Here is a 144,179-nt window from a genome sequence, read left to right on the forward strand (position 1 = left end):
CATCTTCCTGATCCAACTTTGGGACTGAAATGTGCAAAGCAGAGGACCTCCTATAAAAGCCTGCTTCTGTGTGCAATTTCCTTTTCTGGATTTGATATGTATGTAGATCTGGGCAAATATATGGTTTAGGTTTTAATATTCACATTTTGCAGATTCCACTTGTTATCAAACATGTATGTCTCACGTCTCACAGGTATGAATGGATGAATCTTTCCATTTTTGTTTCTCAACATTTCTCATTTTTCCTACCTTATGTTTTATTTATGCCATTTCCAGATCAATTGATTAATTTTTCTTTAAAAAATCCACACATAAATCTGTATACATTTCCATGCATGTTTTCCTAAAATAGTCATTTTGGTACATATTCTGACTAATATAAGCATTTTATGCAAGCAGTTCCCCCAATTTTCATGCAGATTTTCCATTATTTCCATTAATATATTGTTGAACGCAGCCCTAATCTCCAAGCGGTGCAAGATTCCAGGCATTCCAGATGCTTACCCAGAGTTTGTGCTTCTTCAGAATGAGGGACACCAGAGACTGTAGTGTCTTTATGATATATGGTTTATCTACACATGGAAACATCCTGAGTCTATGATGGAGGGGTTCACAGCATCAAAACCCCAAGAGGCTCTTGCTTCTCCCATAGCCACAGTCTTGGATTCCCATGGAAATTAGGCATAGCTCTGTCTCCCAGCTGCCCAGCCTGCAGCATTGCTTCTAGCTTCTAGCTTCTAGTTCAGATAACTCAACTCTCAGCTCTGGATTTTCTCTTTCTAACTACCAGAGAGCTGAGGGAGTAGGGCCAACCCATTTGATTTATGGAACAAAGTTACTTCCTTTGTTACCTTAATGGTCCATTGTTAGAGGGCCATTACTTGACCAGGAAGCTAGTCCGGCTATTCCAGGAATTGAATCCATGCTTGATCCAGGAATTAGAAGGGGGCTCAAGCATACAGCCTCCCCCCACCCCACCCTACCTCATAACACTATGTATTGCAGTGCATGCTTTTTGGTTGAAAAATTGCATCACAACATTTGGAGAAGTGCAAATTTCAAAGGGTTGCTGTGCTTTGGTTTGATTATTAGTTCCGGAATTGTGAAATGGATAGGTTGACATTAAAATACAAAATGAACACCAAAAGGTGAAAAATATGTGAGCTAAGCTAAACATTCATAAGCTCCAAATCTGATTGAGTGACCCAGTGCCTACCTAATTATAGGTAAAGGTAAAGGGACCCCTGCCAGTCACGGATGACTCTGGGGTTGTGGCGCTCATCTCGCTTTATTGGCCGAGGGAGCTGGCATACAGCTTCCGGGTCATGTGGCCAGCATGACAAAGCTGCTTCTGGCGAACCAGAGCAGCGCACAGAAACGCCGTTTACCTTCCCACCGGAGCGGTACCTATTTATCTACTTGCGCTTTGATGTGCTTTCAAATTGCTAGGTTGGCAGGAGCTGGGACTGAGCAACGGGAGCTCACCCCGTCATGGAGATTAGAACCACTGACCTTCTGATCGGCAAGCCCTAGGCTCTGTGGTTTAACCCACAGTGCCACCCGCGTCCCTTTTAATTATAGGTACTTAGGGCCAATTGTTGTCTTCCTTCAGGAAAAGGTTTAGGGTTAGGTATGGAAAATGTGCTGCTTGCACCAAGAAGGAAGAAATGGTGCACAGCAGGAAAGGGAAACTGTCTGACTGATTCACGGGCTCTCTGATCACTCCAGATAGCTTTCATCTTAAAACAGTATTAGATCTGAGACTATAAAGACTGTCAGATGTTCTGACATAATGTGAAAGAAGGTGAAGTCAGAATTTCTCTGATTTGCTAATAAAGGTTACTTCCCTGCACAGCCAGATGACATGCCGCCCACTACCCTACTCCTCACCTTTCTATAGCTGCCTCCTATTGGGTTCTTATCAATTCAGCATGAAGAAGTCACCTTTCATCATCTTAAAAAAACACACACATTGAGCTGATCTTTAATTAACTAGAGATAAATCTCCTCATGCAGACTCAGCCCTGCTGTGAAGGAGATGCTTTTCTGACTAATCGGATTGTGAAGAAATTTGGGGGAGGCTTTTGTTACATGAAGGAACCAGCTCTTCAGACCATAGAAAGCCAGATCCCAATCTGTTAGAAACCCGCTTTGTGATTCTTTAGTCGTATAAAGCAGGCAATGCTCGCAAAAGGCATCTCAGAATTCTTCTATTCAGGCTCAAACAATATGGTCATGGCTTCCCTCATTTCTGGAAATGTCAGTTAGTGAAGCATCACTGTTTGTCGTATGTGCACTGAAGTCACATCCTCACAATTTAAGAGCATCAGAAACACTCAGCTGAGTATCCTGCATATCACAAAAGCAAAAAAGTAGAATAATAATTTATATTTAAGCCATATTTATCTCTGACAATTTTACAGATGGGAGAAAATAAGGGTGCAACATTCCAAATGGTAGAAGGAAGGCTTTGGCCACCCTTGCATCAGGAATCTGCAAGGAGCCAAAGACTGAACTGTTTCAAGCTGATTTGGACAGTGTTGGGCTTCAACCAAGTCGACTGGAGACCCAGATCAGCCTGCTTTGGGTTGGACCACCCAGCGTGATCTGGGGTTGTCATGGGGTGGGGTGTTGGATGGGATGAAGGAGAAGCAGGCAGTAGGGAATGTGTTGGGGAAGCAGAGCCCATCAGGATTGCTCCTCCTTGCCAATCTTGCCTTTAATGTAAGCACCAAGACGCCCCTTTTCCTTGCAGCAGAGCCCACAGATGGCACCAAGTCTGGCTGGCTGGGTGGGTTTTGGGACCTCTTCCACCTTCAACTGATCCTAGTGCTCTTTGTGCCCACTGGTGCCTAGCTGCCCCTTGAGGTCTTTCAGGTGGGACACAGTGCAGCCACCAGCCTTGCCCACTGGTGCTTCTGCAGCAGCTCTCAGCAGTGAGGAAAGCGGACGATGCACCTCCCAAAACAGGAGGATTCAGTGCTGCTGTTGGCTGCAGGGCTGTGATTCACCAGCATGTTTCCCACAGGGAATGTGATGGGGAAGCAGACCCAGTGAATGGAATCATCCACTTATGAGCAGGCCATCATCACAAGAGTTACCTGTTTTAATCAACCAAAATCAGCACAATTAGACAACAAAGAATGGTTGAAATCGGTGAACCCCTAACTGTGACCCCCGAGTGCTTTCTGTACAGCCCCCTAGCTGCTTGGTTGCTGCTGTTACCTTCCTGGTTTTTCTCTTAAGCCCTACACTATTCCTCGTTGCCCCAAGTGGCACCATGTACTTCCTGCAAAAAAAGAAAACAGCTACATGATTTCTTCTGGTGCCCAAGCAACTCCATGGATGCTTCTCTCTTGGGCTGGATCTAGACACATCAAAGAAGTGTTTCAGTTAATCAGGTTTCAAACTTTGTATGAGAAATCGGGTTAACAAAAATGGAACTCCAAAGTGCCATCTGGTGCCACAGTGTTAGAATGCATAAACAACACATCTAAAATGCTTTTTCTGTGCCAATGTAGCTGAGTTCTTGGTGTTACCCTCCAAATTAGCATTTTGGCCAGTACGGTGTTTTGCCAAGCAGCAAATCTCATGGATCCATTCACTTATTTGCTTTAGCTCTCTCCTGTGCCCTCACAAACCCTGCAGAGGGCTTTGTGTGGAAGCAGGGGGAAGCAAAGCAGCTGAGTGAATGGGTATTGGTGCTCTGTAAAAGGCAAAAGGTAAATGACCCCTGGACAGTTATGTCCAGTCAAAAGTGACTATGGGGTGTGGCGCTCATCTCACTTTTCAGGCCAAGGGTACCGGCTTTTGTCCACAGACAGCTTTCCAGGTCATGTGGCCAGCATGACTAAACTGCTTCTAGTGCAACTAAACACAGTAACAGAAGCCAGAGCACATGGAAATGCCATTTACCTTCCTCCCGTAGCAGTACCTATTTATCTACTAGCACTGGTGTGCTTTCGAACTGCTAGGTTGGCAGAAGCTGAGACGGAGCAATGGGAGCTCACCACTGTCACTTGGATTCGAACTGCCGACCTTCCTATCAGCAAGCCCAAGAGGCTCAGTGGTTTAGACCACAGCACCACCCGTGTCCACTGTGCTCTGTAGGAGCAGCAAACCTACTAGTCTGGAGGAAGGATCCAAGAGTGGCTTGGCAGAAGCAATAGCAGATCCACTCGGCAAGCAGAAGAAACAGCCCTCTGGCGTGTTTTTGCAGATGGCTAATGTTTTTATGAGATAGAAAAAAGCAGGGAAAGGACAGGAAGAGCACTGGCACATTTTTGCAAAAAAGGGGGTGCATAATGTGTTTTAAATAGTGAACACATCTCGAGGCTCCTCCTACCAAGCCTTCTCCAAGTGGCTTCCAAGGTTGCTGCTGGGGTAGCTGTTGCCATTGGCAGGCAAAGGCATTTTTCCTTCACCACAAGAGCTGCTAGCTTTGACTTCCTGCCTTGCAGGTTCCTGTCTTTTCTCCTGCACCCACTCCAGCTAGGCGTCTTCTCAGTGATTGCAGGACTAAGCCCCATAACATCAGATGCACCTCGGGTTGCAACTCTGCTCTGCCATCTTCTAGCTTGAATTCTGAATCCAGTTTTTACCTCTAATTCCCCTATAGCCTTCTGTGCTAACTTATGATCACACATCGCCCTTAATGAGAAGGAATATATTCAAGACTTGTAGGATTTTTTTTTGTTTTCTCCTTAGTCTCTTCCTGATGAGTAGTGTGATTTGAGAACTTCTTTCCCCCTCAAGTCACTACTCCTCTACAAAATATTTGTTTTAAAGAAGTATTCAACAGCTTAGCAACTTTTTATTATCAATACTCAGGGAACAAGAGCACAGTTATGTAGTTGTATTCATTTTTCTTGATACCCCCAGAATAGCACTGTGAACAATGAAAGGGAGCCCCTTAAGTCCTTTTCAACAGCCTCACTATGGATGAAACACAAGCTGTGTAAAAAGGCGCAAGTGCTCATGGCTTGCTTCTGTTGAACTACCAACCCCACAGACACAATGGCTGACTGCCTACACATTTTTGGCAATGCACGGTCTTAAGTAATTTCAAGGACTTCAGACTGTTGTTATCTGCAGGAAGCACCTAGTGACCTGTTGAGCCATATTCCATAATCACAAACATTATCTACTTGAGTTGAGGAGGTTGTTGTAAAGAAAGTGTTGCATGAACCTGTCATCTAGCTTTGAAATTGGGAAGGGGTGGGGGGAGCTTAGAGTTTGACACTTGAGTTTCCAGCAGAGCTTCCTCTTGAATCTTTTTGTTTCTCTTTGAACAAGTTCAGCGAAGATCCATCCCATTGTCATACCAAATCTTCCTCCACATGGAATCAGAATCTGGCGACAGAAACTGACAGAATCGTCCACCTCTCCTTGCCACTTTAGGCCTGGGAAATGCAAACCGAACTGATAACGGTCTGTTTGCCTTGCGTAGCAGTTCTCTAAATCTGTGTGTGATAGTGGCATGTGGTTGAAGTTTCGACAGGAAATGGTATGCCTCATTTACCAGAAGTTCCGGAAACAGTAGGCATTTGCAGAGTGGGGAGATCCTGCAGTGTAAGATCAGGGATAATATTATTTTCCCCTTTGTCTGTTCAGACACCCTTGTTGGCATCCATCTATCTCAGTAGACAACGGAAGTGTGTACCATTGGGGGGTAAAGTCTAACAATTGGAGAGTTACAGCACTTGCTGTGGCTGTAGAGACCAATATGAGACATAGATTTTTTTATTGCAGCTAGGGCAGATGGAGAAGAAGAAGAAGAAGAAGAAGAAGAAGAAGAAGAAGAAGGGGAGGAGTTTGGATTTGATATCCCGCCTTTCACTCCCTCTAAGGAGTCTCAAAGCAGCTAACATTCTCCTTTCCCTTCTTCCCCCACAACAAACACTCTGTGAGGTGAGTGGGGCTGAGAGACTTCACAGAAGTGTGACTGGCCCAAGGTCACCCAGCAGCTGCATGTGGAGGAGCAGAGACGCGAACCCGGTTCACCAGATTACAAATCTACCGCTCTTAACCACTACACCACACTGGCTCTCGTTTTGCTACTACTATGACTGTCTCAGCAGTCATTTCTCCTCTGGTCACTACTATGGATACATGACCTGCCTGTCTGTCTCCAGCCAATGCCGTCATCTGCAAGGAATTCCCATACTTAATAAATCAATCAATTATGGTGGCTTAACATATGGCTTTCACTTTTTCTTGGAGGCCCTTGTAATTTATAGCAAGAACAGTGTGGCCTTACTGTTTGTAAGGTACCGTATATCTGTGATATCCTGTTGCTATATCACTCACCATCACAGGAAGGTTTAAAATAGCAAAAGCGGTTGATATTTAATTTCCTCTCAAATGGAATTAGGTGTTGAACTCTGATTCATCTGCAGTGCACTAATTTTCTAAATTAAAATTCAGGGCTGAACCATCTATGTACCCATTTTTCTTTCAGTTTTCAGAGTGAAAGTAGTTTGTGTGTGAATGTGCAGAAATGTTTTCCAAATCCCGTTAAATATGTGACTGTCCACCTTAATCAGTCCTGTCAATTGACATCCCCTGACCCTAAATCTGCTACTGGTTTGGTGTGTGTGTGGTTTTCCCCCCTCCCTTGTTGGGGATCTATCCATCCCTTTACAGAGCGATCCCAACCAGTCAGGAATCAGAAAGTGATTGTAAAGATGTTATGATATAAAATAGCCACTCAGATTTTGATATATATTAGCAGCACTTAGTGCAAATGAAACTTAGGGCAGCATTTCATAGACTGGTAACGTAGGTGAGGTAAATCAACTGGGAAATCACACAACGAACTTTTTCGTATGTGACTTTTAAATATGTGATGGCAAATTATGTCTACCTAAGACAATAAGGGAAATACTTCATCGTCTTACACAGCTATCCCCCAAAAGTATCCTAAAAGGCAAAAGAGGCTTTCAGCAATGACAGAAATGTTTTGGTAAATAACTTCATTCAACTCATTCATTTTTAAAAAAACAGAATCTCTAAACCTTGCATGTGCAAGCTTCTAATTGCACCTTAGTTTTATTCATCTTAAAACTAGCTTTTATTTGAAAAGTTATTGGAGTTTTGTGTTTTGATGTAGAAGTTAATTTTGCTTGCCTTACAAAGGTTGTCACACATCGTTTTCCCTTCCAGTTCAATAGAAAATAAGAGGTATTAGCCAGGCAGCAGAGGGGAAAAACATCTTACTGTTTCTAGTTCAAAATCCTCCAGAGTACTTTGCATGGAGCTGGATTATACAGCAGCCCAAATCAAAGCTCTGTGCCCTGCAGCTTGCTGGAATCTTAGGAATCTCTAAATTCTGATTATTAGAGTATCAAGCTCTAATTACCCTGCCCAACTGTGCTCATTAGAGCTGACGGCAAAAGATTAAGAGGCCTGCCCCAGCAGCCCCTGCTGCCTTTCAGAGATTTCGATCATATACATTTGGTGTGGATTCACACATGCAAATTGCTTCCACACTGTCCCTGTGCTTTGTGGATGCATTCACACTGTGACATCTACAATTGTGGAGACACTTTTTAGAGCCAATGCAATTGGGGGAAAGTGCAGTGGGAGCATTTCTATGCACAATATATTTATATTTTTATTACATTGGTATTCCACCTTTACTCCAAAGGGTTCAAGGCAGCCTACATGATTCTCTCCCACCTTTTATCCTTGCAGCAAGCCAGTGAGGTAGGTTAGGGAAAGAAATAATGTCTGGCCCAATGTCACCACAGCCATACCCACCCATGGGTCAATGAGAAAGATTCCGCCTCTGCCATTGATCTCAGGGTCCAAGCAGGCTAATATGTGGGTTTATGTTCATGTGATTCAGGGAAGAGTTGATCCTACTTGCCCTGGGATCCCATTGCAGATAAGGGTTCCCGTGGCACCACAGAGCAATATGCAGAATAAACTCTACTGTGGCTGCACCTTGCAAGCCAAGGTCAGCACTTCTGGGAAAGCTGTTCTTTTGTTTTTTGTTTTTAGCTAAATTTGCCTATTATTATTCATCTTCCCAATGAAGATGAAGGTTTCAAAAGGATTTCAGAGTTCCCTAGAACACAGTTTGAAAACTGCCAGATGTCCTCTTTTTCGAGGATCTGTCCTCTTTTTCATGGGTAGAGTTGTCATAGCAATCCATAGTTAAAAGTAGAAGTCGGCAAATGTGACCTCTTTTTTGCTCTTCAAAATATGGCAACCCTATAATTAGTTTATATTGAGGATCTTGATCAAAACTCAGCCAGTGGTTTTCTATCATCACCATAATGGTACCAGGCTGATAGTGACCTCAACTGAGCTGCTAGCATTTAATAACATGCTGGAAATTTGCCTTTCATGGTCCTTGTATACATTTTTGGGGGGATTTATTGTTCCATTAAAAATTAATATCTCTAACTCCTCCCAAGTTTTTGTTGTTGGTTTTTTTTGGGGGGGGGGGTATACTGGTAGCACTTGAACTAGAAAATCAATTATTGGTCTCCAGTTCATGATTATTATTTCTATTTAGTCAGACTGGGTCAAATTAAATTTTACTCCCCAATATAACATGTTAGGTACTTTAAAGCTTTGAAGCAGCAGGATAAAAATTAATGCCATATTACTGACAGAAGTTTAGAAAAATACTAACACTGAAGTATTTTATCAGCATACACAAATCCATGTATTTCCTTCAGCTGCCTGGCTATAGTTTTTGCTAGATCTACCTTTAATAATTTAGATTTGGTATAATCTCCTTGAAACCCTGATATTTCACTGAATGCACTGGATTATTCCTTTTAGTCATGGACTGTATCAGGTTTGTAACTCTCACCACCACTACAAAACTCACATAAAGGCATAGTTTTGTGTTCAGCTTTCTTGAACTATTTCTATATCATTTTTTGGAGCCAAGGATTCAATAAAATGGGCAAACTGTATAGAACACCCTTGCCTAGCGTTCTGTGAGATGCAGCACAATTCCCTTGGCTCCAGGCTATTTTTGCTGTTCTAGCTGAAGTCCATTTATCTTGACAGAGCTTTGTTTGAGCATTTCCTGTTTTTTGTTGTTCTCCAAAGTACCTAACATTCTACTACCATTTCTCTTGTGCTCCCGACTTTCCAGTTGACTCACATAGTCCTATGCTCTAGAGGGCCACTGCCCTCTTTTCTTGGATCAAAGAGTGGTATTTTGACTTTACATTACAAGGAGAACCCTGAGTATATTTTTTTAGTGTCATCGTAATCTTAGGACTGTAGTAGTCTGTTGCAGTTTGTCATGCTTGGTCTAGTTGGTAGGATACCTTCTACTGGGGAAAAGCAAAGTGCCATGAACCTCTTCCATTTTTAACTCAAGTTGGGGTGAGGACAAGTGCCAGCAAGTACAATTGTGTCAGTTCCAATGCTTTCTTTGCCTGTTCTTCAAAAGCAGCAGAACGAAGAAGGAATGAGAGTAGAGTAGGATGGCCAGAATCAGAGGCGCCAACTTGAAGAAAATATAGAGGGGAGACAGACAAGGACAGTGATGTGGGAGAAGGCCAGGGAGCAGGGAGGAAGAAGGGATGGCAGAAAAGAAACTTGAAAGGGAATGGTGAAAGTCTGGAAAATGTCCCTCTCCTCTTCCCTCCTCCCCTAGCTCTTATGTGGTTGAAATTGTGGGTCTGGCAGGGATTTAATTGAGAGGAGTCCTTGTTAATTTTTTTAAAATGAAAAGCAATGGGAGACATGTCCTCTCTCGTCCCTAACAGAGCTGTGTGAACCTGCCCCACAGAGCAAACAGTTTGCATTCTCTCTCTCTCTCTGCTCTAATCACAAGGGCCGTAAGAAACAATGTTGGTGGTTTTTGCCCAATCCCAGCTCTCTTGCTATCCAGCAACCCTTTTACAAGTTCTTTTACAAGACTTGTTGGGGAAACAAAGTCCAAAGATGGAAAAGAAAGGAAGAGAGAAATGCCCATCAACTTTGGGGCGGGGGGGAGAGGGCTCAAATATTTTATTGGGGGGGAGTGACCTGGGCCCCTAGGAGTTGGTGCATATGGCTGGAATATATCCCTGGGCAATCCTACAGGAGGGAAAATAGGTGATGGTAGAGCTGTCAAGTCCTGAGCCCTGTGTTGAAGTTTAATGAACATGTTTCGCAAGTGTACAGTAAAGTACAATGGCTTTGTAAACAAGCCTTTTGGCACCACCACTGAAGCATGAAGGTTTCCACAGCCACAATGAGGAAGCTTCATGGTTAGACCTCCTGCTCCACCCACAGATAGGGAGACCTTCAAAACCCAAGGGCCCTTTTTATACCCTCTATAGGACTGTGACTTAAGATTAAAAAGTGCAGGTGAAGAAACAACCTTAAAATATGCACCCCAGACCTTGCAAAGCAAAGCATGTACACACCCACATGCACGCACACCCACCCACACCCACACCTAGCAGAGTAGGAAGCAGTGTGAACTAAAATCTTTCTACCCAGTGTGATAGCTTTCTACTTTATGTGGAACATTCAAAACTTCCAAACTTGCATTTTCAAGTGGTGCAGTCCAGTGTGCCACCTCAGCACTCTTGCACCTCATTCCTATTCCTTTTGAAGCTCTATGTGAAGGCCAGGTCCTTATCTCAAGAAAGATAGGCATGTCTTGTTCTACAGAGAAAAGGCATCTCGAAAAGGATCTGCTTCATTTGCATTTCCCCCAGTAGTTTAAGGTGTTGGATAAGTGCTCCTTAGAATCAAAAGTTTTTAGATGTGTATTTTGGGTAGGGCAGCCGAGGGCAATGAGTTCTTCTGGATAGTTTAGGAAACCTAAAGTGAGGAAGACAGTTGTAGATTAGTTCAAGAATCACCCAGGCCCTTTGATAACGGCAATGTAGGAGCTGCTTTATTGGCCATGAAATATCAGCTTCATTTTCGCCTAGTTTTTCCAACTCGGCAGTTGCCGCTGGGGAAACTGCAGCCCACTATCAAACGAATTTGCTTTTAATGTGTCCCATTAATTGTTAATGTTGTTTCTCTGGCTTAATTTGCAAATTTTCTAAATAAAACATTGTATGAAGGAGAGTATGTTTTTCCCCAAGTAACAAATCTGCTGTTTCTCACACATTTCTGAAACGGCCCTGTTATTCTGATTAATTTCCCCCTTGCTGTGTGATCCTTCATCAAACCAATTGCACCAGATTCCTTTACCACATTTGTTGAGATGATAAATATAAAGCAAATGGGGTTGTGTAATGCATGGCAGGGCTGTTCTCCATCATCCAAACAGCCTGGGAGATTTTTTCAGAGTCACAAGAAAAGCTCAAGAACAGAAGCAGAGCCTTGCTAGATCAGACCAAAGATCCATCTGGTTCACAGATGGGAAATCTTTTTCAGTCTGAGGGCAGCATTCCTTGCTGGGCTGCTTTCTGGGGGCCACATGCTTATAGTGAGTAGGGCCAGAGGCAAAAGTGGGTGGAGGGACAAACATATAAATTTGACCTTTGTAGGCAGTCTACTGTGCTGTACACACACCTCCCTGTCCAGGGCAAGCAAGAAGTGGCAGTAGCAGAGTCCTCCAGCCAGGTAAAAAGACTCAAGAGTCATGGACCGGCTGAATGCAGAAGAGTGGGGAGAGGCACCAGCTGGGGAGCCCCCAAGGGAACCTCCAGGGGAAGAAGGCTCAGAGCCAGGGAATTTGTGGTGGGACAACAGTGAGTGTTCAGAGAGAAAAGAGGGAGAAGACTGGGGGGAGAAGGGGTCAGCAGCAGAAGAGGTGACAGGATTTAGTGAGCAGGAAAAGGCTGGGGCAGAGGGCAGTTCACCCTCAGAGGCAGGAGGAGGGGATCCTGGAGACAGAGATGAGGAAGGACGCTGAAAATTCTGGGAGTCTCCCCCTCCTGCTGTAACCAGCTCCCCTCCCTCCTGGTCTCCCAGAACACAGAGAGGAATGAAGAGGGCAGGGCAATGAGAGGGAAGGGAACCATGGGAGGAGCCTTAGAGAGTGGTGGGAAGGCAGGGACCTTCAGTCCTCGCAACTGCCTCATTGGGGCAAGACCTACTGTGAAAAGTTGTTGTGACCACTAGGTTTGCGCTGTTTTGGTTTCTTTGAATAAAGAGTTACCTTCACCGACACTGAGTGTTTTATTGCTGACCAGTAACTCTGGCTCCTGACATCAAGGAGGGTGCAACTGGGAGAGGGACATGGCCTGGAGAAAATCCTGAGGGCCAGATACAGAGTCCTGGAGGCTCACATTCTAAAATGAACTCATTTCCTTAATGACTGTTGCAAAAACCTGTATGGCAACATTCACCCCAAAAGATGACCGTTGCCATACACTCTTTCGCCTCCCAGGTCTCTCAACTTGATCATCTACACTGCTATGTTACACTGGGGCTGATGGAAATTATATTCCGACAACATCTTCTGGGCACCATGTTCATTACTCCTGCCCTAGGGAGTTTAGCAGTGGCCATATATAGCAGTATTCCCCAGCATCTTTCTCTCGCTAGCATTTGCTGTCTGAGGCAGCAGCTTCCCTCTGTCCAATGGCAGAGCTGTCCCTGGTGCTGACACGTCTCACTTTCCACTGATGACAATCTGTGCTTATGCACAGCACAGCACCACACCACACACACTGGGAGCTGGAATACTCCATTAGCTGTGATAACTAGAGACCAGCTCTAATTAGAATTTGATTAAAATATAGATTTTGAATGTGGTTAATGAATTAATCATGCTAGGTAATCAATCAGAGCTTGGTGCCAAGAAGTGTTTTAGACTTCTCTTTGTGTTGGGAGAAATGTTTATGGTGTAGGATTTCCAGCTGGTCAAAGATGGTTTCAGCTTCCCGAATGCTGAAAGGGAGGAATTAAATATAGATGATACAATTGGAAATGCCTTTTGCATGCTGTAAGCCCTTTGCTAATGTAAAGGCAATTTGTTTGCTTTTATTGGAAAATAAATAAATTATAAATTTTAAAACTGATCTCCAGTTGGTGCCTCATCTGAGCAAACACAAACTATATATTACCGAAGCAGCAATATATAGTTAGCGCCAAGCCTTCTCACTTATCTTCTTTGCAAAAATTGCAAAAAGGATATTTTTCTTTGCGTTTTAAAGCCAACTGAAACCAAGTAAAGGACGTTCCCATCAATTATGAGCTCAGCTTTCCCAAACAGCTGTTTTTCTAAGCTATAGGAGGGAAATGAATTTATAGACTGAACTGCTGTTTTGTATCTTCTCACCATAGATATGCCAATTTCAACTTAAATGTGACCAAAATTGGAATTTCCTTGAGAAATGCAAAGAAGTGTGCAAACATTTTATCAGCTTCACTCTCCATCACTTGAATCCACACATAACCCCTTGAGCCTTGAGTGTGGGGTCTCCAAGATGGCATCCACAGACACTCCCCCAGCAGCTGCAAAGGCACCTGTACAAATCCAGATTTCTATTTTTTTTTTCTTCACATGGGGTTGGGTTTATTTATCTTGGGTTGCAGTTGTGATGGCTGAAAAGAAACATGCAGGCCTCTAGCTACCCTGCCCTCTTCCATTCCTTTATCTAGATTGCCTTTCTGGTCCTCATGTGGACCCAAAGACACTCTTCATTGGAGTGGAAGAGGGTAGAGCTGCTGGATGCTTGGGGTGCCCTTTGCATACTCTGACATGCCTGGTATGTTTGGGGATGGAGGCATGACCTGGGTGTGTAAACTTTGATTGATTTTTCAAGGGGAAGGGGACACCTGCTTTTTCATTTGTCCCCCCCCCTTTTCCCCCTATGCTGGGAGGGATTATTTCTCCTTGTTTTTTTGTTTGATTTAGTGGATGTGTCTTGCCTATTTTGTTTCGTTGCAGGGCGTGGGTGTCACCTATTTTGTTTTGTATGATTGAGAATATGTCTTTGGAGGGGCAGTGTTTTGCCTCTGAGGTTGTTTTGTTTTTTGTTTCGGGGAGTGTACGTTTCTCTGAGCACCATCCAGTTTTCTCGCTGAGAAATGGATAGTTTGTGATGCCTATGACATTTTCTCAGATTTCCGAATGTATTTCCAAAAAAACCCAATAGTTTTTGTGAAGGGGGGGGGCTTTAGACTGATGCTTAATAAAGCAGCTGTATTTTTTCACAAAAAGAACACACCCGAATTTGAAACATATCTCACTCAGACATTCACCTCAGAAACTGAGTTCAATGTAAATAGGAGGCAGTGTGTATGGTGGGTATGATATCTGGCTTGGACTTGGGAGAGTGATGGTGAAATTTTTTCTTATCCATGAAGCTCATGGGCTAGTTACTATTTCCCACCCTGCTGTACCTCACATGGTTTTTTGTGAAGATAAAGTGGGAGAATCCAATTTCAGCCCCCTAAGCTCCTTATTTAAGCAAGACCTGCCCATTGTCCGTGTTTGCTCCTTTGGCAGGGAGTACTGAAACTCAACCCATTTCTTCTAATGAGTAATGTCACTTTTATGCTTAGCATGTCTGGATTGTTCCATTACAGAATATGATTGAAACAAATACCATTTCAGATACAGAAATATTGTTGATTTTGTAAGTTTAAAAATAGACTCAGCCATTGCACAGAGCACTCTGTCTAAAGTTTTCACTTAGGCTGGCTAGCTATGTGTTCATGGCTCCCTGGCTTTCAATATGGGGATATGCTAGCGCAGACCAAAAAATGAGTTGTTCATCTGAGTGTGAAGCCCACAGAGACACAAACTTCCAATTGCAATGTTTATTTGATTATCTTTCTCGAGGTCGTTTTCTCTCTGTGTTGAGTAAATCAGTATTTGCAGTGATCTTCAAGAAGATGAAAAGCCAAGAAAATGTAGACATCAGATGATAGCCCTGGAATGCAAAGTTACTCCTGAACAAATAGAGCATATGCTTGGAGGATCCCCCCCTTCTTTTTTTGCTAGTGTTAGCCTCATCTGAAAGTTTATTTGTGCTTTGGAAAAGATTATGTGACTTGGTTCTTGTAAAGTTGTGATGGTGTGAGATGAAGGCGAAAGTAGCTAGTAGTGTTAGCCAGCTCCAACAGCATCAATAGCAGAATAGGAGGAGTAGATAAGCTGGCTGGGTCCAGGAGTCAATTATCTAGTTCCAGCCCTCCCACTCCTAAAGAAATTCTCCTTTAACCCAAAGGACCTTAATACTTATCAAGTAACTGCAAATGAAACATTCCTTTCTTGGGTAAAGTGCCTGAGTGGGTGGTTGTTATGCACTTCTATTCAATCTTGCAGGAACTAGTTAGATCCATTCTAATCTGGTTTCAGACCTGGTGTTTGCACCAGCATTATCTTGGAAGCCCTGAATGGATGACCTATAAGGGAGGTACAGTTCTGCCAATTATCCTGGACCTCTCAGTGGCTATTGTTGCCACCAATTATTGTATCCTCCTGCATAGCTATACAGGTTGGGGACGGAAGGTGTTGTTTTCCTACTGCTTTCTAGAGGACCAGTACTAGAGGGTGCGCCTGGGGACCTACTGCTTGATTTGGTGGAACTTATGCTAGAGCTGTACATGAACCTCCTTTATCACCTTCTTTCTCTCCTGGGAAAAAAGGCGGGAAGTTGATTTCTGTGACTTTCCAAAGAGCAAAAAATTGCACTTTCAGGTGGGGGGTACTTATTATTTCAACAAGTTGACCAGGTGGTCTTGGCTGCACTGACTGCACTGACTTTGAAAATGGAGCCAAAAATGGAGCACTGCTTTCATCATCATGTAGTACTGTTCCCAGGTGCATACTTAGTAACATTTTAAAAGAAAAGAAAAGAGGAAATATCACCAGGCTACTGCATCTAAAAGACCCCTCACACCTGAAAGATGCTCTCACCTGAATATTCACCCCTTCTGCCATCCCAAATGTGCCCAGCAAGAGCTACTTTAGGACCCAGCCATAATTTAATCCACTGGACTGCCAGGTTTCCATCTTGTCTCCCATACTTGTTAAAGATGTATATTAATTATAATAATATAATATAATATAATATAATATAATATAATATAATATAATATAATAATATAATATAATATAATATAATATAATATAATATAATATAATATAATATAATATAATATAATATAATATAATATAAATTATATTATATTATTATATATACTAAATAAATACATTAATAACTCCCCTCCACTCTTTGAGGTAATTTTTAAAGGAAAACTGGGAACAGAAGCAGAAATATTTACACATTCAGAGAAAGGTCAGTTTCTTCCTGCCCTCACCCTGGATTGTCTTCATGACATGGCTATATAATCACGGTTGACATTTGAACCAAGGAGTCAACCCTGTCATTTCCAGTGGCAGATATGGCTGTTTTAGAACAGTAATCTTTACCATTTTTATCCAAGATACTTTAACTTTACGTTAAAATGTTCAGCGAAAGTCTATAATTTGTGAGCCAATTATGTGAGAACAACCCCTTTCTAACTCTCGCGCTTTAATGGTAGCTTCTTACATAAAGATGTGGCCTTTCAGTTAGTGTGAAGAGGGGGAGGCACAAAGTGGCTGATATATTTTATATAGGAGGTTGATATATTTTATCTTCCCTATTCAGCTTAATGACCCTTGCCACACGTGTCTAGGGCCTGAGTAATAGGATGGTTGAAAATTTATGCTATCCATAAGTTGACTCTGCATCATTCACTTGCAAACATCCATGCCGTTGACTTTAAAAAGTACAAACTGAGAAATCAAAAGCAAACATACACACAAATCCACATTAAAAACTAAATGTCAGGGAGAAGTGTTCTGGGCTGCCTTCTCCTTGAGACCTAGATTTAAAAAATAAAATAAGCAGGGAGTTCTTTCTGTGTGGAGGAGCAGGCGGACACATGAGACCCTCACCTGCAGTCTGATGAAGTGGCGTAGTCCAAAACAGGTTTACTTCCTCACTGAGGACTATTCCTAATGCCACTGTGGTTTTGACTTTGGTTTATACCTTTTAAAGTCAGTGGCAAGAATATTTGTGAGTAAATTATGGATCTGCACCTGGATATCTTAAGACTTTAATCATTCTCAGTGCTTTTCCTTGGTACAAATGAGGTGCTGGCACTCTTAAGAACATAAGATGAGCCTGCTGGATCATGGCCCATCTAGTCCACCATCCTGTTCTCACAGTGGTCCGTCAAATGCCTGTGGGAAGCCTTCAAGCTGGACATGAGCACAAGAGCACTCTGGCCAGCTGCGAGTCCCAGCCACTGGTATTCAGAGGCATAATGTTGTCATGGAATTCTACTCAATATTGATCCAGAGTAGATTACAATGTATAGTTGGCAGAGTAACAACTTAAACACGTTGCAGGATTCCCCCCCAAAAACAGACCAGAAGCAATTGTATTTCAACCAGCAGAGCTTTACTGCTACTGAAGGCAACTGAACATAATGGTCACAAATCCAGTACATTCAGGATTGGCACTGTCCATAAGAAATCCAGTAGCAGCAGAATTAACTTAAACTTACAATAACTTATAATAAGACTAAACCTGAACACTAAGCATACTATGTGCAGAACACCACACCAGAAAGAATGGAGATAGAAAAAGAAAAGAGTGGAAGCCAGGCTCCTTCTGGCCTCTTATTATAGCCAGCATGACCTTGAAGAAGAGATAACAGAACCAGTTTAAACCAGCTGTGCTCAGCTTCTCTGAAGGTATAACCCATGGGTAGGCAATCTAAAGCCCAGGGACCGGATCCAACCCAATCACCTTCTAAATCCGGCCCGTGGACGTGTTTTTGCATGAGTAGAATGTGTGCTTTTATTTAAAATGCATCTCTGGGTTATTTGTGGGGCATAGGAATTCGTTCATTTCCCTCCCCCCCTCCAATAGTCCGGCCCCCCACAAGGTCTGAGGGCCAGTGGACTGCCCCCTGCTGAAAAAGTTTGCTGACCCCTGGTATAACCCAAACATCATGAACCTTCTGCTTGCTTCTTTCACAGAGAGAAGCTTCCAGAACCTTCTTGAATTAAGTAGAATAGGAAAGGTCACTATACATCAGATCAATACTTTCTGTACCAAAAAATGCAAACTAACAAATGTCTCTGACAGTGGAGGTAGAACACAGCCACCATGGCCATCATCAATCATCATCATCACCATTAATTAATTTGTTAGTCACTTTATCTTCCCCAGGGCAACCCAAAGGGCCTTACAGCCAAATGGACAGAACAAAAAACTCCACAGATACATTAAAACTGAGAGGAAAAAGAAAACATCCCACCCACTTCAAAAAGGCCACAAATAATTTAAAGGCCCAAGGCCCGGTTACAGATGAAAGTTTTTGCCTGGCGCCTAAAGATTGATAATGATGGCATCAGGCAAGCCTCCCTGGGGATAGTGAGCATTCCACATAGAGCTAGGAGCCACTCATAGCCTTGTATTCCATGAATTTATCTATTCCTCTTTTAAAGCTATTCAGGTTGGTAGCCATCACAGCCTCCTGTGAGAGCAATGCCGCAGTTTAGCCATGCACTCACTGAAGTGGTCAAGTGAGTATATATGGAGGCAATCCTTCAAGCATAAATACACAGTGTAAATACATATATGATAACTTTTCACTAAGGTGAGACAGTCGTTTTAGAAATTAAAAGTCTTTTTTAAAAAAAAAATTAAGCACAGCGCTATCCAACAGTGAGGAGAAGGGGATGTTGTGATGAACTGTTGGGAGCCTGCATGACTCCACACAAAAATGTTCTGTTCATTTACCAAGTCATTAAACTGGAGCTGATTTTATGATCATAATTTTTTTCCCCGCTGGCATGTGAGGAAGCTTTATAGCCTTCAATAAAGCACTCTGACTTCTACGAAACCAGTTTGATTTTTTACTACAGCAGCTTCTGGCAAGATTTATGCTCTTGTTTTGCTTAAGATTCACATTTTAATGTAGCTATAAAAACAAGTTAGATTTGCTTATTTCAGGGAATCTTATTTAGTTAATTATCAGGCCCCACATGGCAAATCATTTCATTTGGATTCTATTATAAAACAATCAGTACTTGTATTCTTGGTTGCTTCCCAGTGAGGATTTTTTTAAAAAAGAAAAGCAACAACAACACCCATAAACATTGCAAAAATCCACTTAATAACTAAAGCCCCCCACTTGCATTCTTTGGAGGAGAGGCAATTTGGATTAATAATGTGCCGTCCTGTCCACTCCAAAGCAGCCCATAATGCTTGAATGGTAAAACTTTTTAAAATGCATGTCTCTTGTCTTGATGCTGATACCTCCTCTTCAGTCTGAATTTGAATTACTCAGATTATGGAATGCCAAGAGGTGGGATTTTCTCATAATATGATCTGGACTAAAGTTTGGCATGAAGCCTACAAGTGTTAGTATTTTAGACCCCCCACCCCCCAAAAAAACATACATATATGCTGTGTAGGCAGAAGGTAGATGTTTATTCAGAAAAGCAAGGTCCCTAATGCAGTTTTGACAAAAATATAATTATTTTGAATTCTGAAATCTGCTAGCCAAATGATATAAAGAAACTCAAGCCTCTCCTTCCTCGGCCCTTTTTACATTTCTTAACAGCTGGCTGCTAAAAGAGTTATAACCCTGGGGGGGCAGGATTATGTTCATGGGGACCAAGTCCCTTGCGAGCATAATATTACAGTGGTACCTCGGGTTACATACGCTTCAGGTTACATACGTTTCAGGTTACAGACTCTGCTAACCCAGAAATAGTACCTCGGGTTAAGAACTTTGCTTCAGGATGAGAACAGAAATCGTGTGGCGGCAGCGGGAGGCCTCATTAGCTAAAGTAGTGCTTCAGGTTAAGAACAGATTCAAGTTAAGAACAGACCTCCAAAATGAATTAAGTACTTTACCTGAGGTACCACTGTATATCAAATTGCTGGGGCATACAAAAAAAAAAAATCATTATCCGCCTTCTTATCATCCCACCGCGCCTGGTTCCAGGAAAAAGGTTAAGACCTTTCTGGGTGTTTTCTAGTCAGTTATGGTATCCTAAAGGAGAGCTAAAGGTATCATAATTTGCTTTTTTATAATTATCCCTAGCAGTGCTATTTTTCTAGAAAAAGAAGTGCTTGTTCTCTTATAATGGCAATGGCACCCACCTGAGAGGTGCCAGACCTTGCTGAGAACTGCAGCAAGACTCTTTAAAGTGAGGGCAGGATATTAGCACAGTGGTACTTGCCTCACTTGTGCTCCCCAGCAACTGATGGTCCGGATACTGCCTCTGACACTGGAGGTGGAATATTACCATTGTGGCTAGTAGCCGTTGATAGCCATGAATCTATATAATCCTATTTTAATCCCATCCTAGTTGGCAGCCATCATTCTGTTTTGTGGAAGCCAACTCCAGAGTTTAACTATGTGCTGTGTAAAGAAGTAGGTTCCTCGGTCAGTCCTGAATCTTCCTCCATTCAGCTTCATTTGATGCCCATGAGTTCTAATGTTGTTGTTGTTGTTTAGTCGTTTAGTCGTGTCCGACACTTCGTGACCCCATGGACCAGAGCATGCCAGGCACTTCTGTCTTCCACTGCCTCCCGCAGTTTGGTCAGACTCATGCTGGTAGCTTCGAGAACACTATCCAACCATCTCATCTTCTGTCGTCCCCTTCTCCTTGTGCCCTCCATCTTTCCCAACATCAGGGTCTTTTCCAGGGAGTCTTCTCTTCTCATGAGGTGGCCAAAGTATTGGAGCCTCAGCTTCACGATCTGTCCTTCCAGTGAGCACTCAGGGCTGATTTCCTTCAGAATGGATAGGTTTGAACTTCTTGCAGTCCATGGGACTCTCAAGAGTCTCCTCCAGCACCAGAATTCAAAAGCATCAATTCTTCGGCGATCAGTCTTCTTTATGGTCCAGCTCTCACTTCCATACATCACTACTGGGAAAACCATAGCTTTTACTATACGGACCTTTGTTGGCAAGGTGATGTCTCTACTTTTTAAGATGCTGTCTAGGTTTGTCATTGCTTTTCTCCCACGAAGCAGGCGTCTTTTAATTTCGTGGCTGCTGTCACCATCTGCAGTGATCATGGAGCCCAAGAAAGTAAAATCTCTCACTGCCTCCATTTCTTCCCCTTCTATTTGCCAGGAGGTGATGGGACCAGTGGCCATGATCTTCGTTTTTTTGATGTTGAGCTTCATACCATATTTTGCACTCTCCTCTTTCACCCTCAATAAAAGGTTCTTTAAGTCCTCCTCACTTTCTGCCATCAAGGTTGTGTCATCTGCATATCTGAGGTTGAGTTCTAATAGACAGGGAGAAAAGCTTCTCACTGTCCACTTTCTCCATGCTCTGCATAATTTTATCTCTCTTTCTCTTGCCCTCCCCACAACTGCTCAGCTTTGGGGGGGGGGAAGCCCCAAATGCTGCAACCTTTCCTCAAAGGGGGGGTTGCTCGAACCCCTTCATAACTTTGGTTGCCCTTTTCTGAACCTCTTCCAACTCTGCAATACGTTTTTTTAAGGTGAGGTGGCCAGAATTTCTGAAGCAGGGAGCTTCCTGCACTCTTGGAGCAAGTTTCATTCGCATGACCTGATGGATCTGAATGCTTCTCAGCTTGCTGCTTCATCTCATGGGAGTTCTTCTTTGGAGTGCTGCAGTATTCCAGCTTGTCCCCCCATGTTGTTTAATATCTGCCACTGAGAGAAGTACTAACAAAACAAATTCCTTCCAGTAGCACCTTAAAGACCAACTAAGTCAGTTCTTGGTATGAGCTTTCGTGTGCATGCACACGAAAGCTCATACCAAGAACTGATTTAGTTGGTCTTTAAGGTGCTACTGGAAGGAATTTGTTTTGTTTTGACTATGGCAGACCAACACGGCTACCTATCTGTGAGAGAAGTACTGTGAGGCTTTGGAATCCACTGCGCTATATTTCTCATTTTCCTCAAACCCTAGTGAGACTGTGGAATCTCTGACCAGATGTCTAGAGTCAGTAATGAGCTGGATGGGAACCAATAAACTAAAACCCAATCCACATATACTAATGGTAGGGGGAGTTTTAATTAGGAAGTAGTTGCTTAGCCTCCTCTGGATGCAGTTGTGCTCCTCGTGACAATCATAAATGCAGTTAGGGGCTGCTTCTGCACCCAGCTATGCTACTTGAGATCTAGGCCTGTTTGTTTGCTTTTACATTTATTTAGTATGTATAATTCCCACTTTGCAACTGCTGTTCAAAATCTCTGAGCCAGATTTCAGAAACAGTTCGTATAGCTTCAGCCTGAAGACATTCATCTTAACTTCGAAAAATGCCTATGAGCATTCAACATTTAAGCTGCTTTTCAAGGACAAAATCACTGGGTGATTTCAAAATATGGTCCAGGCTATGCCCTCTCCGGGAATTTACGGTAAATGTGCCTGCAAAAGTAAGAGGTAGGAGAGGGCTATTTTTCTTTAAAGAATCAATCTAAAGATCCAGTGTGTCCCAAAATGTTATTTTGGGGAGTTATTTAGGAGTCATATGTATATATAGGTCTTGCAATCCTATGGTCCCTGAGATGGTGCCCCAGGGGTCAAAGGAAGTATTGGATTTCCCTCTCTTAGGACGCAGAGAGGGAGGTCTCTATTTCTCTGCCATTGTTCCCAGGGGGAGAGAGACTGTTTAAACAACAACAAGAACAGAGCTGAGTCCTCGCTATTTGCAGTAAAAAGGATGTCAGGTAGCAGGACTGGCAAAAGCTCCTTCTGAGGTCTTGGAGAACCACTGCCAATCATAGTAAACAATCCTACGCTAGATGGACAGCAAAAAGAGTCTTTGTGTATCAATTAGCGCCACAGCAGCAGCTTTTCTGAGTCTTGTGGCCATATTGGACAGTTCTGAAAACTTCAGAGGCAGAAAATGTATAGTACACTCAACTACAGTTCCATCCCTTTGGGATATGGCTTCTGGACCTCAGCTGGAGATGGAGTTGCTTGATGTATAGAGATTGACAGCTCCATCCTATATATAGCAGAATGACCAAATATAAATTCGCGCCCTCCAAGTCCGCTCATTTATTGCTGCTCTTTATTCTGTTCCTTTCCTGAAGGAAAATATATAGCTCACATCCTTCACTTACCACAAGTTCTCAGGGAAGTGCGGAAGGAGGCAACATCTACTATAAAATATCAGCTCTTGACATATGCTGGCTCTGCAGCTGCTGTTTGGTATTACTCAGATTAGACTGAGATTTCTCTCGGTATTCCCATGCAGCATGTGCAGTTCTATACACAGTACTAATGAAGGGAATTGTGTGTGTTTATGAATGTGCTACACCAGCAGGGCTTTTTATGTCAGGCAGGCAGAAAGACCACCTGAAATTCCTTTTCCAAGCCAAAATTTGGCTATTTCTCAGATCTTTTCTAGCCTACTTATTCATTCGACATGTGGAGTGCCTTTTCTTATAAACAATGAAGGCCAAGCTAGATGGGATTCTGTAAAGCTGCAGGGTGGTGCAATTTAAAATGTAATGTGAGCAACTTTCCTCCTCCAGTCCATTCTTTTAAAGCCATTTTTCTTCTAGTGCAACTCAGCGTCTGGAAGAAAAGTGAAATGCAGCTTAAAAAGTGATTTGGGGCAGAAAAGTATGAGCAAGAGCAGGGGTGGGGGAAATTTAATTTGGTTTCTTTGTATTGTGGACCTACCTAATTCGTATATCCCCTCCAAAGAAACAACAACCACCCACTGCTTTTAGCCCCACAGTTGGAATCCAGTACTTGTATAGTTTGCTTGGCTTCCCACACAGGTATCTTGTCAGCCATTTTGAGAGCACGATGCTGCATTAGATGGGCCATTGGCCTGATCCAACAGGCTTGTCTTATGTTCTTTATGCTCTGGGATCAGCTTAGCCATTTGTACTTTCCAAAGCTGCAGGGTGGTGGACATGAAAATCCCAGCCATCTTTTTAACCTTCAAGTGAACTATGCTCCAGTTCCCATTTAAGACAAGTGGTTTTCTTCTGCACTTGTTCATCATCAATCCCTGAAAAGTCAGCAACATTATCTGAGCCAAAGGATGTTTTATTCATTGTGCTGACCCATATTCTTATAGCTATAGAATAGTTATTTAAGTATTCTGAGGGTAAGCACTTTTGGAATCATTAAGGCCTTGAAGATTCATCAGTTGTGCCAATACTAGGAAAACGACTCAATCTATGCAAGACCTTTTAAAGATAGGTGTGGTGTTGATAGGGAATCGTTGTCCTAACCATATAGGCTTTTCATTAATCCCCTTCAAGGCCAGAATCCATTGGATCCCTTTATTAAAAGATGGAATTCTGTTTTCATCATAGAAAAGGAAACAAAATTCAAAGAACTGCATTCTGAGTAAGGTGAATGTGCCGAGTTAGGATTAAACAATGTCATATGGTATCAAATATTTATATGTTTTTCCTGAAAGTAGTTGCTTGAATTGTTCTTTTCCATTTCTGTTCCAAAATTGGTCTGGTCCAGCCCAGCCCAGCCCATTCTGGTTTTGTGGGATTCTTTTCTTTTCTTTGCTATGATGGATTGATGGAAACAAAGATTTGGCTCCACCACTGAAGATCAGGTGTACAAGTATAGTGGTACCTCGGGTTACATACGCTTCAGGTTACAGACGTTTCAGGTTACAGACTCTGCTAACCCAGAAATAGTACCTCGGGTTAAGAACTTTGCTTCAGGATGAGAACAGAAATTGTGCTCTGGTGGTGCGGCAGCAGTGGGAGGCCCCATTAGCTAAAGTAGTGCTTCAGGTTAAGAACAGTTTCAGGTTAAGAACGGACCTCCAGAACGAATTAAGTTCTTAACCCGAGGTACCACTGTAATTTCTTTCCTTTCATCTAATCTAGTGATTTAGCTAATTTGGAGGCTTTAAAGAAGAAGTGTTTGACAATGCTGGTTTCCAGTTCTCCCGATGAATAACTAAATAAAGGCTCTGGGATGCTGTGGTGATTTTTCTGTGGCCTCAGCACTGTGCACTGCTGGCTTTCTGCTTATTTATGCACTGGAAGCATTTTATAGTAATGGAGAAGTGACAGTCAATGTTGTAATGGAAAGCATGTCAATATTGGCTGCCTTGTTGAAGGCATTTATTTAAATATTGATAGAGATTATATTAAATATTTAGAGATGACAGTCTTTATTAAGATGGCTTTTCCATTGCCTTTATTAAGTTGCTCTGGCCATTTATGCCACTTACTCTATATTGCTTTCATGAGGCAGGGAATGCTGATGATAAACAAAAGGGGGAGGTCATAGCAGTCATGCTCTGTCTTCTGAGAGTCTACACCAGTGGTTTCCAAACTTTTTCTCCCACAGACCACTTGGAAATTGGTAAAAGTCTTGGCAAACCATTTAACTATTTTTCTGCCTGTTGTAGTGATTGCAATGTGCTAGATGCTGTATGATTTTAAATGGCTTTTTGTTGCTTCTTTTATTTCTTATATATTGTATTTTATTGCATTACCATCTGAATTAAACAGATTTTGAATACAGTAAAATACAGTATAAGAAATAAAAGAAGCAATAAAAATACGATAAAAAATCACTGGGTGGAATTTCACGTCACATTCTTCCAATCATTCCATCTTCACATGCATTCCAGCTTGCAAGATGGAAGGATCCCCCCTTTCTTCTGTACTGTTCCAGGGATTCTCCTGATCCAACCCCACCAATCCAATTTCAGGGGATGCATGGTGGGAAGGGGGAAAGCCCCATTGCACAAGCAAAAGTCCTTTTTCACTCATTTTTAATATTTAATGTGATGGATGTGCCGTCTCTTGTCTTCAACCACAAATCCACAGATGTGTTGTGGACCACCTGAATGAAACTCGCAGACTGCAGACCACAGTTTGGGAACCTCTGGTCTAGAAGAAAGCAGCTAGCCACCATTGGAAAAAGAATGCTAATTCAGCAAAGCAATTTTGATACAGGGGGTGGAGTTAGTAGGTATGGAGAACCTGTGTCCTTCCAGATCCTGTTGGAACCATAGCCATCCATAGCCATTAGCCAGCCGGCTGCAACAGATAGACCCAGAATCCCTAGCCTTGGCTTATAGATAGGCTTGTGGTGAGCATCAAACAAACAAAAAGCAGATTTTGATCCTGGCACACTACAATTATGCTGGACTCTGGTTAGTTTTATTTTTTGATTTGGGGCTTTGTGTTTTTATATTGAGGGTGCTAAAATGTTTTCATAGCAACTTCCCATGAAGAAGAGCATTATTTACCAAGAATGGTTTTAGAATAAAATGACAGCTCTGCTTGCAGGTGTTCACTCTAACCCTTTACATATTGGACTTCGGGCGTGTCCAACGCTCCATCCTTCAAACTGGTCTCATTCATCCAACGTCATCTCAAAACCCTATTATTTGCCTACATTCTGATACACCAGGGACAGGGCAGCTCCCATTAATTTGTTCCACTACAATGCCACCACCATTAAATGTGCACAATGTCAGCCACTGAATTTTCACTGTTTTTGAGTGTGCATGGGCATGCTATTGTTTTTGTTAGTAGCATTTACTTACATCCCTTGCTTCCAAGTTCAGGGCCCCCCAAAATTTAGCGACATGCTATGGTGAATGTTGCCTCCAGTCCTCAAGAGCGTTAGCACTAGAAGTGTCAGGTCTAGGCTGCGGAGTGATAACATAGTATGCCTACATGGACTAAGAGTTGTTGGTCTAGTTGTAAGTTAGCAATTCCTGATATTCCTTCAATACCAGCAGTTGTGGTTAGGGTGTGGTTTAGGAGAACAAAGCATTTAAGTCTTCCCTTGCAGATCTCTGATTCCTTGTTCCCTGTAGCCTCATTCTGTGTCCCTGACTCTAGTCACTCCTCCTTGCTCTGTTCTATCTTGTAAGATACCATGCAATATTGACCTTGAGCTTGCTTCTGGATCAGGTTTGGACTTATACTGATTTCTTGTGTTTGACCTTGGTTTGTTTAGACTGTGTGGCACCAGAAATCCTGTCTGTGCTGGTAAGTGCTTTAGAGATAGGATTTTATTTCTCAGGTCTGGGACTCTAGCTCCTGAGAACACCCACTGGAGTGTGACACCCAGCCAGAAAACCCCTGGAGGTCACCAAAGCCAGAGAAGGCTCATCCAGACTCCAACAAGTGCATTCTGCTAGCTGTGACCACAACTGTGACTGCAGCAATTTGCCCCAACAACCTGAAGAGGTCCAATAAGTAATATTGGCTTTCTTGAGTTTCACATAGTGAATTGAACTAGCCAGCCAGTTCTCTGGCTTTGAGTCTCTCTTAGACTTTATATCCAGAACTTTAAAAAATAATTGCCAATAGATAGACCCCTGTCTATAGCCCACAGTGTCCTGCTGAAGTACAGCAATCTGCTTAAATAAGACATTCTGCTGGAATTTTATGCTGCAATTTGCCATTTTATGATCTCATATTTTTTAAATGTGTGTTATTTTATTTGCAAGCTGCTCAGAGAACATTGTTTGATGGCCTTATATAAATATAGTAAGTAAAGAACTCTCCCTCACAGGAACTTGTTAGTTCCATTGGAGACTTGATTAGAAACTCCATAGAGGAATAGCTTTTCAAGCCTCTCCTGTTGTGCATTTATGTCTCTGTGCTATTTCTCAGAAAGGCAATGCTTCCCTCTAACGTAACCGCAACTGTCTTTTTAATCCTGTCATTATAGTGCTGTTCTGGTTGGTGTCATGAATTGTTAACTGATTATTGCATTGATGATTGAAAGTGTCTGTCCTGCAATCATTTGTGTCAGTGTCTTTTTCATTTTTGTAATGACCTTAATCATTGTGACACACACACACACATACACAGAGACATACACATGCTGTTGTGAACTCATTTTGAATGCAGTAACTGCAGAAAAAGAGAGGTCTAAGCAAAAGAGTACTCCATGATCACTGCAGATGGTGACAGCAGTCATGAAATTAAAAGACACCTGCTTCTTGGGAGAAAAGCGATGACAAATCTAGACAGCATTTTAAAATGTAAAGACATCACCTTGCAGACGAAAATCTGTATAGTTAAAGCTATGGTTTTCCCAGTAGTAATAATAATAATAATAATAATTTATTATTTATACCCCGCCCATCTGGCTGAGTTTCCCCAGCCACTCTGGGCGGCTCCCAATCAGTATTAAAAACAATACAGCATTACATATTAAAAACATCCCTGAACAGGGCTGCCTTAAGATGTCTTCTGAACGTCAGGTAATTCTTTATCTCTTTGACATCTGATGGGAGGGCGTTCCACAGGGCGGGCGCCACTACCGAGAAGGCCCTCTGTCTGGTTCCCTGTAACCTCACTTCTCGCAATGAGGGAACCGCCAGAAGGCCCTCGGCGCTGGATCTCAGTGTCCGGGCTGAACGATGGGGGTGGAGACGCTCCTTCAGGTATACAGGACCGAGGCCGTTTAGGGCTTTAAAGGTCAGCACCAACACTTTGAATTGTGCTCGGAAACGTACTGGGAGCCAATGCAGATCTCTCAGAACCGGTGTTATGTGGTCCCGGCGGCCACTCCCAGTCACCAGTCTAGCTGCCGCATTCTGGATTAATTGCAGTTTCCGGGTCACCTTCAAAGGTAGCCCCACGTAGAGCGCATTGCAGTAGTCCAAGCGTGAGATAACTAGAGCATGCACCACTCTGGCGAGACAGTCCGCGGGGAGGTAGGGTCTTAGCCTGCGTACCAGGTGGAGCTGGTAGACAGCTGCCCTGGACACAGAGTTAATCTGCGCCTCCATGGACAGCTGTGAGTCCAAAATGACTCCCAGGCTGCGCACCTGGTCCTTCAGGGGCACAGTTACCCCATTCAGGACCAGGGAATCCTCCACACCTGCCCGCCTCCTGTCCCCCAAAAACAGTACTTCTGTCTTGTCAGGATTCAACCTCAATCTGTTAGCCGCCATCCAACCTCCAACCGCCTCCAGGCACTCACACAGGACCTTCACCGCCTTCACTGGTTCTGATTTAAAGGAGAGGTAGAGCTGGGTGTCATCTGCATACTGATGAACACCCAGTCCAAACCCCCTGATGATCTCTCCCAGCGGCTTCATATAGATATTAAAAAGCATGGGGGAGAGGACAGAACCCTGAGGCACCCCACAAGTGAGAGCCCAGGGGTCTGAACATTCATCCCCCACCACCACCTTCTGGACACGGCCCAGGAGGAAGGAGCGGAACCACTGTATAACAGTGCCCCCAGCTCCCAGCCCCTCTAGACGGTCCAGAAGGATGTTATGGTCGATGGTGTCAAAGGCCGCTGAGAGATCCAGCAGAACCAGGAAACAGCTCTCACCTTTGTCCCTAGCCCGCCGGAGATCATCAACCAGCGCGACCAAGGCAGTTTCAGTCCCATGGTGAGGCCTGAATCCCGATTGGAAGGGATCCAAATGGTCCGTTTCCTCCAGGCGTGCTTGGAGTTGTTCAGCAACCACCCGCTCAATCACCTTGCCCAAGAATGGCAGATTTGAGACTGGGCGATAGTTGGCCAAATTGGCCGGGTCTAAAGATGTTTTTTTAAGAAGCGGTTTAATGACCGCCTCTTTCAGCGGGTCTGGGAAGGCTCCCTCATGGAGGGAAGCGTTCACCACCCCGCAAAGCCCATCGCCCAGCCCTTCCCGGCTCGCTTTTATCAGCCAGGATGGGCAAGGATCAAGGAGACAGGTGGTCGGTTTCACTCGTCCAAGCAGCCTGTCCACATCCTCGGAGGTAACAGATTGGAATTGATCCCATGTAACAGGACCAGACAGAACTCTAGCACTCTCCCGCCCTGGCCCTGCTCCCACGGTGGAGTCTACCTCCTTCTGAATCTGAGCGATTTTATCTGCAAAAAACTTTGCAAAAGCATTGCAGGAGATCTTGGGGTCCCTACCAGGCCCCGTTGGTACAGGTGGTTCTGATAGATTGCGAACCACCTGAAAAAGTCTCCTGCTGCTGTTTTCTGCAGATGCAATGGAGGCGGTGAAGAAGGCCCTCTTCGCCGTCGCCATTGCCACTTGGTAGGCTCGACGTTGAGCTCTAACCCGTGTCCGGTCTGATTCAGAATGAGTTTTCCGCCACCGGCGCTCTAGCCGTCTCAACGATTGTTTCATCACCCTCAGCTCCGGGGAAAACCACGGGGCTGTCCGGGCTCCATGCAATCGGAGAGGGCGCTTCGGAGCCAGACAGTCAATAGCCCTGGTTAACTCCGCATTCCAGCGGGCCACCAGGGAATCAGCTGAAAGGCCATCAACTTGGGATAGAGCATCCCCTACCACTCTCTGGAAGCCAATTGGATCCATTAAGTGGCAGGGGCGGACCATCCGAATCGGTCCCACCTCCCTGCGGAGGGGAAGGGTTGCGGAGAAGTCCAGTTGCACCAGGAAGTGATCTGACCATGGCACTTCTTTTGTTTCACTTTTAGTTAATGTCAGATCACCAGCATCCGTAGAGGTAAACACCAAGTCTAAGGCATGTCCGTGGCTATGAGTTGGGCCAGACTTATTCAGGGACAGCCCCATGGAGGCCATGCTTTCCACGAAGTCCCGAGCGGCCCCTTGTAAGGTCGTGTCGGCATGGATGTTAAAATCCCCCAGGACAACCAGGCTAGGTGTCTCCAGGAGCATATCCGCCACGACCTGAAGCAGCTCGGGCAGGGAATCCTTGGTGCAGCGGGGAGGTCGGTACACCAGTAGGAATCCTGTACTGCCCCTATTGCCCAACTTCCAGAACATGCACTCAGAAAACTGGGTCTTCCCAATAGGACGCCTGGTGCAGACTAATGACTTCCTAAAAATCACTGCAACCCCCCCTCCCCGCCCACATGACCTGGGTTGCTGTGCGTAAGAGAAACCTGGTGGGCAAGCAGCGGCAAGGGCAGGCCCATCTGCTTCATCCAACCAAGTCTCTGTTACACATGCCAGATCAAATCCTCCATCCATGATCAAGTCATGGATGGCAGTGGTCTTATGAATCATTGACCTGGCATTGCACAGCAACACTTTCAGGTCATGTGGGTATCCCTTGCTGATTCTAGTATCCATCCGGTCAGGACCAGACCCGGAGGCAGGAATAGTCCTCAGACAACGACTAAACCTGCCTCCTCTGTAATGACATGGTCTGGTCTTAGCGTAACTCCTCCTCCTACCCGTGATCACTGAGATCGGTTGTCCCAGTGCATTCCCCCCTGTGGAACATGCCCCAGCCATTTTGTGGGCTGGGGCCCACTCCCCGGCAGCCCTGACCCCTCCCCCTAAGAACAAAATAACAACTTATACAAACAAACAAAACTAATAAAACAATACAAACAAAAAATGTAAAAATTACAAGATCATCAAAAAAAAAAAAAAAATTCCCCAAACCCAACCAAACATCCATCCCACCCCCACCCCCCACATACAAAAAATCCAAAAGAAATTTTTTAAAAAACATTTTAAAAACACTCTGTGCCCCTCCTGCAGTAACACTGTCCTAGTGAGGCCTGTCAGGCCCCGCCCTGGGCCAGATGGTAAGTGGCAGGAAGGAGCAGGGCCCTCAAGCACTCACTCAGGGGAGTCCTCCTGGGCAGCAGGCAGCAAGCACCAAGCAGTCCTTATGAGGCTTCAGGCCCCGCCCCAGGCCAGATGGTAAGTGGCAGGAAGGAGCAGGGCCCTCAAGCACTCACTCAGGGGAGTCCTCCTGGGCAGCAGGCAGCAAGCACCAAGCAGTCCTTATGAGGCCTGTCAGGCCCCGCCCCAGGCCAGATGGTAAGTGGCAAGAGCAGGACCCTCCAGCACTCACTCAGGGGAGTCCTCCTGGGCAGCAGGCAGCAAGCACCAAGCAGTCCTTATGAGGCTTCAGGCCCCGCCCCAGGCCAGATGGTAAGTGGCAAGAGCAGGACCCTCCAGCACTCACTCAGGGGAGTCCTCCTGGGCAGCAGGCAGCAAGCACCAAGCAGTCCTTATGAGGCCTGTCAGGCCCCGCCCCAGGCCAGATGGTAAGTGGCAAGAGCAGGACCCTCCAGCACTCACTCAGGGGAGTCCTCCTGGGCAGCAGGCAGCAAGCACCAAGCAGTCCTTATGAGGCCTGTCAGGCCCCGCCCCAGGCCAGATGGTAAGTGGCAAGAGCAGGACCCTCCAGCACTCACTCAGGGGAGTCCTCCTGGGCAGCAGGCAGCAAGCACCAAGCAGTCCTTATGAGGCCTGTCAGGCCCCGCCCCAGGCCAGATGGTAAGTGGCAAGAGCAGGACCCTCCAGCACTCACTCAGGGGAGTCCTGAGTGATGTATGGAAGTGAGAACTGGACCATAAAGAAGGCTGATTGCTGAAGAATTGATGCTTTTGAATTATGGTGCTGGAGGAAACTATTGAGAGTCCCATGGACTGCAAGAAGATCAAACCTATCCATTCTGAAGGAAATCAGCCCTGAGTGCTCACTGGAAGGACAGATCGTGAAGCTGAGGCTCCAATACTTTGGCCACCTCATGAGAAGAGAAGACTCCCTGGAAAAGACCCTGATGTTGGGAAAGATTGAGGGCACAAGGAGAAGGGGACGACAGAGGATGAGAAGGTTGGACAGTGTTCTCGAAGCTACCAACATGAATTTGATGAAACTCCGGGAAGCAGTGGAAGACAGGAGTGCCTGGCGTGCTCTGGTCCATGGGGTCACAAAGAGTCAGACATGACTAAATGATTAAACAACAACAACAAAGCAAAAGAGAGGTAATCTGCAAGAGAAGCTCAAGGAGGCATGATTTGTCAGCAGGTCTTCTCAGCAATGGTACCCCCTTTATGAACACACACCCCTTGAAGGTTTGGTCGGCTTCAACTTTGTTCAGTTCTAGATGCCAGATGAAAACCTTTCAACAGGTTTTTGAACATAAACGCCAGTCCTTGGACTACAGAAATGTGGTACCCTGAGTAGATGTATGTTTTTATTGAGATTGATTTTAATATCATATTGTTGATTGTATATTTTATTGTTGTAAATGATCCTGGGGCACTTGGATGAGGTGTGGGTAGAAGTCTTTAAAACAAATAAATAGGTGCCACCACCCTTCCTCTTCTTTTTCTTGCTTCCTAGATCATAGGAAGGCAGAGGGAATGGCGTTGACCAGCCACAACCCAGAGACACCCTAGGTAGCATCATCGGTAACAGCAAAAGGGTCACAGCATAAGACCTGTAATTAGAAGTCTGCCTTTTTCCTCTCTCCACCGTCATAAAGTCAGAAAATGATCAAAAATATATTTGGAGAAAAGCACACTGTATTCTCCACAGGCTTGACTATTCTTTCTTCATTTATCTTGAACTGCTGATATCTAATATGATCTCTCCAAATTAGATGGGGGTGAATCAATACATGATCTAAGTCTCATGGACACAGAGGAGAGTTACAGAAAAGGTGAATCTGACCTAGTGCTGCTCATTGTAACTGAGAAGGCAGGCTCCTGGTGTTAGTCTTCTTGCTTCACTCCTGGAGTCTATAATCCTAGCAGTCCTCAGAGACAATCCTCTGCTGGTGAGAAAAAAATATTTTGAGAATAGGGGAAATGGTGGGAGGGAGGCAATATGGAGGGAAAGCAGAGATGTCCAATTAAATGTAAACAGTATATTATTAATTCATACGTGGTGGCAGTTCTGTTTTACATTGAATGGCAACCTGCAGCATGTTCTTCTATGTTCTCCTTCAGATGAATTTTCCCCATAGTGAAGGATCTGTAGTTGCGGATAGCAGCCATGTCTGATCAGATATTCATAGCCAAGCACATCATAACCCAACAACAGTGAAGCTGCATAATTAACACAACAGTGGGTGGGTAGAACTTCTGTGTCGACTTTCCCTTGGCTTCACTGCAGAAGCTTTGATTCTGAATATGACATTGTCTTCTCTGCTACAAAATGGACCAGAACCAGTAGGATCTATACAAAGAAGCATAAGATTAAATCTATGACATGGTTTCTTCCTCCTCCTGATGCTCATAAACTGCAGGTACACGAGTGTTTATCATAATCCTAGGGATGGATTCCCCATGCTTGGGGGAATTAAGTTGTAGAATTAAGGAAGAAGCAGAGTGGGGATGAGATTCACCTTTCATATAGGCCCCAGAAGACCCTGCTTCCTTGATTAAACATCGAGAGTTAATCCTACTTCCTCTTTTCCAATCTTCTTACCATCATCCTCAGATTCCAAGCATTCCATCCTAGAAATGCCAGTCAAGCTGCAATCCCCTCCCCCGCCACTAAGTCCTGTTGGACCCAGCACTTGCAGAATAAGGCATATCCCCTTTAAATACTGGGGTGTGTGTGTGTTTCCTAGTGGGGTCATAGTTATCAAATAAATTCAGTTATTTATTAAATCTATATACTGACCTTCATCGTAAGTTCTTGGGGCTGTTCATAGAATAAAATACAAGATAAAAACACAAGTAAATAATGAAAACAAAACTGCAAAACAATGACCCCCCCTTTAGACTGAGCTGCACCTTATTTACAGGCATAGTGATCATAGATCACAACATCTGGGCCCTTAACATCCACCCTGACCAAAGTCCTGCATGTGCTGGAGACTCTCTTTGGGCCTGAATGCCCATCTTTATCTGTATTCCCAGTTGAATCCCTGCTCAGGCTTGCACACGAACCTGGCTGCAATCACTGCCTTGGACAGAATAATAGAGAGTGGAAGTATTGTACACATAATCACTCTAATCATTGCACTCACCATTAACTCTGAATTATACATGTGGATAAGGAATTGTGCAGGCTGAATCCAGCCTGCCAGACTTTTCCTCTGGAAAACCTTCCACACAGCCTGCTTTCTAGTGAGCAAAGAATAAGAAGAGCAGGCTCACACAACCATTGTTTAATTTAATTCAATCTTTATTCCAAATAGTTTCTTTTAATTGGCTCTCGTGGAGGATACCCATGGGAAGGCAATTTTTCTGCTCAGATGTCCTTCTGCCAGCTTTATTTCCTTGGCATGTGTTGTGGAGGCTGCTAAGACTGCTTAACTCATTTACACAAAAAACTTTTATATGACTCTTCTGTAGAAGGCCTTTTGTGGCAAAAATGTGTGTAAGTTGCCTCCCAGTTTGTTCCTCTTTCCAGCGAGTATCCACTATTCACAAATCCTGCGCTGCCAACCAGTTTCCATTATGTACATCAATACACGGTTGTGCTCCATGTTAAATGTCAAGCTATTGTCAGGGTCTGGGCAGAGGAAGAATGGTGGAGACCTGACCCTTCCAGAGAAGAAGAAGATAGTTCAGAACTACAACAGGGGTTTGAGGAAGATCACAGCTCAGAGGAAGATGAGGGGGAAAGTTGGGAAATAATGAGAGGAGGAGGAGGCAGCTGGCTGACACGTTATCACTAGAAAGCATTCCAGACCCACCATCTCCTAAAACCTGGCAAGCCTTAAAAGTAGGAGAGCAAAGGACTCAGAAGCGAAGGGCCCTCAGTGCCACCCATAGAAGAGGTGACAAATGAGGAAGTGGGAGAGAAGGGGAAGGGACCGCCTCTCCTGGTATGTCCCACAGAGGACCTTACGGTCTTCAAATAAAAGCATCTTGGAGGTCCCGGGCCACAGGAAGGTTAGGCTGGCCTCAACCAGAGCCAGGGCTTTTTCAGCTGTGGCCCCGATCTGGTGGAATGCTCTGTCACAAGAGACTAGGGCCCTGCAGGACTTGACATCTTTCTGCAGGTCCTACAAGACAGAGCTGTTCCACCAGGCCTTTGGCCGAGGCACAGTCTGACCCCCTCTTTTAGTAATCCTCATAGAACTGTAGCCCAATGGTTGCCATTAATTTGATTCTGAATTGATTTTAAAATGTATTTCAATTAATTGATTGTGATTTTATGTAAACTGTGTTACTTTTACTGTTGATAGCCACTCTGAGCTTCGGCTGGGGAAGGCGGGATATAAATAAATTATTATTATTATTATTATTATTATTATTATTATTATTATTATTCCAAGAGGCTGCATTCCCAAGCCTCTCTCTGTAAATATTGAATAAAAGCAGATGGTAAGGACTTTTCCTTGTCTTATCCATTCCTGGAAACCTGCCATGGGGGTTGGTTCCTCAGCTGCCTGACAGCCATGCACATATCAGGGTTGTGCTCAGAAGTCCGCTGCCTCATGCATGTACTTATTATTTCCACCATTGAGCATGTGTGGCATTGAGCATGTGAAGTGGCTCTTTCTTTCAAATGCAGTTTAGAACTGAAGTGCAATGACATAAATGCAGAGACATTTTCAACCCAGTTTGATGTGTGCACAAAGTTTTCGTTCTTGTTTTAAACTGGCTTCAGTGATGAAGTAAAAGGTTTGCGGTGAAAACTAAACCCTTTCTCCCTCTTTGTGTGTACTCGCATCTGATCTCTTAATGCTTTCTAGATCCTCTTGGCTTATAGGCACATGAAATCAAAAGCAACTTTGCTTTTATCTTGCTGGTCTTGCTTTGGGTAATACACAAGCAGTAGTAAAGGCCAGTGTCAAGAAGCACCTCTAAAATAAAATTAAAAAACCTAACCAAGTACAAGAACACTTTCTACTGCTTCTGAAGTCCGATCCCCTGGTAGCTGAATGCTGCAAGCCGATTGCCTCTCTCTGGCATTTCCTCCTTATCTAATGGAAAGAACAGGCATCAATAAATAGCTGTGTCAATCAAAATTTTGAAAAACCACACACACACACACACACACACACACACGCACACACACACACCACTGCGTAAAAGTGGAAGTAAATATTTTTGAACAATAGAGCTTTCCCCCCCTGGATGAAGCTAGTTATCTTCCTCAGCTTGGAATGGGAAGTGTTTCTTACCTATTGCCCTTCAGAAAGATTCTCTTGGACTTTAAGTGCAAGGAGGATTTGTTTTTGTTTGGTTTGGTTTTGATTGGCACCCAAGTGCCTCCGAGCTGCCCCAGTTCTCTGCAAGCTGTGAAAAGCCGAGGGAAGCCAACTGAATCAGCCTATAACCTTAAGCTGCTGTGGGACACACTCTCAATGAGCAAGGGTATTCATTGGAATAACTCTCCAAGCATTGCAATAATAATCTCACTGAGCCTGGTTGTCCGCTTCTGATGGCTACAAGGTTCACAAAGGCCCCAAGGTTTTGTGATGAGGATAGAGAGATGGAATCATCTCTGAGTGTATCTCATTGGGGTGAAAAGAAAATATTTTATTTTATTTTAACAGCTCAATTCTCCAGACAGTGCTTTAAAACAAAAACAAAAACCAAACAAAAAACACAATTTTTTGAAGAGCAATTGAAGAGCAATACATTAACCAACAGAGCCACAACATTTATTTATTTATTTATTTAATTTAATTTAATTATTTATTTAATTTATTTCATAAAATTTAAATACTGCTTGACTATGAAACACACACACACACACACACACACACACACAAACTTCAAAGTGGTTTTGCACATTTCACTTGAGTTAACTTTTCAGAGTTACAAGAGAGCATATTCATTAAAGGTATAGCCCATGCAGTAAACTTGCATCACCTTCACCAACACCTCATAAATGTGGTCAAACATATAATAACACTGTATAAATTGTATAAATAAAGTCTAGCAGACATTTACCCTCCTTTTATAGTTATCATATAACAGACATTGTTAGCAATAATCAGAAACAACTTGCCTGTTGAAGGCCACAACAGTGGCCTCCAAGGAGCAGAGGTGAGGTCTGGGCTGTGCGGGTGTACTGATGGAAGTGCCAGATTGGCTGTTCCAGTGTGCCTGTACTGCCTTGACTTCACTGCCACTTTGGCTTTCCCTCTCTGGCTATGCAGCAGCAATGCTGTTGCCCAGAAGCTATTGTTGGGACTTACCCACCCCAGTGAGCTATTCTTGGAGTCAATCTCACTGTATAAAACTGAGCCTATCAGGCTTTAAGGACCTCTTTTATAGCCAATATAGGGCATAAATAGGAATAATTTCCCCAATAAATCATCAAAATTAGGGTGGAAAGTGGTCCATATTTGCATAGCCCCATTTAAAGCAAAGGGACTCGGGTGGCGCTGTGAGTTAAACCACAGAGCCTATGACTTGCCTATCAGAAGGTCGGCGGTTCGATTCCCCACGACGGGGTGAGCTCCCATTGCTTGGTCCCTGCTCCTGCCAACCTAGCAGTTCGAAAGCACATCAAAGTGCAAGTAGAGAAATAGGTACCGCTCCGGCGGGAAGGTAAACGGTGTTTCCATGCTCTGCTCTGGTTCGCCAGAAGCGGCTTAGTCATGCTGGCCACATGACCCGGAAGCTATACGCCGGCTCCCTTGGCCAATAAAGCGAGATGAGCGCCACAACCCCAGAGTCAGCCACGGCTGGACCCCTTAGGGGTCCCCTTATCTTACTTAAAGCAATGTCCATGCTTTGTGTTAAACCACTCCTGAATAGGTGATACCTGATGGCATTTACATCATGAGGCCAGTTGAAATTTGGCTGTTGTTAACAAGGGCCTGTTAATCCACATCATGAAGTTGGAATATTCTCTATCTCCAAGTAGTGAAGCTAAACGGCAAGTGGGTTTAAAGGGACTGTATGCCCTATTTTGGACTATATATATCTGAAGATCTTTTGCCAGTATTCAATTGTCTTTGGGCATGACCATCATATATGTATATTTGTTCCTATATTGCCACACCACTTCCAACATTTATTGGGATGGTTACTGTTAATACCCCCCATATGGTATCATCTTGTCATTGCTTTAAAAGTGATTTCCCTGATATTGGTGAATTGTGAAGAAAGAGACGATGAATTCCATATATCTTTTAATTCCTTCCTCTTTCCATTTCATTTTATATGATGGATGAGTATCCCAATAGCACAAACTCAAAAGTTTTTACAGAAATGAAGCAGCAGCTTTGAAGTCAGTGTTTCTACAAGCTATTACACTATCAAAACTCATAAGGCTCCTGTAGACCTGGGCAATCATTCCCTTTCCTAGATAATGCATAATAAATAGTTTATAGAATGGTTGTGGTATGCAATGACTACAGTGTTTGTACAACAGGATACTGTGTGTTACGACAGCAGAATGCACAGGAAGTTATACCTGAAGGAGTGTCTCCACCCCCATTGTTCTGCCCGGACGCTGAAGTCCAGCGCAGAGGGCCTTCTGGCGGTTCCCTCATTGCGAGAAGCAAAGCTGCAGGGAACCAGGCAGAGGGTCTTCTCGGTAGTGGCACCCACCCTGTGAAACACCCTCCCATCAGATGACAAAGAGATAAACAACTACTTGACATTCAGAAGACATCTGAAGGCAGCCCTGTTCAGGGAAGTTTTTAAAGTGTGACATCTTACTTTATATTTGGTCTTTGTGGAAGCCACCCATAGTGGCTGGGAAATAATAAATTATTATTATTATTATTATTATTATTATTATTATTATTATTATTATTATTATTATATTAGTACAAATACTGCTCCTGTAGGCATGCATGAGGTTGTGCAGTTAAGGAATTTAACGTGTGTGCTTGTGCACATGTGTGTGTGCATACAACACATCAGAAAAGGCAAATGGGTCACACATACATCCATGAAAAATTTGGAAGGAAGGGAATAAATGTGAACACTGATAAAAGACTTGTGCTGCCTTTGAAGCTATATATTATAGTTAATTATCTCTGAGATTCACTTGAATATCTGGATTGCACCTGACAGGCTGCAAATTTACATCAAAGTTTTTTTGAAGATGAAATGAAGAATCCAGGTCTTTCTGTCCAAGGTGCCATGCCTGCCCCCAACTTGTCAGGATGAAGAGAAATGGTTCACAGTTGAACGGAGACAATTTATGTGACAGGGAATCCAAAGTCAAATGTCACTGTCACTCTATATAAATATTCAGCAAGTGTGCAGTCCCTCATAGGCAAGTTGTTGTTTTCCATTTTGGGGGCTGGGTTAGCTTCATATCTCTTAATAAAAACAACCTAGAAGGGAAGCTGGATTAATGTTTCCAAAGGGCTCATTATGACACTTCCACATTATTTCCCCAGGTAGGAATGCAGAAGTGTTGTTGTTTTTTAAATTAAAAAATGATAAAGTAAGCTATGGATTAAATGGTCATCAGGAGATGTTTTAAATTGCTGTTGTGAAAACTGTCTAGAAGCATGAAATTTCATAATCCTCCTAACTTCCAGTTTAAGGAGGCTGTTCCCAAAGCCACTGAACCAATGTTCAGTCTTACTTCTGGGTCAAAAGTGATGATGCAAAATGGCGATATTGCAGAAACAGTTACTGGAAATTGGTGTGACATGTCATCATACAGAACAATTTCTTTGTCCCAGTCTGCTATTTTAGTTGTGTTTCCTGGGGGTTGGAGTAGATAACCATTGTGGTTCCTTCCAACTATACAGTTCTATGATTTTCACATACATAGAAGGGATGACAAAGGAAATACAGTGGTACCTTGGTTTTTGAGCGTCTTGGAAGCTGAATGCTTTGGTTTTCAAACTCTGAAAATCCAGAAGTAAATGCTTCCATTTTTGAACGCGCCTTGGAAGTCGAGCGGCTTCTGCTGTGTGTACATGTTATTTTGTTCAGTTTTTTTCAGACTGCCCTTTGCGCCTCAGTTTTTGAACGGTTTTCCGGAACAGATTACGTTTGAAAACTAAGGTACCACTGTACTAAGAAGCAGTAGACATAAGTCTGCAACTGCCCCTCACCCAATTCATTAAAGCTTCTTAGCCCCTGCAGCTGTTCTTCTGAAATTTAACGTACTACTTTCCTAGGGGTCCTTCCATGATGTGTGCCATTTTCATACATAAAAGTAGTTCCAAAAAAACACCCCAAACTAAATCTTGTGGCTGGTATACAAGCTTGCTTAAGAAACATGCATTACCTCAGTGTGAGCTGTGCAATCTTGCACTAGTGCAGAATTTGGGATAGTTTCATCCTATCTCCTCAATCCATACATTGCTGTTGGAGGCGCTACCAGTTCAGAGAGGCATTGGGCTGAATTTCAACTAGAAGAGACTCTTCAGCACTTGGACAGCTCCCTGTATTTTGCACATCGCTTGCCTCCTTCAAAGCCTCGCTGCAATGTTGGTTATACTTTGATGTACTGCGTGTGTTAGCATATGTGAAGAACCTTTCCAACTAGAAACAGGTGGCTTTGGGGAGGTGAAAGTTTCACTTCTTGCTGCTACTGGTCACTATTATCTCTCTCAAGATGTCAGAGAGGGCCAGAAGCGTTGCCTGAACCTCTGATTGGCTTTGTAATTATGCCACACAGCTAATGATATTTGGGTAACTGATGATGTCAAACACCAAAACAGAGTTAGGACAACATTCCCTACCTGCACTCTGGCATTCTGTGGGCCATAATAGAGACAAAACGATACCAAGTAGCAGAAGGGAGTGTGATAACTACCAATTTTGAGTGGGGAAGAACCTTCTCCTCCTGTTCACAGCCTTATTAGTTTATTTCAATGATTTCTACCCCACATAAAGGTAAAGGTAAAGGGACCCCTGACAGTTAAGTCCAGTTGCAAATGACTCTGGGGTTGTGGCACTCATCTCGGTTTACAGGCCGAGGGAGCGGGCGTTTGTCCGCAGACAGTTTCTCCGGGTCATGTGGACAGCATGACTAAGCCGCTTCTGGCACAAGGGAACACCGACACCAGAACAGCACATGAAAACGCCATTTACCTTCCTGCCAGAGCGGTACCTACTAATCTACGTGCTTTCAAACTGCTAGGTTGGCAGGAGCTGAGACCGAGCAACAGGAGCTCACCCCGTTGTGGGGATTTGAACTGCTGACCTTTTGATCAACGAGTGCAAGCGTCAGTGGTTTAGACCACAGTGCCACCCACGTCCCTCTACCCCACATATGCACTCCAAAAGACCCTCAAGTATGGGTGCCTACAGAGCATTTTCCCAGTATAGTTGCTTTATAATCAGAATAATATGCTTCAGTTTCCTGACCCTTTCAAAAACCTTGGCTTAATAGGGTTTTTTTTTTGTTTTTAAAAAAATATTATTTAAAACAATCCTATATCATCCTTCATTAAAAATTCCAGAACAGTTCACTACAATATAAACACTTTCTCAGTAAAATCAGTATGTTAAGATAGAGACTACCAATGGCTTCTAATGATGGCTACATGAATACCTGTTACTGTGGACCATGAGCGGGAAATGGTTGTTGCACTCATGTCTTACTTATTACTTCCCCATAGGCATCTGGCTGCCCACTGTGAGAACAGAATGCTGGACTAGGCAGCCTTTGGTTTGATCCAGCAGGGCTCTTCTTATTTAGAAGTTTCTGAAACACCTTCAATATTAGCTCCACATAGATGCCATGCAGAATCCCACCCTGGAGTCACTTAACACAGTGTGAATAATTGAATCTAGGTCTAGCTCATCCGATGGTGTTGGTAGACCACTCCCTCCTGAGCTAGAACTCTGGATCTAGCACCCATAAGTTAAAAACCTGCTGTTTTCAGTGGAGTAATACCCCATATAAAATAGGGTATATACAGTATCCCTAATCAAAATAGGTTAAATTTTCCAATCGCAGTATGAATATTCATGTCAGTCTTGCCCAGTTCTTCCTTTTAGACATTTTTATGGGCGATGTTAAGGTTGGATACCATATTATCTGTTGGTTTCTAGTTTTTTTTCTTTTTTAGAACAGTTGGGTTGTTGTTTGAAATAGTATACTTTATTGTACATTTAGCTGTTCAATCAGCAAGAGGTGTTTATTCCCTTCTGAATCTACTTTTGATTTGGGTCGGATGTGTTTGCTTTTTGCTATAACGTAAGAGGCATCTTTGATAAACCTTCAATTGAAACATGTCTCAGAAGTGAAAATACACATTCTTTAATGTAGAAGATAAAGGTCAAGAGAGGGGGGAGATCCCAATTTCTTAGGTGAATTGCACATCCAAAGGGCAGAGTATAGAGAAATTTAATTTTAAAATGTTTCAGGATGAAAGCTGGTATTTAAAAACGAATAAATACCCTGCATTTTTATGTCACACAGATGTAGGTACTAGGAAAATCTGTGAAAGCAAAGGTATAGAAATAATACATTAGACTTTAGCCCTATTGAAGTGTTCTAACTTCTAACTAGCCAGTTAGAGGTGGTGTAGTGGTTAAGAGCGGTAGACTCGTAATCTGGTGAACCAGGTTCGATTCCCCGCTCCTCCACATGCAGCTGCTGGGTGACCTTGGGCCAGTCACACTTCTCTGAAGTCTCTCAGCCCCACTCACCTCACAGAGTGTTTGTTGTGGGGGAGGAAGGGAAAGGAGAATGTTAGCCACTTTGAGACTCCTTCGGGTAGTGATAAAGTGGGATATCAAATCCAAACTCTTCTTCTTCTTCATGTGATGGTGGAGAGTGGGGATGAGCAGGATTCTATATCACACAGGGTACCCACATAAGCTGAAATGTCTCTCTACTGCAGTCCATGGGAACTGGGGAAACAGCTCCAATGGGGAAACAGAGCTAATCACTGTCCCTCATTGAAGGGAGGACTTTGTAGCAATGAATAAGGCTACTGCCCAGTTCTGCTGAGATCTATGCTGCAATGGCTTCCAGACACAAGATAGAGCAGTTGTGGAAGAATCCTGGCCTGGATTCCTCCACTTGACTAGAGATCCCATGGTATTACCCTAGAACAGGAATGGGGAACCTTTTCCCCTCCAGATGTTGCTGAACAACAATGCCCATTATCCTTGCCATTGGCCATGCTTGCTTGGGCTGATGAGAGTTGTAGTTTAGCAACATCTGAAGGCCAAAAGGTTCCCCACACCTGCCCTGAAGTCTTTCCATACATGGGCAAGGCCTTTACTGTATGTAAACTGACATGCTTCAGTCTGAACATCACATTGCAGCGTAGCTAGCAAGTTGTGTTGGGGAGAGCAATGTTAGTTTCAGGTTTCTCTACTGAAATGTTTTTGATGCAAGCAGCTTCTGCCCTTTCTTTGTCACACAAAGAACATGAGAAAAGCTCCTCTAGCCCAGAATCCTGTTCCTGTGGTGCCCAGCCAGATGCCTTAGGGAAGCTCACAAGCAGGTCATGGAGGCTATCATCCTGCCCTACTTATGACTGCTCCTTAGCAGCTGGTAATTCAGAGGCATAAATCACCTCCAAAGCTGGAAGGAGCATAGAGCTGTCATCATGACTAGTATCCATTGATATCTTCTATGAATTTGTCTTATCTCCTTTTACAGCCCTTTAAGCTTGTGGTCACTGCATCTCCTGACAGCAAATTCTGTAAGTTAATTACAAAAGGACTTGATACAAGTATCATAATTTTATAGCATTTTGTTATTTAGAGAAATTCTTTGCCACATTTTCCCTACCAAAGTGGTTTACATATAAAACATAGTTCAATGCAATGCAATCAATATTATCCAATTATTAAAACCAGATCAGAATGGGAAGGGGGAAGGAGGGGATACAGAGTCAATACTGGAACATCAGAACAGGTCAGGAAATTGCCCGCATAAATGAGTACATTTTTAACTTCCAATGGAAACCATCCAGTGTTGGAGATTGCCTGATCTCTCCCAGAATGTCATTCTACTTCATAGCTTCACAGTACCCTTAGGCTGGAGGAGTTGACTTGCCCAAGGCCATAGTGAGAGTGTGGGTGGGGGTATTACTCAGAAGGGTGGTGGGAATGGGTGATTGGCTGATAGGTGTGGTAAACCTGTTGACAACTGTTAACGACTGCAGATGGTCTTACAGGAAAAAGCAAGGGGTGAGATGGCTATCTCTGTATATATAAGGGTCTGTTGACTTCTGATTCAGTGTATCTGAAGAAGTGTGCATGCACACAAAAGCTCATACCAATAACTAACTTAGTTGGTCTCTAAGGTGCTACTGGAAGGAATTTTTTATATCTTTTATTTTATTTTATTTATTTTGTTTTGTTTAGACTACGGCAGACCAACATGGCTACTTACCTGTAATTCATAGTGAAGTAGGGATTTGAATCCTGCATCTAAATCTAACAAACCATCCATTGTGCCACAGGCTCAGTAGCTCTGTTTAGTAGTCCTGTTCAATTGTTAGCCCTCCTGTGGTTCAAATCAGGTGAGGGGAGAGCAGGCCTGTGCTTGTTGCCCCATCACCAAGCCCCACTGCCCTACATGTGTTGGTGCTGGGGCATCTGAAGCTCTATGACCACCTCCTCCTTCTATGGCCTGATTTCCAGACTCTTAGGCATGTTCTGGAGCTATTCACATACAGTACTTTGTCATAAGCTTAACATAAAATCTCATCATTGGTGCATAATGCTAATATTATCACTCATTCTTCACTGGTGAAGATTCGTGAGAAATCTTGTTTTGTGTACTAAACTGATAAAGCAATAAAACACAGCTCTGTTCTGCACTGTGCTTTCCTACAGGATTCTGTTCTATAGCGCCAGAATATAGCTGACTGATTAAAAGAATAAAAAAATGAGAATAAAATGAACAAAATGGTATAGGAAATCCATATATAACAACACGTGGTGTGGCTTTTATGAATGACATTTCCAAAAACTTATTAGTAACCAGTATTGACAATGCATTCATGGCAATATGCTTTTTATGATCAAATGCTCCCAGAATAACATGCAGAGGAGATATGCTGAGTTGGGTTTCCTTACAGTCCATGGATGAATCTATTAAAACTTCCAATCCATCAATTATAGTTTTTGCTTAATCTGATTTACTGCAAAATACTGAATATAGGGGCCATCTTACTGCTGGGTTCTATGAGGCTGTTCCAGATGCTGAAGGTTCAGTAGGATTGGTGGCACTTCATTTAAAGAAGTGTCCTGTGTTAGGCAATGGGTCAGAGCTTGCTACTGAAAAGCCGTACAATGCCCCTCACTGAAAGAAATCAAGGCAGGGTAATATACTAATATCAGAAGCAGGCTTATGCTGAGTCAGACTATTGGGCCATCTAGCTCAGTATTGTCTATGTTGACTGGTACTGGCTCTCCAGAATTTCAGGCAGGGATCTCTCCTACCTCTACCTGGAGCTGGATTGAACCTGGGACCAGCATCATGCAGTACAGATCAATTTGCACCCTACACAGTGGCAACTACCCTCCACCCTTTATTGGTTTAACTGTTTGCTTTGTCACCCACTCCCACCTCCCACTTCTCACATGGCACAACTAAATTGATATCAGACCAGCAAAGAGAAAAATACAGCAGAAAGAGTCAGTTGGCTTCTCTTCAGAGTATGTGGACTTGATTACGAGTGACACAGGTACAATCATTCTTCCCTTTCCTCTGTAGACACTTGTTTCTCCATTTGGACATTCTGTTTGCTGTATATAGTCAATCCAGGGCCAGCCCGAGACATTTTGGCACCTGAGGAGAACCACAAAATGGCGCTTCCTCCCTGTTAGGGTAGAGTGGAGTGGAGTGAATGGAGATCTACATCAGAAACAATTAAATACAGTGGTGCCCTGCAAGACGAATGCCTCGCAAGATGAAAAACCCGCTAGACGAAAGGGTTTTCCGTTTTGGAGGCGCTTCGCAAAACGAATTTCCCTATGGGCTTGCTTCGCAAGACGAAATGTCTTGCGAGTTTTTTCGACTTTTTTCCCTCCCCCCCTTTTTCTAAGCCACTTATCTGCTTATCTGCTAAGCTGATAAGCCGCTAAAAGCCGCTAAAAGCCGCTAAGCCGCTAATAGTGCTAATCCGCTAAGCCGTCAATGGGCTTGCTTCGCAAGACGAAAAAACCGCTAGACGAAGAGACTCGCGGAACGGATTCTTTTCGTCTTGCGAGGCACCACTGTATCTACATTGGGGCCTGCTGCCCCTGTGGATTTTTCCATCTGAGGCGCTCACCTCATCTTGCCTCATGGGTGGGCTGGCCCTGAGTCAATGTTTTAGGTCAATGTTTCAGTTAATGAAAGACAGCGACAGATGGTGTGTGGTGCATCTATCTAGTGGACTCTGTGTACAGATCATCTGTTGGCTGTATGCAAAAGCTCAGCATGGTATGTTGGCAACGCACACATTTGCCTTTGAATGACGGTACATTTAGCATGGAAGCTTGATGCAATCAAGTCAGAGTACTCATCCAAGTGAGCGGGGTGAGCATTGTACTGCAGTGATCTTCAGCATCAAATATTGATACTTAGATGTAACCCAGCTGCCCTTAAATTATTCAGAACTAACAAGCAGCAAACAGAGAAGGAGAAAAGTCAGACACCTTTCGAAATGCCATTTAAATTTGCTTGTGAGGTATAAAAGTTGAGAGAAACACAACACTGACTGCTAACTTTTCTTTATCCCCAAAAGGAATCATAGTTAAGTATATACCAGTAAATATAATCATAGCTATTTCTAAAACTCTTTAAAGCAAGAATTTGCTGAAGTGTCAGTGGGTTCTCTGGGGAAGGAAGGAAGATAGAAAGAGGGAGAGGAAGGGAGATTTTATTGGTTTGGGTTCTGAAGAATTGCAGGCTTCTTATTTCACACCACTGATTGACATTCCCAGGAAACTGGACAAGTATGTGCAGGGAATTTATTAAATGAATGTTACAGATTGTCATTTTCATGAAAACTTCACCTGAAATTTGACTTGTATCTAAAATTCATATAACACACCCCTCCAATCTATTGGATTTAGGCCCAAACTAGACATGTCAGCTATGGGATCTGGCACTATGTCGTGGTTTTTCTTTAACAAATAGCAGCCCAGGGGTGGGGGACATGGCATAGGAACAGGGCATAGGTTTTATACCCACTGTGGTCCTGATCAGAATCCCTCTTTCATGCCTACTGTTTGTAATTGGGGGAGAACTGGTAAGAAAAGGGTGTGTGGTCATTTTTGCATTCAGCTAGCAGTACAGGAGTGCCATGTTATAATGGGCAAATTCCAATTTAGAATTGCCCACCTTGCACCATCAGCCAAATGGGGAAGTGACCACATGGTTGACTAGCTGCATTATCATATCTGAAGACAAGTTCAGTGTTATACTGTATTACTCCCCACTCTGGCTTGTTCTTCTGGTACTGAATCAAGTCTTCCAGGCTACTTTGCTAGGTGAAATTACTAGGTGTGGCGGGGAGGGGGGAGAAAGCACCAGGCACAGAGTGGAAAACAGCTTTCATGGCTGGTTTCTGGAGTTACTAGTACTCAGAGATGAATAGGATGTTGCATCTCCACAGATGACTACGGTCCAATCCTAAAACAGGATCAAAATTTGACACTCGATGAGTCACTAAAGACGGTTTCAAATTTGTTTAGGAGCCCATAGTTATTCTCTGATCCTAATAGTAAGGAATGCCTTCATATCTAGTGTTCAAATCTGAGATTACACAATGTACAATGACCATGAATTTACTCTGTATGTGAAGCAGAAGGATGATGTTTCCTTGTTGGAATACAATTAAATCCATAGCAGTCCAATCAACAGAGATATTGTCATGTTATGTTTCAATGTGTTCTGTACCAAATCTGCAAAATGCTGATAGTTTCATTGGAGAAGAGCCTTCCCTTCAAATCACAGCTTCCCTCAGTTTGATAATTTGGAAAAGTTTTATCCTGAGTCTCCATAAGAGCCCAAAGCTATTTGAGAAGTTTCTTTTAGCTTTGCCAAGTCTATGCTCCTGAAAACCTGGCCATTCCTTCAGTGGGATTTGGGGGTTTGGGTTGTGGGTTTTTGTGTGTGCTGCAAATCACTTCCACAGCTGCACAGCAGGATTGGTTAACCATGACGAAGACAAAGTTCCTTAAGAGGCTTACTGTGACTTGGGATGGCTTCCTCTAAGTCAATTTATACTGGAAGTCATTGCTGCTTTGGGCCTTGGGAGGAAGAGATATGAAAAAAAAGTGGGGGGGGGACCTTAAATCTTAATGAGAGAAAGTCATGTCTGAGTCAACACATCTTAAGCTTAGCATATTTCCAAAGATTACATTACCCATTTGTCTCAGAAATACCTTTATTCTCCTTGTTCTGGATTTTGACTTAATTGGAAAATGAAATGTGCACCTTTATCCCGGCTAAGCAATGATAGATTGCAAGGAAGTTTCATGCTGCTCAAGACAGCAAAGGTTAGCTCGCATCTCCAGACACATTGCTCTATTAACTTGAATTGACAAGCAAACGGTGTTTGGTGCTTTTGCACAACTTGTTCATGGGGCTGAACTCGGTCTCTGTGCTGAAATCCAGTTGCAGAAGAGGGAGGCGATCACAGCAAACAGTGGCAAGGGCACAAAAGGTCTCCTGTAACAACTCATCATGGCCAACTACCCCATGCAACTTCAAATAAGCAGGCTCCTCTGTGTATGAATAGCCATAATCAGATGGGGGCATGGATTAAATCCAGCCCCAGGCTTCCCTTCCTGAAAAACTAATTGGAGCTCTTTTCAACATTCTGACCACAACTACACACCTGCAGTCTCAGAAGTTGGATTGGGCAAGGAACTGTATATGCATACAATTTTGAATGTGTTTTTCTTCATTCAGCTAGGGATATGTTTACAGTAGGTTGCGTCTGTACAGATATCTGTTCTGCCTGCCTAACTCAACAGAGATCAGTTGAGGGTAGCATTGCAGCCAGCCCAGGTTGTGGCCAGGACACATGTGATCACCAGCATGCAGATGCACACTATGCACACTATGCCAACTCTGGTTGGAGTGGGGCCAGAAGCCTGTGTCATCCAGTGACTCACATTTTGTCTCATGATTCTGGGTGTGAGTTCAGATATGTCTACTTGGATCAGGGTACATGTATCAAATGAGTGATGCCCAGTTGAAATATGTCCTGAACAGAAAAAATGTTAACAATTCAGTCAAAACGATGTACAGTGGAACCTCGGGTTGCGATCGTGATATGTACAGGAGGCATGTTTGCAACCCGCAGTGCACGCGTGGGTCACGATTCGACGCTTCTGCACATGCACAAAGTGTGATTTAGCACTTCTGTGCATGTGCGAGTGCCAAAACCTGGAAGTAACCCTTTCTGGTACTTCCGGGTTTGGCGCGGTCCATAACCCGAAAACGCGTAACCTGAAGCATCTGTAACCCGAGGTACCACTGTAATTGCTACCCAATAAGAGGCCAAGGCTAATGCATGTTTCAGCACAAAGCATACTGTTGAGGACCATGCAGTTATTCTACAGATATGGTTATAAGAATAATAGAACAAATTAGAAATCATTGTGTATCAAGGTATGGTGACATCCTTGTAACTTCATATGAAGCACAATGTGCCCAGAAAAAAAAATATAACGTCCCACCCTCTCCAAGATCATGTAAAATAACAGCAATACAATTCCATAAGGTGATGGATCTAGATGTTTTCCTAACAGGTGAGTTCACAAAGGGTACTGAGTGATTATTGTTTTTATTTTGCTTGGTACATGCAGTATATATATAGTTGCACTGGTTGCTGATATAACAATTTTATTAATTTAAAGTGGAGCTCTAAAAATGTGGAAATTTATTTTTCAACCATTGAGTGCGTGGGTATGAATTGAAATCCTCCCAAAGATAATTGGAGATCTGAGAAGGAGTTGCTACTTATCTTATTTACCCTCATCATGTGGCCACAGGCTTTCTCTCCAGCTTCCTGGATGTTTTTTCTGGAGTGCCTTGGGGGCAATGTCACATTCCAAGTCATTCCAGGAAGTGTGGCCAAAGGGAAGTGGTGTGAGCCTCTCCCCACAGCTTCCTGTCAGTTGTGTATCCTGACAACTCCCAGTAAGGTAAACCCTTCCTGAAAATTTCAGAGAAGTTTCCCCTTCCCCAAGGAAGCAGCAGAAAGTTACATCCCATTTTCACAGGGAAATAATATTCTGGAGAAATTTGGGGGCAGGACTTTGGCCCAACTTGGTTTAAAGCAGTTAAAGCAGACCATTATTCTATTAAAGGGTTATATTCTTGCAGAGTCACTTTGTGGAGACATGTGTCTCAGAACTACTGCGATTAAAGTATTTATTATGTCTCTTTGGAAAGAGGCTATCACAGCCATATGCATGTATGAGGTCAGTACTCTCAAATTATTATATTTGGGATATATCATCAGTGAATGAAACTAATTTTTTTCATATTTTCATAGCCTAGCCCCACCCCACTAGATCCCTAAAAAATGATTTGAGTCCCTCATCCCTCTGAGTTCATCCTTGCAAGGGACTTCATTACTCTGTGAGAAACAACAAGAAAATTGTATTTCTTGCGGCTTTGTTTGGACACTGCTCCACTGCAGCTATGTTTGTTTCCACCAAGTGCCAAAAACACACGGTGGTTCCAACTGTGTGATGGAAGCTTTCCACCTGTCCTGTGAGGCAGCGCAGGGGGAGATTGGCTTCTTTGTCCAGTTATCCAGTAATTGCCATCAGCAGTGCTCAACTGACCTTTGTCACTACAGCTTACTGGTCTAGGCAAAATTCATTCATGTACTTCAATTTTCAATTTTCAAAGCATTCTTAACTATTCAAGGGAGATGAGTAAAAGAAATAAAAAGCAGCCAAAGATAAAATAAATATATTCTGTCTAGGGACTGACAGAGCAGTCTGTTTCCAGTCCTTTCCAATTTTGTATATGTTCATTCATTAATCCATGGCCTCCCGTTTCTACATTACTGAATGAAATTTTAAAATGTACCCCCCAAAAATCATATTTAAAGGTAAATATTGCATCCCAGTCGGCTGGATTCAGCTAACCTGTTCTGCCAGTGGAAGTGAGCACAAGGACTCCCGCTTGCAAAACGGGGCTTTCCCCCTCTCCTCTGCCTGCACCCCACTGTGCCTCCCTAAAAACCACTCTGAAAAGTGGGGAGGGCTGAGAGAACAGCATGCAGGGGGGAGGGGAAACCAATCCTTCATGCTTGCACTGATGGAATGATCTCCTTGGTGCTACATTGAATTCCACCCAATGTACACATTTCTGAACATATGTAAACCTAAAATACATTTTTAAACACATCACAGTGTGTGTGCTTTGAGCCAATAACTGTATTGCAAAATCTGGAGAAGTGTGAAATCTGACGGATAATTAATGACATTCCAATCTGTGCATTAGTCCAGGAGGTGCAAATTAGGCCAGTTTTCTTTAAAATGCTGACTGAAATGAAAATTCGCCTTTGTCCCTCATTCTACTTAACTTTACTCTAGTACAATTCTAAAGTAGATTCAATAACTCACAAACAAAGCACCATCTGTTTACAGGCAGGATTGCACAGGGCTCATTTGGTGGTTCAAGAGGGAACAAGTGAAGACAACAACATATTAAATCCACCCCATTGATGTGCTGTATGCATTCAGGTAGAACATGAGTGGCAATTTAGCAGGTGGTTAGCAGGATTTGGTGTGACCATCACATATGCTGCGGTGTCTAGGAGACAGACCAATTATGGTGCTCATCACTGGTCAGGAAAAGAAGAGGAGATGAGAAACTCTAGGTGCCATTTTCCCTCTGTGTTCTTGGGAAAGTACAGGATCTACGTGGCTTGTTCTCTTCCTTATGATAGAGGAAGGAGTTTTGGTGGGTGGGATAGGAGTTTATCCATAAGAGATTCATCTTCCTCACAATCCTACTCTCTTTCTTGGGCCTATGAGCTCCATCCCTTGGGTCCTATCCCTGAATCTTCCTTTATATCAGGTGTGAGGAACGTTTGGCCCTCTGGATGTTGCTGAACCACAACTCCCATCATCCCTAGGTATTGGCCATGCTTGTTGGGGCTAATGGAGCTTGTAGTTCAACAACATCTGTACCACTAAGGTTCCTCTCACCTGCTTTATATTATCCAGTCTCCTGTCTCCCTGTATCTAGGTCTCTCATTTTCTCCCTTGGGTCCCTCTGATCCTTTTCCTGACCAATCTTTTATATCTATCGCTTGGTTTCAGTGGTGAAGAGTGAACTCCTTTATCTGTCTGTCTCAGGACAAACTCATAAACAAAGTGTACCGCCCCTAGACGGGAATTGTTTAAAAAACACATACCTTAAGTAATATAAGAACCTTAGATAAAATAACAATCTTAAATAAAAGAGCAACCACCATCACCACTAGCACACCAGCAGCACACTAGTTGGAGTTCTGTAGTTAGTGGTACGGTGTCACAAGCTAAATTTAGTGTGGTAGAGCATGCACTGCAATGGTTATAAGAATAGGTTCAGGGACTGCTGCTGGCGTGCTGTTCGTTACTTGTTTCCGTACTTGAAGAATGAGGTCCTAGTAAAGAGAGTTCAAAGGAAAGCCACACAAATCATCCAAAGAGTAGAAAATAGGCAATCTGACAGTGATGGGAGCTTTTTGAGAAATATGAAGGGTTAGTGTGAAGTGCACTGTATATGAGATACCCAGTGCATAGATTCATGCACATCAAAAGCCATCTCATAAAAGTGTACCTCTCAGAACTAGGGGAATTATCACCTGAACAGGCTATATTTTTTTCTCTGCTGCTGCTAGTCTGTTAACATTCAGTAATCAGGCATTAAGGATTCTGGATCCATGCCTGCATTTGCTACTCAGCTGCTATAAATCTAGGGAACCCTCACCCAACTTCATCAGCTAGGCAGCCTTATGTTTTATTGGGATTACCCTCTTCTTGGGTCTCAGCCAATCAGCTAAATGCTTTCCGTATTGGAACATGCCTCTGCAAATTTTCAGGAAGAACACTCTAAAGAAAGAGCTAGGAATGTGTGTGCCAGGGCTTTTTTTCAGCCTGAAATCATGGGAACTCAGTTCTGGCACCTCTCAGGTGGGCACCATTGCCATTATAAGAGAACAAGGGAGGTGTTCATCGTGAATTCTGGCACCTCTATTTCTAGAAAAATAGAACTGGTGTGCATGCAAGTTCAAATAAATCCTGAATCAGCCTGCCAAAGGTTACCACAGGAGAATTCTGTCACCTGATAGGAGGGGACAGGATGACAAATGTATCCATAAGGACATAACAAGAGTCCTGCTGGCTCAGGCCAAAGGCCCTTCTAGTGCAGCACTCAATGCTAACAGTGGCCAACCAGAAAATTTGTGAAACCAAAAGTAGGACATGGACACAACAGCATCCTCCCCACTTGTGCTTTGCGACAACTGGTATTTGAAGGCATGAAGAAGTCTCTGATCCTGGGGATAGTACACCTCTAGCATGGCTAGTAAGGTGTATGGGGTGTAGCGCTCATCTCACTTCAGCTTGAGGGAGCCGGTGTTTGTCCGTCAACAGCTTTCTTGGTCACTTTTGGCACAACGGGACACCGTGACAGAAGCCAGAGTGCACGGAAATGACATTTACCTTCCTGCCGCAGCAGTACCTATTTATCTACTTGCACTGGTATGCTTTCGAACCGCTAGGTTGGCAGGAGCTAGGACCGAGCAACGAGAGCTCACCCCATTGCACAGATTTGAACTGCTGACCTTCCAATTGGCAAGCCCAAGAGGCTCAGTGGTTTAGACCACAGCACCTTTCCTTCATGAGTTTGTCTATCCCCTTTTAAAGCCATCCAAGTTGGTGGTGATGGCTACCACTTGTGGGAGCGAATTTCATAGTCTAAGAATATTATATATGGAATTTTTATCCCACCCTTCCTTCTAAAGGAGCCCCATGCCTAATTTTTTCTGTCCTGAATCTTTCAACGTTAAATTTCACTGGATGACCCTAAGTATTATGGGTGGAGAAAAGAGCCCCCCCCCTCTCTCCTCACAACATGCATAAGTTTATAACTCTCTACCATATCCCACCCACCCCTTTTTTCTAAACTAAAAAGCCCTTAAACTAAAAAGCCAGTGTGGTGTAGTGGTTAAGAGTGGTAGTCTCGTAATCTAGGGAACCGGGTTTGCTTCCCTGCTCCTCCACATGCAGCTGCTGGGTGACCTTGGGCCAGTCACACTTCTTTGAAGTCTCTCAGCCCCACTCACCTCACAGAGTGTTTGTTGTGGGGGAGGAAGGGAAAGGAGAATGTTAGCCGCTTTGAGACTCCTTAAAGGGAGTGAAAGGCGGGATATCAAATCCAAACTCTTCTTCTTCTTCTTCTTATGGCCTTCCCTGATAGGTGAGATGTTCTGGATGTGTGATCATTTGGTTGCCCTTTTCTAAACCTTTCCCAGTGCTGTGATATACTTTTTGTGGTGCAGTGAGCAGAACAGCTATGTGACATGATAGCTCAGTGAAACTTCTGTGTCTGGAAGGGAAATACAGCTGAAGATCAGAAGCTGGTCATCATAAATATATGATAGGGTGGCTATATTTTAACCCTGACACCAAGGAGTGTTCCTTCTCATACCATTTTAATGTTCCTGCACTGCACTTGACAGGCACAAGAGTGAATTCATGGTTTCTCGGCTTTGAAATCGTAAATGCTATGATGTACTGCAACACTGAACAAAATACACACATGCAGGAAGCTAAGGTATATACTAATCCAATGTGGTGGTATGACTGCACACTGAAAATGCACACATAACATCATCAAGGGCATAGACTGCATTAAATTATTCCGACAGCAATGAACTAGGTAATACACACAGAAGCAGGTAGGCGTCTCTTCATTCCATGGATTTCCCATAGAAAGAAGTTGCCGGAAAATGAACCTGTCAGTGGAATTCTATCAGTAGGTTTGGCCCACCACCTTTTTCTAAAATTGGGTACTTCAAGTCACCTCTGAAAAGTGCCACTTCTCCCTCGAGCATGGAAGAAATAGCTACGCTTATGAAAGATAAGAAGTGACCTATTTGGAAAGGCTATCACAGTCCTGGGCAAGAAGGCTCTTCTTCCAGCACATAATTGCTATGGGTGGGTGGGGGAGAATGCAGTAATTCCGCCAGGGGCAGATTGAAAGCAGCACGACTGGTTCCATCGCACTGGGTGCCGAGCTGAGGGGGACCGCCAGTCATTGCAACTATGACATAATGCATGCATAGTACAGAAGGCCAGAGGTGGTGTTTCCAGGTCGAATTTTGCCTCGCACAGGGCACCGCTGAAATTTGAAAGACCAATGTCCACCCTGATTCCCCTCCCCATCACAGTGTTGAGCTAAGACGTGAGCGTCCCACCCCAGCACTGTGATATGTATGTGTGCACTTTATATAGAGCAGGAGTGGGCAAATTGGTCTATTTTGGTTTGTCCAGACAGGATTCAACAAACCTGTTTCCCAAGCAGAAGCTGGGGTAAGGACTTATGATGCAACAGGGCTCCCCCCCCAACTGCTGCACCCCCTGATCTTCCCCCACATCCATTATGGAGGGCCAGGAGACACACTAGAGCAGCACACAGGGAGGAGAGGGGAGATCATTCCTCCAGGCAAGCAGAAAAGCTTGCACTGATAAAACAATCTCTTTAGTGCCATGTTTAACTCCACCCTCTCTTTCTCATTTTTCCACTCTTAACTTCAATCCTCCGCATTTCCATCTCTCTCTCTCTCTCTCTCTCTCTCTCTCTGTGTGTGTGTGTGTGTGTGTGTGTTTGTAAATTCATCATGATTTTAGAGTAAATTGCATTTTTGCCTCATATACACATTTTTGCAAGCCAGTTGCTGGAAACAAGAGGAAGGGAGATTGCTATTGTGCTGGAGTCCTGCTTGCATGCTCCCCATAGGCATCTGGTTGGCCACTGTGAGAATAGGATATTGGACTAGATGGGTCATTGGCCTGATCCAGCAGGCTCCTCTTACATTATTAGGTTCCATTTCCCCTAATGTAATGAATTTCCCTGTATTATTTTCACTAATATTTGTATATTTATGCACATGTTACTCCAGTACAGTGGTACCTCTGGTTACAAACATAATTCATTCTGAAGATCCATTCTTAACCTGAAACTGTTCTTAACCTGAGGTACCACTTTAGCTAATGGGGCCTCCCGCTGCTGCTGCTGCGCCACCGCCATGCGATTTCTGTTCTCATCCTGAGGTAAAGTTCTTAATCCAAGGTAATATTTCTGGGTTAGCAGAGTCTGTAACCTGAAGCGTCTGTAACCTGAGGTACCATTGTATATTTATATGTGTACACATTACTTGGCTTTGCAAAATTTGGAAAAGTGCAAATTTTGAAGGATGGTTGAATATTGTTTTGGGAAGTCTGAATGAAAAAGGTTTGCCTTTAAAGGCAAACTGACCTAAATTTCTCCCACACCCTAATTGTGAGTGTGTGCATGTGTGTGTGCACATGCATGAATAAATGTGTGTTGACCACTTTAGGTATGCCCACCACTAGCAACCCTCAGCGTGGCTCTCAGGCTGAACAAGGGTTAGCCATGCCTAGTTTAGAATGCATTGTCTGGATGTTTCTTTCCTCTTAGTGTCTTATTAAACATTTATCACTTGCCCAACATGAAATAACAGCCAACTTTAAACAAAAGTACATCAAGCTCCTTGATAGCAAGCCATCAAGGGAGGAAACTTGATTGTCGGCTGGTTAGCTAGTTATGGGAGAGATCTAGCTGTTTGGGAACTAAACCCAGGAGGAACAAACAGGAAATGGTCCACTTAAATACCTTGGGAGATCTAAGAAAATTGTTATTAGCAGAGCTCTGCCTACTTTAGGCATGAATAAATAACTCGCTAATAGGATGGAGGCATCCCTGCTAGGTGGTTTTTTAAAAGTACATTTTCTTATATATTCTTGTGAGAATTCACTTCCCTTAAGTACATGATTACCGACACAATGGAACAATGTTATGAGAATCATGGTCAGTTACCCCTACTGCTTACAGGAAGAGAGTATAGGATTATAATGAAAAAGAATGCCTGAGTCCGATAAGATGAAGCAAATTAGCTTAGCCAGGGACTACTTGGCATAAAGTGAGTCTAATAAACCTATAATTTCTAAAATGTTCATATTACACAGAGTACAAATGGATTCCAGAGTGATTCCAAGCTATTGCACCTTAATAGTTGGGCAGAAGTGGCTTTTTTTGGGGGGGGGGTAAAAACAACAACCCTGTAACCTTTTGGTGAAGGACAGGCTATAAACTGAAATATTAAACAAACAAACAGACAGACAGACAGACAGACAGACAGACAGAAAGGAGGGGATTGTGGATCTTTGTTGTAATCAAACACCATTCCACAAACCCCTTTTCATAATATACAATCAAGTACAAATATTTCATTTTGTCCCAAATGACATCCCATCCCCACCCCACCCCTTTAAGTAAATGAAGGTGGCTAGACTGGGAAATCAGTTTGGTATTTGCTCCTGTAGCAATTTAGTGAGTTTCTTGACTTGAATATTCTGATGGGGGAAAGAGGATTACTACTTCCAAAAGATTTCCCTGCAGCCTACCACCAAACACCATGCTATTTACAATATTGGATTAAAAAACAAACTTGCTAGAGTTTCATTCAGTTTTCCTACAACTGAGGGCCACTTAATGTGAACAATTTGTTCCTGGGACTGATAATGGTGGGGATGAAGACTTCCCATACACCCAGGAGCGCTGAGTATATTATGGCCCATCCATGGAGCACCACCACATGGAAACAGTTCTCAGTAGCATCCATCCCTAGGTTTCGTTTATTTCATTTCATTTATTTTATTCTGATATTCAGAATTTCTAAGTGACATCAGGTTATTCAGAGTTTAAACCACCAGCAGGCACATGATTATCTCCAGTCTTAGCACTGTAGTCCCACAACACTAAGATCAGAAAACAGCACCCTCTTGCTCTTGGGAAGGAAGTAGGCAGAAACTAATCTATGATCGTTGCAATGCTTAGTGCTAAGATCAGAGGTGCTGGATCTCCAACTTTAGCACTTAGTGCTTAAATCAGAGATAACAGATCTCTTGTCAGCGACTGGCTGGATGATGAGGAGTGGTGACAGGATCCAGCCAGAGAACTCCCCAGGGAAGCCTCAGAGGAGGAAGGATCAGAGCCAGGGGAGGGGACAGTGAAGACAGGTCAGAGGATGAAGCAGGGGCAGAATAGTGGGAAGCTGAACAAGCAACAGGCTTGAGTGTGAGAGAAGAACCGGAGGCAGAAAGCACTGCAGACGCAGGACAGGCAGCTGAGGAGGAGGAAGGGACAGAGGCTGCAACAATTTCACATGAGCCTGCCAGTTCTCCTATATTAAGCTTCCCTCCTCCCTTGTCTCCAAGGGCGTGGAGGGCCCTGAATGAAGAAAAACAAAGAGCACAGAGAACACAGCTCCCCCCACCCCCAACAGAGTTTAAGGCTGCTTGGAAAAGATCCGGCCAAGGAGGAGATGTAGAGGAAAGTGGGAAGCACGGATTGTCAGTTCTGGCAATGGCTTTACTGGGAGCCCTTAGGTTTCTCTGTTTGTATTCTGTTTCCTTGAATAATAATTAACTTTACTACTTGTCTCTGAGATTCTGTGCTGACCTGCAGCTGAACCAGCCCTGACATCTCGGCACCTCACCTCACATGGTATGGAATCAGGTGACTTACAGGTGGGTGTGGTTTGTCCAAAAGGGCCTGGCAGCCTAAATTCAGAGGCCTGGCAGGTCTAATAATGGCCTCAAGCTGGAAGTTTGTTGCCCTAAAATGAGGATTTGCCTATTGGCATGTCAGTGGCCGATTTTTGAAAAGATATATGTTGCTCCTGACAATTGTTCACTTGTTCTACCAAACAAATGTCACATCCAGCATTTGCACCTGGAAGCATGAATACATAATCAGGCAAGAAGTCAGCTTCCTGGGGTTGTGTTTTCTTCCTAGATCTGCCATTGAGATACTGCATGTTGAGTCCCCATCCAATTGTAATCTAACTGCAAAGCTCTGATCGATTAATGGATGAGGATTGCACAGTGTGACTCAGGAGGAAATCAATCAGCTCCTTTGGAGCAGTCTCTGTCACTCTCTGTACAATGGAACAAATTGTTTATTTAACTTTGTGCCGGTTTTTCTTTTCTTTGATGTCATCAGCAAAGGCTCACACAAAAAGAGAGTAAACTTGTTTTTCAGTAATTGGAGATGTTTCTTTAAAACATATAATTTTGCTAGTGTCAAGCTGGCATACCATAACTATTTACTTATGGACGACTGTTCCTTGAACTGAATATCTTGACTCACTCTGCTTTTGATTGCAGTGCAAGCACAGGATCAATTAGCAATGGATCAGCTAATTCCATCTAGACATGAATTTCTGTAATTCTGTATCGTTGCAGAATAAAGGGGAGAAATCGTGAATAAATAACACAATGAAGCGTGTGTGAGCTGATCCAAACAATAAGAAAAGAAAAGCACATGACACAGTCAGTCAGTGTAGTCAAGATGGACCAATGGTCTGACTTGGTATAAGGTAGATTTATTTGAACAAAGAAATACAGACGTTCCAGGGTTTCCATTATTACCTGATGACTTGGGAGAGAGTTAATCCTTTTCTCCAGCCAGCTGGAGTTTCAGTTGTGGGGCAGGGTGGTGCACAGTACAAGAATAAATACCAAGGCCGGAAAATCTACTGGTGAAAGATGTGTCTTTAGTACTCAGTGCATGCTTGTTTTTCTGTAACTTTTTTATCTTTTTTGCCTTGGATTCCAAACTTCTCTTATCCCTTAATCCATTATTAGGGACTCACATGGCTATGATGCCAGCGAACAGCTTCTTTCATCTGCACCTTGTGATGCTGTTTTGTCAGAATTCTGTTTCTAAACTGGGTTCAGGCTCGGTTAATACTGTGATTAGAAATCTGCAGGAGAAGCCTGAAGGGTCATAGGAGACTGCTTGGAGATTTAATCCTCACTGCTTTCCTTCCTCAGCGGCACCAGAGGAATGAGCCAGAATTGAGTTGGGGTGCAGAGTAGTTCTGGAAGTGCCAAATCTCTTTCATCTGAGACGGGAAATTCAATTCCACAGTTTGGGCCCATTAAAGATCAGAAACTGCACAAGACTCGACACAAAACAGGTCATAAGGGCTTGAAGTTGCAGAGTGCTCAGAATCTCACTCGGCTTGTTAGATGAGTCTCTTGAGGACATGCTTAACTTTAAACAGCTGAGTTCCATTAATGTCAATGGGGTTAGGCTGGTATCCACAGAGGTTTCTGCTTTGCGGGATCAAGCTAGTGTCCTCAGCACTTTCTAAGGAACCAGCCCTGAGTCCTTAAGCCCCGACATAATTCTAAGCAGCATAGCTATTGTTGGTCTCATCTGAACTTCTTGTTTTTGTTTTGACAGGAAGGTCCTTTTTGGATCTAATTTTTATGCAAGTCTTCTAGATATCCAACCTGACTCCCTGGTTGCCATCAAAGCAGGCTGACACATTACACACACAGCCACCTTTGTTTTGCAAACATGCCCTCCGTAGTGACAATCTGAGGAAATGTGGGTTTCGAACTAATTGTCAAACTGTCATCTTATCTAGATATCACTTGCTCCAGTTGTTTACCAAATGTGTATTGCCAGTCATTTGCTTTTTCTCTTATCTTGGTGGCCCATCACTCTGGCTTGAATTGTCAGCTAGACTGCTTGGGTTTCAAAGGAATCCATAGGGGGATCCTTTGTGACTGCTAAAAGCATATAAAGTAAATTATTGCTTCAGAGGAAGCATTGTCACTGCTTACCTGACCATGGAGTCTCATCTATATTGACTGATCCCAAGAAGCTCAGCTTTCCTGTGAAATGATTGGAAGCATGACTCCAAAAGCTAAACTCTTCCTTCCCCACCATCCAGATTGAAAAGGAGATGCCTTTTGTGCCTATGAAAAGAATCAGAGTTTACCCATTGGTCTTTGGTAGCAGCTTACAGAGCAGAGCAAACATTGGCTTTGCTCCCTGCTATTCTGCCCAGTCCCGCTTATGAGCATTTAAAGAGGGGTGCTCCCCTAAGCCTAAGATGTTGTCATCTTTTTTTTGCTTGTAGGTAAGTTCAGTCTTACCTCGGGTTACAGCTGCTTGAGGTTGCATTTTTTTGGGGTTGCGGACCACCAAAACCCGGAAGTACCAGAACGGGTGACTTCCGGGTTTCAGCAGTCGCACATGCGCAGAAGTGCTAACTCACGCTTTGCGCATGTGCAGAAGCATCACAACCCGCACGTGCGCTGACACACAGACATGGGTTGCAAACGCTGTGGGTTGCAAACGTGCATCCCGCACAGATCACATTCGCAACCCGAGCATCCACTGGACTGGGGAGAAGTTCTCAAAGAACTCAAATGTGAGAAGCTTTTGGCAAAGTATCTCACCAAAGACTCCTGAGAAACCTTAGTAGTCAGAGAATAAGAGAAGAGGTCCTCTTGTGGATCAGGAATTGTTTAAGTTGCAGGAAGCAAAGAGAAGGAATAAATGGACAATTCTCTAAATGGAGAGAAGTAGAAAGTGGAGTTCCCCAAGGATCAGTATTGGGACCTGTGTTTTTAAACATGTTCATAAATTATCTAGAGTTAGCAGTGATTCAGCCTGAACAGCATCTCCTGATTCAGATAACAATTGAGATCAATGATCCTGTTCACCAAATCCCCATATAACTTCACCCAGCATCTGAATATAATAGCATAAGGAATGTGAACTCTGAACGGGGGATGGATGTAATGCAGAGAGAAGAGAGGCAGGGATCTGTTAAAAAGTCTATTGGAGCTGCAGCAGAGATGGCCAAGGAGGAAACAAGGGCAGCTGAGGAAAAGTGCAAGTGGAGTGGCAAAGCCGAGTGTGAAGATAAAGGAGGAGCAGTTAAGGGGAGCAGCCCCCAGCCCCAGTGAGGAACAGTGAAACTCAGCAGCAGAAGCCACTGACAGCCTGAGAAACCGTGGAAGTGACACTGTGATTCATAATGAACTGTGGTTATTTGTGCTTGGCTTGCATAGTTACATTTGCTATTTAGAATTAATGTTGCTGTTCATTGAGTATGTGTGTGTGTTGGTCAGTGGGGTGGGGCTGTGGCATGCACCTGACCTCCCATTGCCCAGATCACTGCTGCTTACTAGGAAGGGAGAGGGGGAGGGGAGTCAGTAGTGAGGTCAGTATAAATGCATCACAGGAGCCAATCAGCTGAGTGTTGCCATCTTGCTAACTATAACCAATACTTAGTTGACTCCAGAGTGGATGCTAGAAGTCAGTGCATTATGAGGGGAGGGCTCCTCAGAGGTCCATATGCCAACTGACCCTGTAGACCTGGAGCAGCTGTGGTGAGGGGCTTAGAATAACTATAACACTGAGCCTCACATCCAGCAAAATGAGAGAAGGAAAAGATATTCCATCCAAGAGGAGAAGAAGAAGATAGGTGAACAAGTTGGCTAAACAGGCAAAATCTAGGGCAAGTCAGATCTCATATAGGCTCCTTCAATATTGCAAGGTTTTACAAGTTGCTTGGAGACAACCAGCGAAGGAAAGACAAGATGTTATAAACTGTGAAGTGTAATGTGGTTGCTGTAATATTTTTTTTGAGCTGTTAGCAGGAGTCTCTCACTGTGTCTCAGTTGGAGTGACTGTAATTCCCCGGTTGGCCTCTGAAGTTGCCTGAGTTGTAGTTCCATAAGTGACTTGGATCCCTCTGTAAGGATCATAGTTCAGACTCTGTGATGTCTGACAAGTACAGTGGTTGTTTTCCCTTTATAAACCTAGTAAATCTGGGGCATTGTCTGGTCATCAAAAGGATTTTAAAAACAAATAAAAAAGGGGACATTTCTCTAATCTGCCATAGCACAGTCAGGAAAGCTATGTGTTTTGTTTTTTTTAATAATTAAAAAACACGTTCCAGTCAGAAGTTCTCAAACCTTATTGATAATGTGCTCTCTTACTAAACATGGCATCGTTGTTTCAATGAGCCTTTCTCCGAATCTAACAAGTAAACAGAATTTATAGCGCTATTTATAAAATTGCTTTCTGGGCTGACTTCCAGTATTTTAACTGATTGGAAGATAGTTTCTGCCACTATTGGATTCTCCTCCATGTCATGCAGCAAAATACTGCATCCATTTGTCTCCATTATTTCCAGCAGGTCTGAATGTTATCCACTGCAGGAGGAATGCAGTAACTGGTATTGCCTACTCTAATGTGAATGTATTTTCCACCCATGTGGTTAACAGTAGCTGCAGGGGTGGGGCTTGATTTAGATTGCAGAAATGGCATGGGGATGTCAGAATTGGGCCATTGGTAGGTCCTGGAAACCAGAAGCCATGGGACAAGCCAGTAGTCAGGAGTTAGGACTGAAGATCAAGTCAGAACTGAAGAACAAGTCATGAAGTAGGATCAAGAACAAGCCAGAAGTCAGGACTAAGAGCTAGTCCATACATAAGGATATGCAAGGAAGCAGGCTCAAGGAGCAAGCTAGAAAACTGAGCCAAAGAGCATGCTAAAATGGGAGAATTAGGCAAAAGGTAGGACCAAGGATACAGGAAGACACCAGAATTCAGGAACACCAGGTTCCTCAGGCAAGGCTCACCTGTAACAAGATACTTTTATACACTTTCCCCAGAATGATCCAATGATCAGCCTGGGTAGTTGGAGTCAGTTCAGGGCCTGAAGCTACTTCACTAGGAAGTTCAGTAGTTCACCAAATAGATGACCTTTACACAGATCCAGCAACTTCTAACAGTAGGCAAGGATAAGACATCCCCTCTTTTTTTAGGTTAAACATCATCACATGTGGAGATTTCAAGGCGATCTCAAACAACAGTACTTAGATGTATGCTAACAGTATATGAAGAGACAATGTCGCCAGTTTGCGGGGAGCTTTTGGGACCTGCTAAGTGTGACCATAATACATTTATTCATGGTGTTTATAATAAATAGTGCATTGCATGCATGCATCTAATTTAAGTATAAGCCTCAGTGGTCTTTCCCACATTCACATATTACCCAGCCAATTTTGCCTGGCCATTACCAGCTCTTGTAAGATTTCTAAATTGGACACCATTTTAAAGCTGTAATGTCATCTTTTTTGCTGTTCCAGTTGATACAGCAACAAGAATATTCATGAAAAATGGAATAACTCATCATTACCCAGGCGCAACATGGATGACATGTTTTATTCGGGTCTGTATAGAAAAGAGGTATTGCTGTTACAAAGCACCATGATCAAGAATTTCTTTCTGCTTTGTTGGCTTACTTTTTAGCCCATTCCATCCAGGGGGATGACAGAGGCTAATGGTATTTAAGATCAATAGAAGGTCTACAACACAACATAAAATCATTACATTCTGAATAGGAAACCATACTGAACCTACTTCATTCTGACTATTACAAGATTGCAGAGCAGCTCCTAGAGGTTTGCTACTGGGGGCCCAACTCACAGGATCATAAGAAGCTGCCTTCTACCAAGTCAGATAATTGATTCATCTACTGGCTACACAGACAGGCAGCAGCATTCCAGGGTTTTAGACAGCACTACATCTCAGCCCTACCTGGAGATACCAGGGATTGAATCGGTGACCTTCAGCATGCAAGCACCAGGCTGCACCCATTGGGCTGCCTTGCTGCCCATCAGGCCCTCTGCACCAAGATCACCAGAACAACAAACAAAACAGCAGCCAAGATTAATATGACCCCTCCCTGGCGGCTTGCCAGGCCTTTGTAGTACATGCCCACTTTCATTCTGATTGGACAGCAGCAGGCTTTGGGTTGGCTGGATGTAAGGAAGGGGGAAAAACAGGTGGTGGCTGGACTTTGTGTGTGTGAAAGGAAACGTAGGAAGCATAGAGTCGGCAGGGGCAGAAAATGGGGTGAATGGGGTCAGAGATGTAAAAAGAAAGCATATGGGAGGGAGGGCAGGAAAGGGAAAGCTGGAGCTAGAGGGGATGGCAGCAATGGGGCTGATGGGGCTATGGAAGGCAGGAGGAAGAGAAGGAGTGAAGGAATGGGTTTCTGTGTAGTCAGTTTGAAACGGAACTCAAAACCCCCCTTTTTCTTCTTTCTCCAAGGGAGCATTTCTAAAATGCATTAACTTGAGCTGTTGAGCAAATGCATAACAAGAACACAGCTGTATAAACAAAGCTCTCTCCTTTATCAGTCACAGCAAAGGATGATCTTGGCTGTTCCAGTGGAGTAGGGATGACATGTCTGGGTCTTATCTTACCACACTCTGATGCACAGACCTAGTCTGTGAACAGCGCCAGAGTGTGTTCTTGGAGTTGGTGACCTCTTGCTCCAAGATAAGAGCATAGGAACAGGAATACACTTTTATGGTCAGGAGTACAGGAAGGAACACCCTTTTGTGGTTAAAAGTACCGGAGCAGGAACATCTGTGATGTCAACTTGCGTGTATAAGCTGACGTGGCTAGATTCCTGGGGAAGGGGGAGAGGGTGCCTGGAGGATATATATACAGTGGTGCCTCGCAAGACGAAATTAATTCGTTCCGTGAGTTTTTTCGTCTAGCGAGTTTTTCGTCTTGCGAAGCACGGTTTCCCATAGGAATGCATTGAAAATCAATTAATGCGTTCCTATGGAGACCGCTTGCCAGGCTGGCGGTGCGGAGAAGGGCTTTTCTCCCCACCGCAAGCCTTCAGGACAGGTACGGGAACAGAGGGGAAGGCGCGCAGCGCTTCTCCTCTGTTCCCGGGGCTTGCGGTGGGAGGAGGGTTTTTCCTCCCCACCGCCAACATTCAGAACAGCATTCTGAAAGTTGGCGGTGGGAAGGAAAACCCTCCTCCCACCGCAAGTCTTCAGGACAGCCATCCGAAGGCTGGCACAGGGAGAAGGTCTCTCCGCCCCACCGCCAGCCTTCGGAGCAGCCATCTGAAGGCTGGCGGTGGGAGGAGGTCTCTCCGCCCCACCGCCAACCTTCGGAGCAGCCTTCCGAAGGCTGGCGGCGGGAGGAGGTCTCTCCGCCCCACCGCCAGCCTTCGGAGCAGCCTTCCGAAGGCTGGCGGTGGGAGGAGGTCTCTCCGCCCCACCGCCAGCCTTCGGAGCAGCCATCCTAAAGCTGGCGCGGGAGGAGGTCTCTCCGCCCCACCGCCAGCCTTCAGAGCAGCCTTCCGAAGGCTGGCGGCGGGAGGAGGTCTCTCCGCCCCACCGCCAGCCTTCGGAGCAGCCATCCCAAAGCTGGCGCGGGGTGAAGGTCTCTCCGCCCCACTGCCAGCCTTCGGAGCAGCCATCCCAAAGCTGGCGCGGGGAGAAGGTCTCTCCGCCCCACCGCCAGCCTTCGGAGGAGGTCCGAGGACAGTGGGGAAGACGCGCTGCGCTTCCCCGCTGTCCCGGAGATTTCCCTATGGGCTTTCGTCTTGCGAAGGAAGCCCATAGGGAAATTCGTTTTGCGAAGCGCCTCCAAAACGGAAAACCCTTTCGTCTAGCGGGTTTTTCGTCTTGCGAGGCGTTCGTCTTGCGGGGCACCACTGTACTGCATGAAATTTCTCATTTCTTTGGACTTGCTGTGGACTGACCACGCAAGTGCCTTTCTGCTGCTCCGGAGAGCAGAAATAAAGAACTCTTTCTCTGAACCAACCCTCAGTGTCATTTGACTTCCTTCCTCCCGTCCAGGAGCAACGCAGAGCCCACCAATCGGTAAAGTCTAATAAGGCTACAGGAGCAAATTTTAGTTCTCCATGTTTACACCTTGCTTTTTTGCCTGGAAGGCTAAACATTAGGGCGTCTAGAATTCTCTTCAAAAAAATGAAACATTTATTTTTGGTTTGTTCACAAAAGGCATAGGAACATCCCTTTTATACCCACAGGAAGGAAGAGATTGAAGTGGTCTCCAGCCCAGATCTTACATCTTCACACCTCTTCTAGCAATGTTCTCTTGCTCTAGGTGATTTAGCTCACTTATATCCTTGTCCTTTTTGGAGCTCTAACCCTGGTTTCGGATCTGTCACTTTGCATTTGCCTCTCTAGAGAAGAAGGCAGCTTGTCTGAGGAAAGGAACAATAATTTGTGTCAGTTCATTAAGTCAGCAGGCTGCTGATTCAGGCGCTGAGCTCTGAAGAAGCACTTTGTTCCAGCTCTTTAAATTCCTCTCCTCTTTATCCTCTGGGGGGCACTTGGGACGAGAGCCCGTAGAGAAAGGTCAGAAAATTGAAGAAAGCTGGTGCGTGCCAGTTTGAATGAAAATTAAACTGGCCAACAAGTGACATAAATAGCCTTCTGATTTGAACTACATGTGTGAGAGGCCAAAAATAATGAGGACTAACCCTAACATCTTGAATAATCATCAGCTTATCCATCTGAGCAAAGCTGCATCCCAATAATCTATGGATGCCCTGTAATGGGAGACTCCAAGGGGATATGGAAAGAGCTCGGCCAACTGTGGCCATAATAGGAAATCTCTTGGCCTTGTCTCCTGTTTGTGGACTTCCAATTGGCATCTGGTTGACCACTGTGGAAAACAGCACGCTGGACAAGAGAGGCCTTTTGTCTGATCCAGTAGGCCTCTTATTTCTCTGTGATCCCATATGCCACTTCTCCTCTCCACTCCAAAAGTGGATTTTCTTCCTCAAAAGCACCACTGAGTTATGTTTATACAAGTTTGCCCATATTGCCTAGAGAATGGCTAAAGGCACATGCTGCAGTTCTGTTACTGACTTGCAAGCACAATCTTAAACAACACACAAATGAAAATGAAAACATTTCCTTCAGCTACAGCATACAGGGTGCAATATAGCCAAAGATTTTGTTGGTCCAGTGGCTAGGTAAATTTGTAGTTGCCCTTCAGAATCTGCAATCCCTTGAACGACGAGAGTGAGTGAGAGAGAGATTTTAATTTCTTACTTATTTTGATTTTCAGATCTCCATGAAAGCAAACAGTTAATGGCTGGTGGGTAAGGCAGACCCAGCTCAAAAATGGAGAGAGACACTTTAATCTTCAGCAGTGCTGAAATGGTGTGAATACTCAAAATTGACTCAACCAGAGAGTGCTGAGGGTCACTATGAAAGCTATGGTCCTATTATCCATATAGTCAACACCACTCTAGGCTGGCAAGAGCTCTTGCCTAATGCAATTCTAATAGCCGTACGCTTGCTTAATAGGAGTGTTCAATTCTGATATCCACTTCTCCTCAGAAAGAGGAATGCTGGGCAGAGGCAGGACCATTAGCTCTTGACAGATGGGGAAGAAAGTGCAAGACTGCCATCCAATGACCACTGTAATGACTTTGCCACCTCATTTGCAGGCAAAATGATTTATATACACTTATCTTGGGTGGTGGTGGGTACAAATTTAAATACAGTGTCAGGATCAAGTTATATGTTATTAATGTTTCCTAATTTCTGTCTCAGGCAAGTGGTCTTGGCAGCATAAAACAAATGAGATGGGTGCCCTTGTTTCTCTTGTGTGCAAAATGTACTTGCATGTGAGAAATCCTCTATGTTTGGCTGTTCTTGACTTACGGCAGGGAGCAAGATAATAAAGCCTACAAGCTCCACCTACTGAAGCTCACCCACCCACATTTTAGAACATACACCCAGTAGGCTTCTAAAAGCAATAGCTGGGGGAACAGCAACAGATAAGGGGGGACATGCCCCTTCTGGCATCCTTGTATTTTAAGTATTGCTGCATGGGGAATAGAGGTGACCACTAGTGAGTTAAATCCCTGGCTGGGAAAAGCCATTCAAGATAAGCAAGGCATTACTGATCTCTTTGGAAATGAAAGATCGCCTCCACCAATGTATTGTCCTCCAAGTGTTTTGCACTGCAATTCCCACAAACCCCATCCTGGCCAGTGATGGTGGGAACTGCAGTGGCAAACACCTAGAGGTTGGGGAAGGCTGTGCATTCATTCTGCCCCCCCCCCCTTTATAAATATAAACCTGATTACTCCACCCACCCACTGTCTGCCTTTCAATCTTGCCTTATTAGTGAAGGATGCTGACTGAGCAGTTGTCCTATAATAGGAGTTTAGCCCTCCAGATGCTGCTGAACTACAACTCCCACCAAACTCAGCAAGCATGGCCAATGGCCAGGGATGATGTAACCTGTAAGTTCAGCAACATTGAGAGGGCCAAAGGTGCCCCATCCCCTCCTACATGGCTTTGGCAGTTAAGTACCATTGTCTGAACCTCTGTCAATATCTGCTTTGCTTTCCATGTGATATTGGCATTGTTTGGCTTTATCAGTGACCTCGATCTATACATTGATGCAGCAGTTGTGCTCTTTTGATCCTGTTAGATCTTTATGTTGCCCTTGATACCAGTAACCACAAGGTAATGCTATCAAGAGACCTGGCAGACATTCACAGGAGTGCTTTTGACCAGCTCCGCTCATTTTGAGTTTAAGATGCAGATGATGCAGGAGAAATCTTCATCACTGAACCATACTCAGTGGCAAATGGGCTGTTCACTAGCAGCACAATTTGCATCTTGTTTAGAAGATTTGTGGTAGCCTGAAAAATTGTGACAGATGCACAGAGCTGACCTTGATTTAGAAACAAACAAAACTGAAATTATGCATACCATTTTTTATTTATTTTAAAACCCTGTTTCTAAAAAAAATAAAAATCTGGAAATGCCTTTCTGATTGAAATCTCAAGCTAAGCCTGGAGCAGAACAGCAGCATGCTGGGGAAACTGTTTTTTTTTAAAAAAAAAAAAAAAGAAGAAGCATGGATTTTTTAAAAAAATATATATATATGTGAGCATGAACATGTGCCATTGGCGCTGACACTGTGTGTTAAATGAAGTTCTTAAACCATCTCTCCGTATATTAAATAACTGTACTCAAATCCCACTGCTACAATCCTTATTTCTTTGGGTCCAAAATCAAAGGGATTAAAACTTATAATTAAGACACCAGAGGAAGGAATGATCGGTCAGGCAAGTGCAAATTAGTTCAGCCACACAGAACTGCCACAGTCCCGTTTGCTGGTTAGGCATCCCTATTTGGCTTAATCTGATTTTCAGGAGAGAAATCATTTCCTCAACACAAAGAACTAATATAACTGCAGGATAAGGAGGGGTGAGGAGGAGAAGCCTAACGTTTCTTAGCTGGAAATATCAAATGTAGCAACAGCAACAAGAAGAACAGAGTGAGAACATATATGCGTGAAGCAAAATATTGGAGATTCTGGTCATATGCAAAACAACAACAACAACAGAAAATGCAGTCTGTTGTGCAAATTGACAAAATTGAAGCCTCTCAGTGCCCTCCAATCCCGAGAAATCAAGGCAATGCTTTCTTTGCATCCCCATTTGCCACTTGGAGACAGGGGAAGGAATATTTTGTAGAACAGAAGTCTTTCTGTTCTACCCGGCTTCATTCCTTTCATTTTCCACAAAGGAGAATAATGTCCTAAGCAGGTATTATTGAAGCAGCAGGTTCTCTTTCAAGACCATCAATAAGTTAGCCAATGTTTTCAGTGGAGTGGTAATTTTGGCTTTGATAGGGAGGGACCTGCTCTTTCAAAGGTGGACAATCACCGCTTTGAGAACAGATCCCCTTCACAGAATCTGTCTTGTAATAGCCTGAATGAATTTATATGACCCACTTGCATCTTTAAGTATCCAAAATCGAATTTTAAGACAATTCTTGCTTCAGTTGTAACAGAACATAAAATTATACTATTGGAACAATACTCAGGGCTTAGGAGGGAAGGAGATCTCTCTGATACATAATGCCTAAGCTGTAGAAGGCCAGACCAGTATATTTGCATGCCCAAGTGCTATGAGCTGGGCACTACGCAAAGACCACTCATGACAACAAAGTATGGTTCAAATTAGGCCACAACTTTATTGATTACAGATGTAAGAGGTTTGGCTTAGGCATTGGCTTATAATCGTTATCAACCAACACATCTGCTGGGTGATCAACAATTGGGACCTTCTGCATGTGCTCCCAATGAACTTACTGTACTCCATTTTACCCTTAACAGCAGACAGGGTGCACTAACTGAAGCTTTGGGACACTTATCAACAGCAGCTCCATGTACAGCCCATTCAAAGATGTGAATGACAGTCCTGAGTTTGAAGTATGGGCTTCTTCAAAAGATGAAGAATTTTGACAAAGGTATTTTGGACATTCACAGTACAACACAAACTTGAAGTAAATGGCATAAGTGGTCATTTCATGTGGAAAAATTAAAATTCCAGTCCTCAGTAAAACTGATTGCTCTCTCTGAGAGATATTAGTCAAATATAGAAATGTGAAGTCATTGTTTTCTTCTTTTTTCTTTTTTGAGTTGGAATAAATCAACAATAAGAGGGACGCTGTGGTCTAAACCACTGAGCCTAGGGCTTGCTGATTAGAAGGTCAACGGTTCGAATGTCCGCGATGGGGTGAGCTCCCGTTGCTCAGTCCCTGCTTCTGCCAACCTAGCAGTTCGAAAGTAAATCAAAGTGCAAGTAGATAAATAGGTACCACTCCGGCGGGAAGGTAAAGGGCGTTTCCGTGCGCTGCTCTGGTTCGCCAGAAGTGGCTTAGTCATGCTGGCCACATGACCCAGAAGCTGTACGCCAGCTCCCTCGGCCAATGAAGCGAGATGAGCACCGCAACCCCAGAGTCATTTGTGACTGGACCTAACAGTCAGGGATCCCTTTACCTTTTAAAAGGAAAACCAAGGGCTATGAATCTCTGTTAGGGCCAAACTTCATCCAGCATCAAATGCATGTGGTCATTTATCATGTGCATTTATACTTCTTTAAGTATACTTCCGGCAGGAAGGTAAATGGTGTTTCTGTGCACTGCTCTGGTTTCGCCAGAAGCGGCTTAGTCATGCTGGCCACATGACCCAGAAAAACTGTCTGTGGACAAACGTTGGCTCCCTCGGCCAGTAAAACGAGATGAGCATCAAAACCCCAGAATTGTTCATGACTGGACTTAACTGTCAGAGGTCCTTTACCTTTACCTTTTTACCCTTCTGTTTATTATATTATATTATATTATATTATATTATATTATATTATATTATATTATATTATATTATATTTATCAGATTGACTGTCTAGAGTTTTTTGTGCATTTTGTTATGATTAATGTTACTTCTTTATGATGCTAGGGATTTAATGATTTTCTCTGATATTATGAATGTATAGAAGTATTGTGTTAATAAATGAAATGCAATACAAAAAACTCCAGATTGCTCAGTAACTGTGTACTCATTACATCTGCAATATTGGTACACTCTGGGCTAGCAAGACTGGGGAATGAAGGCCATGAAACAGATTGTGTATCTTGACCGTTTCCCATGACCCACAAATGCAGCAAATTAAATGGGCTTAGGGTGCAGAAAGAATAAGACATGATTCTCTTGGTGAAAAACAAATAGACTCCATGCATAGTGACACAGTATCTGAGACCAAGCTTGTGAATGGGTTCTTGTTTGGGGCTTATAACAAATGGTATTAAGGTCTATACATCTGTGTGGGGCTGATGGTGGAAGATGCAATCTGACAGTGTCTTTTAATTATTGTCAACTTGGGCCTTTCTTAATACAGTTGCTTTCTTAGCCTCCAGCATTTGGACGCTCATTCTAACAATTGCTTATATGATGAAATGAGTTATTGGGAATGCTGTGACATTCCTTGAAGTAACACAGTATAAGGGCACACCAGAAGCATTTCTCAATTTTCAAGAAGGGAGAAAGGCAAGTCTCATTGTTGACACTTTGCAATCGATCTCAAACATCATCAACAAGCTGAACCAATCCTATCAGAAATGTTCATACAGTAGTAGGCATGAAATGCAGGAAGTTCCTGACAGCTATCAGTAAAAGGTATAATACCATATGCCAATTAAATATTAAGGCAATCCAGAACAGTTGCTGCTCCGTTACTATCCAGGCATTAGTTTCTTCCAAATAAAGGGAAAGGACGAGGAATGAAAGCTTGCAAATAAAGTTAGTTATGCCCAGGGGCAATGTCATTTCTGACATATCTGAAAACACCATCAAATCTATGACTTGAAAAATGGAGCCTAGTGTGCACACAGATTTTTGGGTTTGTGTGTGTGTTTACTGCCAAAATGAGATCACTAAAGTTATTTGTTTCAGGACAGGAATCACACTGTGTACCAAAAATGAAATCTTTCCTTGACTATAAAAAACAAAAAGAATCCACAAAGGCAAAAAAATGAAGACAAGAAGACCATGTGGCTTGAAAGCACAAAATAACAAAGGCAAAATGGTATTGAATATTCAATCATACCTGGGAGGGAGATGGAGAGGGGTCACCAATGTTACTGTATTTATGTGAATCTAATGCGCACTTCAATTTTCTAAACCTATTTGCTATGTCAGCAGTGTTTTTCAAGCTTGCAATCAAATCTAATGCACCATCAAATCCAATGTGCACCCTAACTTTTGTGACGCAATTTGGCCAAAAAAAAGGTGTGCATTACATTCAAGTAAATATGGTATATCCATGCAGGAAAGCAAATGCTTGATTTGACCCTGAAAAGCTTGCATGCTGTTGCACTTGCCCCAATCCTCCAAACAACGAGAAGTTTCCAGGGTGTGGCACTTACCCAGGTTTCCTTTGGAAGGAGGTCACTGAAAGTTTACTGGTGTTTTATAATGTTTCCATTTACAAATGTGCGGGTTGAGCATAGGTAGAGGTACTGCTTAAAATACCTCAAAAAATTCATTTCACTGAACCACATCACCTTCAGATCTCCAAAAATCAGGACTCTGTGCTCATCTCTCTCTGAGTCAAACTGCAGTCCTATCCATTTGCTTTCTTTTACTCAGACACTTGGCTTACACTTTCCCCTGGGGAAAATCAGGATAAGTCATACTTGCCCATCATGTATGTCATCCTGGGCCATCCGATATCCCATTGAGGCACATTATCTGACTATTACAGGTTATCAACACTCTTTTGTGATGAGGTGTTGCCTCTGGGCAATGCATGCTGATAACTCTACTTACAGAACTCTGATAGGAAATCCATAACAATATATTGTATGTCCACTCATAAATCCTGTGCTTTGGTTAAGGAGTGGAAGGTTCCTTTAAGAGTATCTGTTGGGTTTTTTAAACACACACACACACACACAAATATAGTTACCGTAATTGTAATACAGTATTTGATGTTCATGCCCTTGTTTTGCCCTAGTTTCCTTTGGGGAAGAAGAAACTTTGTTCCACCTTCATTTTCAGAGGCTCCTCATGGTAAAACTGAACAGGATGTCGGTGTCAATTCATACACACTGCATACAGGTATCTGAGCAGGGGCCCCCAGAAGCAAATTTCCAGCCATCCAGTCCATCTATTCACTGGGTGTTTTTGTCAGATTAATCATGGGCAGGGGGTGGTTCACATAGCATCATTCACATAAAACCTTCTCCATTGTTTTGGATGTCCCAGCCAGAGGCTCATATACCATCACATGTTGAGCATGCAAACCAGGAGAAGCTGTGAACTGGCCATTAACCCCCCCCCACAAGTATCCTAAATAACTCTAATAATATCATATTATAGATCTCAGGGAGGCTTGTCCAGGATCAAAATAATAGGAAATTTTAATTTCATGACAAGGCAAGAGATCACATAATCATAGAGTTTTTTGGTGATCCAGCTGACATCATTTAGTTACAGACCACCTAAATTTTTGCTTCCATACTACTGCTAAGTAAATCAAAGACTATGCAAAATAAGGATACCGTTGTTGTTGTTGTTGTTGGCATCCATCTGACAATAGAGTGTGCCTCTGGGGGTGAAACACCAAAAGTGACCTCCTCAGGGCACAAGCCTGGGAAGTGTCCAAATGACAAGACCCTCCTCTTGGCCTCGCTGATGTGGTCCAAAGGAAAGCAGAGCAATACATTTGGCACCACTGTGGCCACATGAGTTGCCAGAAGGAGGTATACAAGACACCATCCTACCATCTTAGGGACTTCACTGTGGAATTGTGTAGGATTTACTCCTTAGCCTTTTTCTTCTCCTGAAGATAGCAGAGGTTTAGGATCAGAGTTTTCCTTTTCCTAGATGGGCTACCTTCCCAGGTTGATGAGCCCCACCTGCCCCTCACTTCCCTCTACATCATGTGCAGAAACTGCCATGTTGACCATTGGACTCACTATTAATCTTATCTACTCAATCTGCCAGAGCTTGTCTTCATATGCAGGGGAAGTGCCTGCATTGAGGGTTTGAGACCCATCAGCTACCCTCACCTTGTTTAGCCGGCCAGTCACAGCTGTTTCCCAGGGTGGCCACTGTCACATGCTGACAGTTTCTAGGAGTCACAGGTGAGAGCTGAGGGGACCAAAGGTAGATAAACTACCCCAGAAGGAGCATGACATGTCCTCCACCAGAGGTACTACCTCTCCCCTAACATCTGCGGGGTAACATAGTAGAGAAAACCATTCATATGCAACTCTGGTAGTGTTCTAGGTTATGTTAAGGTAGATGGAACTGAGACAGAAAGAAGTGTGTCTACTGCAGCCAAATGTCTAACCAGCTGCCTGGCCAGAATAGTTAAAAGCTTTATTCTTGATCTTCTGATTCACAGAAAATAGTCTGAAAGTTCCCTTTTTATTTTTGAGAATGGAGCTACTAGTGTTGGTCTTGAGCTGTGCCCAGCTCATATTTGTGAGCTGCCCTTACACTTTAGAAATGCTGGCTCATAAAAATGCCCCAATTTAACCCACTAGCTTTTCCAAAGCCCATGAACTGTAAGTATCAAGGTCATTGCAAGCATAGCCCAGCTGTGTTCATTCTGCCCAGTCCTGCAGTCATCACAGGTCAGCTTACATTTAGCTCTGAGCTGAGCAGATGCTCTCTATATTCATCTCTGTACACAGGGAAGAGATGTAGCTCAGGGCCAGAGCAGGCCAATCCCCTATAACAAAACGGTTGCAACATTTGGGCCTTTTCCTACAGTATAGGGAAAGGGCATGTAAGGGGGAACGTGGTAGAAGTGCATAAAATTATGCATTGTGTGGAGAATGTGGATGGAGAAAGTTTTCCTCCCTATCTTATAATAATAGATCCTGTGGGAAAATCAAATAAAACTGGATGTTGGAAGATTCAGGACAGAAAAAAGGAAGTGCTTAGTTAAAACCTGAAATTGTCTCCCACAAGAGTGATGGTCCCCAACTTGGATAGCTTTTAAAGAGCATTAGGCACATTCTTGGAGGATAAGGCTATCAATGGCCACTAGACACAATGATTATGTTCTACCTTCTACTGTTAGAGGCAGAATGTCTCTGACTACCAGTTGCTGAGGACCGCAAAGGGGGAGAGTGTGGTTGTACTCAGGCCCTGCTTGTGGTCCTCACAGAGGCATCTAGTTGGCCACTGTGAGAATAGGATGCTGGAAGATGGATCCAGCAGACAGGCTCATCTTATGTACATTTTTGTGTGTTTGTGGCAACAGATGAACCCAGCTACCCCTCTGGAAGATGCAATGACTTTTTCTTGTTGAGTGAAGGCGGTTAGATAAAGTGAGCTTGGGATATTAGTATAAGGGTAGAAAGATAAAAGGTAGACAGATGAGAAATTTTTATTTATGGACAAAGTTGATGTTGCTGCGCTTCATTTCTCTTCCAACAAGGTATTTCTTCCTGTCCTGCTCTTTTAGGAGCAATTTTTTCTTCTGCCAGAAAAAATCTTCCATCTTGAACTCACCAAATTTGCTGTGAAGCAGCACAGGGGGCTAATTACCAGTTACTGACAACCACAAGAGCTTCATTTTTCAAAAGTGTGGGTTTATAAACCGATCTATCTCTTGTTTGTGAGATATGTCAGCCTTTCACAATCTAAGACCCCTCTGAGCTCCTCATTTCAGACAGGAAAGATAAATTGTTACAGATGTTTCCAACTACAGAGGATGAGAGCTTTACAGGGATGGGAACACAAATCCTGCTGACAAGCACTCTTCCGTCTTCAGTTTTTATCAGATGAAAGTTGCTTTAGGAGGGATTGTGGTTACATTCTCCCGTAAATAGGAGAAAGCTAGCTTTTTCTTCCAACAGTGCAAGCTGGCACATGTTTACTCAGAAATAAGCCCAGTTTTCAGTGGGGCTTAGTCTCAGGTAAGTATGTATTGTGAGGGGCACAGGAGCATTTACAGTCCATGTGCCACTGGTGGGCAAAAGTAGGTGGAGCAAGAAATGCAAATTTTACATTTTGTACGAAAGGCTAGCCTCTACGGATATTCACACACTTCCCTGTGTGTGTATCACCCAGCCAGAGAAGCAAGAGGCATTATCACAAGTTCAAGGACATTCCAACCAGCAAAAACAGTGAAGGAGGATGCAAAGTAGGTCTAGTGAGTTCTTCCTTTGGCAATCACTTGTAGCCGTGTAAGATTGTCTTCCATAAACATGATCTTAACAGTGAGTCCGTAAGTGACTGTGGAGGCCAATTCTGGATCTACACACCCGTCCACAGTGGGGACATAGGATTCCGGGCAGGAGTTGATCACGGGGAGGGTTTGTCAAACGTGCCTTCCTCTTAGCTTGTTTCTTCCTTTCGTCCTGAGTTTGAGCAGTGTGGCATCGGAAGAAAGGGTGCGGTATGGGGAGTTCTAAGGGTCTGATAAAGAGGCCTTAGGGCCACATTTGGCCCACAGGGTTGAGGCTTTGCACCCCTAACATGTAGGGTTGGTTTGCAACCTAAATATCCCAAAATATAGCCTACTTGTAACTGCAGTTCTCTGCTAGGCACTTTTGCTTCCTGGATCATTTAAATTAATTAAATTAAAGGGAGTTTATTTACTACATATAATGTTCCATCCATAATGTTTTAGCTATTTAGGAAGGGCTTTTTACCTTAAAGTAATCCCTTGTCATTATATTAAATGTATTAAAGTGTTCTGGTGCAACAAATCCTTTTCTTAATGGAGGTTTTGCAGTTAGGAAAGTGGCACCTGCAAAGTGTGGGGTAGTGATCAATCGACACAAAGGCCTATAACCTCTGCCCAAACAAATCAGGACGAGCACTCGTTGTCCTATTACCTCCCTGAAAACACGTCAGAATGAATGTCCAATGAAGACTGGGCATTGTATAACCTCAGGGCCGTCTTTAGCATATGCACCGCCGGGGTGCAAAGATCCGCCCAGGGCCTCCAAATTTAGTTTAGCCACCCCCAATCAAGAGGGACCGGTATACAGTAAGTGTACATTTGACACACACTCCAAATACATTTGGCATCCCCCAGAATTCGGGGCCCAGGTGCCCCACACCCCTTGCACCCCTGGGTAAAGACGGCTCTGTATAACCTCCAGGCAAGCTTTGTACAAGCAAATCAGGATGAACGCTCAAGAAACAAGTCTGGAGAAACTGCAAAAGTGCCTCATTTTCTTCTTTGGAGACTGCAGCTATCTTGTACAATTGCATTAGACTTTGAAAAGGTCTCCCAAGAAATACTGAAGAAGCCCCACTGAGCAGCTTATTAAAAACTGCACAGAGCAATAGAAAACCACAACCTTGGGAAGCCATGCTGCCTTGACAAGGTCAAGTCATTAGCCCACATGGATTAGCTAGTTTGAGAGGCGGATTTGAAGTATAGTCATATTCACTTTATAACATTTTACTGTTTAACATACCAAAAAAAATTGAAATAGATAAACAAAAAACCCCTTGGCTTCAGCTAGCTGATCATTAGTCTAAGCCCATTAGTTTTGTGATAAACAAGATCTTAATTAAATATGCCTTTTTAAAATGGCAAAACACACCAGCAAGCCTATGGAGTCAAAAGGAACATGATGTCAAATCACTGGGGGAATTCCCAGAAAGCTATTAGACTCCAACCGAAAGTGGCAGAGCATTTTATCAATTTCGTTCCAGCACAATACCGAACATTTTTAATTGTAACCATCCAGTTGGGTCTAATTTATTTTTCATCAGTGAAGGCACCATTCCCCAGCTCATCACTGCATATATTTTCAAGTACAAAGGATATGTGGTGAGTCAACAGGATGGAGATTTATGGAGAAGGAGTAGTAAATCTGGACTGGGGTTGAATTTTCAGAACATCTTGATTACAAGCTTACTCACACAGATTTTTGTAAAAAAGAAAATAAAAGAAAGATCCTGATTATTCCTTGCTTATGATGAAAAGCTAGTTATTTATTTACTGGTTCCACTAAAAAGATGAACAATTCCAGTATATTTTCTCTCTCTCCAGGTTTCCTAAAGCAACCAGCACTTAAGCAGCAATGCATATAAATGGGTGAAAATGCTTATATATTAAATACAAATGCTTATAAAATCACACCATGGAAATATAGTACAGCATGTGGCTTGGCAGTTTTATACATATTATACATTACTTCCTTGGGTATGATTTTTCCATATAATTTTTGCATATATTTAGATGAGCTTTTTAAAACCACACACACACACACAAACTTCCAATGCACAAGCAGCTGGTACATAAGCAGGTGTTCAAAGCAAAAGGTGGTCTGATGTGGGCAAGGCTAGATTAGGTAAGATGATAGGGATGTAAGAAGGCAGAAATTCTTCTGTTCCAACCTACATTCAGCGCTGTTTCCATTCCACTGCAGTTCATTTCCGGCCAAATACTACATCTTCCTATTTCCTATTTAGCTTATTTATGTACCTTACATAACTTACATTCATTTTAACATGAATGAAACATCAAAACAATATTTTAAAAATTCATTAATGATATGTTTGTAGACTTAAAACAACAGCGATGTGAACTAATATGGATCATCTTTGCTTGACCAATGTCCGTCCTGCCCACAGATGAAAATGCAAACTACAGCAATTTTCTTTTCCATTTTTGTTGGAATTCTCTGACATCCTTAGTCCAGAAGCACCAAATTCCATGTGTAAATACATTTAAAACAAATCACCATAGATTAGTAAATCTTTATTGTAATAAGTGTAAACTGTTTAATTATTATTTGCTGATGTTTAATTTTACTGTTTACTATTGGATTCTAATGGATTATTGAATATTGATATAAGTTGTTTATTTTAAGGTTATTGTGACCTTTTATATTGGATCAGATTGTTACCATTAATGTTTGATGTTTTATTATTATTTTTATATGTGTTGGAAGCCACCCAGAGTGGCTGGGGCAACCCAGTCAGAAGGGCAGGGTATAAATAAAAAAAATATTATTATTATTATCATCACTATTCCTAGTCTAAACAAATGAAATCTAATCAGCACCAAAGATAATGCAATGCACATGCTTCTATCCCGCCTTCAATCCAAAGAAAAATGTGACTTTCCAGATATTGGACTACAATTTCTATCCCCCTTAACTTTTACTAACACTGACTGCAGCTGATGGGCGTCAGGAAACAAAGAACATATGTTTGGCCTGTGATTCCTTGCTTGTTTTAGAATATGGGAAATCATATAAATTATTATATAAATAGATACACCTTACATTTAGATATGCACATATGTGATGCTGCACCTAAATTCTAATAATCATCATATAAAGCTAGAAGGCCCAAAGATGGCTTGTGTAATACTTTCTCCATTTGGGGGTGAGGGATTTCAGTGCTACTTTTGAATAATGTTTTCAAATTTTATAAAAGTTGGGGAGGGGTAGTGTTATCCCCGAAACCTAAACATGAAAAAAGAAAGGGAACAAGTAACAAAAGAGCATTGGACATGTTGCTAATTGGGACACGGGTGGCGCTGTGGGTTAAACCGCAGAGCCTAGGAATTGCTGATCAGAAGGTCGGCAGTTTGAATCCCCGCGACGGGGTAGGCTCCTGTTGCTCAGTCCCTGCTCCTGCCAACCTAGCAGTTCGAAAGCACATCAAAGTGCAAGTAGATGAATAGGTACCGCTCCGGCGGGAAGGTAAATGGTGTTTCTGTGCGCTGCTCTGGTTCACCAGAAGTGGCTTAGTCATGCTGGCCACATGACCCGGAAGCTGTACGTCGGCTCCCTTGGCCAATAAAGCAAGATGAGCGCCGTAACCTCAGAGTCGGCCACGAATGGACCTAATGGTCAGGGGTCCCTTTACCTTTACCTAGTGAAATAGTTTGCCCGGAGCAGCTGCTTTAGGTGTAATTTGTCCCTGGATATGAGATGAAATATTTGTTTCTTCATTTAAAAATCTATACATTGTCTACTTGCCCTCCAGTAGCCTTCAAAACGGCTTACAATATTACCAATTATAATAATTATTTAAGAACACAGCAGCCATCAACCATGATAAACTGTGTGACCTGCCCCACCACATTACTGTGAATTATCTTTATTTCTAGGTTCCTGTAACATAAATACCTCATTAACCCCCTATCCTAACCTCCTTTCAGTGTTCCTTGCTCATGGTTGGGTGAACATTTCATGGTGTCTCTCTCTGCAATTATCTCTCCCCTTTCATAAACACAGCTGTTTTCTTTCTGTTAATTTTGTACATGACTACCTGTTTACACACGGAGCCCTCACTGATTTCTTTTGGGATTGAGGAGTTTTGCTCTGACCCTGCCCAAGCACTACCCATTTTTATTCCATAACCCCCTTTAGGGCGTTTTGACTGCTGTTGCTTTTCACCCTAGAGCTTCTTTAACATTGCTAACTTTAGTTCGTTTTTATTGAATAGATTTTTTAACCCTCCACTGTGCTGCCATTCTGTTATATTAGTTCAGGTTGGGGAAATCAAACATGGTCCTCTGGGCCTTCCCATTTGGACCAGGGTTTGAATTTTTGGGAATACTTGCCCCACCCCTGACATCATAAATCATACATCTAGGCATCAGACATAGTATTTATTTCTTAAATCTCTCAGATGTTCTTTTGATTGAGCAAGGCATTATGGGCAGCAGTTGAATCATCCTTAAACTTCACGTTCTCCTTCAAACTTCTACAGATTGAAGAAGAAATGGGGGGGCAGTGGCTCTGAAATCCTTTGTAAACATCCCATGTGAGGATGTTTACAAAGGGCTGTTTGAAAGCCCCCCAGTTCAGTCTGAAGTCCCAAAAATCTGGGCTTCAAAGGGAAGCCTCACCTGACATCACAATGACAGCAGTGCCCACCAGTCAAGTTTGGTCCACCAGGGTGAGGGGAGATGAAAACAGAAAAAGATTCCCCACTTCTCTTCCAGTTGACTTGTATTTATTTGTGTTTTGCTTTCTGTTTTTTGTTTTACTCTTTTCTATGCCATCCTGGGAATGCCAATCAATCCTGGAAAGATTTTGCATTGTTATTCAAATGAATCACTTCCCATAGAGATTTATAGTACTATAAAAACATACACCAAACAATTGAGCGCGCACATCGATAAAGCAAACACTTTAAAAACACCACATATAAAATCAATTCAAAGGTGGGGCAGATAGTTTTCATAAATAAATGGATAAATCTTGCAACAAATTAGTATTCCACTTCCACTGGGTTTATGTGGATTTGTAAAAGTACCGCAATAAAAATTTACGAATTTTGGCTAATATCCTTAAGCACTGTCTAGGATCTGTGTGTGCTTGTGGGACATAGTTGGTAGGATCAGCTGGGGTAGCATGTAATTGGCAGTGCAATTCTATCCATGTCTACTCAAAAGAAAGCCCAACTGAATTCAGAAGAAGAAGAAGAAGAAGAGTAGTAGTAGTAGTAGTTTGGATTTGATATCCTGCTTTATCACTACCCGAAGGAGTCTCAAAGCGGCTAACATTCTCCTTTCCCTTCCTCCCAAACTTGTCACCAAATTGCAACTGGTTTATGGACACCCATAGCCTTAACCATGCATTTTAGATAAAATCAGGTTCCCTTAACTTTAGAGATACTGTAGATGAAACAATGAAGGGGCAACTAGGCCAATTCATACATCCAGGAAGGAATAACTCATGAAGAAAGTACAAAAATAGAAAAGACCAAAAAAAAAAAAAAAAGACTAAAAGAAAATACCAAAGGTTATTTGAAGTGAAGCAAAATGATGAGAAAAGGACATGGAAGTTTGTGATGTGTCAGAAGGATTGGCACAAGATAAAAATAAAATAAAAAGGACAAAGGCAGGCTCTAACCAGGGAAACTGCTCAAGGCAAAAAACAGGTTTCTTTAATATTCTTATTGGAATCCAATATAAAGCTATGTATCCAGCCAGTTTTATTGACTTAAGGGAGTTGCATTTATTTTCATACTTCTGTCTGGTTTTAAATATATATCCAGAAAGTTGTAAAAGGAAGATGAAATCAATTATTAGACTGCAGGGAATCTGATGTCAATGTGTGCTTTGAGGTAATGTAGAAATGACGCACAATTGTATTGTTCCACCAACAAATTCCAGGTATATTATCATGGGTTGGACTGTCATGAGATGAATATTTACCTCAACCAATGAGAGGTGAGGCTCCAGAGGAGCCAGAACTCAAGAGGAACATTTTCCCCTTGCAACCCTGGATTGACATGCCATCATATAATATCAGGTGGTTGACAGCCAGACACTCACTCACTTGTCAAAGGGTCCCATGACAGGTTGGCCATGACTGGATACAGCTGGAGAGATTCCTCTCCCACCCTGCAGCAGAACTCAGCTCTAAATATTTCTTCCTGTAGTTAAACCCACAGGGTGCGATGGTCATAAGCTAGAAAACCTTCATGCATCTCATGCAAGAGATTTCCCAACCTAACTTAAGTTTGCAGGTGTGAGAGGGCACCCTCTGCTTTCCAGAGCCCTTTTTTCAGCCAGAACTCACTAGAACTCAGTTCCGGCACCTCTCAGATGGGCGCCATTGCTATTCTAAGAAAATGAGGGAGGTGTTTGTAGTGAGTTCCAGCACCTCTTTTTCTAGAAAAATACCTTTGCTGCTTGCTAACTTTTTCCCAAGAGCTTGTTCCTCCAGGTGGAGTGGGATGATGGAGAAGAAGAGTTTGGATTTGATATCCCGCTTTATCACTACCCTTAGGAATCTCAAAGCGACTAACATTCTCCTTTCCCTTCCTCCCCCACAACAAACACTCTGTGAGGTGAGTGAGGCTGAGAAACTTCAGAGAAGTGTGACTAGCCCAAGGTCACCCAGCAGCTGCATGTGGAGGAGCGGGGAATCGAACCCGGTTCACCAGATTACGAGTCCACTGCTCTTAACCACTACACCACACTGGGATGAGGTAAATGGACAGAGAGTACTGCAGGGCATTCCAGAGAATTCTCCTCTTTCTGATGAATGAAGTCTCCGACTGAAGGGGAAGAGTAAAGAAGGAGAGCAGAGTCTGTCCCTAGTGAGGGAACAGTGGGGGGCTTGGCCCTTCATCCCCATTCACAGTTGTCACCTGCTAAATATAGATGCTGACTGTGGCCACCATGCTAATATAAAATTATACACTTCCTGTGCAGGACTTTCATGTTGCAACCTCAAAGTACTTTATAAATATTCATTCCGGCTATTACTAATAAATGTATAAATAAACCAATCAAATGATATGAGTCCTGCCTGGAGCTTTCAATGTAACCCAGCCAAATCTGATAAAGAATTAATGGTATACAAATATAGCTGGCAAGATGAAAGTTTCAGCTGAAGAAGCAGTTCCAAACTGATTTGATTTGAAGATACACACTCCAACTTTCAAATCTGAGATGGAAAAATACAGTGTTACTGAGAGTGGACTGGCAAATCCAGTCCTTAGAGAAAGAGGTATCTTGAGTCCACACCATAAGATACTGGAGCATTATCCTAAGACAGTCTCCTTCAGGTTTAGATTTTCTATATTGCACAGAAAATTGGATATTCCATCTCCAGACCTTTCATCCATTGTTTTCATCACGCAACATCTGCCCTGCAGATGTTTTTGAACCAACTTTCATAAGCCAGCATGTTCCATAGTCAGGGAATGGGAGTTGTTCCAACAACACCATCTCAGGGCATCTGGTTGGGGAAGATTGATCTAGATACCATCATTTGGCCAGGATCCTGAGCTTGCTTTCTTGTTAATCAAGCTTCTAGTCCCTATTATTGTTGAGAAAGACTGTAAAATGTCCACTGAGTGGTGGGACTCAGTCAGAATGAATGCTGCTCCCTCTACAGGCTATTCTGGCCAATGGGAGCAAACTTGCAGTGTTGAAATACCCTCCTAATCCTCTAGAGTGGCCAGTGAATAGGAAGAATGGGTCTTTATGTCAGTTAGAACTCTCAATTACTTTTAATGTCAGTTACAGCTCTAGTCATGCAGCAGAATGAAATGTGAAAGAACAAGGCAGTGCCATGCTAAGGCCCTGGCACTGGATGCCTACTTTCACTGTTGTTGAATCCCCACCCCCCAAGGCAGCCAGTGGCACAACGCTCATTATGCCCTTTGCAATGTCACGCCGAGTTAGAAATGCCCACCATCCATCAGCCATTAGATTCGTAAGACTGCTAAAGTCTTATGGAATCATTTGCCAGTGATTCCAATGTCTCAAAATGTTGAAGCATCATTTCTGGAGCAGTGAAAAATCCCTGTCTGAGTTACTGTTCCACAGGAAACTGAGAATGTGGTCTCTAGACCTAGCAGATATAGCTTCACCCATAAAAGACAAGACAAAAATGGGCAAAATGGCAAATCTTTATGATATTGCAGGCTTTGAAGGCTAACAATAAAGCATTCCTGCATGCGGTTAGCTGCTGGGGAACCAGGAAGAAGTAATTACTAGAGACCTTGCTCCACATTCATGTGAAGTGATAATGCTCAGTGATCTTATAATTCAACGTAATAGCAGACCTTTCAAATGATGATAGAAAAAGAAGAGACTGAGGTAGTGCAGCTGCCAGAAAGATGCCAACAAGGTAGTTGGGTGGAGCTCTGATCACTTTGTAGATCAAAACAGCAGCATATACTGTAGTTGAGCCTTTGTTTTATGCAGAGATTGAAGCAGGGTGTTGTGGATCAAGGAGACTGTAGCCCGCAGGTAAAGGTAAAAGGTAAAGGACCCTTGGGCAGTTGAGTCCAGTCAAAGACAACCACGGGGTCATCTTTCAGGCCAAGCGAGCTGGCATTTGGCCATAGACAGATTTCCCAGTCCTGTAGGCAGCATGAGTAAGCCGCTACTGGCACACGGAAGACCGTGACAAGTACCAGAGTGCATGGAAACACCGTTTACCTTCCCACCACAGCAGTAACTATTTATCTACTTGCACTGGTGTGCTTTTGAACTGCTATGTTGGCAGGGGCTCACCCCATCACGTGGATTCAAACTGCCAACTTTCCAATCAGCAATCCCAAGAGGCTCAGTGGTTTAGACCACAGTGCCACCCACTCCCCGCAAAGACTAATTGAACAATGTGAAGTTAATAATTGAAGAACATCAATACAATGCACTATTTGTAAATCAGTGTAAATCACTGATTACATTCAAATAGCTGTAAATTATTTGGTTTGAATGAAGAGATGCAGGAAAAAACCCTTCAAGAGAGATGGATTATGTTCTACTACATAATATCCTAGCTGGCATATCCAAGCTGGCAGACCTAAAATAAGGCCAGGTTGATAAGACCATACAGTTCTGGACTGGTTTGGTGCACATTAGACTGGGAAGGGCCACAGCTTAGTGTTAGAGCAGAGCTTTGCATGCAAAGGGTCCCAGGTTCAGTTCCCAGCATCTCCAAGCAAGACTAAAAGTGTATTATGTCAGAGAACTGCTGCCAGTCAGTGTAGCTAACGCTACACTGGGAAGGGATCAGCAAACACCAGGTGCCCCATCTTGTTCAAGCGGAAATGCTTTCTGCTCGTGCAATACAAGCAATGGATACAAGCAATGATTGTTGTGTTCATAATAATAATAATAATAATAATAATAATAATAATAATAATTTATTTATACCCCGCCCATCTGGGTAGGCTTCCCCAGCCACTCTGGGCGGCTTCCAACAAAATATTAAAATACAGTAATGCATCAAACGTTTAAAGCTTCCCTAAACAGGGCTGCCTTCAGATGTCTTCTAAAAGTCTAGTAGTTGTTGTTCTCTTTGACATCTGGTGGGAGGGTGTTCCACAAGGCGGGCGCCACTACTGAGAAGGCCCTCTGCCTGGTTCCCTGTAACTTGGCTTCTCGCAGTGAGGGAACCGCCAGAAGGCCCTCGGAGCTGGACCTCAGTGTCCTGGCTGAACGATGGGGGTGGAGACGCTCCTTCAGATATACTGGACTGAGGCCATACTTCTGCTGTTAGAGGCAGCATGCCTGTGAATATCACCTGCTGGGGGTCCGAAGTTGGGAAGACAATGGTAGTACTCATTTCCTGCTTGCATCTAGTTGGTGACTGTGAGAACAGGATGTTGGACTAAATGGGCCTTTGGCCTGATCCAGCAAAGCTCCTCTTAAAGTTCTTGCAACCAGTGCTATTTTTCTAGAAAAAGAGGTGTTGGAGCTCACCACAAACTTCTCCCTTGTTCTCTTACAATGGCAATGGTGTCCACCTGAGAGGTGCTGGAGCTGAAAAAAACAGTCCTGCTTACAACCCATTGTACTTTGAAGGCACCAACTTAACACACCAAGTTAAAGGAAGAGATAAAGTGCTCTCGCAGTTATTGGTAGGTGCAACAGACTCATGGGGGTCTTGATGTGAGTCTCTTCCAGTGAGAAGATCCAAGGGCATCAGGTTGCTCTATTGCAGCCTGGTGTGTTGGTTGTGTGCCCAGCATGCTGACAGAGCGAGATTGCATCTGATAACATCATCTCCAAGAACAGGCTTAAGTGCACTTAACTCCAAATTGAATTATGGCCAGCCTCAGAGTCTTGCTGTACGCAGGTCTTCTGTCAGGAAAGGATATGCAAATTGAAATGCCATGAATGCTAAAGTGATGTGAGAAGAAGCAGCGCCGATAAGAGCGCGCAATTTTACAACCAATTTCAGGTTCATGGCAAGTTTCCTGTAATGCAAAAGGAAATGAGTCCCCAGTAGCACACTGGCTGCCCGTTTCACATAAGTTACTCTTGAGCAGTTAGTAAATTGTGTCTGGAAATCAACATGTTATGGTTTCCAATTTAAAAAGATTTAATAGCATATTTAAGTTATAATTAAAAGCTCCGTTTAGCACTCCAGGTTGTAAATCCTCCAGTTGCCAGCACTCAAAACAACAAAAAATCTTCTAACCCGGTATGCAGGGAAGAACTCAAGTCTGTAATTACTGTTATACACCCAGGGTTATTTTTAATTAACAAGAGCAGAGCAATTTTAAGGGAAAAAAGGGTAGGGAGTCATATTTAAACAAAAATATTCTAAAGGGAGTTCAGGCACAAATGATCCCAAGGGGAACATTTCTTATTTCATAAGAAAAACCAATAATAACAAGGGAAATATAGGAAGTGAAAGCCTTTTTATAGAAAAAAGGAACAAGTCCCCGCTAAATTATGGCGTTGGTAAAGAGATGGCCTTACACAGCTAGAAAGTGTAACTTTTCATTTTCATTCTCTTCCAGGGGGTTCAGCACTAGAGAATGTGGCTTAAAAATAAGAACAGCTAAAAACATATGGAAAAATCATTACAGTACACACACACACACACACACATGTATATATGAGAATATACACACACATAATAAAATAATTACAATCAAAGCAGCACAGCACCATCCCTTTCATGAAAATCAGTCAGTTTTCTTGTTCCTATTGGAACAAGAAAGTCTTCACCTGACAGCAAAAGGACAATAAGGAGGGAGCCACTCTAACTTCTGGGAGAGGTTCCCCCCCCCCCCAAAAAAAAGTTTGGAGCAGCCCATTTTGGCAATCTTAAAAGGACTACCATACTGTATAAATGGGTTCAGCATCACAGGTCACAACACAGGCCTCCTGTTATTATAGCAAAAGGATGGGCAGGTATACCTGTCAGCATGGGTGGGAATGAACAGCCCAGAGTAATCACAAACTTGCTATAAAAAAAATAGGGGGAGTTGTGATGGCTGCCACTTTGACTCCGCTAATTAAAAAACAAATTAACCCAGCTTTACTGAACAATAAAGGCCTATTAGATTGCACATTTCATTGTAGGGATTACTTTGACGCTTAGGGTGCCTTTGCACATTCCTTTAGTAAGCCATAAATTTGTTCGTTGCTAATAAAGTGTTTGTTCCTAAGTAGCCTTGGTCTTATGAAGACAGCACAGCAGTAACCAATCACACCATGGTTACAGATCAGCAACATGGATCCAAAGAACAGAGGAGAAAAGGTTTTAGAGAAGCCTGTTGATTAGTGTCACCATTAGGAAATGCCATAAAATAATACCTATATAAAGGGCGATACAGTTATTATTATTACATCACCTTGCCAACTAAGGTCCGCATAGTTAAAACTATGGTTTTCCCAGCAGTGATGTATGGAAGTGAGAGCTGGACCATAAAGAAGGCTGATCGCCGAAGAATTGATGCTTTTGAATTCTGGTGCTGGAGGAGACTCTTGAGAGTCCCATGGACTGCAAGAAGATCAAACCTATCCATTCTTAAGGAAATCAGCCCTGAGTGCTCACTGGAAGGACAGATCGTGAAGCTGAGGCTCCAATACTTTGGCCACCTCATGAGAAGAGAAGACTCCCTGGAAAAGACCCTGATGTTGGGAAAGATGGAGGGCACAAGGAGAAGGGGACGACAGAGGACGAGATGGTTGGACAGTGTTCTCGAAGCTACCAGCATGAGTTTGACCAAACTGCGGGAGGCAGTGGAAGACAGGAGTGCCTGGCATGCTCTGGGGTCACGAAGAGTCGGACATGACTAAACAACTAAACAACAACAACAACAACAACAACATTGTTATTACTATTAACCTACTCACCCTAAGGTTCCAGGGTGAGTTACAACATTAAAACTCAATACTAAAAACAATACAATACAACTTACAATACAACTTACAATTACAAAAATAAGCTGAGTCCTAAAAATAAACACCTCAAAAGCCAGAGTCATCTTCTGCTTCCTGATCACCATCACTGCCATTGTTGCTTGACAATGGTGAAGGAAATGGCAGACAACAGATCAGTGGCAGAGCCACCAACTTGTCTTAGTGCCCTCGCCTTCACTGCTGCAGGAAATGAGGAAGCCAAGCACTAATAACTTCATCTTGACCTCTTCCTTGCCAATGCAAAAGCAGCTAAGAGACAGATGGAAGCAAAGCTGCCAACTCAGATTTTTCTCACCTTTGCGGCAGGAGGTATCACCAGTCATTACTCCCACCCTTTCCCCCTTTGTGGCAGGCCCAGACTGAGAGTGTGAGCAAGAGGGTGGGGGGGGGTAATGAAAAGCAGTAACAAAGGGATCTGGTTAGTTGGAGGGTTTCCTTTGATGCCCATCTTTGACGCCAGACCTATGTCAGAAATAATAAGTGCATCATTCACAATGCAATTTACAGTATGATGCCATGCATGCTTACTAGGAATTAACTCCCACTGACTGCAAAGGGACTTACTTCAACACTGAAGTATGCCTAGGATTGCAATCTAAAAATCTACGAAAGGGCAAAGGGACATGTTTTTAAGGACCCCCCAAAAACTGAATTGTGCTTATGCAAAGTAATATGGCTATTTCATGCTAAGCAGTTCTACTAACAGGGATTTTTTTTAGTGCCTAGTTCATACCATATCTCATAAGAGTTGTTTTCCGAATGCTCATGACTCCTCTCCCAGCATTAGCACTATCCCTGATGCATCATTTCACACTGTAAGCTAATCTTTCCTTTGTGTTGTAAAACTTCAATAATAGAGGGTTTTGAATATTCCTTTCCGTTGCCTCAAAAAGCATTTTCTTGTACTTTTGTCCATTGCTGCATGACTTCCTTACAGATTATTTCTCTCAAAGTGAATGCAAAGTCTCCATTAGTGTATGCAAAATTTTGACAGGCCTGGGCTGTTACATTTCACAATGAATCGCTGAACATTCCATCTGTGCATTGCAGCCCCTCCGGACTCAGAGGCCTATAGTTTCATTGAGCTATGAACATTCCTGAATGAATCTCTCTCTCTCTCTCTTTATTTCAGTACTCAACTCTCCAGTTTCACTAGTACTGCAGCTAAATATCAATCTTTGTTATGTCTTCTGAATAACAGCATCTCTAAGTACAGAATGTCATCTGCTATCTTCCTGGTCAGAATAAAGCACTCCAGAACTTGCTTGTCTGTGGGGTACATCTATCATAGAATCATGGAATTGTAGAGCTGGAATGGACCTCAAGAGTCATATAGTCCAACCAAAGTTGATGGGTTCACTCATCCCTACTAGCAACTAAAAATGGCCAAAGTGAAGAAGAGGCATGGAACAGAACAAAAGTACTAAACAAGTACATATCAGCAATGACCAGAGAAAGAGCCCTCAAAATTGTGCACAGCTGGACACCTAGGCTGTACCTAGACACATCAAAAAAGCACTTCAGAAAAACACATTGTAAACGCCAAAGGGGGAAATCACGTTGGCGAAAGACAACTCCACAGCGCCACCTGGTATCACAGTGTTACAGAGTGATAGATAGGTAGCCGTGTTGGTCTGCCATAGTCAAAACAAAATAAAAAAATTCCTTCCAGTAGCACCTTAAAGACCAACTAAGTTAGTTCTAGGTATGAGCTGAAGGTATCTGAAGAAGTGTGCATGCACACGAAAGCTCATACCTAGAACTAACTTAGTTGGTCTTTAAGGTGCTACTGGAAGGAATTTTTTTATTTTGTTACAGAGTGAGTCCTTTAAAAGAGGCCCCATGAATACAGAATACATGTGTTCTAAGCGGCCTCTTTTAAAAGACTCACTCTGTATAACACATATAAAACACTTTTTGTTTACTAATGTAGCTGAGTCCTGATGTATATAATACCAAACAGTTCTCCCATGTGTTGGAAAGGACGCCCCATTATAGAAACATATCAGCATATGTAGTGGGAGTGTCCCAAAATAGAAAAGTTCTGGGAAAATGTATTTACAGAAATATCTTTGATTGCAAGACAGACAGTCCCCATGACTCCATGTCATCCTATACCCTTTTAAAATGTGGCTTTTTTTGGGGGGGGGTTATTGGGTTATTACTCTTATTTTGATTTTATATATTATGATCTTTTCTGTGAACCACCCTGAGACCTCTGGGCATAGGGTGGTACATAAATTCAGTAAATAAATAAAAGAAATAAATGTCCTGGCTCACCCCAGCCAAGAAGGGCACACATCTGATAGTTAAGTCTTGAATGGCAAAAGAAGTACTTAAAGCAACTCCCGGATGCACACACACACATTAAAAAAAAAGGTAAAAGGTAAACGACCCCTGGACAGTTAAGTCCAGTCAAAGGCGACTATGGGGTTGCGTACTCATCTTGCTTTCAGGCCAAGGGAGCCAGTGTTTGTCCATAGACAGTTTTCCCAGTCATGTGGCCAGCATGACTAAACCGCTACTGGTGCACGGAGGACCGTGATGAATGCCAGAGCGCACAGAAATGCTGTTTACCTTCCCGCCACAGCAGTACCTCTTTATCTACTTGCACTGGCATGCTTTCGAACTGCTAGGTTGGCAGGAGCTGGGACCGAACAAAGGGAGTTCACCCCTTTGCGGGGATTTGAATCGCCAACCTTCCGATCAGGAAGCCCAAGATGCCCAGTGGTTTAGACCACAGTGCCACCTGCGTCCCTACACATGCACATACACCTGTAACCACTACTAAGCAACTGTCTCCCAGAGATCTGAGCCCTGCAGAGCAGCTGCAGCAGTAGTGATACCCGGCCCACTGCCTGCTTATTTACCCTCCCCTGCTGGGTTGCACACCTGCACCCTGAGACTTCTCCTGCGCAAAAGTTGTTGCTGCTCTTCCTGCTTCAAACCCCTCCTGGTTCTAGGAGACTGCAGGGCAGCAGAAGAGGATGGGGGCGGGGTCTACTGATATGTCTGTTGCCTGAGGAGCGTTTTCTTCCCCCACATCCTGCACGCCTTCCTCTTTCCTGGACTGCCCTGACTCTCCCTCTCTCCCTTGCCCTTGCAAGTGATGTCAAACCCCATAAATCACTACTCCCTTCTCCTGAGTCACTTCTCTGATCCCACCTCCACCACAAACACCTCAGAGCCCTACCAGTCCCTCACAGCCCAGAACTGGCGCTACTTAACTTGTATAGTCACCGCATGTTGTGAATTAGAAACAAAGAACTCATAACCAATCTATTAAACACTGCAAAAAGAACTATTGCCAGGACATGGAAATCATTACAATTATTAATGATGGACCAATGGTATAATGCAATTTGGCAAACGGTGTTATTGGGAAAACTGACACAAAAAATAAAAGTAGCAAGATGCCAAAAGAAACATGGCAAGTTATGTGCAGTCTGGTGTGACTTTATTGATTACACAAATAATGAGGCATATGGTAGAACAGTACCCATAGTTTACAGCACAGTCTAGCATGCATGAAGTACGTATTTTCAGTTTTTTCCTTTCCCCCTTCCTACCAATTCCCATAAATTCTAACTGTTATTGATAAAAAAATACCTTTTACTTGTAGTCACTGATCTAAGCAATTCATGTTACTATGCATCATTTCATTTCTGTAATAACTGTGATAGTTTTCGTATATATATATATTGGCACAACTGTGTTAATATATTCAGGAATGTTTATCTGAGTGTTAGTTGTTACTTTTAATTTTAATGTTATGTAATTTTTGCATATGCTCTAATGTAAACAAAGATATATATCAATGCAATCATGTTAAGTAGTTTAAAGATGAAAATGAATAGAAACTACGTTACAAAGAAAGAAAAGAGGCCAATGGAAATACATTGAGCTGATTACAGAGAGGAGTGGGTTCCTCTGTGACTCCTTCAACAGTCTGCTTGATTTCTTCTGTGACCACCACAGAAATTTAGAAGGCTGGTGGAGGAATCTGCTTTGTAAAAGGTTATTATTATTTTAGCACTAGGTCTCATGTCCATCCCTATCATGGAGGAGAGGTTTGGCCTTCTTTGCAGCCAGAATGGAGATGCAGGCTATCAACCTCTTAACAGACTAGTAACAAACAGGCTAGAATGTTTTGTAGGTTAATTTACAAAGCCAGCATTCCAGACTGGGAGCCTGGCCTAGTTTCTGGTGTAATGGAAAAGAAATCTGTCACTATTTTTAAAATACAACCTTTGGGAAATTTGCCAAATGAACATCCTCACACAGCCTGCTAAGGATGTATCACAGTGGACAGGGATTGAGCCTTTAAATCAATTCCACTTTCATCTGATGGTATTCCCTATTCTAATCCAATCATTCATTTGATTTATAAATGAAATATCCTTTTCAGTCCCGGGTGCATTCAACAAAGGCAGCAGGCAGGTGCTCCGTGCTGTCTTCGGATATCATTTTTATCCTATACACGTCGCTGTGTGTATCTTTAAAATCTTAATTGAAAGAAATTATGAAGCTGGCAGGATATACTCATCTGTGGTTGGGCTGGGGAAGCTGCAATCCCACTAGCCAAGGGAGAAGGCAGTATTTAACCGGCACTTTTTAAAATCTGAGATTTCCCACTTTTTAAAGTTGAGTGGATCTATATGCAAAACACACTGATCTATGTGCTTCTGAATACTGAGCAGCCTGTATACAAAGCAAGCAGCTCTTGTGTGTGTGGTTATTTCTGCCCTTTGCCCGCATCTCAGAAGATATTCCCAGAATTAGCCCTTGGAGACAGTAGCTTAGTGAGTCACTGCTTGGGTGATCTTCATAAAATGCTAGATGCAAGAAGAACTAATGTGTGTGATGCATTCAATGTTAGCCCCTAATCAGCTGGGCTCGGGGAGGACTCTGGAGAGCCTGCTGTTACGGAAACCTTATTCCGGAGAGATGTGTTGAATCACTCTGGGTAATTCAATTTATGGGATGCAAAAGGAAGAATTCGATACTATAGTTAAAACAGTGCACCAGCAGGCCTTGCAAAAAGGAAGAATGACTCTGTTAGTCTGGAGTTTAAAAAAGGAAGGAAGAGGAAAAGGAAGAAGGGTATGCTTAAAGTTACCAGGACCATAGAAAAGGAAGGAGAAGACCAGCCTGTTTTAGTATTTCCAGGTAACTCTGCAATCACCCTCTGAGGCCCTTCTCCTTGTGCCTTCTCCATAAGAGGTCTGGAGGGTGGCAACATGAGAACGGGCCTTTTCTGTGGTGAGTCCCCATTTGTGGAATGCTCTCCCCAAGGGAGGCTCACCTGGCACCTTCATTGCATAACTCTAGGCTCCGGGCAAAAATATTCCTCTTCTCCCAGGCCTTTGGCTATGAATTTTTGTGTTTTTATACTATAAACTGCCCTATGATCCTCAGATGAAGGATGGTATAGAAATCTAATAAATAAATGAAATGAATAAAATAAAATAAAATAAATACAGTGGTACCTCGGGTTATATACGCTTCAGGTTACATACGCTTCAGGTTACAGACTCCACTAACCCAGAAATAGTGCTTCAGGTTAAGAACTTTGCTTCAGGATGAGAACAGAAATCGTGCTCCGGCGGCACAGCAGCAGCAGGAGGCCCCATTAGCTAAAGTGGTTCTTCAGGTTAAGAACAGTTTCAGGTTAAGTACGGACCTCTGGAACGAATTAAGTACTTAACCCGAGGTACCACTGTAGTAGGCAGAGGAAAGAAATGGACAATGTATAGAATTGTGTTAACCTATTCTCTCATGGAGCAACTATCTGATATCATTGTATATCTTAACTGCAAAACAAATATTTGAGAGTCTTTTTACAGCCGTTTTATGGAATTGCTTTTGTTTGTTGCATGCAGATACCATCCTCTATATTTTACATGCTTCTCCTGGTTACGGCCCTCCTTTGCCTTTGAGGAAGAACATCATGGGAAAGTGGGCGGGGACTAACCTGGTCCCATTCATCACCCAATAAATGTGCAACTGTTTGTGACTGACAGTGCAATCCTTTGCATGTTTCTTTGTGTCCCATCATGGCCAAAGGGGCTTACTCCTGCTTAATTATGCATAGGATTGTGCTGTTAAACATCTACATTTTAAAATATGCCATACATTATTAAAAATACATTAGATAGCCAGTGTGGTGTAGTGGTTAAGAGCGGTGGACTCGTAATCTGGTGAACCGGGTTCACTTCCCCACTCTTCCACATGCAGCTGCTGGGTGACCTTGGGCTAGTCACACTTCTCTGAAGTCTCTCAGCCCCACTCACCTCACAGAGTATTTGTTGTGTGGGAGGAAGGGAAAGGAGAATGTCAGCCGCTTTGAGACTCCTTTGGGTAGTGATAAAGCAGGATATCAAATCAAATCCAAAAAATAAAAACACTTTTCAATTGATTTCTGAATATGCATCTGTCATGGTTTTTGGATGATACCTTTATTTCCCCCTTAATCAGCTTAAATAAGTTATGAACGGTGTGATTCCCTTTGGACATGGTATTCACTTGAATTATCTTTTAATTTTTAAAATATATTTTTTGTTGGTTCCTTCTTGTTAGATCATGAAAGAGTCTGCAATACCCAGTGTGAAAACAATATTAGTATAATTGTGAAAGTACCATCCAGCTTATCAGACTGCTAAAACCTTCTCTAAATGGTATTCACCATCACAGAAGAAAGAGATGTAGTAATTATCAAGGAAGAAAAGGGGAAATTAAGTAGGCAGGGGACTGTGAGCCAGGCATGAGGATGCTGACTGGAATCAGTTTATCCGAGAATAGTTTAATAAGGGATTTAGCAAATACAAATCCTGTTCCAGGAGAAGAACAGAAGATAAACTCAACTCTCTCAAGAACGTTCTACTGTGGGATATAAGGGAACTGAAGTTCTTGGCTCCCTTGATAATTGAGTCTGATTTGGAACCTCTCAATGGCAACCCACAATGAATTTGGGTTTGTGGGGTGTGGGTGTGGTGGACAAAGGAGCCTCGTTACTTTGCTCTCTTTTTGTTCTACCTGCTGTGAATCCTAGGCTGCCAAAAGACATTTTGGAACAATTTGGCACCTTCCCATTCCACAAACAGAAACCAATCAGACCAGTGAAGTGAAGGACATGAGGTAGGAGTTGATAAAGCAGGTGAGCTGCGCACAGGTGAGCTGCAAGCAAGCTGCCGGCCAGCTCTGTGGAGCCTCCTTTTATTGACACAAATATGCAAACCCAAGCAGATACATTTTGGGCTGTGACCTTTACACATCTTCCAGTCTCGAGATTGTGGGGTGGTACCAAGCCATTTTGGCACCTGTTTCCACCGCGTCATTTTCCCCTTGCACAGTGTATGACGAAGGAGACAAAAGGTCTCAGAGACAAAGGTCACAGACAGGACACTGCAGACTACTGAGACCGCAAAAGGTTAGACAGAGGGTACGATGTTCAGACAGCTGTGGCTTTGTGAGGGGGAGTGTGCTCCGCACCCGAAGGTCACGCGTGCAGGCAGATGAGGCTGCCTGCGGGTGGGGAGTGTCCTCCCTCCGGACCCAGCGATCATCACTACAGACCAGCAGCTGAATCTCATTTTAGGATGAGCATTTGGAACAGCAGGCAAGCTGAGGGTCCATAGGGCAAAGCACATGACACACAGAGCTCTCGTCTCCAACCCCTCATCACTGCCCTCTAGGGTCTGCTGTCTGAGGCAGCTACCTTATAAGAATAGAAGAAGATCAGGCCACTGTCCCATCTAGACCAACTTCACAGTGGCCAACCAGATGTCCAGGAGAAACCAACAAGCAGGACCTGAACGTAACAACACTCTTCCCTTCTGCAGTTTCAAGCAACTATTATTCAGAAGCCTATTGTCTCTGGCAGTGGAGGAAGTACACAGCCCTCCTGAAAAAAAGCCCTTGATTTATGTATGTTGCATGATTATTTACAGTAATTAATGAAATGCGAATAACATATCTCAAAGTATTGCTACCTCACGCCTTCAGCCTTCTCTCAACTGTACAACATAATTTGCTGAAATGTACCGTATTTTTCACTCTATAAGACGCACCAGACCATAAGGCGCACCTAGTTTTTGGAGGAGGAAAACAAGAAAAAAATATTCTGAATCCCAGAAGCCAGAACAGCAGGAGGGATCTGGCTTCTGGGATAGCGTCTTGCTGTCCTGGCTTATGGGATAGTCGTGTGAAGCCTCTTCCGGGCAGCGGGAGGAAGGCTCCCCCAAGAGGAGGAAGGCTCCCTTTAAAGAGCGTGCGGGGCAGCCCTTCTCCCTCCTCAGGGAAAAGCCCCCAAGAGCCGCACACACGCTCCACACAACTCTTTAAAGGGAGCACTGAGCAGAGCCTCCCGCCTGCATTCGCTCCATAAGACGCACACACATTTCCCCTTGCTTTTTAGGAGGGGAAAAGTGCATCTTATAGAGCAAAAAATACGGTAACTCCCATAAGCTCCCGCCAGCATGGTCAATGGTCAGGGATGAAGGGAGTTGTAACTCAGCAACATCTGGAGGTCCAAAGGTTCCCCACATCTGCCTAAAGGAATCAGTTTCTTTCTTCATTTAATTGCTCCTCTGCTGACAAGCAGCTTATCTACCTTATTGCCTCAAAAAAATCCGTTTTGTTGAAGGAGTCTACTGAGTGTTTCTTAAGAGCAATTGATTCCTAGCTTTTTAGTTCTTCCAAGATTTAAAAAATGTAATTACTTCTATTGGTAAGTTCTAGTTTACTGCATTATATCAGTCCAAGATTATTTTTGCTTCTCATTTCTTTTGATTTCTACATCCGGCTAGGGATGGAGGGAGAGGAATCCTTTATTCTTGTTGTACCTGAAGTCATAGACAGGATGGTGTTAACATGAAAATACTTTATGACAGTGTTACTTTCGTGTTGTAGCAATAATGTGTTTAGTCCCCCTTGCCGAGTTTTGAAATGAAGTTGCTTGAGAAGGTCCCCATGTAAACACTGATCTCTGCAAAATCAGGAACAGATTCAATTCCAATTTCAGCTTTTACCACTCATGGTGTAAAACAATTAGAGCAACCAAGATCAAATCCATTCTTGAACAACCTGTGTGCCACACAATAAAAAGAAACAGTTCTTGTATTGGGATGTGAGATTCTCCAAGAACCAATTAAATGTAAATTGTCTACTTCTTTCTGAAAACTCCAAGGTAAAGAGCTTGACTATGTTCCTTTTTTAATTGATCTACCTCCCATTCATCTCTCTCTTCGGCAAACAATTGTGAACTATCAAAGAAAGAACAAAACTCTGTAGAGCTTTGTTTGGGGCCTTATGTACAGGCTAAAGTTAACTTTAATCAAAATTGGTTTTCTTTGACTTCTACAAATCTCTCATTTAGGTCAGGTACAAGGTCACATCACATATTAAGTTAATAGTTTGTTTGAAGGCTGTTCTTTGGATTCCCCACATCTTTTTCTTTATAAGAAACATCCATGGAGGGCCTCATCTGGATCAAAATAGTGGCATGGAGGGAGTCTAACCCGCCCCATGCTGCCCTCCGGAAACAGTTTTTCATTGAAACATCATTCTCCACAGGGCTATTTTCTGCACATTTTTCAGCAGCGGGAAATGGCACAAGGGAAAAGGTGGTCCAAATCAAACTTGTCCCCATGCTGTGGCTGTTGAATATAAAGGAAAATGTGGTGATTCAAACATATTTTCAATATAATGTGTAGTTTGAGTAGGACAAGGATGGGCAGAAAGTGGATTGACTCCACTGGAAAGTGCCTGGGGGATTTGCTGTAAATCATCATGGGTTTCTGATACCCAATTATTTAACAAAAGCTACAACAAAATAGGGACGCAGGTGGCACTGTGGTCTAAACCACAGTGCCTATGGCTTGCTGATCAGAAGGTCGGCGGTTCGAATCCCCGCGACAGGGTGAGCTCCCATTGCTCGGTCCCTGCTCCTGCCAACCTAGCAGTTTGAAAGCACATCAAAGTGCAAGTAGATAAATAAGTACCGCTCCGGCGGGAAGGTAAACGGTGTTTCCGTGTGCTGCTCTGGTTCACCAGAAGCGGCTTAGTCATGCTGGTCACATGACTTGGAAGCAGTACGCTGGCTCCCTCGGCCAATAAAGCAAGATGAACGCCACAACCCCAGAGTCGTCCGCGACTGGACTGGTCAGGGTTCCTTTTACCTTTACAACAAAATAGCCTCTCACACACATTGCTGAAACGATGCAAGTTGAATGTTTAATCCTTTTAATAGTCAGAGTTCAAAGTGTTTGTTTTACTCATTTTCCTCTAGAAATTAGAAAAGTGAATTACATGTATGGGTTGGAGAAATTCTAATTTTGGTTTCTCTCAGTTTCTCATCTTTCAAATCTTCATTTTAGTTTGTCATATTTCCATATGAATTTGTGTTTTTTTAAAAAAATGTTCTCATGAAAACCCAGTATCTTAAGTGTGATTTTCTCCTAATTTTGTAATCAATTTTTCCTAATACACACATTTTTGTATATGTGCATATAAATTACTAAGCCACCTAGTTTTAATTCATCAAAGCTCCACTGACTTTAGCAGGATTGCTCCTTTTTACACTGGTTGTTAGTATGTCCTTGTATGTCAATACACAATAATGCTCAATTTAGCCTCACAGGCAGAGACCTCATTGACGTCAATGGAAGTACACTGATTTAGCAGAGAGCACAATTTGTCCTACTCCATTTATCCTTTCATTGATTAAAAAAAAATCTTTTTACCTCTACTCTCCCCATTACTGCTCTCCTTTTCACCTTTATTTTAATTGGCACTTTATCTGTTTGACATCCCTCATTCAAGTGCCCTCTGTCATTTAATATAAAGTGATCTCCACCCAAGTTTGAAGATCTTGTGTTATTCGAATCCACTTTAAACTCAGAACCACATGGCTATGAGTCTCCAATAATTCCTATATTTTAAATACAAGCTTAGTAATAGGTGGTGCTGTGGTCTAAACCACTGAGCCTCTTGGGCTTGCCAATTGGAAGGTCGGCAGCTCGAATCCCCACAATGGAGTGAGCTCCTGTTGCTCTGTCCCAGCTCCTGTCAACCTAGTAGTTTGAAAGCACACCAGTGCAAGGAGATAAATAGGTACTGTAGTGGCAGGAAGGTAAACAGTGTTTCCGTGCTCTCTGGTTTCCGTCACAGTGTTTCGTTGCACCAGAAGTGGTGTAGTCATGCTGGCCACATGACCCGGAAAGCTGTCTGTGGACAAAAACCGGCTCCTTCGGCCTAAAAGCAAGATGAGCGCCACAAACCCATAGTCGCCTTTGACTGGACTTAACCATCCAGGGGTAGAACAGTTCGTCCAGGTGTCCTGTTGATCCTGAACCAGTGTGGTTTAGTAGAGTGCTTTGTTTTAGAAAACTGGGTTCAGGTTGGTATCTCACAAGGTTGTTCTGAGGATAAAACAAGACAACCCCTCACATGCCACTCTGAGATGCCATCTGCTACACCAGGGACAGGCAATGTGCCTCTGATATTCATAGACTCCAATTCCCATCAGCCCCAACCAGCATGGCCAATGGTCAGAGATTATGAGAGCTGTAATCCAAAAATATATAGAAGGCATTACACCAAGCTATAAATGTCACAATGACAATGATGTGTCTTCTGAATAGTCTTGCAGGAATGGGACTGGCAAGCACCACTCCCAGAATTCTGGGAGAGCTCTATTGCACCCCATTGCCTTTGGACAGCCAAAACAACTTACGTATTTGTAAGGAAAATCACCCCAAATGACACTGCTGACATGGCTTGCCATACGTCCGGATATTCCCAGACATTTTAAGCAATTTGTGCCTGGGCACTGCTTACGATTGGCAACCTTACCTATTAGGGCAGAGCCCCCGCCTTCCGCCCCCGCTGACGATTTCAAACAATATATAAGATATAATAAGTTTACAGCTTAAAAACACAATAATGAATAAGTAACAGTAACCGACAATAACAATGCAAACCATCAGCCCAGCAAAACCATGAATCACTACAATAGTTAAAGGTAATGCAGCACCAAAAATATAGCAGCCCAATTAAAATCCCTGGACGGCATTCAACCGAGCACTTCAGCTAGACTTAAGATTTCTGTCGGTGCCATGGAACTTTCCTTCCCTCTGCTTCTGTTCCCCACAACCTCCCCAAACCTCCTCCCTTCACATCCCGCCTGTACCTTGAGTTCTGATGAAGAAGCCCTTCTTAGCATCCTAAACTGGACCGATCCTAGGTTAGTAAGGCCACACGAGAGGGTGTTTTCTGTAGCTAAACCACAGTCAAAAATATCTATTCCATGGGAGATTTCTTTTTTTCTGAATTAGGTTCAGATGGGCATTTTAAACCCCCTGTGCTGTTTTAATCATCTGTTTGAGTGCTATTCTGATAAGATAAAAGGGAATACGTTTTTTTAAAAAAATAAACAAACAGTAATAAATGTTTAAGCAGCTGACAATAGTTCGGCATCATTTAGTAGAGTAGGAGAACCTAAATGCTGTTCCACTATTGTGATGCTTTCACTTGCAATTCATTTTGTTCACTGCGCAATTGAGCAGTAGCTGAATCCCAGAAGGCAGCTCTGCCTCCCAAGAGACAGCTGAGCACTTGTATTAAGGGAGATGTTCCTTGCAAGTCTGAAGCATCCAGCAAGGGAAACACTGGAGGTGAAGTATCAAAGTCCTTATTCTCTCTGCTTTGATTCCTGTGTCAGATAGCACACCATTGGCTGCTTGCTTGAGAAGGTGACATATTTCCATTTGTCTTTGTACGCCAAGTGTTTGATAAAGAGTACAAATGTTTCCCATCCAATCATCCTTTTGTCTCCCATGCCACCTTCCTCACTCAAAATCGTCGCTACCAGTTGTACTTCTTCTGATTACACAGCTCCGTACAGGAGGAGGAGCCAAGATGAATGGGGCATCTTTGCCACAGCCATCATGCAATCATCTGGGAATCTAATTAATCTCTTCTTTAGGCACACTGGCAGCCATCTGCTCCAAAGATATGCTCCAGGGTAGCTGCCAACATAGAACAGACTCTCTGCTGTTGGGAAACTAATTGCTTTTATTGGATTGACACAGGCTACGGATCTCGTACGGCACTATATTGCTGTCCTAAAACGATGAGATAAGCACATACAAATACAAAGGGAAATGGAATGCAATGCAATCCACTCGTGACCCAGCAAAGGAGGAATGGAAACTCAAATGTCATCCAAAATAAAATTAAGGAATCAAACTGGCTGTTTGTGTGCTGCAGGGTGAGGATCCAACAGATTTCAGTGCCATTTCTATAAGAGAGCCTGCAATCCCATTCACACCACTTACATGGCAGTGTCTCACCACCCCCCAAAAAAGAAAAAAAACCACAGTGGAACTTACTTTTGAGTAGGGTGGCACCGCTGGTACTTAAAATGGTGGTGACTGTGTTAGTTGGGGGGGTACCAAATGTTTTGTTAGTACATGGTGCAAATCAGCGTGTCTTGTACAATTAAAAAAGCTAGAGCAGCAACGTGGCTTTCAAAAAACTGCATGTACAAACAATAACAACCCTGAAGCACTTTGCTAGAAACTATTTCTTTTCTTTTCTTTATATGCCTCTCTTTTCCAAGGATCCCTGGGCAGTTCCCAGTATAAAAACACACAAACATATAACATAACAATGAAGAAAACTATAACCCCCCCCCAAACAAATACACAGTTTAAAAGGCCATAGACTGCTTAATCAGCCAAAGGCTTGGATGAAGAGGACTGTTTTTGCCTGGTGCCTAAAGACATGTTGTGATGGCACCAGGCAAGGCTTCCTGGCAAGAGCATCCCACAAATGAGGAACCAAGACACAGAAAAAGCCTGTTTTAGTGTAGCCACCCTCCAAACCTCTCATGGAGGAGGCACACAAAGAAGGGCCTCAGAATATGAGTGCAGGGTCCGGATCAGTTCATATAAGGAGAGGCAGTCCCTGAGGTATTGCAGTCCTGAGCTGTTTCTAGGTCAAAGACAGCACTTTGAATTCAAAACTAATTGACAGTCAGTTCAGTCAGGCTAGGATTATATGCCATTTCACCCTTCCCACTTATCTAGGGGCAGTTCTACCATTGGGTAGGGTTGCCATATTTCAAAAAGTGAAAATCCAGACACAAACATTCTTGAACTTTCATGTGTGTTTGTGTTGAGCTTCTTTTGCAAAACCCCAATAAAATGTTGTTTGAGAGCTATTTGGAGCTATTGTTTAGGGGAAGTGGCAAAAACGACACTGCTTACATGGCTTGCCGTATGTCCGGATTTTCCCGGACATTTTTGCCAATTTCTGCCTGCACACTGCTTCCAACTACAGTATTCTGGGTGTTGTTTGGGAAATGCTGCACATATGGCAACCCTACTGCTGGAGAAGGGGACAACAATAGCAGCCGATCACCCATTCCTCCTGAGCCTCCTGGCCATTTCCTTCTGTTGGGGAGCAGGGCTATGTCTACCAGATATCAAAGCAAAATAAAAAAATTCCTTCCAGTAGCACCTTAAAGACCAACTAAGTTAGTTCTTGGTATGAGCTTTCGTGTGCATGCACACTTCTTCAGATCTGAAGAAGTGTGCATGCACACAAAAGCTCATACCAAGAACTAACTTAGTTGGTCTTTAAGGTGCTACTGGAAGGAATTTTTTTATTTTGCTTTGACTATGGCAGACCAACACGGCTACCTATCTGTAACTCTACCAGATATGTCATATACTGCTTAAATTAGCCTCCTGCCCTCCAGTGCAGTGGATGATGATATTCTGTTGCCACTTCTGAAGTAAGATTCATCTGCCAGCACAGGCAGCTTCTGTATTTGGAATTGGGTGGGGGAGTGGGGGGGGGGTCTTGCCTTTTATCTCAAGCAGGAAATGTATTGGGCTGGCCCAGCACGTATCAGTATGCAGCAGTTAAAACTGAAACAACTCAAAACCAAGGGATGCAGAAAAGCAGTGAAAGGATAGAGGAATGAAGACACAACCCTACAATTTAAGTAGCTAAGATCCAGAATTAACAAAGAGCAATTACTGATGCTGCACATTCACCCACAGAGCGGAAATAGGACCAGTGCACTTTTCAACCTAGAATAAGCTGGGGGATTACAGGTTCACCGCTGAAAAGCAAAGCCTCCTTGTATGCAAATAGCATGCTGGCTGGGTCTCTGCTGAATGATAAATGGATCAAAAGCATCTAAGACAACTTAAATCCACAGCCAATTAGAAGCCCAGGGCAGGTAACAGGATTTTCAATTATGAAAGCGCTTCCCTGCCACTGGCATCCCCTCTAATCTAGTTTGCAAGGTTATAGGAAGTCAGTGGGGTTTGCTGGGTATTTCAGCTCAGCTAGGAAAGTGGTGGAGTGGAGGCGGGGGGAGAACTGAAAGTGATAACAAATAAAATGCGTTCAATTACTGCATTTAAAAAAAACACAGTTCTGGAAGACAAGAGCCTAGCTGACAGATTGTGATGATGGGCTGCTCAGATTACTATGCCAGAAGCAGGCCCCTGGCCACACTGCCGTTGTAGGTAATACTTCTTAATGTAGAGAAAATGGCCCATCTAGTCCAGCATTTTGTGTGCAGTGATGGCCAACCTGATGCCTCTGAGAGCCCACAAGCCAGACATGTAGCTGATGATCAGGCCTGCTGTTTCTCCAAGGCACCCATCAGTCACTAGATGCGTGACCCTAAACATGGAGATTCCATGTAACTATAACAGTTTATAGCCATCAATAGACATAGCTTCCATGAATCTGTCTAATTGGCTGGCTTGTTTTTTAAGCTAACTGGGGAACCACCAAGGGAAGAAGGCTCAGAGCCCAGGGAGTAGTGGTGGGATAACAGTGAGAGACTCCATCAGGCAAGGCCTCCTTCCACCTGCCTTGCCCCACCCTCCGGCCCTGGGTCTCCTCATAAGGAAGCTGTGCCTGGAGGAAGAACTGTGAGGGGAGAGACTCCATCAGGCAAAGCCTCCTTCCACCTGCCTTGCTCTACTGGAGAGCCAGTGTGGTGTAGTGGTTAAGAGCGGTAGTCTCATAATCTGGGGAACCGGGTTCATGTCTCTGCTCCTCCACATGCAGCTGCTGGGTGACCTTGGGCCAGTCACACTTCTTTGAAGTCTCTCAGCCCCACTCACCTCACAGAGTGTTTGTTGTGGGGGAGGAAGGGAAAGGAGAATGTTAGCCGCTTTGAGACTCCTTAAAGGGAGTGAAAGGTGGGATATCAAATCCAAACTTCTTTTTCTTCTACTGTCTGTTTCTCAATGTGTATTGTATTGTTTTATGTACTGTGGCTTGCCGTTTTATTGCTTATAGTTTAGATATTATTGTAACTGTTGAGTGGATTTCTGTTTAACTTTTATATGTTGATATTATTTTATAATATTATTATTATTGAACGTTACTTTTTTGATGTAGGGTGCCTATTTTAAAGTTATGTTTTATTATCACATTTTTGTATTGCATTAGATTGTTATAAGATGTACATTATTTGTTTCTTCAGCGTGTAAACCGCCTTGAGTATTGTAAGATAGAAAGGTGGTATACAAATTAAAAATGATGATAATGATGATGAGTGGTCACAGGGAGAAGACTGGGAAGAGCAGGTGTCTTAACCTGAGATGGAAATGAATTAGGATGCTCAATCCACCCATAAGCATTGGGATACACCCAGAATTTGCAAAAGGTTGCATTAAGAGAATTTTATTTATTATTTATTAATTTATACCCCACCCTTCCTCCCCAAAAAAGGCAATTTGGAAACACATGCTTTAGCTCTCACCATGTTCATTTCCTCAAAGGGATTTCAACATTCAGTAAGGTTAACAGATAGGTGAGGAGTAAAAGGCAAACCGATAGGACACGGGTGGCGCTGTGGTCTAAACCACTGAGCCTAGGGCTTGCTGATCGGAAGGTCGGCGGTTCGAATCCCCGCAATGGGGTAAGTTCCCATTGCTCGGCCCCAGCTCCTGCCAACCTAGCAGTTCAAAAGCACATCAAAGTGCAAGTAGATAAATAGGTACCTCTCTGGAGGGAAGGTAAATGGCATTTCCGTGTGCTGCTCTGGTTCGCCAGAAGCGGCTTAGTCATGCTGGTCACATGACCCAGAAGCTGTACACTGACTCCGCTCGGCCAGTAAAGTGAGATGAGCGCCACAACCCCAGAGTTGTTCGCGACTGGACCTAACGGTCAGGGGTCCCTTTACCTTTTAAAAGGAAAACCAAGGGCTATGAGTCTATGTTAGGGCCAAACTTCATCCAGCATAAAATGCATGTAGTCATTTATCATGTGCATTTATACTTCTTTAAGTAACAGGAAAAGACCTTGATGCTGGGAAAGATGGAGGGCACAAGGAGAAGGGGGCGACAGAGAACGAGATGGTTGGATGGTGTTCTCGAAGCTACCAGCATGAGTTTGACCAAACTGCAGGAGGCCGTGGAAGACAGGAGTGCCTGGCGTGCTCTGGTCCATGGGGTCACGAAGAGTTGGACATGACTAAACAACTAAACAACAAAAGTAACAGGCATTTTGCAGGGAGCTGAGCTCAAACAGGCTCAAGACCAGGGCCAGAATATCCCTCTCCCTGAACTTCCTTAGCCCTGGTTTGGAAGCCTTTGGTCCCAACCCTGCCCCCTCCATGGTTGCTATTTTTAAAAATAATAATACAGTAATAATAAATATGCACATTAATTGCCTACACACATTTACAGCACAATCCTATGCATACCTACTTAGAAGTCTGCCCTGTTCAGTTCAATGAGATTTGTTGCCAAGCAAGTGTGCACAGGGTTGTCACATGAAGTTTGGCCCTTAGCCAAAAGCTATGGGTTTACAAGCCCACGCAGATGTCCCCTTTAGTCTTAAATTGGCTATGACTAATAGCGTACAAAATTAAGTAATTCACCTCACAGCATCAGTCAGCTTGCAAAGATAGCATGTATTCATTATTTCTTTTTATTATGACTGTAGCAGCTAACTATATGCATCGTACTGTTTTATCATCAGAAGAATAACAGAAGCAAATAAAGTCCCTGTCCAAAGTGGTATGCCTGGTTATTAACTGGATGCCGAGGGGGGGGGCACTGACAGGGAAAGCAGCTGAGAATGAGCAAATAATAGAGAACTCCAGGAGGTGGCAGGCAGGGGGTGGGGAAGAGGAGATGAAAGGTACAAAAGGCCACAGACTTCGAAGTGCAAAGGAGACTCAATGCAGCCAGCAGGAGTCCTTAAGAGACAAGCCTCACAGTTGTAGAAGGCAGAAGGAGCCCACGTTATGCAGTCCTGGGCAGAACTGATGATGTGGGGGAAGGAAACCAGACACTACTTTTCAACTGTGAATAACAGAAATTAGAAAAGGAAGTGTGCGTGTATATATGTATGTATGTATGTATGAGAGAGAGAGAGACAGACAGAGAAAACATGTCCAACAATACACTTAAAGCCTGGCATGGTGTTATGTACTGAGCTGAATAGGATCCAAAAGGCAGCAGTCTGATTGGTCCTAGAACAATAGGATCCAGAATGCAGCAGTCTGATTCATCCACAGGAGCCACCCAATCCAGCTCCAGGTGGAAGGGAATCTGCAACCTGATTGGCCTACAGGAGAATCCCGGAATTAGCCAATCACGTGGGGCCCATTGTGTAAATAATGTATATAAGGCAGACATTCTGGGGGACCTTCCATTCCTCCTCACCACTATGAGCTGAATAAAGAGAAGAAATCCACTCTCGACTCCGAGTATGTTTCCCTGCTTCCCCTGTGGGGGGCTTTGGAGAATTTCCCCCTTGCCCTCCAGTGCCATCTTCATTTATGCATTGCTTAAAGGGGGGGAGGGTGAATCATCAAAAGGGGGAGAAAAGAGGACCATGGTTCACATAAATTTTGCATATAGTTATTATTATTATTATTATTTTACTATTATTATGTTGTTGTTGTTGTTGTTGTTGTTGTTGTTGTTGTTACCATCTCATTTTTCCCCTGTCTGGAGAGAGGAGGAAGCCTTTGCATATACACTGTATAGGTTTCCACATGATCTTGAATGTCGTGCATGCAAACGTTTCCTCCTCCCTTCAGACATTCGCATCCTATGTGCAGAGGAGCTACTTAGTGCTTTTCGCTCATATGTTGGTGCTACCTGTGAACAGCACATACCTAAACAGGGAAAATGTCCACCTGCTTTCCTCTATTGGTCTTGTTCCGTACTCTGCATGCGAGTGCCAATTACAATCTGTCATGGGCTGGCTGGATGCAGAGGAGTGATGGGAGGCATCAGTTGGGGAACCCCCAGGGAAGGCTCGGAGCCCAGGGATTGGTGGTGGGACACTGAGGAGTGGTCAGAGGGAGAGGCCTTGGTGGGAGGGGCTGTTGGATGCTGAAGAGACAACAGGGTTCAGTGAGCAGGAAGAGCCTGTGGCAGGGAGCAATTCAGACTCTGAGGCCGACTCAGCGGCTGGAGAGGTGCGTGTCTAGAGACAACTGAAGAATGCAGGTAGTCTCCCTCTCCTGCTGCAACAAGTTCCCTTTCTCCCTGGTCTCCAAGAATGTGGCAGAGTAATGAGAAGAGCAGAACAGGGGTCAGAGACATAGTTTGAGACTGTTTGGGAAATATCCTCGAGAGGGGGAACCTTAACAAGGGGTAGAATGTGGGGACCTTCAGTACTAGCAACTGCTCCACAGGGCAAGACCTAATGGGAAGGGTTTCTGAGGCTACTAGGCCAAGCTGTGTTTTTGTTTCCTTGAATAAAGTGTTAAACTTCACTGGCACCCTTTATTGCTGACCCACACTTAACTCCTGCCCTGACACTATCTAAAGCACTCCAGATATGATTCTACAATAACTTCCTGACTGTTGTAAGAGAGAGCCAGAGGTGTTCTTGGTACAATTTTTTAGTGATTTGTTGTTGTTGTTGTTGTTGTTGTTGTTGTTGTTGTTGTTGTTGTTCCTTTAATGCATGAGACAACTGAGGCCTAGAGCCTCTAACTCCAGCCAACCATCTTAACAGTCAAAACTGCCATGCAAGGACCACCAGGGTTTCACCTTCTTTTCACAATACCTCTGAAAGGCAGATGAGCCCACCTATAGGTATTAACTGCCCACTGTACTGTATTGACATGGGTTTTGGCACACTCCTCGCCATTAAAATTGGTTGAGGACACAGGTAATCAACTTCTTACTATTTTGTATCATGCTAGGGCCAAATTGACATGATGTTTAATGCCTCTTTGCCCTATTTGCACATGACTTTGAATGCAAACAGCAGCCATGGGGTGGAGAGGGTGTCGCATTATGAACAAGATTGCAACAGGAGTTGGTGGGAATTTAAACCTTTCCATTGCAGCTGCAATCCTGAGGAATGTTTGCACAGGAAGGAATTCCCTTATTGGAATTGTCCCTCTTGCTGTTCTCAGACTAGTTAAGATATGACCTGTTCTTGCAAATAAGACCACAATTGGGTTTATTGCATCCATCCACATACAGAGAGATGCAATGCTTGTCAGGCGATCTGCCTACACAACATTTACAGCAACACACCTACTTCCATTCTCCAGCCTGGTCTCCTAAAGTGATTCCCGCTTCCTACAAGTCTGTATTTTATGTGACAAACCTCCAAGGAACTAGTGATGTTTCTTATGTCGTTGTTTGTTCTGGGTATTCGAATTTACTTCTAATAAGGAAGCCCCAGGATTTGGCCCAAATCCTTGCGATAAAGCTGCTTTCTCTCCCTCAGATTCTCACTACAAGCTGTTCCCTCATCTCAGGCCAAAATAAATAGGAGAGCTGCAAGGTCACAAATAGAGCTTGTGTTGGAGGAATTCCCAGTGGACTGCATCCATTGGCACGGCTCACTAAATCTGTCTTTGGAGCTCAGGACTCTGCAAATTTGCCATGAATACATACCATGAATTCAAAACTCCCCTAGCCCTCTGGTGAATTTTAAAGCCTCGGTCAATCATATTTAAGATATAAAACGTATTGCCACTGGCCACCCCAATCTCTGCTGAGCGGTGCGGCAGATTCCAGTAGGTCTTGGAACTCAACCAGGGTCTGTGTTCCTGGGGAGAAATGAGGCATGGTGGAGTCTGCAGGGTCATTGAAATATGATTTATTGACACACATTGACACCAGAAGCTTTCAAAGGAGAGAAATTTCACAGCATTCACATCTCCAGGAGAAGCCCATCCTTTACAGCAGCTCAGCAATGGATTCCCAGATACCTCTGTGCCTCTCTCCCATCCTGTCTTTCATCAGCTTACCATGAGGGCTCTGGCATTCGCAGCAACTTCTGGAGTCCTCCCCCTTCTTCCTCCACCTCTAAATTTCAAAGGGATACCTTTTTTCTGTGTGACATCACACACCCTGTTATCCTGGCCACCTTCTCCTCCTCTCAGCTCTGCTATTGTCTTCTGCTAGCTAACACACAGCTGGATGTGAGGGTGATCTGGCTGTGACATCTGTCACCCCATTGATTGCCAGGGTTGATTCAACTGATCTGGCTGGCTAGATAGGTGTCCCTTTCCTCCCTCACTGCTCTATGTGCATCCCACCCAAAGGTGCACGCTTGGTGGAAAAGGATGACCATCCCAGATAGAAGGAGTGTAGCATTCTTCAGTCAAGAGTATACAATAGCTGCACTCTTCTGCTAGAACTTCCAAAAAAAAGCTCAATGTCCATTTGTAGGAGAACATAGGATAGTCAAGCTTCCAAGACTCCAGACATAGCCAAGTAAGGTGCTGCATATAGCAGTTTGCCCCATCAATTGTTCTTTAATGGCCTGGCACTTAGTTCTCCTTGTGTTCTTAATGGCATCACAATCAGCGATCTCCTGAACAAGAGAACCGGTTCAGCCCATATTTTTTTGCTGGAAGTTAGCTCCCCTGAGTTTACTGCAATCTATCCCTCCATACCTGAGCCTATGTAAACGCAGTTAGTGCACTCTGTGTTGTGCACTTCTCTGAACATTTTCAAACCTACAGTGGTACCTCAGGTTAAGAACTTAATTCATTCCGGAAGTCTGTTCTTAACCTGAAATTTTTCTTAACCTGAGGTACCACTTTAGCTAATGGGGACTCCTGCTGCTACTGTGCCGCCGCTGCGTGGTTTCTGTTCTCATCCTGAAGCAAAGTTCTTAACCAGAGGTACTATTTCTGGGTTAGCAGAGTCTGTAACCTGAAGCGTCTGTAACCTGAAGTGTCTGTAACCCAAGGTACCACTGTTGTTTCAAACAACAAGAAAGCTGAGGGATAATTTGAATGCTATGGTGGCACTCAGTGGTGAAGCATAAGCTTTTCATGCAGAAGATTCCACAATGACTATGTTCTACCTCCGCTGCCAGAGGCAGTAGGACCTTGAATACGAGCTGCTAGGAATCAGAAGTGGGTAGAGTTCTGTTGTGCTCAGGTCCTGCTTTTGGGCTTCCCATCAGCAACTGGTTGGCCACTGCAAAATCAGGATGCTAGACTAAATGGGCCATTGACTTCATCCAGAGGGCTTTTCTTACATTCCTACTTCAATCCTAACCAGTTAATACATTTTGATTGCCTGAAACCTCCACCTAGAATACTAGAGAGCTAATATCAATCACAGTCGATTGCAGGGGGCTCATCCAAGGCAGCTTAGCTCTGTATGTCCATATATGTAAAGGATATATACACACAGCTTGGTGGATGTTATGCGTGGTGCTATTTCGGTCATGTCCCTTTTTACACATGCAACTGTCTTTGCTTTCTAGCACCCATAGACTGGGCTGAACATGATCTGCAATGCAAAGCAGTTGCTCTGGAAAGTAATGTGCAGCTTAAATTACAACCGAATATTGTACCACAGTTCCATTAACGCTGACAGAAAGATTAGTTACTTTAAATATTTCCTTCCCATGCCATTATGACAATTTATGGGCAAGGGCTGATGGTGCTGCTGCTGATAGATTCAACTGTCAGGAAATAATAATCCAGTGCAAATTTCCCAAAGTGAAGTTGCCTTCAAGTCAATGAAATTAAGGAAAGGCGATCTCAGTCAATAGTGTTATTCAGTCAATGATGGCTAACTAATTAAATGAATAGAAACAGATCCTGCCAAGAAGGCTGCTGGAAAGGGAAAGCTTAGGCAAAGGACATCAAGGTAACCCAGAAAGGTTACACACACCTCACTGCCCACATGAAATTGCTGATGCTAATGGTGACCATGCAGCCAGCAAAGATGGAGAGGCTATAAAGAATTAAAGAGCTATTAAGGATGTCAGGGTGCTCTCTATACCCTTTAAGTCTTGGAACCCTGTTTGCAACAGGACAGGCATTCATCTTTCTTTTTATTCATTATCTCCAACACTAATGCTGGCAGGGACTCGGCGAAAGGGGATGGAGATTAAGAGCCAGCTGATGGTGAGTAGAATGAATGAGATGACAGAAAACACCAGCCCATAAAAAGCGGGGCTATTCGACAACGACGACTGCCACCAACATAATGTATTAAATATTATTTATTAAATTTATTCCATGCCAGTCACCTGCAGGTGCCAGGGCAGGTTACAACAATTAAAAAAATCAATATTAAAGACAGTTAAAAGAAACCTCTCTTGCAGGAATATGGTGAGCCCTGAAAATGCACATATCAGGTCACTGGTTCCATTGTCAATTTGCTCTTAGCAATAAAAAGGTGCCCTAATGCTCAGCCCATATCTGTTGTTTTTTTTTTTGTTGTTGTTGTTTAGTCGTTTAGTCGTGTCCGACCCTTCGTGACCCCATGGACCACAGCACGCCAGGCAGTCCTGTCTTCCGCTGTCTCCCGCAGTTTGGTCAGGCTCATGTTTGTAGCTTCGAGAACACTGTCCAACCATCTCATCCTCTGTCGTCCCCTTCTTCTTGTGCCCTCAATCTTTCCCAACATCAGGGTCTTTTCCAGGGAGTCTTCTCTTCTCATGAGGTGGCCAAAGTATTGGAGCCTCAGCTTCAGGATCTGTCCTTCCAGTGAGCACTCAGGGCTGATTTCCTTAAGAATGGATACGTTTGATCTTCTTGCAGTCCATGGGACTCTCAAGAGTCTCCTCCAGCACCATAATTCAAAAGCATCAATTCTTCAGTGATCAGCCTTCTTGATGGTCCAGCTCTCACTTCCATACATCACTATTGGGAAAACCATGGCTTTAACTATACAGACCTTTGTTGGCAAGATGATGTCTATGCTTTTTAAGGTGCTGTCTAGGTTTGACATCGCCTTTCTCCCAAGGAGCAGGCGTCTTTTAATTTCGTGACTGCTGTCACCATCTGCAGTGATCATGGAGCCCAAGAAAGTAAAATCTCTCACTGCCTCCATTTCTTCCCCTTCTATTTGCCAGGAGGGGATGGGACCAGTGGCCATGATCTTCGTTTTTTTGATGTTGAGCTTCAGACCATATTTTGCGCTCTCCTCTTTCACCCTCATTAAAAGGTTCTTTAATTCCTCCTCACTTTCTGCCATCAAGGTTGTGTCATCTGCATATCTGAGGTTGTTGATATTTCTTCCGGTGATCTTAATTCCGGCTTGGGATTCATCCAGTCCAGCCTTTCACATGATGAATTCTGCATATAAGTTAAATAACCAGGGAGACAATATACAGCCTTGCCGTACTCCTTTCCCAGTTTTGAACCAATCAGTTGTTCCATATCCAGTTCTAACTGTAGCTTCTTGTCCCACATAGAGATTTCTCAGGAGACAGATGACGTGATCAGCCCATATCTATCCTCCTATAATTTGCCCATCACATCTTGTCCAACATTCTGCAGCAGCAAAGAACAAGCCTTTGCCCTTGTAAGTGGTGGGGCTGCTTTGGAGTGCTATCGGGTGCTAGTCAACTAAGTTTTAGCCTATTGAAGTTAATGGATCTAGCTTAATTGTGTTAATTCAGTTCAGTACATCTACTGTGAGTAAAATTTAGCTGCATACAACCCACTCAGTCTTCTCTTATCCAGCATAAACATGCTCAGTTGTTTCTCCCTTTGCTTGTAGAGCTTGTTTTTCATACCCCCTCTAAGCATAATCACAGCCCCATTTTGAATTCATTACAATTTATTTCCATCTTTCTGAAGTGTAATGCCCAGAACTTAAGGATAATTACGGTAATGCTTGAAGGGATTAAAACCATAGAGTAAGCTGTCTTGCCAGGCTTAGCTCACCTTGGGAGTGACAAGCCTTTGTTCCCCCGGTTTACCTGATGAACTCAGCATGTGAGGAAGCTAAGCTTGGCTCTCATACCACTCTTGAGTTCCTATACCAACAATTTAGGAACTTGCACCACTGCAACTAAACTAGGTTTTACTGCCCGTGCAATGTTTTCTGAATGCTGTACGGAAAACCACATGGGGAATTTGTAAGTAAACCATTTTTAACTTATCTAACGTGTGGTCTTTTTCTATGCTAGGGAAAGAGGGAGGTTTTGGAACTCACAAGGGCATATGAGAACTTTAATACCTAGCTCTTTTAAAAACTAGACCTTTAAATATGGACCTAGCCTATATTTCCACACTTTACTTTGCTGCATATTTTGTGATTTTAAGTCTCTGCTAAGATTCTTTCATAAGTAATAATAATAATAATAATAATAATAATAATAATAATAATTTATACCCCACCTGTTTTGCTGGGTTCCCTCTGGGAGGTTCCCAACAGAAGAAGAAGGAGTGCTTGTCCCAAACTTGGATCTTGGCATTCAGGAGAACCCCCAAAACTGATGGAGAAGGGCAGCTGTTCCATCGGGCAAGGATAAATGCTTATGCTGACAGAATTATCCCCTTAGCAATGTGCTGAATTCCACCCACTGCACCCCAGAAAAGGCTTGTGTAGTGTAGAATAAAATGAATGTGCCACCAAATATTGCAGTGTTGGTGTGCTTTTGTTAAGAATCCATTAGCCAGCTGTTCTCTTCCAAGATACCCCATTCCTCTACCCTTCCCTCCAACGGTCAGTCAAAATTCTGTGCCCACTGAACATACCCAGTCCTTTACCTGTTTCTGTCACCCTCCCCCTTTAAGCCCCCCCCCCCAAGCTTCTTGTATTCCTGCAGACAGGGACTTTTTAAAATCCACTGTATGGATGGGTGAACTCAAAAGGACTCCATGTGAAAAAACATTACTAATCTTCATTTTAAATAATTAAGCACACATTTAGTTAAATAAAGAAATGTCGTGAAACATATGTTTTAATAGTAACTGATTGCGATTTTTAAAACTTGGCATTTAAAATTTACCTAAAAATATGCAGAGCACACACACTCCAATCCCTCTCCCTCCCTCCCTCTCTTTTCTTTTTTACAAATCACCCTCAGCATAAATCTGAGAAGAATCAGCAACCCACAGATGTTGCTCCAGAAAGTAATATGTAGGAGAAATGCCTAATAAAATGTTGCACTTGACTGTAACCCTGTAGAGAAAGCACGGCTTAGAAGGAGAAGATAGGTTTTGCTGTCTCTTTAAAAGAAAAAGAAAAGAAGCCAAGGTCAGGAACAGCATGGCAGCCATCAGGGGTTAGGTAAGGTTACAAGGTTCCTGATAAGTAAATGTCATGATATTTGCATGAGCAGTCGTGTAAATGTTATTGTGCCAAATATGTTTCCAAAGCAGATGTCTCCTACAATTTATTTTCTCAGCTGCATCAAAATGAAATAGTTACAGTTCAAGGCTCCTGGCAATATTACCATTCACTGGCTTCCGTAATGCCAGATCATTGCAAAACTGGAGAACAATGTTGTTCTCTCTTGCTGAGTACACTTCAGGTTTTCTTTTGTGTTTCAGAAGAGGGTCACATGACTCCCATCAGGCCAAGTCTTTTGCCCCACTCCAAACAAGCATCTGTGTGTGTTCGCACAAGCATCAAAAGAAAGAAGTCTTCTTGGACATGGACATTTGGAGATTTTCTTGAATCTGGCAATACCCTTGGCGTTGCGAAGGTGGCAGTGCTGGCCAGGAAGACATTTTACCAGCTTCATCTGGCTTCTGTCACCCATACTGTCCTGGTCATCTCTCACTGGGACTACTGCGATTCAGCCTCTGTATTCTCTTTGCATAGGCGTCCTGAAAAATTGTCCAAGAAAATTCGGTTGCAGCAGAATGAGATAACATGGTTTTATCTGGGGTTAGATCATATTAGGGCACTTCCAGACTGCCAATATTTTGTGGGAGGGATTTAAGCACAGACTGGGACATTTTGGTTTGCACAATTTAAAGGAATTGAACCCAAGCACAACAAATCTACTTTGCAGTTGGGGAAGTGATGGGGAAAATGCACTGAAAAGTATGAGATGAATGAATAACAGGAAGATGTATAAACATCCCACAAGCGATCAGGGTGGATGCTCAATAAAGAGGACATCTGCAGGAAGCCTTGGCTGTACAGTGGTACCTTGGGTTAAGAACTTAATTCGTTCTGGAGGTCCGTTCTTAAACTGAAGCACCACTTTAGCTAATGGGGCCTCCCACTGCCGCCGCGCCGCCGGAGCACAATTTCTGTTCTCATCCTGAAGCAAAGTGTACTATTACTGGGTTAGCAGTCTGTAACCTGAAGTGTATGTAACCTGAAGCCTATGTAACCCAAGGTACCACTGTGTATTTAAAGAGCTTGACTCGTTATCAGTTTTTTGTTTTTCTATTTTCGCTCCTTTCTTTTTTTTAGCAGTTCCATTGAAGGTACTGATTTTTATTTTTTAAGTCTTAAACACCTTGGCCCCTGTAAACCTAAATAAATCCTTAGGCAGTATTCAACTAAAGCAGGCATCTCCAAACTCGGCCCTCCAGCTGTTTTGGGACTATAATTCCCACCATCCCTGACCACTGGTCTGTTAGCTAGGGATGATGGGAGTTGTAGTCCGAAAACAGCTGGAGGGCCAAGTTTGGGGATGCCTGAACTAAAAAGTTGTGCTACTGCAAAGATTAGCACTAGCACACCCCTCTAGTTCCCTTGTGTATGGCTCACGTGGTCTTCAAATCTGCTCCAGAGGGCTAGAAGGGCAGTTCAGAACAGATTTAAAGGGCAGGAGGAGTGGGAACAGGGAGGATGTTCTGTTGCACAAGGAGATGTTTTTGCATTTGTCTTAGTGCTATGTTGACTACAACTCCTTTCTCTTATGCAAGCCTCCTCCTTCTGGGCCAGCTAGAGTCATCACGCACCCAAAAAGACTAGCCCAGAATTTTAAAGAATGGGGAGAGGTTGGCAACACAGAAACAGTGTATGAATTGGGATACTATCCCATGTCTTTTCAGGCAGACATAACTGAGTCTGGCCTCACCATGATCCCACTCCAGGTATTGCATGCACCAAGATCATTGGCTTCAAACTAATGTCTCCATTCAATTTTAATCTATGTTCGGTCTTTATTAGCACTGTGTGTCTTAGACTACATCCTATGTGCAGCTACAGTACCGCAAGTCACATATGAATTTTATTAGTGCGCCAACTAAAGGGTAGTCTGCAGAGGCAAATTTTAATCAGTGAGGCTCAAACCTAGCAGCATTGTTTTGTGTGTGTGTGTGTGTGTGTGTGTGTGTGTGTGTGTGTGTGTGTGTTTTAAGCCTCCTGGTACTGGTATATTACTGCAATTGTGAATGGAAAAGAAAATATTAAATAGAGCCTTTGTTAGCCATCTAACTGTCCTCCTTTTTCTGAGCAGAATGTGTTACTCTTTAAATTATGTTATCTCACACTTCCTTTAGCACCCTCAGAAAGACACCTGTACATATTGCAGTTTTCATAATGTGATCACAATTTGATTAACCAATTAAAAGTCAGGTGGTGAATATTTTACTGGCGATCCATTATAATATCAATTTGGCAGTCAATGAGAACTCAACTGTTTTGCTCCAGGGGGTGCCCTCATGGACTAGGACTCAGTCCAAGGAGGTAAAGGCCTTTTACGAAAACACTTACTTAAAAGAGTGGGGTTCAAAATGTAGCATAATCTCAAGAACCCAGGAACAAACACAGAATCAGTATGAGTCCAAATTGTTTTCCAGAAACTTCTGCAAAGGAGGACCGGAGTGCAACAGCACTTCCCTCACTTGTGATTCCCAACAACTTATATTCAAAGACAAATGGCCTATTGTTATGAGTTTGCAGATGCCAGACTGCCCTAAATTCCTGAATACAGTAAGTGAGAGAATTTAATCAGGGCATGGATGGTTAAACTGGGTGTCGGACCTTTCTGACCCCTGGACCCAGCAAGTGTTAAAATATAAGCCAGGCTAGCTTCCTCGTGCACGGGGTGCTAGCTGGGGGAGCTGAGGGACCTTGGTCCCCCCCCAAAAAAAAAATTCAAGGAGGCAGCTGGGCTCCACCAATATCCCATGGCAACATGTGCACACAGCATGCTGGGCTCACGTCATATATGCAAGCCACACAGCATGCGTGCAACACATCAACAGGTTGCGCAGCATGCACGCATGACATGAGCATGGCACACAATGCTGGCCCCTTCAGTCACAGGGGCAAGCTTGCATGCCTGCTCATGGGGTAATCGCCTAGGAGATGAGCCATTAAGAAAATAAAGGAAAGGTAATGAGCTAGCAGAGAGCCAGAAGCAGGGGGCTCTGTGCCAGATGGCAAATGGGTGGGGGCCCTCCTCCAGTTCTTAGATAGTTTGGAGGACAAAACCTAATTTTAGAGTTGTATTTTGGCTGTGATGTGACTTTAGAGAGAGAAAAGGTTTCAGGCTGTAAAAGGCAGGGAGAGAGCCTGGCTGGAGAAAAAAGTACAGATATCTGAAACACACAGCACAATCCTACACGTTACAAGTCTACTCGTAAGGAAATCCCATTAAGCGATCGATGTGCAAGGCCAATTTTGTGTTTCCTTGGAAGTAATCCTGCTGATTTCACTAGGATTTCCACCAGGTGTGTGCACAAAGGATTGTGGCATCTGCTGTAACCCTTTCTTTCTCCACTAATTCAGCAGGCATCTCACTTTAATAATAAGAACTGCAGGGTTTGACATTTTAGAGGCTTAATGACAAAGAAATGTACTCTTCAGGCTTGAGGTTTTGCCCATTATGAAGGTATTTTCTTTATCCTTCTGGCCTTTTAAAATTCATGACTGGATTTATCATCCAGCACATAGCTGAGAGGACAACAGGTTTTGTGAGCATGCTGGCTCTTGAAATAGTTGCTGAAACGCCTGTTGGAATAGTTCCTTACTATTTATTTTCCATCCTGCCTAGCTCTTGCAGGTAGCACAGGGCAGCATGGCCACCCAAAGCAACAAACAGGTGAGGCAGACATAGGATATGAAAAAAGCAGGGACTTTGTTTTTAACCCTGTGCCCTAAATTGATTGCAAACCATCCAACATCTCTGTAATACCAAATGCCACAGTGTGAGCTCCAGATGTTGGGCTACAACTCCCACCATCACCAGCAGATAATTGCTTTCTTAGCAGCCCTAGAAAAAGCAAAGTCCTAAGCATGGAGAGTTTGGGTGTCACTACATTATTTTCTTAATTCAAAATCTGTAAATATGTGATTTTCTAATTTCTTTCTGAAGCAACTCTAGTTGATAGCATGGCAGTTGTCATGGTGACTGATAGCGCTCTCTCTCTCTCTCTCTCTCTCTCTCTCTCTCTCTCTCCCTCCCCCCCCTCTCTCTCTCTCTCTCACACACACACACACACACAAGTTAATAAGCAGCTTCAATGACAAGCAGCTTCTTTGCTGCTACCTGGACTGAGGTCACTTGTTAATTTGCTGTATCCATACTGGGACTGTTTCAAGTAGTGAATGGACTGCAGTGAGCCAGTCCTTGAGTCATTAGCACTAACATGGAGACCACAGAACACCGCCAAGGCAGCTTCATTTGTTCAGGAAAGAGCAAGGTTTTGGTTCTTTTTCAAGGGATTGATGTGTTTGGCACTCAAGGAAATAGAAGCCTAATCAACTGTGGTAAATTAAAAGTTGCTGCAAATTCAAAATGGCAGTTGTGTTTGGCTTGCATTCAGTTCTTCACATGCACAAGTGAACTCAAACTGTAAGGTGGCTGCTTTGCACCTTAACAGAGCTAGTGTTAAGCTTGTGTCTCCCTTATTATTTGTCCAGTCATTAAAGAAGACAGTCCACTGAAAGGCTATGGGATAAATCTGTTCTAGAGTTTTCCCTCAACCCTCCAGAACAGATTTGGGGATGGCATGGGAGAAGAGAGGGGAAGAAATCACCTTGCACTAATCCTAATCCTTGTCCTAGTGCAAAAAGTTTACTCCGTAATCTATAAACCATGGTCAATTAAAATCAATTCCATGCATTACAATACAAACAGTACAGGATCAAAGCAATGCAAATACACACAGCTGGAGCCTGTTCCAAAAGAGGAGCATCAGCTGACCTGACTATGGCAATGTCCTGTCTGAGGAAAGCAAAGTATATTTGTCATCCTGTTTTTTATTATTATTTTAATTTTTATTCATTTTCCAATATAAAATTACACAATCAAAACATCTTATTTATCACCGACATTTTCTTTTTTGACTTCCCTCAGTCTGTCTGACAATCCTCCGTTTTAATTACTTCCTCCACATTTCTTATATTGATATTGCACTACAATACTCTTTTTCTTTTTACCTTATTTTTTTAACAATATTTCTAAATTACATTCTCACAAAACTTCCTAAAAACCTACAAACGTTGTCTGATCATCACATAATTTTTGCATATATTCTGTAAATTTAATCCAGTCTTCTGTGAATCTCTGGTCGCGTCGATTCCGGATCCTTCCTGTTAATTTGTCTTGTCATCCTGTTTTTGGAGTGTTTGGAGCAAACATTAGCTGCAGAAGTTGGTGCTTACATAACTAGCTCTTTAGTGGCCAAACTACATGCCTCTGCTCATGGTGACCCAAGAAATAGAAGTTGCTGCATAATATGTCCATCCAACATGATACAGCTATGGGGGGCCTCATCCAACCCTAGCACCAGGTTTGTTATCACTGATCTAGATGGTATCCATCTGATAGTTCTTAAGGAATTCAAATGTGAAATTGCTGAACAAAAGCAACAAAAGCATTGTGTGCCTAAGTTTGATCTCCATATCAGAAACACCAGCCAGGGGATCCAGGAAATTACATGCCAACTGGCTCACTGGCTCAAAGCTTCAGGTTCCTCAGCCTGGATACAGAAGAACAAGTCTTGTTGAGCATGGCTTCTGCAAAGCTAAGTCCTTCTTTGAAAGTACACAGGAAGCTGCCTTATATAGAACCAGACCGTTGATCTATCTCCCTCAGTATTAGTCATACCCTCCAACTTTTCTTCAGTGAAAATAAAGACATCCTATTCCATACCCTCCAACATTTATCCAATGAATTCACAATAACTGGCAGCAGTTCAGACAGAGGACATCACCACCCCTACCTGGAAATGAACCTGAGACCTTCTGAATGCAAAGCAGATGCTCTCCCACTGATTTATGGCCCTTCCCTATCCTGATTATGTGGAAGCTGCACACACACAGGCCTCTTCACATGCCAGCAGGATGCCCAGTGCTGGGGGCAGGGCAAGAGACAAAGTTGCATTTTTCAGTAGTTGTATGATACTGCCTTTACACTACTGGTGTTTGAAGGGGACCCATGCACATGCCAAGATTTGCAACAGAATTATGGATTTTCCAATATTTTTCATATGGATTATTCCCCAGTGGGATTTCTAGAGGGGAACAAGATGATGACAATTACTTTAGACACCAAGGGACACACAGATCCTATAGGTAAACCTATGAGATTGTTACCATGAATTTATTTTCACCGCTTCATTGCGCATGGTTTGTACCAAACTGTATCCTATATGATATTGTGTTAGACTACCATCTTTAGTAGGCTACATTACACATTTTCATAAAGATGCATTTTCGTAATTTCGTAAGACCATTTTCGTAAGACCAAGATGACAAAAAGTGATGCTGCCCCTTAAGGGACTGATTCACTGTGGCATGAGCTTTCATAGGCAATAGCCTACTTTATTAGATGCATAAAATTACCAGGGAAAGAGGTATGCATGGATACACATGGGCTGAAATACAGTGGAGGATAAACTGTCAACATGGCAAGAACTTAAGATGACAGGAATAAAAATTGGTTGCGAGAGCAGTGAATATATCATGACCACAACACATAACTAATGGGTAAATACAGCCCCTCAGGGCTTAGACTGCAGCCAGCATAGAAACAAGTATATTTATTTGCAAAGAGGCCTTGTACTTTGTCAAGAGAGTTCATGCTTAACATCTGTAGCTGGGTTCATGATTTAAGCCATTGCCAGACATACAGGGCTCTTTATGATCACAGAGATAAACCATGGAGTTTTGTAAGGGGCTAAACCAATATATCACCTGTTACCTTGAACTAAAATACAACATGCAAGCAAATTCTTAGTGAAGAAGGTGAGCATGGCAGGGTTGTGATTTTGGTTCATTTCAGTTTTACAAATGATTTCTCAGGATCTGCTCTGTTTTATGGCACCCACAGCAAAATTTAGGATGATATAAAGGGTTTTACTGAAACCAATAGACTCATCCTCCAGTGGGATTGTCTCCACTTCAATTCATCCAGGAATCCACCTACCATCTAAACACCACCTGTACATCTATTATAATGATTTTTTCACTCAGCACAACTAGTGACCTGTCCACATAGCACTTTTCCGTGCTAGTTAAGTGAGAGCACCTTCCTCCATATATGCCCACTGGACCACTTCAATCTGCAGAACTGCTGCAGGAACCACATCATACTCATCCCACATTTGTAAGAAATCAGTCTTTTAACATGGCAGCACCCACACTTTGCAACTCCCTTCCTTTTGACATCTGCTAGGTGACTTCACTGTACAGTGGTACCTCGGGTTACATATGCTTCAGGTTACAGGCGCTTCAGGTTACAGACTCTGCTAACCCAGAAATAGTACCTCGGGTTAAAAACTTTGCTTCAGGATGAAAACAGAAATCGTGCAGCAGTGGCACAGCGGCAGCACGAGGCCCCATTAATTAAAGTGGTGCTTCAGGTTAAGAACAGTTTCAGGTTAAGAACAGACCTGCGGAACGAATTAAGTACCACTGTACTATTTTTGGCACCCGTGAATAACATTTTTGTTTAGGCAAGCCTATTCTGACAAGTAGAATGTTGGTGTGTGTCTTAATCTGGTTTTTAGATTATTGTTGGTTTTAATTAGTTTTTTTTAAAAAATGTTTTAAAGAGTTGTTTTGCACTGCTTTTTTCTGATAATTTTGGGCTCGTCCACATTTCCATTTGTCCCATGCTTAGAAAGCACAGGTCTGAGTGGTTTTGCCTTTAACCCCCCCCCCACTTTCCCCCAGAAGACTTTAGCGCTAAATCGGAGCAACCATCAATCAAAGAAAACCCGGTTGACATTTGCTTTGATTCAGCACTAAACAGTGAGAAGTGGCAGGGGGAGCAGGAGTGTGGAAGAGCCCTGGATAGTTTTATTCTTTTTATAACCCACTTTGAAGTTTTATCACAACCAAGCAGTATATAAATCTTGTGAAATTAAACAAATAATGAAAAATTTCCCCTTCCCCAAGGCAGGTTCCTACTCTCAAATCTTAGGAAATGTCCAAGGTTGTTTGAAGTTGTTGTTTTTTTTGGGGGGGAGATTCTTAAATGGAGTAGAACTTCTCATAAATGCATCATGTGTTTCTTTTGGCAAGAGTGATTCTCATATGCATACATGGGTTTAGGGGTTTACCTTTTTTGTTTTACTGTTTCTACTATGGCTGTGGCCTCCAGCTAAAACTGCTATGCAGTCCTGAGCAAATAAGGTCAAAATAGCTTCCAATTGATTTGGCACTAATGCTAAATTGGACTGATGAAGCATGGGAAGGAGGCTTGGCAGCTGGCTCCTGTTGCCGGCCCTGCTAATGAATTCCTGTGTGGCCCATGGCAAGACATTTAATTTTCATCATTCTCATTTTCTTCCCTTACAGAATGGGAATAAAATGTATTTGTTCGGTGGTGTAATGCAAAAACCTAACCTAGGGTGGAAGAGGGTGATATGCATGTTAACATAATTTTGCTAGGTCTAATGAAACAGTGAGGGTTTATTTAAGATTCCACACAGCTCTTCTGCAGCAAATGGACAATCTATAGAATGGCAAAGTTCATAAGCACGTGTAGCATTTGATGCAGCATTATTAATTACTACAGTATCTCAGGAAGGGCAGAATTTGCAGATAAATGTTGCCTTAAAGAGGGAGGGGGGATGTAACCAAATGGCAACGTGAGCTTGGAAGCAAATTTAGAAGGGAATAGCTACACTTTCCCAGTGACCTACAACTTTGCTTTAAATAAATACTCTCTAATCTCTCCCAGCCACCTTGAAAGAGTCATTTCCCCCCTCTTGCCATGCAACCAGATATAGTGAGCGTCACCCAGGGCAAATGGATTAAATAAGATGACTAAGTACTGAGATAACAAGACTCAGGCACGGCCATGGCATTATTTATTGGCTGTTGGGTTTGGCAGAAAGGCAAGAGTTTAAGGTGCCTTTTTGGGGGAGGAGGGGGATATCCGCAGCCATGTGGGAGACGCTTTTGCATAAAACAACTACACGTAGCTGGGGGCTGCATCTAAATGACACTCATGGGCGAGGCCAATAGTGTAAGCTTGCCCCGAAATCACATGGCACGAGAAAGCCCCACCCAGGTGGTTGTGACATTCCGTTGCAAGCAACCCTCAGCTGCATGACATCAGGTTCACAGAAAAAGGACTCTTGCTTAACTGTGGGTACTTCTGAAAGGGCGCTTAAAGGCTAGGCTGTACCCCACTCTGGTGACATTTTAAGGAGCAGGTAACGGGCTCTGAGCTGTGCTTTGCTTTTCTCCCTTGGGCCACTATACATGAAGCTGCTGCTCTCAGTTGCTGTCCATGGTAGCTGCCTCTGCATGCCCAGCTTTCTCTGTCACAACTCTGTAGTGCTGCAGTGCTGCACAGAGGTGTGTGGGGGGGGTGTGTGGCTTTGTCAGGCCAGTGCAGCCCTTTGAAGGAAATCTATAGAAATCCACATGGTGAGCTGCTACAGATGGAGAGCTGTCTGCAGGTCACCAGCTGCTACAAGGGAACGATTTAATGCAACATACGGTTTAACATGCACAGACCCCTTGGGACTGCATTTGTTTCAACACTGAAATACTCCCCCCCCCAAAAAAAGACCCAAGTTTAAGTGAGGCTGCATAGGAAGCCCAGCTCTTCTCCCTCCTCCATTTCTCAACTCCTGCATTAAAGGAGAAAAGGAGAAAGGTTTTCCCCTGCCTTGCATTGGCATATGTAAGTTAGTATTTGGTAGCTTTGTTTTCTTTTGTCCCGCCCACTGCTGCCCTTGGTTCATTTTTCTTTGTCTGCATTACACAGTTCTGATATTGATCTGACAGTATTTGTGAATTTATCTTCTGACGTTGTCCGGGGAGATGTTTGTGCAATTTAGATGCCTATTTCTTTCTTTTTCTAATGATCTCTTCTGAGATGCACCATTTCCTCCCTTCCGCACTTCGCTTAAGAAAAGAAGAAGATTATATTATTCTGCTTTCTGATCAGTATTTAAAAGGGAAACTCTTTACTTGCCAGGCACAGGCTTCTGAACCTTGTCTTTTCCCTTCTAACAGCAGAGCATGTTACTTAGGGGCTGCTCATCACGCAATTCTTCAGGGGACGGATACTGGAATAGATCAAAGGGAGGCAGCAGAGAAATCAGACTGTAGGCCTGATACTCCCTCCTGGTTTTGTAATCTGCATGGCAGCCAGAAAGCTAAATTAGTTCACACCACTTCTCATTGCCCAGCTAATCTTCTCCTTATCCCCCCCCCAATCTACATGCTGCTACACTTTGTTGGATATCTTATTAAATTTAAACCCAGACTCAGTGCCTGCCTTCTTGATAGGGCATCTCAGCCCCTCCAAATGTTGTTGGACTCAGCCGCGATAACCACAGGCTCCCCATCCCCATTCTAGAGCAGGGGTGGGGAACCTCTGGTCTTTGGGCCAAACCTGGCCCAACAGGGCTTCAAATTTGGTCCATGAGGCCGTTCCCCCCAAACCACACCCACCTACCCCACATCATATGAGATACAAGGTAGAGATGTGACTGTCAGTGCATTATTGGGAGGCTTAAGGTGTGCCCCCAATTGCATAGCTCAGGTGGAAAAGCGTGAGACTCTGAATCTGAGGGCAATGGGTTCGAGCCCCATGTTGGGCAAAAAGATACTTGCATTTCAGGGGTTGGACTAGATGACCTTTGTGGTGTCTTCCAGCTCTATGATTCTGTGCATTGGCAAGGAAATGAAAAATTCGGCTGAGCCAAAGCCTACCAAATTGATTGCCAGTAAAGCCCAAACCTCAGGTGCTTTAGACTGAGAACCATGTAAAGCTGTTTACTAGATGTCGTGTGTAGGAAAAGCCAGTGGTGATGACTGTGGCAGCATTGATGAGACATGGAACAGGCTGACACAAAAATTAGGGTTTAATCCATATGCACAAGATGTAATTTAATAAATAATAATATCCATAACCAGGCCTTTGGCTGATTAACATTCCATGGTCTTTTAAATGTGTTTGTGGGAGAGGGGCTTTGTTTTTATTTTATTATTTATTTTGTATTCTCATTTTTGTATTTTTATGTTGTGAACCACCCTGTGATCTTCAGATGAAGGGCGGTATAAAAATGTAATAAATAATAATGATAATAAGATAAACAGGCTGCCGGGTTTAACCCTAGGCCAGAATTGGTGTGTACTTTTGGGGAGAAACGGGCTGATGTAGGTGTGTTTGCCTTAAATCAACTGACTGGAGAAAAATGATGAAAGTTCTCCCTTTTTCTAACCTGAGTGAAGCACACTCCCTCCCATCAGCTGAAAGAGCTAGATTGCCAATTAAACCATACATATGTTATCTAATTTGGCCCTGAAGCACTACCTCAGAAGCCCCTGCATTGTTGGGAGACTTAAGAGTTCTTAATCAAAACCCTAAGCAAGTGATATATGTCTTTACCAAACCCAGACTAGTTTTAAACCAGATCTAAAGGCACTCAGAGTGGAGTGGTGAAGTTGAGCATCCAGTTCATATTCAAAGATGAAACAAAACATTGTCCTCTGTCAGGACAATATATATTTCCACATATATTGAACTGCACTTGATGCAACAAAACGTTATTTTCAGAGTTCATTGGACTCCACACTATCCCTTCAAGAAAAGAAAAAATTACTTGTGCTGATAGGTGCTGGTGTTGTAATGTCTCACATGCAATGCTCTGCCACATGATTTGGTCTTGTGCTAGATTCACAGCCACAGCCTTGTGCATATGGTTTTGGATGCGTCCTTGAGATTTTACAGAGGGGCAATTGAACTGGTTTGTAAGGGCGCTCTTGGTGGCTAAGTGTCTAACAATTCAATGCTGGAAGGAGAAATTTACAACACACAGCCCAGCTCACCTTCTTACTTTTATGCATAGGACACATTGTCTAGGTTTATTATGATTTAGTTTCTATTGTTTGACTATATCTGTTGTTTTCTTTTTGAAAATTCAATGAATAAACTATACATACACTAATGAATAAACTATACATACACGCACTCACACGTGGATCCCTTCTTAAGGGGTTGGTTAGTCAAGGGGCAAGTTTTCCTAGGTCAAAAAGGAGAAGCAGCAGCATCCAAGTTGCTAGTAGGATCAAAGTATTCCCACCATGGGTGACAGGTGTAACATGTAGGGAGTTGCATAGGCATAATTTGGATGGAGGTTTCTAACCCTGGCGGTTGTGAATGGGTGCTGGTGGCCAGCTAGGTCCCTTTAATGTGTTGTTGTCACTTGGTGTCCCAGTGCTTTCAGCCAAGGAACTTCCCTTTGCCGGGGCCCTGAAATGGCCAGTTAATGGATCTCCTCAATGCAAATTGAAATTCCTTTCTCAGTGAGCCGCCCACATTTAGCTTTCCCAAACAAGCAATCTAGTTGCATGGTGGCAATTAACAGGAAAAGGAGTGCTGCTGATATTTATGGCACATCTCTCAGGAAACATATTCTGTTCCCACAGTAACACCTGCTACTTACCTAACTTCCACAGCCCACACATTATCCTATAGCAGAGGTTTTCAACCTTTTTGAGTCCACGGCTCCTTTGACCAACTGCATTCTTTCTGTGGCACCCCTGTGGGGCTCAGAAAGTCAGTTATGTCTCCAGTTATGTCTTATGTCTTCTTGGGAGTCCTGGGCAGCCACTGCTGCCACCCCTGGTCTCTGAGCTGCCCCCCCCCAAAGAGAGGTGCCTCCTCACACTGTCCCACAGGGGCCTGGGAAGCACCCCATGGCCAACCCCAGAGGCACCTTTCGCCTGGGGAGCTTGTATCCAGGGCTGCTGCAACAAACAGTTGTGTAAGCCTTTGGGAGGCAGAGATGAAAGAGGGCATCAGAGGAGGGAGTGGAGGAAAGAGGGACAGAGGCCAATGTTGCCTGCGGCACCCCGACCATCATTCAAGGCACCGCAGGGTGCCACGGCACATTGGTTGAAAACCACTGTCCTATAGGATAAACTCATGACTGTCAGTAGTTTCAAACACACACAGCACATGGGATTCTCCCTTGGAAAATAAAATACTGCTGTACTTCATCACCCGTTGAAATATTATTTCCTCCTCTTAGGCATTACTTAGAAATGGACTCACCATTACCTAAAACAATAAAATAAATGCAAATTACTTATTGGAACTACAATCAAGAGGTAAAGCAGAAAGGGGCATTTGAGAAGCTCTTCGCATTACAGCACAGCTTAATTTTTATTTCAGACATGGAATAGTTCATATAGGTTTTTACTTGAATCACTGATGGATATATATCTTTAATGCAGGAGCACCTGTGCACACATTGATTATCCTCACATTTTATTCATTCTTTTTTAAGTCTCCATTAACATTTTGGAAAAGTCAACAGTCCTTGAAATAAAGCACAAATTAATTAAAGTTTACTGGTTTCAGTCATAAATGACGTTGATGGGGCAAGGCAATCAATACTGCTAGTGATTTATGATTCTGTCTCGGCAAGGAAAGAGCCCTCGCCATTTCACCTCCGTGAGCACCCAGGGGCCTAGGTCACCAGCTGCATTTGTATGTATGATAGCACAGAGGGCCCACATGGTGACAGCCTGGCATATCCAACAGTGGAGACCTAGCCCATGTTGAAGGCACTGCCACAAGGGGCAAGGAGGCTAGTCCACACTGGCCCAATGTTCTCATTGGGTCATAGTCACCTAGTCTGCTGGGGACACTGCAGGCAGACCTACTCACCTTCCTCACTGCCATGCTAACAACTGAGTTAGTGCCCTCTGGCATGGCTTTTAATATTAGTAGTAGTAGTAGTAGTAGTAGTAGTAGTAGTATATTGCCCTATACCCGCAGGTTTCATGGATTGCAATGATTTTATTCTGTGTTGAGCTTTATTCTCTCCTGTCCAGTTGTAAGGTTGGTTTTATTTCTATGCTACACAAGGTTGTAAGGACTGTTTTTATGATGCATTTACTCAGTGCTTTTTTCTGGGGGTAAGCAGGGGTACGCATTTTGTGGAACTTTGCACTTTTCTCCATTTACTGTATTTATTTTTCCAGATTTGAACTATAAAATGATCATTTTCTTGAGTCAAAATGAGAGCACCCTTAAACATTTTTAAAGGAAAAAAGCACTGCATTTACTTATGGATATTATTATTATTTGTAACTGTTCCCAATGCTTTTTATATTTAATTGGTATTCTTTTGATGCTTTGGAGGCAAATTTGTAGAAAAGCAGCAAACATATAATCCAATCAATGGCTGATTAGTATTCAACTAACAAGTCCCATCAGATCAAGGATTTCTGTTTCAGCAATGGGACTTTCCCCTTCTGCTCCCTTCATGAGTGCCATGTCTCCTCCCAAAATCTGCTCCAGGGAGTGGTGGGAAACTCCTAGTATAGATTTGGGGGGGAATGTTCCACCATGCAGGAGAAACTTTACCACTACAGTGGTACCTCAGGTTAAGTACTTTATTCGTTCCAGAGGTCCGTACTTAACCTGAAACTGTTCTTAACCTGAAGAACCACTTTAGCTAATAGGGGCCTGCTCCTGCTGCTGTGCCGCCGGAGCACGATTTCTGTTCTCATCCTGAAGCAAAGTTCTTAACCTGAAGCACTATTTCTGGGTTAGCGGAGTCTGTAACCTGAAGCAAATGTAACCTGAAGCATATGTAACCCGAGGTTCCACTGTATGTTGGATGCAACCCTGTAGGGAAACCCAGCCAGATGGGCGGAGAATAAATAACAACAACAACAACAACAACAACAACAACAACAACAACAACAACAATTTCTCTAAATAAACCAGTCATCCATAGTTCAGAAACTGGAAGCTTCCCTCAAGTGGTATATTGCTGGACAGTTCTTAGCAGTAGTATATACTTTCCTATTCACTCCCCAGCTCAACTAAAGACCCTTCCAGACTGCCCTTATTTTTGGATGGGATTCAATCGCAGGTTCAGGTTGCACAATTATAGTCAATTGGGATTTGCACAAGAAACCCACTTCCCCAAAAGATCAGGCTTCTTGTGATTTGGGAAATAATGGAGAAATGCACTGGAAAGTGTGTTTTGTAGTCCAAAACAACTGAAGGGCACCAGGTTGGCAAAGGCTGCACTATAGGAAATCAAACTAAACAATCCAAAATTAGATTTAAAACAAAAACCAACCACTGTGAAGGTATGTACTGTACTTTTCCATCTATAAGATGCCCCCATGGATAAGACGCCCCCTAATTTTGGGGACTCAATATTAAGAAAATGGGGGGAGATTGTCTAGCATGGGAGGAATGCCAAAAAAAGCTCACCCAAATTCCAAGCACTTGCAGTCGAACACAACGCAGAAGCCTCCTATCTATTTGCGATCAACACCAGCAGCCGCCAATCACACACCCAATTGCCACAGCAGAGCCCAATGACCAGCAGCCATTGCTGCTGCAGCGACCAATCGCCAGTGGACATTCTCACACAGCGACTATTCGCAAGCAGACATTGCTGCAGCAACACCCAATCACAAGCGGACATTGTCGCAGCCGTGCCCAGTCGCAAGCGGACATTGCTGCAGCAGCCTATCACCCACAATAACGCCAGTGACAATCTACTACTCAAGACAGAAATCATTTCCACTGTCCCCCTCTGCACTACCCATGTATAAAACGACCCCAATTTTTAAGCATTGTTTTAAGTTAAAGAAACATCGTCTTATACACAGAAGAGTACGGTAATTCAAAGGACAAATGAGGAGGCAATCAACAGCACCAAATGTCAGTAAACTTCACACTGAGCTCCCTCAAGTTCTCATGAATCAAAAGAATCACAGATGGCAGCATCTTCCAATCTTTTAGAAACCACCTAATATATATTTTCCCACCATGATTGGTTATTGGGTGTGGTTTTCGCATGTGCTTCTATTTGCTTTGCTTTTCAAAAGATTTGAACAAATTTATCAAATTAATTGCTAGTCGTGCAATCCTCTATGTGTCTACTTTGAAGTTTGTGTCATTGAGTTCCATGGGGTTTACCCTGAGGTAAGTGGGTACATAATTACCACATTGGTCAATCCATTAAAGTTTCAAGTGCAGATTATGTTTAATTGGTGAGGTTAACATTGTGGAGCAAACTTCTGTGCAAAACAAACTTCAGAGATGCACTTGATCTCTCCCAACATAGTACGGCAAACTTTGTTTAAAGAAGGAAACTGAAAGATGATGTTCCCTTCCAGTTTGTATGCAAAGCTCACAGCCATTTTTCAATTCCAGGGCAAAACCTCTGTGGTTTCCCCTCTAGCAATCAGAGCCGTGTGTGACTAAAACCAACAGTGTTCAGCCAAAATCAATGGCTGCAATCTTGCACAAGTATACGTGCAGGTGGAGGAGATGTGCTCACAGTCAGAGGTGTTTTAAAGGGTTTTTTTACTGCACTCAAATCACCTGGCTGAACAGATATGCCATTTCTAAACGGAAACACAGATAATCTATTTTGCCAGGTTATCAGCTATAAGATCTTCAGAACACCTCTGTCTGTGTGGATCTTTCTTCCCAGCTTGTGTACATATGGCTACCTAGGACTGTAGCCAATGTCAATTTATCTCTTTCATAATCTTAATGCAATTTGAACTTTTCCTTTTCTGAAAGACCTTGGTGCAGTACTGACATTGGAATGTAGAATTTTCCCTGATTCCCAAAGTGAATAAAAGGGAAAAGATTGAAGATAGGTTTCTTTTCAGGCAGGTAGTAGTTTTCTGTTTATCTGATGGCAGGCTAACCCCCACTTAGCACACAGGTGGGGAACCAGTTGCCCCACCCCCCACCCCAAAGTCCCTGAAGTACAGCTCCTATCATCTCCTATCATCAGCTTGGCAATGCTGGCTGGGTCCGGTGGGAGTTGAGTCTAATAGCATCTGTAGGGCCAGAGTTTTGTCATCTTCAGCTTGAGAAGCTATGTACTTCTTTCAACCTGCGTGCCAGGCTTCGCCCAAAGTTGAGAGTGCCTGGCGTGTGTGATGTACGTGAGTCACACATGTGACGTCACACAGTGGGTGGAAACCAACGGGGCCCGTTGCACTCTCTGAAAGGCCTAAGGGGGCCAGCTGTGACTGCAGTGGGCTCCACTGGGCCCTCCTGCTGCAGAGACGGGTTCTGTTGGGTCCTCCCATGGCTGCCCAACAGAGCCGGCTGCTGCAGCAGGAGGGCCTGATGGAGCCCACTGCAGTCACAGCCATAGGCGCCGACTCCATGGGGCCTGAGGGGGCCCGAGCCCCCTCAAAAATTCTTTGGGGGGGCTCTGCCCCCCCAATAATTTAGGAAAATTATTACTTACATTATGCTTTGTAAAATCACAAAATTATGTTGGTATTTTTTATTTTCCTTGTTTGACGATAGTTACCTTTTAAAATACATTCAGTAATGAGTTAAAACAAAGCCACTCCCTATCTAGAGAGGGAGTGGGGTTGCGGGCTCTCGACCCATCAACAATCTCGCGGGGCTGGCGTCAGCCCTGCGAGAAGCGGGGATTCCCCCTAGCTCATTAATATTCACTGCCCACGGCGGCAGCCAATCGGCTGCCGCAAAGGGCGGGCCCTCACAGGTTCACTTAAGGTCGGGGCAGCCCGGGGCTCGCCCCTTTCGTTCCCCCAGCAGCAGCGGTTTGGAGGTCTTGGGCCCCCCCAATATTTTTTATAAGTCGGCGCCCCTGGTCACAGCTGGCCCCCCTCTGGCCTTTCGGAGGGTGCAATGTGCCCTTTCGGGCCTCCTTTCACTATGTGGGCTGTGGAATATTGGGGGGAGGTCAGCACCCTCATTCAAAATGGCGGGGGGGGGGGATTCGGCTCCCACAGCACTGCAGAGATGTCTTTCAGTATCCTAAGAATTTATGGCTTTGTGGCATGCACATTTATTTCAGTTTAGTGGACTATAAATTAATGATGGCCTTCAGCTAAGTTTTACTAGGAGTAGACATTTTGAGATTAATTAACATGACTAAGTTAAGTCCATTAATTTCATTGGGTCTACTCTGAGTAAAACTTAGCTGAATGCCACTCTAGCTGTAACTACAGACTCCTAATTTTAAAAAATATCACAATAACAACCACCACCGTACACACAGCTCCTAAAGATGAGAGTGTGAGGCATCCAAGTAAGTGGATATATTTAAAGGATATGTTTAATAGCTTCAGAGAACTTTGATTCAAGTGTGGCCTGACCTTTAAAGTTTCAAAGCTACCTGGGTGAAAATCAATGAGAGCTTTACAGCTACCCTCCCTGGCAACACATTCGAGACCAGCTGGCAGATGTGAGCAAAGATACCTTAGCTTAATAAAGGTTACCTGATCTACCACAGGTTTTGGTCATCTACTCCTTACTTAATTGACTTCTTCCTGGGTTTCCAGAAGGAGTCTTTAATCATGTAGCTTACATTAAAGGAGACTGCTAGCAAGTCTTCCAAGTTTAAAGCCTGGAAATGTGTCAATAAAGGGGAAGAGGCTCCTGTCTGTAATTTTTCTCTCTTTCCTCCCCATTGTTACTTTTAACACACCATCAGAATACAACTATAAAGCTAACCACAAACGACTCACCTTTTCTTTTGGCAAACATTTTGGCAATGCCTCTCTTCAAATGGGATTCAAAAAGGGGGCATATAGAATAACTTAAGTTTTCTTTCCTTTTGTTTGTTCATTTATACCCCCAATGAAAGGGGGTTAAAACTGGAGGTCATCCATACAGTTGTTTAATGTAGATGGTAGTCTTCCTGTAGCTTCATTAATTTTCTGTTGACCACATGACGTTCTCCTCTAAATCCCTGTATTCCCACATGTTCTATGATGCTGTGATCTAAACCACTGAGCCTTTTGGACTTGTCAGTCGGAAGGTTGGCAATTAGAATCCCTGCCAACCTAGCAGTTCCCAGCTCCTGCCAACCTAGCAGTTCGAAAGCACTCCAGTGCAAGTAGATAAATAGGTACTGTAGTGGCAGGAAGGTAAACGGTGTTTCCATGTGCTCTGGTTTCTGTCACGGTGTTCCGTTGCACCAGAAGTGGTTTAGTCATGCTGGCCACATGACCAGGAAAGCTGTCTGTGGACAAACCCCCTCTCCCTCAGCCCAAAAGCGAGATGAGCGCCTCAACCCCATAGTCGCCTTTGGCTGGACTTAACCATCCAGGGGTCCTTTACCTTTATTATGGGATAGGGTGGCTTGGAGGGAGGGTCATGCAGCATATTCTCCTGTTTCCATTTGACTTATTTGTTAGTCTCAATGGCAATCCCAGCAGATGGGAACAGCATAGTGGAAGGGTGTCATGATGACTAAATAGCCTATCAGATTTGGTCACTGAGATGATATACATAGAGCAAACAAAGCTTGCTGAAGGGGATGACAGTGCCTTCTTGATTGATTCTCAATTGGCAGGGGCCACCCATGTGACCAGTCAGTGAACAAAATACCTTGATGCTATGAAGCCAATCAGATTTAGCTAAGCAATGACATGAGAGAAAGCAAATTGAGTTAATTCAGAGTGAGAGCAAACCACTTGGACTGCAGTTTTAAAGCAATCACTGCAGATTGGCCAGAAGGGAGGGAATACTTTTTGGTGCTGGGAAATATTCATGCATGCCCCCCCTCCCCATTAAGCTCCGTCCTACTTGGAAGTTTACGGAAAGATTTTTGTAAGTGCTATATTCGTTTTTCTGAACTGCAGCTCAGAGTCACGCCAAAGCCTTTAAACCTACTATTCCTAGCTGCAGTTGGGCATCCAGGGCACTGAAAGCCATCCCACAGCACTCAGGCCTCCCTGACACAATCCATTAGCAAACATCTATTCTGTCTCATCCTCAGCAGGCTGTGGCTCCTGCAATTGTAGCTATTCTTCTTCCTCTGCAGGATTCGGAGCTCCCGGGTAAAGCCTGGACATACGAATGAATGCAAGAGCAATTAAATCTTTTATGAAGCAGTTTGGCACTATGGATGTGCAAGAGGTGTTGGGATACCACTTGGTATTTTAAAGCTATTTGGCACTTTTATAAGCAATGAGAAGCCCCAGAGAATGAAGAAATAAGTGTGGGGGGAGAGGTGGTGGTGAAGAGCAGAAAGAGTGATGCCATTTGTGATCAGATGTGTGGTATACAGGAGGGGGAGGAGGTATACAGTGGTCCCTCTGGTTAAGAACTTAATTCGTTCCAGAGGTCCATTCTTAACCTGAAACCGTTCTTAACCTGAGGTACCACTTTGGCTAATGGGGCCTCCCGCTGCCGCTGCACCACCACCACGCGATTTCTTTCTCATCCTGAGGTAAAGTTCTTAACCTGAGGTACTACTTCCGGGTTAGCGGAGTTTGTAACCCAAAGTGTTTGTAACCTGAGGTGTTTGTAACCCGAGGTACCACTGTATAGGGTTGCTTACACTGATAAAGAATTCTAGCCAAGGTAACTAGTCCCAGCCCTCAGTCAATTGCGTAACTGCTTTGCATTTATCAAGGCTTGGTGCCTGCAGATGCAAAGAAATAGCTTGAAGCAGCTCCAAAGTTAACCAAGTTTTGCATAAATAGGGACTTCTGGGAAATGCCAGCTGAGGTAACATTCAAATCTGAGGGCAATTGTGGCAGCAATCATTTCTTTAAGGAGAAAAGTAACAGGGTTTTTTCCTAATTCATTACCAAAATCTGAATAATTCCTAAGCCTAATTAATAGAGAGATTTCCCCCCACCTGCAATGACATACCATATGAAAGAACAGTTGCAACCTGTTGCTTCCTCAAGGGCATATTTGATGAAGAATTTTAACTAGCCTTTAATTAATACAATATTAATTGTAACATTTTATCAGCTCAGCTAAGAGCTCTGCATCCCAAGCATGGGGCATTCCTAATTAGCAGTTACAAAGTCTCAGCAGAGACTGGTTGAGCTGAATGAAGTGCTTTCATCAGAGCAAGAATAGAAGATGGTATTTACTTAAGCCACACAGTCAGAAGGAGGAAGGTCAAATTCTGCTAACACAGGCAAGTTGATAGTAATACTTGAAAATGAACATGTTGATGTATGGTGTAGTGCAGGGGCTAAGAATGCAACCCTTCACAGGTCTATTCAGACAAAAGTAAATGCCCATTGAGACTAATGAGGGTTATTCCCAGCTTGCGATATAAGACGGCGTCATTTTCTGTTCCGCCCTGTTGTCGTCACCTGCAGCTGTGTTTTCGTTCCAGCGCAGGCCACCTTCTGGTCACACTGGGAGCCAGTGTGGTGTAGTGGTTAAGAGCTGTGGACTCGTAATCTGGGGAACCGGGTTCATGTCTCCGCTCCTCCACATGCAGCTGCTGGGTGACCTTGGGCCAGTCACACTTTTTTGAAATCTCTCAGCCCCACCCACCTCACAGAGTGTTTGTTGTGGGGGAGGGAGGGAAAGGAGAATGTTAGCAGCTTTGAGACTCCTGAAGGGGAGTGAAAGGCGGGATATCAAATCCAAACTCCTCTTCTTCTTCTTCTTCCCCAAACTACACTATTTCTCTTACTGTACACTGTGGCAAAATTATGTAATTACATAAGTTGGATTGCCATTACACGATTCCACTCCATTAATTTCAGCACAAAAGAAACACAATGCGAATCAGAAGGGCTTGGCAGTCAATTATGTAAACTAAAAGCAACAACAGTAAATACTGCTGCCTTTTTATATATATTTTAAGGCTTTTATATGTTATTTTCTCTTTTAAGGTTTTATTTCCATAATGCCTAATAAAGGTTTGATAAAGTAATAAAGTAAATACTGATCATCTTCACTGGATTGATTCCTGTTCTACACAAAGGACAAATAAGTGAACACTGGCAATTTCAACTTCCATTTTCAGCGGAATTCTCAAACATCCCTACTCCCAGACTAAGCTACAAATCAGGAAATCCCTGTTTAAATCTCACCTCCACCATGAACTCCCAGAGAGCTGTAGGCATCTACTGAAGTAGTCTTGAGTTCACAAATGCTTATGTGATAACAGATTTGCTAATCTTTAAGGTGTTATCTTGACTCTTGGCTGCTTTTACTGCAAGAGAAAAACACAGTTACTTCTCTGGAAATGTAGGCAAGCCAATCTCTCTCTCTCAATCCCAGCCCTCTCTCATTTGCAAAAAGGGAGATGATCCTCTTTATTTACTATGGGTCCACATCTTCATGCATCAGTGATTACAGGTGTACAGAAGTGGGTTTTGATCCAAAAGTCATGGTTACTGTGAAGAAGAAAATTTTATGGAACAAAGTTCAAAGCAATGAAGCTATCCTGTAGATGAAAAATGAGAAAATACTAAGAATTATGTTGATGTGGAGGAAAACACCTTTTGGTAAGACATGGATACCTTAGCAATAGATGGGAGTCTGTAAGAAGACACAGCAAGACCATAACTTTTAATTAGAGATAAAGAAAACAAGCCTTGGGTATGTTGTTTGCTATAGGACCCCAGTGATCCAAACATTCAGAAGGCTCTCCTGCCAGAGCCAACCTGCTACAATGAGAGAGAATAGATCCTGAAAGAAATACCATTTGGTCTGAAATTTACTGAGCCATTCCTTCATCACGTGCAACACTTCTTACCAGCTACTAGCAAAAACAAACTTTTATAGCTTTACCCTTTCCTGAATTCTACTATACACATAACATATGAAAACAGAACACATGGGCAAAAACAACATTGACATAGACAGTTAACAACTGATTTCAATATCCCCACCCTTGATATACCCATAGCAGGTCGAACTAACTCTAGGGTGACATCAACACATTGCTGTGTATGTATGAGGCTGGGCAGAGGCTGGGAAGCAGCTCAGATCTCTCTTTTCGGGTTTAACCTGTGGGCAGATGGAGACTCTAGCACAGACTGGTGTGCTGTTTTGCTCCCTCACGGTGGCATGGCCTGTTTGCAGCAGTTGGCAGAGCAAAAGCCACACATCTCGCAGCACTCTCTGCTCATTGACTGTTGAGCCACGCTGTCGGATCTCATTTTTGTTTGCTCTACTTGGATTGCTTTCTTCCCATGTCAGGTCACCCAAATAGCTGAAGTGGCAGAATTGTTGTTACGGCACACCTGAGGCAAATGTGCCACAGAGCTCAAGATCCCCTGCAGCAAGAAGCTGTCAGTGTGCAAACACAGCCGGCCTCCATGAGTGGCTCATCCCCTCCGGGAAAAGATGCCTGACAGCAAAGGCTTTCCAACCAAGAGCTGCGGGCAGGCAGAGGCTGCTGCTGCTGCTGTGGTTATCACCAATAACAATGATGAAACAGTGCTAGGTTTAAAAATAAACAGTGCTAGGTTGATTGTGGCATTGAATGCTAGGAATTAAGAGAGGAGAGGATACAGGCCCCACAAGCTAAGCGTTCACTCAGAACTATTAGGAAGGCAGGAAGGCTCAGAGAACTCAGGTGCTACCAGACCTGTGTGGGGTTGAGACAATGGCACAGGGAAAAAGAGGCTGGTATTCTTCTCACTCCTGGGATTTGATGCCCTCCTTCTGCATCAGCAACAATGAGAAGCCCCAGGGCCTACAAGAGGCAGCTACAGAGGGTACTGAGGTACCAGGGGGAGCAGTTGTCTCTATTTCATCTGGAAAGAGAGTTATGAAGCAAAACTGGATGATTTCTGAGATACGAGCCAACCTGGTTGCCCCCACCTTTCAATATTTTTAGCCAATGAGAGAAGCCAGAGCTGTGACTGGAGTAGTTTGCACATGAGGCAATAGGAATCCAGAAGGTTCTAAAGAGCTGCTGTTTCCCCTTCTGCTTTGGTGCTCTTGTCTTTCCTGCTTCTGTCTCATTTTTTTGTCCTTGGAATCTCCACAATTTGCCCTTTTTGTCTTCTTAGCAACCAGGATGTATATTTCTCTCTCTTTTCTGCCAATTGATATTTATTAGTTTCCCAAAAAAAACCACAAACAAATTTACATCCAATTACCACAATTTAATACTAACTTAAACAGGATGTATCTTTTTCTGTGCCGATACTTATTCTGTGTACAGTACAGTAAGTGTGGGTGGGTGTTAAAGAATCCCTCCCCCCTAAATGCAGAATGTGAAATCTTTGCAGAGAGACTAAGGCATATGCTCAGAGTATGTTTGTTTATCAGAGTTGGCAAACGATTTTGTTTTTGGGGAGAGTGCTTTTTTGCTATAAAATATCGGGACATCATAGTGTTCCAGTTCAAGTATGGAGCCTGCTTTCCTGACTTTGTGCATATTTATTTATTTCTCTCTCTCTCTATGATCTGTGAACACTACATTATATTTGTATCTTGCTTTTCCTCCCAAGAGCTCAAGGCTGTTTACATTGCCCTCTGTTTCTTCCCCCACACTTTTCATATTCTTTGCAACATCGTGAGTTAACATATGTGCATAAAAACCAGTTCTTGTCAATAAATTGCAGGTTGGAGGATACAGGAGGCATCTTTGGAGAAGGCAAAATCACCTGATTTCTGCTGAAAACATGTTGCTTTCAATCTTATCATCATCCAAGATCTAACATGGTTGCTACTGAAAAGTCAACAAAAGTTCCAAGCTGCTTGCATAAAGTTAGTGTGGAGCTGAAGTTTTCATCCATTTTGTCTATCATGGTTCTTCTGCTGCTTGCTCATACTTCATATAGTTGATGGTTCTGCAGGTCTAGCAGGGTCCAGATTAACATGAGGTGAGAGGAACAAACCTGGTATGAGGCAGCTTCTCGTGTTCCCTTGTTTGTTTTGAATCTGGTCGCGTATATTCGCTATGGAAGGACGACAAGAAACCAATGAAGGAAGAATGGCAACTCAAACTTATGGAATACGCAGAAATGGCAAGACTTACAGGAAGACTTAGAGACAATGAAAATAGAGATTTTTAAAAAGACTGGGAACCATTTATATTGTATCTACAGAAACAGTGTAAAGAATTGGACTCACTAAGTAGGGTTTGAGTGAACGCTTACAATTAAGAAAATAAGTGCACAGTTAAGAAACAACAATATGGACATTAATTAGGTGTAAGATGTTATTTGAAAGAAAAATTGGTACAAAAATGAGAAGAATATAAGAGCATTTAGTAAAAAAGAAAAAAAGAAAGTAAGATAAAATTAAGCAGAAGTAGTATATATTTAAAGAACCAGAAGGGGAAGCTGAGGGAAGTCATGGGGTGGAGGGAATTTGCTCTTCTTCTTCTTCTTCTATGTGTTTAATGTGTTGAATATTAAATTGTAAAACCTAATAAAAATTTATATATAAAAAAGAAGAAATAGCTGCCTTACCTTTGACCTGTCCATACAACTCCAAGGGTAGTGGTCTTTCATATATATATGGTTGGCCTTACCCAGGTACAAGAGAGAGAAAATACTTACATTGTGCAAATATTTACTCTCTTTTTTCAAATCTCTCCACTGTAGCTTTTTCCTCCTGGCTATTGGTGCAGCAGCATCACACCACACTCCCCACCCTCCCCTGGCTTCTTCATCATTCTCCTTGGATAAATCACATGGGTGATCTATCTCAAACAGAGACAGGCAGCAAAATAAGGTGATGCCATCACAATACCATGTAGCCAGTCAGATATGGCTATGTGATAATACAACGGAGGACAGGGCAATTAAGAGCAAGGGCAATGTCAATGTATCACAGAACTTTATTCACAGAGTGCTGAAAAACAAAGTGGGGATGAATGGAAACATTCATCCCAAAAACATCATACGTTTCCCTTTTTTAAAGGGAAATTCCCTTATTCCGAATAGGATTCCTCGCAAGAAAAGGGAAAAGTTGACAGCTATGCAAAACATAGCTACATGACTCTAACGGAAAGAGGCATGCAATTCCACACAGACATTTACCTCATAGCTAGAAAAGGAACCAACCAAATTCACCTAAATTGTATCAATTTAGATTTCTCCATCCAGAAAACTATTTTAAAAACATAGTCCAAGGAACACAAATTTTTACCCGGTTGGGGAGATAATCCTGGAGGGAAAGAGTAAGCGAGAATTAACTTCATGCTGCAATGGCAATGCAAGTTTATGCTAGCATAACATCCCTAGTTCTTACCATGAGTATCCATGTTTGCTTTAGCAAAGCCATTGGAACAAGGGTTTTGTTTTTACATTTGATTTAACACTGACCTTAGGTAATCCTTGCTATTTAACTCCCTGGTCTTCCATGCACATCTCCGTCTTGACAATGTAACCTTTTCTCCCTCTCTTTTTTGTGTGAAGCATCTTTCATATAAAATACAACTCTAAATATATCTCAAAGGGCTTACATGTTTCTGGTGTCTCAAAAACTCAACATCAAATGTGCTCAGTACACCAGAAAATTTACTTCTAGTTGATGGCTCTGCTTTTAGAAAATAGTAGAACTGAATCTAATTACCATAAAATAGTTTAGAGAACTTTTTAAAAGGAGTTTTGTGGTAATAATAAAAAGGTATACTTTTGTACATGCAAGAAAACCACACCCCGCTGTTGAATATAAAAAGATTTGAGTCCAATAACCAGTGCAAGGCTGCCATACTCCCATCTAAATCTCCACACACACAGCCACTGAGCCTTTGGCCAATCACCATCTCTTAGCCCAGGCATCCCCAACCTGCGGCCCTCCAGATGTTTTGGCCTACAACTCCCATGATCCCTAGCTAACAGGACCAGTGGTCAGGGATGATGGGAATTGTAGTCTAAAACATCTGGAGGGCCAGAGGTTGAGGGTGCCTGTCTTAGTCTAACCTACTTTGCAAGTTTGTGGGGAGGACAAAAGAGCCATGAGCTTCTTGAAGGAAAGATGGGATATAAATGTATTAAAAATGGGGAATGCATATGCCACCACTATGGAACCTCATCATAAGGTTCTGTGTATTTTTAATATTTGCATTAGCATGGTAAAAAATATATATTTGCATTAGCTTTTTTACACTACACTTGATCTTAGCCAAAAGGCCAAGAAGTGATGCATTAACATTTTTAGCACTGTTCAGTCTGTGACCCACAAAGGCAAAGACAGCTTTGTGTTATTTGTAGATTTGATAAGCATCCACTCAACCCTGTAATCCAAATGCCTTTTGAGTTAGGTATACTAACTTCAAAGGGTTAGGTCAGATTCACCTGGCAATTTGGGGCATTAAAAGAAAATCCTAGCAGTTTCAGGAATGTGGTAAGTAACAAATATACCATTAGTTCATTCATTCACAATCTCGCTTTCCTGCCACATGAGAACAACAAGGGAAAGCAATTTTGTGGATTTAGAATCTCGAGGACTAGGCTAGCAATATTTTGAATGAAGTTGCTCTGGGGCATATTGATTGACCTGGGATGTGTGAGGAACGTCCTCCACCACTTAGGAACTTCATGACACACCAGCATTCTCTTGCCCAGGGCAACCCCAAGCAACGTACAACCAA

This window comes from Podarcis erhardii (genome assembly GCF_964252035.2).
Source record: "Podarcis erhardii genome assembly, chromosome: 1".
Classification (NCBI taxonomy): Eukaryota; Metazoa; Chordata; class Lepidosauria; order Squamata; family Lacertidae; genus Podarcis; species Podarcis erhardii.